The sequence below is a fragment of the Stigmatopora nigra genome, chromosome 12 (genome assembly GCF_051989575.1).
Source record: "Stigmatopora nigra isolate UIUO_SnigA chromosome 12, RoL_Snig_1.1, whole genome shotgun sequence".
Lineage (NCBI taxonomy): Eukaryota > Metazoa > Chordata > Actinopteri > Syngnathiformes > Syngnathidae > Stigmatopora > Stigmatopora nigra.
In genome coordinates, this window is record NC_135519.1 from 6,815,320 (window position 1) to 6,955,245 (window position 139,926).

General features: G+C 39.5%; 10 protein-coding genes and 2 long non-coding RNA genes across 30 annotated transcripts in view; 7 read left to right on the forward strand and 5 right to left on the reverse strand.

Annotated features, from left to right (window-relative positions):
* Positions 1-3,858: 3,858 nt before the first annotated feature.
* Positions 3,859-8,794, reverse strand: exo1 (exonuclease 1). Its single transcript, XM_077730333.1, has 13 exons — positions 8,706-8,794; positions 8,106-8,284; positions 7,904-8,023; positions 7,608-7,731; positions 7,376-7,513; positions 7,010-7,222; positions 6,750-6,937; positions 6,545-6,647; positions 6,238-6,445; positions 5,717-5,894; positions 4,924-5,425; positions 4,505-4,674; positions 3,859-4,300 (listed from the first exon to the last, which is right to left on the reverse strand). Exons 2-13 carry the CDS (start codon positions 8,264-8,266, stop codon positions 4,249-4,251), a joined length of 2,157 nt encoding a protein of 718 aa, XP_077586459.1. The 5' UTR covers positions 8,267-8,284; positions 8,706-8,794; the 3' UTR covers positions 3,859-4,248.
* An 80-nt stretch (positions 8,795-8,874) lies between these two features.
* On the forward strand, positions 8,875-10,863 carry yipf4 (Yip1 domain family, member 4). The gene is made up of 6 exons (XM_077730334.1): positions 8,875-9,271; positions 9,493-9,646; positions 9,850-10,021; positions 10,136-10,213; positions 10,287-10,400; positions 10,583-10,863. Exons 1-6 carry the CDS (start codon positions 9,214-9,216, stop codon positions 10,718-10,720), a joined length of 714 nt encoding a protein of 237 aa, XP_077586460.1. The 5' UTR covers positions 8,875-9,213; the 3' UTR covers positions 10,721-10,863.
* A 1,065-nt stretch (positions 10,864-11,928) lies between these two features.
* Positions 11,929-49,393, forward strand: birc6 (baculoviral IAP repeat containing 6). Of its 2 annotated transcripts, none has more exons than XM_077730330.1 (73): positions 11,929-12,348; positions 13,824-14,005; positions 14,395-14,532; positions 14,756-14,949; positions 15,064-15,175; positions 15,253-15,335; positions 15,421-15,646; positions 15,739-15,908; positions 16,053-16,111; positions 16,224-17,861; positions 18,193-18,342; positions 18,414-18,639; positions 18,709-18,869; positions 18,945-19,076; positions 19,367-19,498; positions 19,608-19,774; positions 19,863-19,996; positions 20,084-20,242; positions 20,362-20,493; positions 20,577-20,674; positions 20,757-20,904; positions 21,230-21,363; positions 21,560-21,709; positions 21,843-22,030; positions 22,251-22,556; positions 22,624-22,723; positions 22,945-23,159; positions 23,269-23,477; positions 23,555-23,907; positions 24,046-24,265; positions 24,338-24,474; positions 24,553-24,690; positions 25,020-25,147; positions 25,350-25,481; positions 25,584-25,799; positions 25,895-26,078; positions 26,159-26,332; positions 26,837-26,970; positions 27,231-27,384; positions 27,456-27,572; positions 27,674-27,834; positions 27,897-28,023; positions 28,106-28,216; positions 28,358-28,616; positions 28,690-29,261; positions 29,379-29,554; positions 29,634-29,730; positions 29,819-30,013; positions 30,106-30,306; positions 30,424-30,703; positions 30,791-31,047; positions 31,153-31,261; positions 31,553-31,777; positions 31,943-32,780; positions 32,861-33,004; positions 33,166-33,295; positions 33,648-33,779; positions 33,871-34,032; positions 34,109-34,282; positions 34,398-34,597; positions 34,948-35,281; positions 35,361-35,578; positions 35,805-35,969; positions 36,323-36,494; positions 41,494-41,716; positions 42,032-42,177; positions 42,416-42,526; positions 43,182-43,399; positions 43,803-43,964; positions 44,766-44,843; positions 45,150-45,338; positions 47,611-47,745; positions 48,229-49,393. In XM_077730330.1, the coding sequence occupies exons 1-73, from the start codon at positions 12,138-12,140 to the stop codon at positions 48,406-48,408; spliced, it is 14,922 nt and encodes a 4,973-aa protein (XP_077586456.1). In that variant the 5' UTR covers positions 11,929-12,137; the 3' UTR covers positions 48,409-49,393. The 2 variants fall into 2 exon arrangements, with proteins under 2 accessions (XP_077586456.1, XP_077586457.1); XM_077730331.1 differs by having other exon boundaries at positions 25,353-25,481.
* LOC144205452 (uncharacterized) lies at positions 37,087-40,851 on the reverse strand. Its single transcript, XR_013328090.1, has 2 exons — positions 39,904-40,851; positions 37,087-39,002 (listed from the first exon to the last, which is right to left on the reverse strand). It is a non-coding gene; the product is annotated as an uncharacterized LOC144205452 (long non-coding RNA).
* A 2,093-nt stretch (positions 49,394-51,486) lies between the features above and the next one.
* ttc27 (tetratricopeptide repeat domain 27) lies at positions 51,487-69,592 on the forward strand. Its single transcript, XM_077730319.1, has 21 exons — positions 51,487-51,567; positions 51,653-51,766; positions 56,286-56,469; positions 57,186-57,315; positions 57,596-57,736; positions 58,741-58,843; positions 59,409-59,567; positions 59,917-60,047; positions 60,371-60,483; positions 60,844-60,910; positions 63,897-64,010; positions 64,381-64,476; positions 65,523-65,645; positions 65,913-66,140; positions 66,297-66,395; positions 66,894-66,946; positions 67,515-67,680; positions 67,756-67,953; positions 68,056-68,167; positions 68,794-68,894; positions 69,278-69,592. The coding sequence occupies exons 2-21, from the start codon at positions 51,676-51,678 to the stop codon at positions 69,401-69,403; spliced, it is 2,535 nt and encodes an 844-aa protein (XP_077586445.1). The 5' UTR covers positions 51,487-51,567; positions 51,653-51,675; the 3' UTR covers positions 69,404-69,592.
* A 2,345-nt stretch (positions 69,593-71,937) lies between these two features.
* Positions 71,938-98,846, forward strand: ltbp1 (latent transforming growth factor beta binding protein 1). 4 transcript variants are annotated; one of them, XM_077729639.1, is made up of 32 exons: positions 71,938-72,033; positions 73,012-73,339; positions 75,149-75,219; positions 77,874-78,213; positions 80,407-80,552; positions 81,252-81,419; positions 82,523-82,729; positions 82,801-83,102; positions 83,449-83,551; positions 83,788-83,847; positions 84,291-84,413; positions 85,245-85,412; positions 85,611-85,784; positions 86,750-86,769; positions 87,150-87,252; positions 87,663-87,749; positions 87,829-87,954; positions 88,158-88,283; positions 89,082-89,201; positions 90,173-90,295; positions 90,783-90,905; positions 91,063-91,191; positions 92,049-92,177; positions 94,452-94,589; positions 95,255-95,416; positions 95,497-95,589; positions 95,696-95,824; positions 96,220-96,360; positions 96,454-96,630; positions 96,813-96,968; positions 97,180-97,329; positions 97,414-98,846. In XM_077729639.1, exons 2-32 carry the CDS (start codon positions 73,125-73,127, stop codon positions 97,560-97,562), a joined length of 4,458 nt encoding a protein of 1,485 aa, XP_077585765.1. In that variant the 5' UTR covers positions 71,938-72,033; positions 73,012-73,124; the 3' UTR covers positions 97,563-98,846. The 4 variants fall into 4 exon arrangements, with proteins under 4 accessions (XP_077585765.1, XP_077585762.1, XP_077585764.1 ...); XM_077729636.1 differs by lacking the exon at positions 71,938-72,033 and having other exon boundaries at positions 72,601-73,339; XM_077729638.1 differs by lacking the exons at positions 71,938-72,033; positions 85,245-85,412 and having other exon boundaries at positions 72,601-73,339.
* A 394-nt stretch (positions 98,847-99,240) lies between these two features.
* Positions 99,241-111,332, forward strand: rasgrp3 (RAS guanyl releasing protein 3 (calcium and DAG-regulated)). Of its 8 annotated transcripts, none has more exons than XR_013328025.1 (18): positions 100,673-100,873; positions 101,612-101,663; positions 102,483-102,608; positions 102,723-102,822; positions 102,948-103,010; positions 103,093-103,224; positions 103,544-103,691; positions 103,778-103,951; positions 104,080-104,196; positions 104,289-104,567; positions 104,665-104,745; positions 105,147-105,260; positions 105,344-105,459; positions 108,261-108,408; positions 108,542-108,578; positions 108,942-109,091; positions 109,178-110,268; positions 110,334-111,332. XR_013328025.1 is itself a non-coding variant. In XM_077729359.1 (17 exons), the coding sequence occupies exons 3-17, from the start codon at positions 102,539-102,541 to the stop codon at positions 109,582-109,584; spliced, it is 2,136 nt and encodes a 711-aa protein (XP_077585485.1). In that variant the 5' UTR covers positions 99,241-99,503; positions 101,612-101,663; positions 102,480-102,538; the 3' UTR covers positions 109,585-110,307. The 8 variants fall into 8 exon arrangements, 6 of the variants coding, with proteins under 6 accessions (XP_077585485.1, XP_077585484.1, XP_077585486.1 ...); XR_013328026.1 differs by having other exon boundaries at positions 109,178-110,263; XM_077729359.1 differs by lacking the exons at positions 100,673-100,873; positions 110,334-111,332 and adding an exon at positions 99,241-99,503 and having other exon boundaries at positions 102,480-102,608; positions 109,178-110,307.
* Positions 110,548-118,597, reverse strand: LOC144205176 (cadherin-1-like). Of its 2 annotated transcripts, XM_077729354.1 has the most exons (19): positions 118,468-118,597; positions 118,311-118,397; positions 117,151-117,265; positions 116,096-116,184; positions 115,798-115,938; positions 115,448-115,588; positions 115,157-115,312; positions 114,919-115,063; positions 114,172-114,344; positions 113,917-114,045; positions 113,587-113,772; positions 113,205-113,449; positions 112,974-113,116; positions 112,646-112,737; positions 112,304-112,436; positions 111,938-112,156; positions 111,712-111,842; positions 111,475-111,618; positions 110,548-111,302 (listed from the first exon to the last, which is right to left on the reverse strand). In XM_077729354.1, the coding sequence occupies exons 2-19, from the start codon at positions 118,359-118,361 to the stop codon at positions 111,087-111,089; spliced, it is 2,649 nt and encodes an 882-aa protein (XP_077585480.1). In that variant the 5' UTR covers positions 118,362-118,397; positions 118,468-118,597; the 3' UTR covers positions 110,548-111,086. The 2 variants fall into 2 exon arrangements, with proteins under 2 accessions (XP_077585480.1, XP_077585479.1); XM_077729353.1 differs by having other exon boundaries at positions 118,311-118,520.
* A 5,884-nt stretch (positions 118,598-124,481) lies between these two features.
* Positions 124,482-131,095, reverse strand: LOC144205543 (uncharacterized). Of its 5 annotated transcripts, XM_077729965.1 has the most exons (11): positions 130,909-131,095; positions 129,066-129,124; positions 128,190-128,219; positions 127,927-128,066; positions 127,298-127,844; positions 126,698-126,977; positions 126,414-126,620; positions 126,121-126,188; positions 125,682-125,778; positions 125,466-125,590; positions 124,482-125,168 (listed from the first exon to the last, which is right to left on the reverse strand). In XM_077729965.1, exons 3-11 carry the CDS (start codon positions 128,190-128,192, stop codon positions 124,650-124,652), a joined length of 1,986 nt encoding a protein of 661 aa, XP_077586091.1. In that variant the 5' UTR covers positions 128,193-128,219; positions 129,066-129,124; positions 130,909-131,095; the 3' UTR covers positions 124,482-124,649. The 5 variants fall into 5 exon arrangements, with proteins under 5 accessions (XP_077586091.1, XP_077586090.1, XP_077586089.1 ...); XM_077729964.1 differs by lacking the exon at positions 130,909-131,095 and having other exon boundaries at positions 126,698-126,938; positions 129,066-129,437; XM_077729963.1 differs by lacking the exon at positions 130,909-131,095 and having other exon boundaries at positions 126,698-126,941; positions 129,066-129,437.
* Positions 128,719-133,099, forward strand: fam98a (family with sequence similarity 98 member A). 2 transcript variants are annotated; one of them, XM_077729966.1, is made up of 9 exons: positions 128,920-129,400; positions 129,743-129,919; positions 130,368-130,516; positions 130,697-130,831; positions 130,914-131,095; positions 131,237-131,317; positions 131,404-131,520; positions 131,604-131,771; positions 132,027-133,099. In XM_077729966.1, the coding sequence occupies exons 2-9, from the start codon at positions 129,882-129,884 to the stop codon at positions 132,630-132,632; spliced, it is 1,476 nt and encodes a 491-aa protein (XP_077586092.1). In that variant the 5' UTR covers positions 128,920-129,400; positions 129,743-129,881; the 3' UTR covers positions 132,633-133,099. The 2 variants fall into 2 exon arrangements, with proteins under 2 accessions (XP_077586093.1, XP_077586092.1); XM_077729967.1 differs by lacking the exons at positions 128,920-129,400; positions 129,743-129,919 and adding an exon at positions 128,719-128,829.
* Positions 133,100-133,564: 465 nt separating this feature from the next.
* The window catches only part of rin2a (Ras and Rab interactor 2a), a 16,130-nt gene continuing 9,768 nt past the window's right edge, over positions 133,565-139,926 (forward strand). Inside the window, exons 1-7 of one of the 2 annotated variants that reach the window (XM_077730239.1) lie at positions 133,565-133,790; positions 135,925-136,003; positions 136,481-136,578; positions 137,239-137,449; positions 137,600-137,711; positions 138,048-138,120; positions 138,350-138,441. In XM_077730239.1, coding sequence (XP_077586365.1) covers positions 135,953-136,003; positions 136,481-136,578; positions 137,239-137,449; positions 137,600-137,711; positions 138,048-138,120; positions 138,350-138,441 — 637 coding nt within the window. In that variant the 5' untranslated portion in view covers positions 133,565-133,790; positions 135,925-135,952. The remainder of the gene's footprint in view (positions 133,791-135,924; positions 136,004-136,480; positions 136,579-137,238; positions 137,450-137,599; positions 137,712-138,047; positions 138,121-138,349; positions 138,442-139,926) is intronic. The other variant, XM_077730240.1, reaches the window with a different exon arrangement.
* LOC144205694 (uncharacterized) overlaps positions 136,812-139,926 on the reverse strand; it is a 13,413-nt gene continuing 10,298 nt past the window's right edge. Inside the window, exon 3 of the long non-coding RNA XR_013328165.1 lies at positions 136,812-136,869. This is a non-coding gene — a long non-coding RNA (uncharacterized LOC144205694). The remainder of the gene's footprint in view (positions 136,870-139,926) is intronic.

Consider the following 139,926-nt stretch of genomic DNA (forward strand, 5'->3'; position numbering starts at 1 on the left):
GACTTCCACGAATTAGAGGCCTTAATACCTTGGTGACATTTTGGCTTTTATTATAGTTGTTGCAACGTGACTGTTGTTTTGTTTTGTAATATATTGCAAAGCCTTCTCACTTGTCACAGTTATTATCGATAAGTGCTATGATCTGCACAATACGCGATTACTATATTAATGTGACAGTCATATATATTATGCTTGTTTTTTGGTACGATTGGGATGCGACGTGACACGGCTGCACAGAAAAAGATTCAGAAAAAGTGTATTTTTAGTGATTGGCTGATGAATTAGATTACCTATAATTTATCCTAAATGTGTTTTGGCATGAATACTATTTTCATGTATTTACAATATGCATGTATTTCTGTATTATTTATTAAATGAGGCATCCAAGCTTCAACCTTTTTCTATCAAGTTACATTCATGATTAGACACCACAATATAAACAACCACCAAAAAGGATGTTTCAAATTCCTCTAAGTCACAGTCAAACTGTTCAAGAATTTCAACAGTTTCAACATCACGCACTGATTCGGTGAAGTTGTCGGCTGCCATCGATGGCGCTCACCGTCCAATCTTCTTGACTGACTTTGTTCAAGTCCAAATGGATTGGATGTCCGGCGCTGTCAATGGTGCTGAAATAGGACTTTTCTCCCAGACAGTCCCAGTTAAAATAGGATTGGATGGTTGAATGGTATCATTTTCAGCAATGGTGATGTGCTGATAAAAGTAAGCTTTTTGTGTTTACGTGCAGACTAAGTAAGCTTGGCAAGGTGAGTCACAAACAACCCTGCCCAGTAGACAAATGACTACAAAAGTGATATTGTGTTGTGTTGGCTAACTTTGGTTTCTGTACTTCGGGTTTAAGCCCTTGATGCCTGCCTGCATTTACATGGAAGTCTTTCAAATGTTCAACGCCCAATTGCGTGGCGTCCAAACATCGGTTTGTTACGGTGTTTATCACCTGTAGACATCCAATCTGTTTCAAGCAGGAGGATTGGAAAAAGTAATTTCTGGAGGAATTATGTGGGGATGCTTTAGTTTCGAGGTGTTGATGACTTGTTTCTTCTTGATTTTAGGGCATGTTTGGGTCACTTGACTTTTAGGTCGCTCTCTGTTGATTTGAGAGCAATTATGTTTTTTTTTTTCTATTGCGTTTGAGGCACTTTCTGTGGGCTTGGAGGCATTTGTGTGATAATCCCTGGCAGGTCACATCTTGATTTATGGGTCACTATCTGTTGATTTTTGAGCAATTCAAGGTAGTATGTTGATTTCCGGGTTACCACCTGTTGATTTTGAGGCAATTTTAGGTCATTTCTTATTGCTTTTATGACCCTCCTTTTGTTTTGGGGAATTTCCGTGCACGTTTCTGTTGGTTCCAGTTCACGTTTTTGATTTCTGGAGGATTTCTGGGAATACTTTCTTTCATGCTCATACTGGGTTGTCACTCCTTGATTTGTAGGTTTCTCTACCTTTTCATTTTAGGGCAACTACTGTTCCTTTTTGTTTTGGGTTACTTTCTTTCAAAAGCATTTCAGCAATGAAACCTTTTGTTGGACTGTCGGGGGTGATGTCCCCTCTGATAGTCCAAACTTGTTGGCATGTTGGGTGGGGTTTGCTATGACAGCTATGTATACATCGTCCTCACTACATTCCTTCTTATTTCATCACAGCTCTTCTTTTCTGATTGATACCATCCCAGCAGGCTTCATGAGTTCACGTGCAGGGAAATTTGAGACAAAGTAGCCAAACAAGGAACCCTACATAATATCTGATCATTTCCCCATGTGTAACAATAGGGAAACAATGATAAATCTGTACGCATGTTAACAGTTAAGCGGAAACAAATTGCTTTTCCGGTCGATGTGGAGCGGCTCTGTCTGCTAAGTGCTACCCGTGGTAAAGGAATTCAGAGCATGTGGCGAAAAAGCAGATTCCTATGGTGTCGGAAGGGTCGGACTAATAACAAACCTTATAGACATGCTCATTCATTGACTATACAAAGTGTGCTAAGGGTTACGTACTTAATAGATGGCTGTTATGCAAGGCCAATTTGAATTAACATAGTCACAGGTGGCGTAGTGTTTTCATAAATTCCGTAGAGTATTTTTTGGGGGGGATGAACCACAGATCAGCAGAAATTTGTTATCAAATTTGATTTTTCGTGAAATTTATTTTGACTGGGATGGGTGAATGAATGAATGAATGAATGAATTCAAGCATAGATGCATGGGTTCATGTGTTCACTGTTGTACTCGGTGCACTTTTGTGAGGCCAAATCCTGAATGTTGATGAGGAGAATGTTGTAAGACTTGGAGCGTTTTACTCGTGTCATGTTTTCAAAAGGGAATGCCGAGAAACAACATTCTTATCATTATCTTTTTTTTTCTTTTTTTTTTACAGACTCTCTGTGTTGTTGAAATCTTTATCATTCTTTCAAGAGTTCTGAATGAAGGCCTATCTTCACATTTCTTTTCAGTTCATTTAGCAAGCACTAAATTCACATAGATACTACATTCATTCCAATATTGGAGGACAGTTTAAGTCCCAAATAACCTGGTAAAATGGCATTTATTTATTAATTTGGCATTTCTTTCCTGTATTAATGAATAATTACAATTGTAAATACTACTAACATAGAATACCAAGTTTATTACCAACTATTTATGGTTATTTAGGAGAAAATCAGAAAGGTCTATGTTTATTTTCAGTCATCATAAAGCAAATTTCCTCCAATTCTGGTTGAATGCACATGAAAAAAGTCATGCATTGTTTTCCTTTGTCCATATAAAAATATAAAAATGTTCGAACAAAATGATTTAAATATGTTAACTATGCTAGGTGAGGTTTCGAAGCTAGAGCTATGGATGAGGCCTGGGTTACCTTGTGTAACAGTGTGTCAGGCTGCTTCAAATAGAGACGGAAGAATGGCTGGTATTCGAATTAGTTTAAGAATTTTGCCCCATAGCAACACTGTCGAATAACTACTGTAATAAAATTCATGTACTTGTTCGCTTTTTTTTTTAAAACAATGCTTCGTATACATCCATCCTCTTCAACAACAACCACTGTTAGAATGGAATGTATTGCGTAAGGACTTCATTCATCATTAGTTAATGACAGTTCTGTTTCAACAATTGCAACCTGTCTTATTGTTACCTATGCTATCACAAAAATCAAAATTAACATAGTAAACATGACAGAGGCAGTGTTATGACTTCCAAGGAAGAATACCTCATCTAAGGTGTAACTCTATAAAGTTATTGCTTGTTAATCTAGTTAGTTCAGTTAACTAAAGTTAATTTTATTGTTGATTAGTTTGTTTGAAAGAAAAAAAAAGCCAACTGGCTCTTGTGGAAAAATGAAAAGCAATGTTTGCTCTGTTATCAAAACACAGGATTAATTGTTAAAATGTATTACTTAGGTATTAAGTTTTTTTTAGGGTGTCCCCGAAAAAAAACAACAACATTACAGACAGACACCAAGGCAATTACTGCTTGAAAATAGCAAAATCACTTTATTTGTACACTGCAGAGTAATTTAGAATGTATATCTTCAAAAAAAGTCACATCTGATAAGAGAGAACAGTTTTTTAGCCTTTTGTGGAATCAAAATCATCCAAAACACCCGGAGAACACAGACAATATAACTTTAAATTCTTCCGCTGGAATGAACATTGTACATGCTTGAATGATGTGTAATTAGCATTGGCACAAAACCAAGACCACACTTATTGAAAATTGGCTTCACCTATTGAAAAGTAGAAGTTAACACTGTATCGACTGCACAGCAAAAATAGGCATCAATATCGGTATGCTGCCTGTGAGGTTTCGCTAAAACCGGAAACATTTTAACGCACAACATGTTTTTTTAATGAGCAAAAAGAACATGTTAGTCTTGTGTATTCTTGCAGATTAAATTGCCTATAAATGTGGATTTTTAAACAGGAATTTAATGATCAATTATAGTACTGCAGGACGGACAGTGACCCCAAAATACAATTTAAAACTTTCATGACAATTGTGTGCAATCGTGCAGGCTGAGAAATTTTCAGTTTACACGAAAGCATTCACTTCCACTATGACAAACAAAGTCAAACATTTTTTGGTTGCAAAGATTCTTCCTTTAATGTCTATGGTATGATATCATTAAAAAAAGATACAATGAAATTGTCAAAACAACAACAACAACAACTGTGCATTATGAAACATTTCAATACAAAGTAGCAAATGTTAACTGGATGCCAGATTGCCTTCAATAAGTGCTCTGCTCACTTTTCTGACAAGATGTCATCTTTTCAGTATCTCTAGAAAACACAATGGCAACACAGTAAGTGATACATAATCAGTCAAAATGCCAGATTGTTTACATAAACAAAGACATTTGTCGAAATCATTTCATCTCTACTAGAATAAAAAAATTGTCATAACTTGTGATTTCTTAAATAATGGAAAATAATCTGACGATTAACCACATTCAAATGTCACAAGTACTTAAAAAAACTAATTACTTTTTGAAGCTGTAATTCTTCCACAGACTACTAATGGTGGCCTGGAAAGCAGGTTTGTTCTCGTTGTTTGGGGTGGATTTCTTCCTCAGTCCACTGGCCCGAGCTGGTCCCAAAGCTTGCATTTTTGGGACTTTAATCAGACTGTTGTTGGACTTTGCTAGACCTGCAACCTGTGGGAAATAAATCAGACATTAGATTTTTATATAGGCAAGATTATCTGTTTGTTCTACAGTCTCATCTCATTTTCTGAACTGCTTTATCCTCACTAGGGTTGTGGGGGGCGCTGGAGCCTATCCCAGTTGACTTCGGGCCAGAAGCGGAGGACACTATGAATTTGTGGCCAGCCAATCAGAGGGCACGAGGAGACAAAAAAAACACGGTCACACGGTCATGAAATTAATAGTTTTGTATCAACTTACACGTGTGGGCTGAAAGATGGGAGCAGACGTTTCCCCTTTGTTTGAGGAAAAGACAGGAGGCTTCGATTCTGAAAAGTAGGCGCTGGTGCTGTCCTGGGTGGGAGAAGAGTCCATGAGCTTGTCTTCCAATTTTGAGTTTCTATCATTGGATGACTTGGTAGATAAGGACAAAATATCCTTCTTGAACTGGAACTGCCGCAAAGCATTGAGGTGTGGAGTGGACTTGGGTGTCGGCGACCTATCAGTCAAGGGCGAATTGTCTGACCAGTTAAATAGTCTTAGACCGGTACTGGCTGAATTGGGGGAATTGTCTTTAGGAGACAGAGGAGGACTGGCCGTTTGGACGGAAGGGGCTTCTGGGCCTTCCGAGCCGGAGTCATCGCTGCCGGGGTCAAACGTGTGGGCAATGGGGCTTGTGGCTTGGGGCACCACACTGTGATCCAAACCCACCTGAGCAGATTCCACTATAATGCTGGTGGTGGAACTGGAATTGCTGAAGAATCTACGGGGAAGAGAGACAGATTTAATCTTGCGGCATGCTTGTGCAAAAATATAAATAGTCTTTGTTAAGAAGATAGCCTAAGTGGCATAATCTTTTCGACTTTATGGGAAGTCCTAAAACATTTTTTTTGTTTTGCCTCATACCGGTGGTTAGTTTCAAGTTTGTTTTCTTTTAGGCTACTAATAACTTAGACATTCCCAATGCACTGTCTGAATGAACTCAAATGTGCCCTGTCTGGCAGAACATCGACGCCGACTGGATTCAACCCGCCATCAATGGAGGCTTGCCCACCTGCTGCTTACGACCTGATCTTGGTCCTGGACATCCTGGTTTCGTCTCTGCAAGAGTGTGGCAAAGCGGTTTCGTGTCCCACTGATTGGTGATGACGTTTCAGGTTCCGGAGTGGATTTGGATCGCTTCACCTCACACGAGTACTGGTGTAGAACATCTTGGTCTGATAGACAGCTGTCTGGAGAAGGGAGTAGCAGGCAGGTAAAGTGGACATTCATGTGATAATAGTATCCTTTATTTTCATTTTGTAGGAATGTCAAATGTCACCCATGGAAAAAAATGTGGTCCCCACATAGAAAAATAATTCAAGAGAATCCAGTATATACTGTATTTTACCATAAATTAATAAAAAATAGAAAATTCTTCCCAATTTTTATTGGGTGCAGATTTTAGATGGATTTATGAAAACTAATGAATATTTTCTTGGATAATCATTTTCTCATTCATTTAGTTTTGTGCTCAAAAAGTACTTTTTAAAAAACATTTATACAAATGAATTGGATTTCATGTGACTGTCTTACCTTGTCTTGGTCTTTTCACTTGCAGGCTTTTGCAGGGCAACCTAACCCCTGTCAGGTTGATGACTCTCTCCTTCCCCCTAGTGGATGGAGGCCTTTCAGTGGACTCCTCAGGATGGGCTGCTCGTGAAGCTGCTGCTTTACTACTTCGATCCCAGATGCTGAAACCACTAGGACTGTCGTTCCAGCTGCTGCTGCACCGTTTTATGTGCTGGTAAAAAAAAGGAGTCATTGTTCAATCTTGTCAGTAACTTCAATTTGATTAGATTTTCCCCACAAAAAAAGAAAATAGCCATTTGGGCATGGTTACCTGTGTCATAAGGTTTTCTGGGTTAAAGTCATCAATCTTCTCCATTGTGTTGAAGTCAAGATTTCCTAGTGCCATCTGAAAGGCTATTTTGTCTTCGATGGGACTTTAAAGGAATAGAGTTAAGGGGTTTGCTTTGCTGCCCATGTTGTCGAAGGCCGGGAAAAGTTATTTAAATTGAATTTCCAACAGTGACAGTCAAGGATACGCCCCAGCATAGCTTAGACTAGCAGGGTTGATGTCATTTTCATACGGGTTGAGAGGGACAAGCTTCCTATTGATGGGATCAAATACCAACTGATAAAGGAACGTCTGATTGGCCTTGACAAATCCTTCGATGTACTCCTGAGGGACTACTAGATCCTTTTTCAAGTACTGGCCCATCTTCTTTATCACCTGACGTCAAAAGCAGACAGGTCAGAGGAAAAAAAACAGCTAAATTCTGAGTTGAATTTTACGTCATATCACCTTTAGGATATCAGGCTCTTTTGCCAATTTCAGCAGTTTACACGCCTTGCCCAGGCCAATACCATGCAGCGAGGCCAAGTAGTCGCAGCCGGAGAGGATGCACATGTAACGAAACTTCTGCTCTGTGAAAATGTTGCCCAGAGAGCGACATCGGCCCAGGTTACTCTGGTCGATCTCCAGCCCATTACCCAACTTATCCATTTTTAGGATCACCTGCATTGTGAGGGATGACAACATTGGGGATTCATTGTGACAAAAGACAACCAAATTTGGATATTTATCCCCATTGATCGAGCGTTATAGAATTTTCTTTAAGTTTCCCAGCATATGAAGTAGAAGATACAGCCTTTAACAATTGTCCCTTACTTTTTTACAGCCGAATGCCAGAAGATCAGAGTCCTCTGTGATGACCGCGTGAGCCAAACCAGCTTTAGTCAGGTAAGCCAGTTGAGCGTCAGCTTCATATGGAGCCACAATGCAGTCCACCCCTCTCGCCCTGGCAACCTAGCATAACAAAAACATGTTACGTACATTTTCATACTTTTATGCTACATAGAATAAATATGACAGATGTTTTTTTAATTTTTTTAGAATGAACCTTAATAAGATCATGGGCCATAGTTGGAGTGATGTTGACACAGCGGCCAAAACAGTCTCTGGCTTCGGAAAGTTTACCGTCTCGTAGCAGCTGCCGGCCTTTTTGGAGGTTGGTCTCTCGGCGCCTGGAACGATAGGAGTGTAAATATTCCATATAAACAGGGGAACCTCTACTAACAAAATTTTCATCTATCCTTAAATAATACTGTCATAATAACTTTTGACATGAATCAAAATAAAGTAACCAAGATATCTCCATTTTGTATTCATTTAGGATTCACAAGGTTTGGAACTCACAATTTGCGGGCCTTTTCCACTTCTCGTTTTGATGGTAGATTGCGTCCATCAAATACAAGAATTGGTTTCACATTGAAGGAAAACAGCATGTCCACAAATTTCATGCAGTACCAGACATACCTAAAAGTGGGCACACAAATAGGACAATCAATGGCGGTTGGTTGGCATCTTCAGCTTATGCATATCATTTTGATGGACCTACTGATCAGTTGGTTCTCCTTTTGCAAGTTTTTCGGCACATGAAAATGCACCTTTATGAAGCCAACAGTACGTGTCTACGGCCACCGTCTGACCTTTGTACTTCTTCACATTGATGGGCTCCCCTGCATCCTTGATGAACTGTAATAGCCCAGGGATGCCCATGATTGGCAAAGTTCAATGCTGCAACACAAAGACAAAGAAGGGAACCCATTTTCAGGAAAGTTTACAGCCATTTTTGCAAAATGCAATAATGTTCACAAAATTGTATGTATACTAGGGACTGTGAAGGATATGGAGATCAAATTATGTTTGCAATGCAGAAAGGTGGAAGTAGTGCAGTAGAAGTAGAATGTGACGATTCAATGAAACAAACGCTGACTTTTGACCATTTTCAAGTTTGTTCAAGGAAACGTACTATATTGTGCGGGATTATCGGTTAGTTAGCCGTTCATTTCATAGGGATTTCTGCAAGAACACATTAAGGCGATTTTGGGTTGCTCCATCCCTCAACTGTTTTCACCAATAAACACAAAAATAGGGGTGTAAAACGAGATCGGAACAAATGTAGTAAAGATGCATTTAATAAGGATTTACAACCAACCTTTTATCTACTATCTCTTAGCTTCGGGTTTGTGGCTCGAACGCACCAGGAAAGACTGAAAGCATGTTTAGTTTTACCGCCAACGTGTCATCCATGTATAAACTGCTCCGATTGGATAAAAAGATGAAGGAGGCGGAGTCAATTTTGACACCAGTGGTGGCAGCCGCCCACCTCTTTACCTGGGTTTAATCAGTCAGAAGTAAGAAGGATATTTGAATTGGTTGATCAATGCCATTTACTTTGTGTCATTTTAGCTTCATTTATGTCCTGGTATATGTTTTACATATGTAGTTTTGTAAGTGTAGTTATCTAATTTCCACAATGACTCCAAAACACATGAACGCATCATAGGACGTGTCCAATTTCCCAGCGTTCCTTGCACTTCCGCTTTGTATTGCAGAGTCGGGCGAACGAAAACAACATGTTGTAGTTAAATGCCACCAAGTGCTGTAATCAATGACAGCGTATTTCTTTTTTTTTTTTAAATTGACGCGTTCAAAGTGAGAACATGCAGTTTTCTCCGAACAACGGAGACTTTACATTCGTCTCCTCGACAGAGGCGCAAGGTAAGCTAATGCTAGTCGAGTATCACCAAGTGCAGGAGGCCAAAATGTGCATCACTGGGCGTAATTACGCCGTTTCGGATTGTTATTATCGGTACTGTTCAGTCTACAGATTTAATTCATGCATGTTCATGTTTAGGTCCCAAACCAGAATTATGTAACTGACCAATGCGTTTTACAAAGTATTTTAAAAAAATAAACAAATAAAATCCTATGTCCCACAGAGCTCAGTGGCACAATTCAAGCCCCAGATATTAGGCTGAATATGGGCAGTGATGCTGGTAGAGACCCCTATGCCACTGCCTTCCTTAGACAGCGAGGCTATGGTTGGCTGCTGGAGGTGGAGGAAGATGATGGAGAGGAGAGCAAACCTCTTCTGTAAGTCAAGATCTCTCTTAAAACTGTATTAAAAATCCATTTCAGCATCTATTTGGTTATTGCCAAAGTGTTCCATATCATGAATGTGACAAATTTGTGTAAATTTTACTTTGCCTAATGTAATTGAATATCATTCTGGTGTGCAAATCCATTAATAACACTTAGTAATACTGCTGCCTTGAATATGATGTATGTGTGATTAGAGATGAGCTGGACATTGACTTGAAGGACATCTACTACAAAATCCGCTGCGTGCTTATGCCAATGCCATCATTGGGATACAACAGACAGGTGGTCCGAGATAACCCGGACTTCTGGGGCCCTCTTGCTGTGGTGCTCCTCTTCTCCATGATCTCGATCTATGGACAATTTAGGGTGAGAAAATCATTTGGTGACGGCCTAAATTCAGCCATTCATTTGATCATCTATTTTTACAATATCAGAGAAGACTCCTACAAATAGATTGTTTATTTGTTTTTTTATTCTCAGGTGGTTTCCTGGATCATCACAATCTGGATATTTGGTTCACTAACAATTTTTCTGTTGGCTCGAGTACTTGGCGGTGAGGTAAGTCGAACTGGATTTTAGCCAGTATGTGTTTTACATTTTTAAAAGTCCTAATCAGCTTTGTTTCGAGTAGGTTTCCTACGGTCAAGTTCTCGGAGTGATCGGATATTCCCTTCTTCCACTCATTGTCATATCCCCTTTACTTCTTGTAATTGGAGGTTTTGAGGTGGTTTCTACCTTTATCAAGGTGAGTCCAAAATATTCATATGCTCTCATATCTGGCTAATTCTGATAAACATTTGCAAAAGAGGATTTCATATCAATTAGTATGCCTATTTTATCAACATAATGTCTTTCAGTTTTTCCAGGTGTGCATAAAGTAGCAAAACATTTGATCAAAAAAGTAATTGTTGTTTTCTTCATTTTTAGCTGTTTGGAGTCTTCTGGGCTGCTTACAGTGCGGCGTCACTGCTTGTCGGAGATGAATTTAAAACAAAAAAGCCTCTTCTCATATATCCCATTTTGCTTTTGTACATTTACTTCCTATCGCTTTATACCGGCGTCTGACTGGATGAGTTTGAGCTCTGGACTTTTTCATGGACAGTGACACTAATCCCACATTGGAAAAAGAGTCCTTCAATGTTACTTGTGTATATAGTTTCACCTTCATCATGTTCAATAAAAAAAAATGCCCCGGTTTACAATTTTAACCTTACAATCCTCGTAATATGATGTGCAATAGACTGAAGGGTCCCATTTACACATTTTTAAAGATTGAAATGATACTATAGCAAATAAGGAATTCCGGTTTGCGAATGTGGTGGAAAATATTTTTTCAATTCAGAATTATTTTATTTGGTTAGAAGAATGATTTTTTTCCTGTGCATCATTATTATAACTTTTCACAAATTTCAAAAGAAAATGACAACAGTTGCTGTTTTTTTCCCCTGGAGTGTAGATTGTTTATGAAATTACAGCAGGAATAAAATGGTTGTTTATGACAATTCTCAGTAGGTATGTTATGTGAGCGTCATTTAAGTGGATGGGAGAATATATATGTTTATAAACCTCTGGATTATTAGTTACCATTATCAGTCATAGACCCAAATGTATTTGCACTGAGAGACCTATCATTGAGTGGTCGTGATCAACTGCCATTGACGTCAATAGACGTCTAATCGTTTTTGACAGGGAGTGGTCAAACCTCAGTCAAATTGGGTTTGATGTATAACACTAGTTTTAGTTTTTGGTATCCATGGGAGTATTTCCGTCATTTTAAAATAATTGGAACTCATTTCAGGAAGTATATTTGTAGACTAAAGTGTATTTATGCGACCTTTGAGGGCGTCGGTGGGAAGTTAAAAGTCCCATTGTTCTTAAACGCAACTGCGCTTCCATGCCTGTCATTATGGTTCTACTTTCTAGATCATTTTGTACATTTTAATTTAGAAGACGGTTATTGATCTCAAAATCTAGAGAACTATTGGTCAAAGGTTTGTCACAAACGTCACACGGCGTGATATAAAACATTTTGAACACGTCAATAGGCGCTCGTGAAGTTATCACCGGGGTCAAGATATGTCCGCCAGTGGATCCATCATTATTTACATCACTTGAATTCACTTTTTAATAAGCGCACTCGGCACAGACATGCAAAACAATGTTAGGCTTATAACTCGCAGGAAAGAACTGATCATGCCGTTCCCGATCCAAAACACGGATGTCTCGCGAGATGCAGCTACAGCTACGCCAGTTTCGTTTGCTATCATGTAAGTGACAGCGTCTATCCGTGACGAGACTTCCTCAACGGCGTTGGTGAATAGCCGCTGCTGCGCTGACGGGCGGACGGGAAGAAGCCGCAGAAGGGATCAGCAGTGGCAGAGGAGTGACAGTCAGGATCCAGTCCTGTACATTTACTTCTATCGATAGTGTCATCTGTTCGGAGCAAAAGCAAGAAGGGACGGCTAGGGGAAAGCCAGGAAAAATGGCGGCCGCGGCCTCGCCGGGCTCCGGCTCGTCCACCCCCTCGGACTGGATTGTACTCCGAGACGGTTGCCTGCGTTGCGACGAGGAGGGCCTGCGAAGCCTTTCCTACCACCCGGCCCTCAACGCTATTCTAGCAGTCACCAGCAAAGGGGCGATAAAAGTCATTGATGGCACTTCGGGGGCGATCCTTCAGGCCTCTGCGCAGCACGGTAAGTTACCGCAGCTACCGGATCTACCGGGGCTACTACTGGAGCGCTCCGGCCAGCCACGCTCCACTCCGGGGTTCTGATTGTCAACACAACACCAGCTCAGAGTGGGACATCGGCTAACTAAAGATAGCCGCTACTCACAGTTGTTTTGGGGCCTAATGAGATTATTTGATCGCGATCTATACTTCGATCCACACGATGACACGGCGCGTGTATAGCTTTGACAGCACTTAGGAAGAAGGGTTATTTCCGTGCTAGCATTGTTTACCTGATAAATGACTCTTTGTGTCTTCATCTTGATGACATGTCGACCATCAAGGCTAATATTAGCAAGTTGGGTCACCTCGCAAAAGCGCAGTCCTATGTGTTTTTGTTTTTATCAAGAACAAACAACGGATGCAAGTTCTATTTGCATCGTTTTGTACCACCGTGCGCATCGTTTCATAACACCACGATGATCATCAATTAATTGCTGTCATTGGGTACAATTGACGGGAAAGACGTCCAATCCATTTCAACTTGGAGGGTTGGCATCTTACCAGTTCAAATAGATTGGACGGCTAAGTAGTGAAAACTGGAGCGATGTTGATCAACACAGTCTTTACATACAATGTTATGCATGAGCAGTTTGGGTTAAAGCATCAGACCAAGTCTGATTGCAATCCTGAACATTTATGTACACAAGTTTGCTAATAAAGTCAAGATTTCTTCATAAATAAAACAAGTTGCACCTTTATATCTCAATGAATATACTGGGCTGATTTTTTTTTGTAAAATAAGTTAATCACACTTTGCTTTTGTGATGTGTGTTCATATTTCAAGAAATCAGGCAGGTCGTTAATTATATAGCACTTTGTTTGCACAAACACATGCTGGACAAAGTGCTTTACATAATAAAATGGAAGCAACAGCAATATTCATGATGTATTTGTTTATAATAAGTACGCACGGTTGATACTTTTTCTGCTCTCCTTAGATGTCTGAATAGCTATCTGTACTTGTCCGTTAAGTTTTTTCATAGAGGCTTTTTTGTTGTGGTTATACTAGCATATCTCTAGAGTAAAATTACATGTTTTTTCATATGCATACATATTAGAAAAAATACATCAAGTGAAATGGAGGAGAGAATGTATCCAATGGAAGTCGAAAATAAATACTGGTAAACTAAAAAAAGAATGCAATTTTGCCAAATAAAATAATGTATTTATTAGGGAGGGTGAATTGTGCTTTAAGGCAATAAAACCTGTTTGGTTGATTTAATACTTTCTAATTTTAACAGAATTAATCTAATGTCAACAAAATATGTAGCACCCCACACATGGAGTACTTTTGTTCTCACTCTTCAACCCTGTGTTAAAATATGCATTCATGCCAGACTCTGAAAATGACCCAGACATAACTTTTTTATTGCCATATATATTTACATGCAAAAATACCCCTATTTATGATGAATTTTTCCTATGCTGCTTTTCCAGTTAAACCCGGCGGCCGTGTCAGATGTCAGTACTTTCCTGCTGTGGATAGGGTGCTTTTTGTTGACGACTATGCAGTGGGGTGCAGGAAGGATCTTAATGGGATCCTTCTCCTGGACACAGCCCTCCAACCTCCAGTGACCAAACCTGAAGATCTGGTTCAGATGGAGCTTCCTGTCACTGAGGTAAAAAAACAGGGAAGGAGAGAAAAAGTGACAATCAAAAGTTGGGACCACATGTGGTTTTATGCATGACTTATTACAGTGTTTAGAAAGAGGCTAGTAGATTGTTTTAATGTCATATTTTACTAACATGACTGTGGTACCAGCAATTACTCTAAATCCCTTTTCAAAATGATGCTAGCATTGTGTATGTAGCAATTTGCTCTTAGGCGAGGCTTTTCATTCCGGAACAAGATGCACGATTTAGATAAATGTCAATGGCAGCCAATGAGGAAAGTAAAAACACTTGGGGTTGTCCCTAATTAGAAGAATACTGTTAGCTGTAAACTAAACACTGTGTGAGAAAATGATGTACATGTTAAGAATACTTGTTTTTTTTTCTTCTCCTCCAGGCTCAACATTTGCTGTCAGCTTGTCAGGAAAAGATCGACGTATCCAACACAAAGGGCTACGATCTCTTTATCGTACAACTAAAAGAAGGCCTGAAGAATACCTCACATGAGACGGCAGCCAACCACAAAGTGGCCAAGGTTGGTGTTACAGCGTCACAGCAGTTTTAGTCTTGCCATTCCAGAATGACCTAATTCCATGGTGGCAATGAAACCATCCAATAGGCACACCTTTTCTACCAGCTGCATTCATGTAGTTCAACAATATTTGATTTACACAGTATATACTACACATATTCTTTAAATTGAGGTTGAAGTAGTCACTCAATTTCTGAATTTTGTATTTATTCTTCTTCCTTTTTAGTGGGCGACAGTAACCTTCCAGCTTCCTCACCATGTGATGAAACTGGTTGCCAGTGCCATTGTTAGTGAGCTCAAGAAGATCAACCAGAACATAGCTGCCTTGTCTGTGGCCTCATCCATCATGGACAGACTCTCCTACCTCTTGTCAAGTGCCCGACCCGAGCTAGGCGTGGGGCCTGGGCGCTCTGTAGATAGGTGAGCATTCCCCATAAGAAAACCATTTGGGAGTTCTGGTTTGAGAAGAAAAACAATTTATGCATAGACAAGCAATCATCCATTTTTTATGCATCCTTTTGTCCCTTTTTATAGATCTCTAATGTACAGTGAGGCCAACCGAAGGGAGACGTTTACATCATGGCCACATGTTGGGTATCGGTGGGCTCAGCCTGATCCAATGGCTCAGGCAGGCTTTTACCACCAGGTATGGCAAATTGGCAGTACAGCCATAAGTGGCCAAGCGATTCGTAAACCTTTCTAACCCTGCCTCTCTTTCCATAGCCTGCATCATCAGGGGATGACCGAGCAATGTGTTTCACCTGCAGTGTATGTCTAGTATGTTGGGAACCAACGGATGAGCCATGGTGTGTTCATAGTGTTCATTATACTGTATAGCTTGTAAAGTGGATGATAGTGTGGTAAATTTAATAATATTTTTATGTTCCCCAGGTCCGAACATGAGCGACATTCCCCTAATTGTCCGTTTGTAAAAGGTGAACACACTCAAAATGTTCCCTTGTCGGTGACACTGGCAACCAGTCCTGCTCAGTTTCCCAACGGTCCTGACGGTTCAGACAAAATTGCCTGCTACGGCTTTGGCAGCTGCCCACAGTTCTTGGCCGTTGCGACAAAGAGGGGCAAGATCTGTATTTGGGATGTTTCCAAAATGATGAAGGTCAGATTACACACCGTCAGCGCTGTACTTTGCCTGAAGAGTTTCAGTCGTAAATGGTTGGCTTGGACTAATGCAAATGTTGTTGTAATCAGGTTCACCTGAAGTTTGACGTTAATCCATATGACCCGGCCATTTTGAGGCAGCTGATTCTGTGTGGTGGTGAGCACAGCCAGCAACCCCTGACGGGGTCTCGGAGACCCACTTTGGCCTGGCTTGAGGAGTCATCCTCTTGCTCAGACCTGCCCAAACTTGAGGGCGATAGGTAAGCCAAATTATTTTTTTCCAGCTAAACAGTGAGTTGAACAATTTAGTATTGTGAAACCCCTGCTGACTTGCAGATGATAATTGGTTATGTATCTGAGAGATTTTGACTTGAGCAGTATTAATTCATCCATTTTGTCATAAGTGACGACCAGTTGGAGGATTCAGACAGCGATGAGCATTCCCGGTCCGAGTCAGTAACAGGTATGAGAATTTGTCTTTGTTATTAAATTTATATCCATCAGCTGGTCCCCTCAATTTTATTAGTTTACGAAAGATCCTGGTACTTTATCAGTAATTAGTTCTTCCGTTACAGGCCATCCGTCCCAATGGGAAAGCATGGATGTGAGCCTAGGCGTGACTGCTGTCAGTGTGCTCCAGCAGCCAGAAAAACTGCAATTGGAAGTGCTGGCTAGCGTGCTGGAGGACACCGTCAAAGATCTGGAGGAACTGGGTGCCAATTCCTCGCTGAATCAAGCCAAGGCCCACAACCATGCAAAAACAAAGGACAAAGTCCCAGAGCACCATAACATTCCTTTCCCCTGCTTGCTCGCTGGAGGGCTGCTTACGTACCGTACGGCGTCGAGCAACTCCACAACCAGAACCCAACCTACGGTTCCATCTTCAATACGCAGGGTGTCTGACAGTCCCTGTAGAACTCAGGGCCCTGAGCCCTTCCAAGCTGGGCCCATTCAGGACCAAGGTCCCATGGAAATAGAAACGTGTAATTCCCAGACTGCTGGCCAGGAACATTGCTTCTCGAACTTGGTAGGTTCTCAGCCTCCAAGTCCTACCTCTGTGTCATCTGTACACAGGACGATACCTGTGCTGTTGCTATACAGTATCAGAGAGACGGATGACAAGACGTCAGGGCAAGTGTTTGCTCAGATGAACAACATCATGAGCAAAGGCCTCCACGACGAGAGCTTCACTCTGCCACAAATAATCGAGATGGAGTTTGACTCCCACGAGCAGCTTCTTCTTCAGGATCCTCCTATCACGTACATTCAACAATTTGCCGACTCTGCAACCAATTTGGCAGGGTTTGATGGTCCAATGGACAAATGGAACTCGTTAGCCGCTGCCACGTCGTCTTCCCCGCCTCGGCCCGGAACGCTTGTACAATGCCTGAGGTTGCCCAAACAGTTGGAAGAGGAGAATCTTTGCGTGAGCTCAATTACACCTTGCTGGGATGGTGTACACCTACTGGTCGGGTTGCAGCCATGCAACGCGGAATCTGTGAGTGCAGCCAACCAAGTAGAAGCCCTGAACAATCTCAATCGTCTGCACTCTGCCCTCTGCAACCAGCAGAAAGGCGATACTCGGCATCCAGTCGCCAATGGAGTGGAAGGCAACCACCAAGAGGACACGCCGCCTCAATCCACCTTCATCCTTGCGTCAGGGGACCAATCACAGTCCTGCCCGAGCGGCGGAGGCTACCTTGCTCTCTATAAACTTAATTATTCTACCCGTTTTGTAACCTTGGATGAGGAACCTGTTAAGGTGCAGCAGATATGCCAGCCTTGTGATGCAATTACCTCCTTCATCCTGCTTCCTCCAGATGTGCTTGATAGCCGGGAGGATGATAGCGAGGAGACTCCAGAGGAGACGCCCTCTGGTTCCAAAAATGGTACAGCTCGCTTTGGAATCGGCTTGGCAGGCTCTGTTTCTGGTTTAACCCGGAGTGCGTGTGGAGCTGCCACTAACAGCGGCGGTGCCACTGCTACCAGTACTTCCAACACTCATAAAGAGACCAAGAAACAAGAAGTGGTTGGATTGGGTCACTTGGTGGTGACAACACAAGGCGGGAATATCATGATTTTGGATTTATCAACGTTGGAGGTTTTGACCAAGGTTGAACCCCCTAAGAAAGAGGGTGCAGCTGAAGAGATAGACCCATTTGTCTCTGTAACTTATTGCTCTGGAACTGACCGTCTTTGTGCCTGCACTAAAGGTAAGCAGAATTTCATTTGCCTGCATTGTTGACCTTGGGGGATACAAATGCCATCCCACAAGCTGCTGATCTAGAAATGCAAAAAGATGAGAGTAATTGACATTTAAAAAAAAAGTGTTTGTAATTTTCTGTAATTGCTTGGTAATACACTGTGGTTGCATTGACGGTGCTAAGCATCAAATCCATTTTAACTTGAACCTCTCCCAGTACAAATGGAATGGACATCCAGCAATGTTAATGCCAACCAATTTTATTTTTAATCCAGTTTACTTATGAAAGGTTAACAAACACAACGGTGTCCATTATTTTTCATTTGATTCTCTCTCTACAGGTGGAGAGCTTCATTTCCTTCAAATTGGAGGTGTTTGTGACGATGTAGACGATGGAGACATGTTTATTGATGGCCCCATTTCTAAGGGGGCTGAATTGTTGCTGGAGTGGGCCCGGCCTTCATCCAACCCATCTAGCCCTGGGATCACAGGTATTAGTTGGATATTACAATTAAGATCTCTTGTTTTCAAATTTTGAGCACATTGCTTATTAATTGCGCAGGAGTTGAACTCCTAGTGGACCAGCCGCTGTCTACAGAGAGCCTCATGTCGTTGGTGGAGTTGACACGCTTTGAAACATTGACTCCCCGCTTCTCTGCCACTGTGCCTCCCTGCTGGGTGGAGGTACAGCAAGAGCAGCAGCAGCGACGCCATCCGCAACATCTCCACCAACAGCACCATGGAGATGCAGCCCAGCACACTCGGACTTGGAAACTCCAGACTGATAGGTGTGTATATGACAACTTGTAAGTAGTATGATAAATTATCAACAGGCTATTTTCACGTTCTCATTTCAGTTCCAGCTGGGATGAGCATGTCTTTGAGGTGGTGCTACCCAAGGCCTGCATGGTGGGCCATGTGGACTTCAAGTTTGTCCTGAATGCCAACATTGTCAACATTCCTCAGATCCAGATCACTCTCTTGAAGAATAAAGCGCCTGGCCTGGGAAAAGTCAGTGGTAAGGACTCTTCATTTATAATGTGACATTTAGTCTTGAAAGATGTGTTGCTCTGACAATGGCTGTATTTGACAGAAACTGCAGTTGATAGACAGATCACATTCCCCCTCTCCACTGCCATCCATGCCAATGGGGAGAAGAATGGCCGACCCTCCATGCTGGACTTCACAGAGGACATCCAGCTTATGGACATAGAGGATACATCAGGCTAGTATTCAATTTATATCCACTCCTCTGCTCATCAGTTTACCTTATGCTGAGTTGCCACCTCACTCTGTATAAGTAAAGCAGGGGTGTGATAAATCACCACATAGCACAAACATAGACTTCAGAAATAACGCTCTAGTGCCAGTTCCACACGTGGCCCATTGGACCAACCCTTGTGCCTCGTGATGCATTTAAAACAGATGGAAATAACTGCTACCCTACTTGTGTTTATGAGTTTTTTTTTCTCTTGTACAACATGTGTAAAACATTGTGTGATGTTCCTTTTGTAGGCTCCATTTTGTGTCCATTCTTAGAAGAGCACAAGGAGGACATCTTATGTGGACCAGTGTGGCTTGCTAGTGGGCTGGATCTCTCTGGCCATGCTGGCATGCTAAGCCTCACTAGCCCAAAGTTGGTTAAAGGTCAGTAAATGCTAACCTAGCTTAAAGCAGAATCTGAATATTCAGACTTTGTTTTTAAACTCATAATATGAAGTTGTGTGTAGTTCAATGGTGTTGTAATTCCATGTAGGCATGGCTGGTGGAAAGTACCGCTCTTTTCTGGTGCATATCAAAGCAGCAGGGGACAAAAACATAGAGGACAGTCCCCGGCCGGTTGTCAGAATGCCAAGTGCCAAACCTCAGTGTTCCAAATCTCACTCATTGTCCACACTGCTGCAGAGGGCTCAGGCTTCAAAGGTGCTGATATTTTACTATAATCAGATGAGTGTCCGTTTTAAAGATAAAGGTGTAAAATGGTTAAAAAAAAACAACTTTCCTTTTGCAGGACAAGGGGGCTGGAGCTAAATCAGATGGCCAATCATCTTCCAAGAAAGTGGAAAACATGCGAGGCTGCGACTTGCTGCAAGAGGTGTCTGTTACAATCAGAAGGTTCAAAAAGACGTCTATTCCCAAAGAAAGGTAAAAAAAATGAGTCAAATATATTTGCATCAATACTTTTGATGTCCCTTTGTCCAGCTAAATGGAGATGTTCCTTTTTTCTTCAAGGGTCCAGCGTTGTGCAATGCTGCAGTTTCCAGACTTTCACGAAAAGCTACTTGATGCACTTTGTCAACGGACAGAGGGCCTCTCCACAGAACACGCACAAGGCCTCATCCTGGACATCTTGTGCTGGTTGGCTGGCGTTTTTTCCAATGGACCTTGCAGGTATGCCAACTGACAATGTTTATGTATTCAAATGGTGTGTAGACCTTGTCGCCACTGAACTCTACATGTAATACATCATTGACATATGACCTATTGTTATTATTGTGATTTATTTTAAGCTTACGAGAAGGAAAGGAGGGGTTGCTGGCCAAAACCAGAGTGCGGCTTTTGGATATTGTTGCAGTGTGTTTCTTTGAGGCCGGTCGAAGCATTGCTCACAAGTGTGCACGCTTTCTTGCACTTTGCATAAGGTGAGCGAGATTATGAAATTTGTGATCAACCAAAGTTGTTTGTGGGTTAACACCAGCATAATATTGGGTTTCTCTTGTTGAAGCAATGGAAAAGGTGATCCCAGCCAACAAGGTTTTGTCACCAGTCTTCTGAAGGCTCTGCTGGACAATATGCCGTACTTGCCTGCTGCAGCGACAGGCGGTATGTCGCCATGAGGCAAAACAAAACCACTTTGTAAACCAAGTACCAGTCTAATTATGCTTCTTTGACTGTAATTTTCCAGGCTCCATGTTCTGGTACTTTGTGTTGCTAAATTATGTCAAAGAAGAGGATCTGGCAGGTTGCAGCACCACTTGTGCGTCCCTGCTCACAGCCATCTCAAGACAGCTGCAAGATCGACTTACGCCAATGGAAGCGCTGCTGCAGACCAGGTATGTTACACTTGTAAACAAAAGTTTGGGTGCCCCCTTCACAGTACCAGATGTCCAGTCAATTTGAAATGGGAAGGGAAGTAGTGAACCAACATTGACTGGATTATAATTGGATTTTTAAGGCTGTGTATGGCAGTCAAAGAGATAAGTGTTAATATGGCTTAGTGGGCAAAATAACCCGCAATGTTAATTCCCTGCCATCCCTCCTAGTTCAAATGGATTACACATATACTCGTGACAAACTCAAATTTACAGCAGATGTGAGTGGTCACAACCTGTGCTACTTAACTTGATCGATTACATTTTTGGATTGGTTTGATTATAGGTATGGACTATACAGCTCCCCATTTGATCCCGTGCTCTTTGACCTGGAAGTCAGTGGGTCCTCTTGTAAGAATGCATTCAACAGCAACATTGGGGTTCAGTCAGATGAGATTGATCTCTCTGACATTCTCTCAGGTAAGAGACAGGCAACTTTTCATTTAAACTAGAGTAATAAATACAAAAAAAATATGTTCATGAAGGATCATGATGAAATTAAATCTTTGTTCTTTCACTCTTGATCAATAAACAGTATAAAATTGTCATTTTATTTTAATAATCTACGGAATTTAAATCTCTCACAGTATTTAATTTCTTAAAATGGCGTTTCCAGCAGGGAATGGCAAAGTAAGCAACTGTGCAGCTGCGGAGGGAAGCTTCACAGCATTAACGGGCCTCCTAGAGGTGGAGCCATTGCATTTCTCTTGCATCTCCACTAGTGACGGTACCCGAGTGGAGCGTGATGATGCCAGCATGTTCACTGGTAAATAGTATTGTCTTCTTCATCTAAGGCAATGGCTCAGGTTAACTCGCCATGCAAGCTGTTTTTGTGTTGATGAACTTTCTATTTTTATTTCTATAACTATGGCATTTCTATTTATTTTTTTAATTCGCAGTGAGTACGTTCGGCGTGACTCCGGCGGTTGGTGGCCTATCAACAGGAACGGTTGGCGAGGCTTCCACAGCTCTTAGTTCTGCAGCACAAGTGGCACTGCAATCTCTGTCACATGCCATGGTGTCGGCAGAGCAACAGTTACAGGTCTTACAGGAAAAACAACAGCAGCTGCTCAAATTGCAGCAACAGGTAAAAAAACAAACACAGAGGACTGTAAAGTAAATTGAAAAAATAGTGAGCATTGGCTGACAGCCCCTCCCAGTCACAATGGATTGGACGTCTAGCCAATGAAGGATTTAAATGGGTTAGCGGACAAAGATGTTTGACACAAATGTCGTGAAGAGCAAATTGTTTTATTTTCATGTTTGTAAATATGAGTGGATTTTGTGTGTGTGTGTGCTGCAAGCAGAAAGCCAAGCTTGAAGCCAAATTACATCAGACCACAGCTGCCGCGGCCGCTTCCAATGTGGGTCCCATCCACAACTCAGTGCCTTCCAACTCCTCCTGCGCTCCTGGTTTCTTCATTCATCCCTCTGACGTCATCCCCCCGACACCAAAAACAACCCCGCTCTTCATGACACCTCCTCTCACTCCGCCCAACGAGGCAGTGTCCGCAGCTGTCAGTGCTGAGCTAGCTCACCTATTCCCAGGCTCCATGATGGACCCAGGGCCAGTTAACTTGGCAGCACACAAAAACTCCCAGAAAGCCAAGACGGTAAGGGAGTCCGCTGCCTTTAAAAAGGAAGCATAAGTGTGTAATTTTTTCCCCTGTGTTAACACAGAGCCCCATGGGAAGTGGCTTGGCAATAGCCATTTCTCAGGCATCTCACTTTTTGCAGCCACCTCCACACCAGTCTATCATCATAGAACGAATGCATTCTGGTATGTCACACATTCCCTAATTGTGTAAAGGACTGAGATCATTTAATTATCAAAATTATGATGTTGAAATATCAAAGTTGACAATTAATTAATTAGTGGTGCTAACTGATGTATTATATGGACTATAAGTTGTCCCCTTTTTTCATAGTATGTTTATTTGTTTTTAATGTAAAAATCATTCATCTTTATTCAATCAACAAAATCGTATTTTTCTCTCCCAGGAGCTCGTAGATTTGTGACGCTGGACTTTGGTCGACCTGTTCTGCTGACGGACGCGCTTATCCCAACCTGTAGCGACCTAGCCTCTCTGTCTATAGACATTTGGACGCTAGGTGAGGAGGTGGATGGCCGCAGGCTGGTAGTGGCCACTGACATCAGTACCCACTCCCTCATCCTACATGATTTGCTGCCTCCACCTGTCTGCAGGTTCATGAAGGTCCGTTTTTATTTTGGATTCACATTGACATGAGAATGTCACTGCTGGTAGAATTTTTGAATTTTCAGCGTATCACATCTGTACATATTTTATCTTCTCCAACCTTCAGATTACTGTGATTGGCCGCTATGGCAGCACTAATGCACGGGCAAAGATTCCTCTGGGATTTTATTACGGTCATACGTATATATTACCTTGGGAGAGCGAGCTTAAACTGATGCATGATCCTCTGCGGGGAGAAAGTGAACCTGCCAGTCAGCCTGATGTGGAGCAACACTTGACCATGATGATGGCATTACAGGAAGATATCCAGTGCAGGTAATATACATCAAAGACTCTTGACACAACTGTTGCAAACTGCTGAATGTTTGGATCACTTTTTTTTTTTTTACCAGGTACAATCTAGCTTGCCATAGGTTGGAGACCCTCCTTCAGAATATCGACCTACCACCCCTCAACAGCGCCAACAATGCCCAATACTTTTTGCGCAAACCAGACAAGGTGGTAGAAGAGGACCAACGTGTATTTTCAGCCTACCAAGATTGCATCCAGCTTCAGTTGCAGCTTAACTTGGCTCACCACGCCGTTCAGAGATTGCGTGTGTCACTGGGGGCCAGTCGTAGGTCTCTCCCCACAGCCCATTCTCATGAGGCTAAAGACTTGGTCCACAATTCCTCTACAGAGCAGTTAAGAACTATCATTCGCTACCTTCTGGACACATTGCTCAGCCTGCTGCACTCAAACAATGGTGAGTCAGGGGTAGACATTTAACTCAAGCGTTCTTACAGTTTTTACATCACAACAATGGTGCTAGGATTTCAATGTTTCTATGAATATTGATTTATATGCTTCCTTTGTCTTGCCATGCACGCATGTATAACATTAGGTCACTCGGTGCCATCGGTGCTCCAGACTACGTTCCATGCACAGGCTTGTGAAGAGCTCTTCAAACACCTTTGCCTGAGCGGGACACCAAAAATCCGACTTCATGCCGGCCTGCTTTTGGTACAGCTGTGTGGAGGGGAACGATGGTGGGGACAATTCCTCTCTAATGTATTGCAGGAGCTCTACAACTCTGAACAGCTACTCATTTTCCCGCAGGATCGGTAGGTTGTTTGATTGCAACTGCGATGTTTGTTGTTCTTAAATCATAATTTCTCTGAACCTCTTCATTACAGAGTTTTTATGCTATTGTCCTGCCTTGGACAAAGATCACTGAGCAACAGTGGTGTATTGGAGGGTCTACTAAACCTCTTGGACAGCTTGCTATCTCCTCTGCAGCAACCACAAGTTGGAACACAACACAGAAATGAAGGTATGGTTGCCTCATAAGGCATACCATCTCATAAGGGTTATAATCCTTAACATGATCCCTGATTGTCTGTTTTTTCAGGTGTTTTGGATATCCCCATGATTAGCTGGGTGGTGATGCTTGTATCAAGACTTTTAGACTATGTCACGAGTATAGAAGATGAAGCTTCAGGTGGAAAGAAACACCTCGGGGGGAAAGAGCGAGAGAGAACGTGTACAGGTACATGAACATTTTCTTTTTAGGCTACAATCATTGTGCTATTCCTTTAGAAATTGCATGGTATATATAGCTTGACCTAGAACTTCCTATTTGTCATTCTAACTTAAGATTTTAAATAGTCAACTGAAATGTTAAATTTGTCTTTAGTAACTTATTTTGTGTAGTCCCAACCTGTTTAGTTGAGGTATAATTTTGAACCTGAAATGTTGGTGTCTTTAACCAATTGATTCCAGCACTTTTGTTTTGCTAAAGTCAAAGCTCCTTCAGTGATTGAGTGATTCGACCACCAGTTCCCTTTGCCATTGTTAAAGATTTTTTTTTGTTGCCAGGTATTCAATGGAGCTTCATCAATAACAGCCTTCAGTCTCAGAACACCAATAGATCAACAAAAGGCAGCAGCAGTCTTGACAGACTTTATTCCCGCAAGATTCGCAAGCAGCTCGTCCACCACAAGCAGGTACATGTGTCTTATTTGTTTGGCCATTTACTGACACAGTTTTTACTTTTTAAGTTTGTGATTATCAGATACCACATTTCTTTAAATATTGTCCCTCCACTAATAATTCAATCCTCACATGAAACTAATCGGATCCTCTATGCTATATTATTGAGGTGAATATTTTTCAGGGTTGATATTCATTGTATACCTTTCTTTCTAGCAGTTAAATCTACTGAAAGCAAAACAAAAAGCTTTAGTTGAGCAGATTGAGAAGGAGAAGATCCAAAGCAACAAGGGTTCCTCCTACAAACTTTTGGTGGAACAGGCCAAGCTTAAGCAAGCCACATCCAAGGTAGGTTTTCCACTAAGGTACTTGTAAAATACCTTAAACGAATCTAAAATAGGTATTCTCTCAAGAAAACTTGTATTCAAATGCAATCTGGGGCTTCCTCAGCACTTTAAGGACTTAATCCGTCTTCGCCGAACGGCTGAATGGCCGCGCTCTACGTTGGACACGGAGTCTGCAACAGCCAAAGAAGCACCTGAAGTTGAACCCTTACCCTTTACTTTGTCCCATGAGCGCTGCATCTCTGTGGCGCAAAAGTTAGCCCTCTTTCTCCTCTCCATGGACTTCACATGTCATGCTGACCTGCTGCTGTTTGTCTGCAAGGTATCACTTTCAGTTTGAGAAGATTCATTTTGGATTGAATGGCTGAAATTGGTAGGTTCGTTCTTTCCCAAATGTGTTGAACTCTCCCCCCTTAGGTTCTTGCTAGGATAGCGAATGCCACCAGACCAACAATCCACCTCTCTGAAGTGTTGTCTGAACACCAGCTGGAGCGTTTACTCCTCCTGCTAGTGGGGACAGATTTCAATCGAGGAGATATCTCTTGGGGTGGTGCTTGGGCTCAATATTCCCTCACCTGTATGTTACAAGACATCCTGGCAGGTGTGTTGTCTACTGTGCGCATACACACACATACATCTGGCAGAGTGGATAGTGACCTAACGGTCACTGTCATGTTTCAGGGGAACTACTGTCTCCAGGTTCATTAGATGTAATGGACGAAGTGACTGTTGTTGAGGAGGCCGGCGCTTCAGCCTCAGCGGTTGGGGTCGATGCAGATGACCCCTTGCCTCAGCAGATGCCAATGCCATTGGTGGAGAGCATTGATGAGGCCCTCGTGCCTGATATCATTGCAGGTAATATGGGCTCTTGTATTGTATGCATTACTCGCGTATGGTTGGCAGGGAGAGACAGTTGGCTAACTATAGGAACATTTTGAGACTAAGTGGTGGTACTAGTATAGCACATGGAAACCCTCAATGTAGCAAGTCTGCGAAGTTGGGAGCCATCTGATAACCAAAATGTGCATTGCATCAATTTCTATGGCAAGTATGGCGTGACCGGACGTTTGGTCGCCCGGACGTTTGGTCGCCCGGACGTTTGGTCGCCCGGACGTTTGGTCGCCCGGACGTTTGGTCGCCCGGACGTTTGGTCGCCCGGACGTTTGGTCGCCCGGACGTTTGGTCGTCGGAGAATGGCTGTAGACTTGTAAAATGTCAATAAAAAGTTCAGTATGGTTTATAAATGTATATCGGACAGGACTATTGGAAATATATGTTTCAATACACAATGACAAATCTTTGCCTGTGTCATACATGTTTGTTTAGCATTTTCCTTAAATTTAATATTATGATCCATAGGTGCTCCACCTGTGGTGTCTTTGGAAAAAGATAAAGACATGGACTTTGACTTGCTACAAGACCTGATGGATGTTGATATTGACCCATTAGATATTGATTTGGAAAAAGATCCCCTTGCTGCCAAAGTATTTAAGGTAAGTTTTTACCACTATACCATAGAACCGATGCATTTGACACAAAAAGTTGTGCCTCAAATGTTAAAACTTGTAACGTTTTTCAAAACGGTGCCTGCACATTTAACTCATTGCAACAATAGATTGATGTTGATTGGACGTCAAAATTAAAATTTGCTACCACCCCCACCCAGTTCAAGTTGATCTGACGTCTGCTTGTGATAAACTAATTAAAAACTACAGATAAAGATGTCTTTTTGACCTTTTATTTCTGTTTGTAGCCAATAAGCAGCACATGGTATGACTACTGGGGTTCTGATTACGGCACATATGGTTACAACCCATATATTGGAGGGGTTGGTATCCCAGTATCTAAACCCCCAGTTGCTGTTGAGAAGCCTGGCTCACAAGGCCTTTCTGTCTCAGTTTCTCAAGGTAAGAAGACTGAAAGTTATTCTGGTCTTTCATGAATATTTGTATTTGATAATTTATCATCTTATTTTCAGCCCTGGATGCTCGATTAGAGGTTGGCTTGGAGCAACAGGCTGAACTGATGCTTAAGATGATGGCAACTTTACAAGCCGACTCTATTCTACAGGCTCTTACGTCAAACTCCTCCACAGGTAATCAGAAGGGAAAATTAAGTATAGTTTGGCAATCAAACGACAACAATAATGTTGGTATTCATGGCGAACTGTAATCCAAATTTTTCATCTATGTTTAGTTTGCCAGACCACCAATGGTACAGATGACTCTCTGTTGAGGGCGCTACATGGTGGGGGCTCTCCTCCTGGCAGCACCCTGATAGTCCAACCTTCTTCCATTCCCATGCTGAGTGCTTGCTTCAACAAGCTCTTCTCAATGCTGCAAGTCCACCATGTGCAGGTTGGACTCTTGTTTTTCACCTCATTTGTTTATTTAACTGATTATAATACCTTGTTCTTCAGTTGGAGTCATTGCTACAGTTATGGATTACACTGAGTCTCAACACCAGCTCGAGTGGGAGTGAAGATACCGGATCAGACATCTTCTTGTTTAACTCCAGTCGAGTACCCACCATTCCACTCAACCAAGGTCAGGATTGACCAACATTCCCACGCCATACCCCGCCCTGACCTCATCTAGCACAATAGTAATTTTGTTTCTGTGCATCCAGCTTCTGTTAACAGTTTTCTCACTGTGCTGGCCTGGTACCCCAACGCTTCCCTAAGAACCTGGTGTTTGGTGCTGCATTCACTGACCCTGATGACTAACATGCCTTATCACGGTAAGTCTATTAGTACTTGTAATTTATATAGAGCAAAAGATTTATATTGGGACTTGAATTGGCAAAATGGCAGAAACAAATTCCTCAGCGCCTGTGACCTGAGTAAGGTTACAAATATTAAAGACATGTCTAAATTTTCAGCCTCCGGTATTGGGATGAACGCTCAAGAAAGCACAGCACATCAGATGGTTTCCGATCCCACACTGGTTCATGTCCTGGTACGATTCCTCTCTGGCAGCAATACCAATGGAACCAATCAACATAGCTCTCAAGTTGGACCTACCGCCACTCAAGCCATGCACGAGTTTTTGAGTCGCTTGCAAGTTCATCTTTCCTCCACCGGTCCACAAATGTTCAGCGAGTTTCTTCTGAAACTACTGCACATTCTATCCACCGAAAGGTATGTGTCAATTTCTCAGGTGCTAAATTGGATATATTCCTTTTGGGTCTCTAACTTTATCTGGAACTTTCAGGGGGCCGTTCCAGTCAGGTCAAGGTCCACTTGACGCTCAGGTGAAGCTTTTGGAGTTCACTTTAGAGCAAAACTTTGAGGTGGTTTCTGTGGTCACCATCTCCTCAGTCATCGAGTCTATCACCTTCCTGGTCCACCACTACATTACCTGCTCTGACAAAGTAGTTTCACGCAGTGGCTCTGATAGCTCTGTTGGCGCTCGCGCTTGTTTTGGCGGCCTTTTTGCCAACATCATTCGACCAGGAGATGCAAAGGCTGTCTGTGGGGAAACTACCCGCGACCAGCTGATGTTTGACCTCCTTAAGCTGGTTAACGTGCTAGTGCAGCTTCCTCTGTCAGGGGACAGAGAGTTCAGTGGCCGGCTGGCAATGGCTGGTGGCGGGGCAGCTGATAGCAGCGTGTCAGATGAAGAGAAGGTTTGCGGAAGCAAAGAGAGTGTGGCCGGAGGATCGACGACCAGCCAGGGTCCGTCTGCTGGTGTGGCTGATCTAGTACTGGCCAATCAGCAGATAATGAGTCAGATCTTGTCCGCGTTGGGCCAGTGCAACAGCAGTGCCATGGCAATGATCATCGGTAAGATTTGCCAACTGTAAATTTTCATCCGAATCAATGCTTCTTTTGCTTTTTTTTTAAAATTACCAGTCATTTGGCTTATTCTCCATTGGTATAACAGTCCTCTTTGATCTTCAGGAGCTAGTGGACTCCATCTTACCAAACATGAGAACTTCCATGGGGGTCTGGATGCCATCTCTGTCGGTGACGGTCTCTTCACAATACTCACCACACTCAGCAAGAGGGCTACCTCTGTTCAGGTCATGTTGCAGCCCATTCTTACATACATGGCGTGTGGTTACATGGGTCGACAGGTAAGCTACTGACAGTGTTACTCTGTGTTGTAGATATATTAAAGTACAGAGTAAAACAACATACATGTCCTATTTTTAGGGCTCCCTTTCCACTTGTCAGCTTTCCGAGCCTCTTTTATGGTTTATTCTGCGAGTGCTGGACACAAGCGAGGCTCTCAAAGCCTTTCATGACATGGGTAGGTAGACGGTCAGATCCATGCATCGTAATCGTCAATGTAGTTTGAATCACACAGGGTTATATATAAGTTCTTTGTCTCGAACCAGGTGGTGTACAGTTGATCTGTAACAATATGGTGACCAGCACCAGAGCCATCGTGAACACGGCCCGCAGCATGGTGTCAACCATTATGAAGTTTTTAGATTCAGGTCCTGGAAAGCCGTCCGATGGCACCCTGAAATCCCGAGTTATGACATCAGAGCCAGATAACGCAGAGGGACTTCACAACTTTGCCCCATTAGGTGTTATAATCCATTCAATTCTACTAAACCTGCAATTTAATGACACTTGGCAATGTACATTATATTCATTTGAAATGATCTGCCTTTCTCAGGTACTATTACATCTAGTAGCCCAACAGCACAGCCAGCAGAAGTCTTACTACAAGCGACACCACCTCACCGCCGGGCTCGTTCTGCGGCGTGGTCCTACATCTTCCTACCAGAAGAGGCTTGGTGTGATCTTACCATACACCTCCCTGCAGCTGTGCTCCTAAAGGAGCTCCACATCCAACCGCATCTGGCTTCTTTAGCTAGTAAGTAGAGCTCTCTCTGTCTGTCTATTAATTGCATGTTTGTAAAAGTTGGAGGGAGGGTGCAACTTGGGTAGAAGAACAAAATTGACAAGATATTTTTCTTCTCATCTACATTAGCATGCCCATCATCTGTCTCAGTGGAGATCAGTGCCGATGGGGTGAACATGTTGCCGCTCTCCACGCCCGTAATCACTAGTGGTCTCACCTACATTAAGATCCAGCTGGTGAAGGCTGAAGTTGCTTCAGCTGTATGTCTTAGGTTACACCGGCCCCGAGATGCCAGCACCCTGGGTCTGTCTCAAATTAAACTCTTGGGTCTGACTGCATTTGGTAACACCTCCTCTGCAACAGTCAACAACCCCTTTTTGCCCTCTGAGGACCAGGTTTCAAAAACCAGGTACCAAATACATTCCCATTAACGGACTCCTTTCTATTGTTGTCACATGGGCCAGGTGGCAAACTTTTCTGTCTTTTTTTTTCTCAGCATTGGCTGGCTACGTCTTCTTCACCATTGCCTAACCCATGTTAGTGACCTGGAAGCCATGATGGCCAGTGCAGCTGCACCTACAGCCAACCTGCTACAGACTTGCGCTGCATTACTCATGTCACCTTACTGTGGGATGCACTCACCTAACATTGAAGCAGTCTTGGTAAAGATTGGTCTGCAGTCAACGCGTATTGGTCTTAAACTCATCGACATACTGTTGCGAAACTGTGCCGCCTCTGGGACAGACCCAGCAAGTAAGTGAGCTCAACCCCATCCCCATTTCTTCTTCAAATTACTTTGAGGAATTTACAGGATTTTTTTTCACCATAAAACAATTTGTGCTTTTTTCTTCTCTTCAGATTTGAACAGTCCTCTGTTGTTTGGTCGCCTAAATGGCCTCTCCTCAGATTCAACTATTGACATTCTATACCAGTTGGGTACCACGCAGGACTCGGGGACCAAGGAAAGGTATTTAAGGCACATGGTTTGTTTTAACTTGTCTTTACCGTCTGATCGGCTGCTGAGTTTCACTGTTACAATGATGAATTAAAAACTTTCTACCAAGGTGATAGTCTAGACTGTCTCTTAAATTCATCGTAAAAGGTGTTTTTATGTTTATCCTTGGCATCCTTTTGCCTCACAGACACCAATTATTGTATTTTAAGACAGTTTGACAAAGATCATGTTGAAGGACAATGGAATGGATCTTTTTATATTGTTCAGACTCATCATAGTGTGTTGTGAACTTTACTGTTTCAGAATACAGGCGCTCCTCCAATGGGTTCATGACTCTTCAAGGGTGGCAGCTCTAAAGATTCCCATGGGCTACTCAGGCAGCAGCAGTGGCTTTTCTTTGTTGAGGGAGTATGGGCTCCTCATGCCTTCGCCATCCCACCTGCACTGTGTTGCAGCCATCTTATGGCACAGCTACGAGTTGCCTGTTGATTATGACCTCCCAGTACTTCTCGACCAAGAGTTATTCGAGTCAGTAATTGTTTTCACATTATATCCATCTCTTGTTACATTCTGACATTTAAGGAACAATGGGGTGGATTTTCACAATTCTTACTACTAGCTGTTTGTCACATACAATGGAATGATTGGTATATGGGAGCAATTATTAAACATGTTGCTTATTTTTCTCCTTAGACTCCTCTACAATTGGTCCATGTCTTTGCCATGTGACATTGTGCTCAAAAAAGCTGTTGACAGCCTCCTCTGCTCCATGTGTCACATCCATCCAAGTTACTTCTCATTGCTCATGTCCTGGATGGGTATTATATCCAAGCCCAGTGCTAGTCACTCGCAAGCCCAGCGGCGCCGACTCGCCATGACCGATGACGGCAAGAAGCAGCACAATGATAATACCACCAATGCGGGACTCACAGATGATTCAAAGCATGCTAGAGCTCCAGTTACTTTATCAGAGTCGCAATTAACCACTCTAGCCGCTGCCTCGCAGTCCCCAGGGGCAATCGAGCAGTTGCTGGACTCGGGATTACCTTCATTGCTAGTTCGCAGCCTTGCGCAGTTCTGTGTTTGTCTACTTACGAGTGCTGACCTGCCTCTGCCTGCCGCTTTAGCTGACCGGCGGCATTACCAATACCAGCCCTGCTCCACGTCCTCACAAAGTCGGCCACCGCTTGCCGCGGAGCTAGCTGCTCCAGTGCTGCGTTTCCTCACAGAAGTTGGCAACAGCCACGCCATGAAAGACTGGTTAGGCGGGCCAGAGGTCAACCCTCTTTGGACAGCACTGCTCTTTGTGCTCTGCCACTCCAGTGCCAGTGCCAACGCGGGTTGTCATTCGTGTTCGGGAGCTTCGGCTCCTTCCCAGTCGCTTCCCTCAGGCTCACGGTTTTCCCTGGCATCTTCAGGCCAATCGGGAGGCCTCACCACCCAGCAGAGAACTGCTTTGGAGAATGCCACAGTAGCTTTCTTTTTGCAGTGCATTTCTTGTCATCCTAACAACCAGCGGCTCATGGCACAGGTTGGTTTGGGAATGCTTTCCGTTTTATCACTGAAGCACAAAACCAAATGCCTATTTTCAACTTTATCTTTTTGCTGCAGGTTCTTTGTGAGCTTTTCCAATCAGCTCCCCAGCGTGGCAGTGTCCCTATCTCTGGAAACATCTCTGGCTTTATACGAAGACTGTTTCTGCAACTCATGTTGGAGGATGAGAAAGTCACAGTCTTCCTACAGAGTCCCTGTCCGGTTAGTCTGTATTTCTGAAAATGTGTCTTTTAATGTTTAATCACGGCTTATAATGGGACAAACCAAGTGTCTCATTCTCAAGTTTAAAGAAACATTGAATTCTCACTTTCATATCGGTAGAATGAAAAGTAATATACCTTCTGCCTCTTCTCATTTGACAGTTATACAAAGGGCGCATCAACGCTACTAGTCACATGATCCAACATCCCATGTATGGAGCAGGCCACAAGTATCGAACCCTCCACTTACCAATCTCCACCACTCTTGCTGAAGTCCTGGACCGGGTGTCTGGTAAGTACCTTTACCAGTTTGTATGTTTTTTCCCTATCATTTCCCAATAACACAACATATAGAGAAGCTACCTAATTGTGTGTAAACACGCTTTAACTTCTATATATTTCCTACTTCTATGCTCAAAAAGTTGGTGATTGGCCAAGGTTAGTTACTTATTAACTGTGATCGATTGCTCTTCCCATGCAAATCTGAAATTGAATTCAGCAATCTGAATTTCATTTGATAGCTCTGAATGTGGATTTGAATTTTCCAAACTTTTCAAGGAAATAATCCAAATAAAAAACGACAGTTTATTTTTTCTTATTTTTTTTTAATTTTAGTGTTTCTGTTTTTGGTGGCACAAATTTAGATACGCCCAGTATTACAGCCAAGCTGATCAGTGAGCAGAAGGAGGACAAAGAGAAGAAGAATCATGAGGAGAAAGAGAAGATGAAAGCTGACAGTGGCTTCCAGGACAACTACAGTGTTGTTGTAGCCTCAGGTATGCAAATCTTGTTTGTGTTGATTAAACTTCAAACTTCTTGCTGTTTCACTGTCGCAAATTATACATCGTTAAAATTCTCTTCTATTAGGTTTGAAGTCTCAGTCCAAGCGAGCTCTATCAACTCCTCCCAGACCTCCATCCAGACGGGGTCGGGTTATGAGTGATAAGTTGACCACATCCTCAGGTGTTGACTCCTCTGCCAAAACCATTAGCGTGCCTGTCTTCCACCTTTACCACAAGCTGCTTCCTGGTAGGGTGGCATCACCTACAAGGTTTTCATGCACGCAGCCACAATCTTTTTAAATGTTCTGTTACTCTCTCTCTAGGTCAACCCTTGTCACCTGAAATGACCCTTGCCCAGCTACTAACACTACTGTATGACCGCAAGATGCCACAGGGTTACCAGTCCATCAATTTAACAGTTCGATTGGGTTCCAAGATTATTTCGGACCCTGGCCTGTCTAAGACAGACTCCTTCAAACGGCTGCGCACAGAGAAAGGTACAGAAAGTCAAAAAATAAAGCGAGTCATCCAATGTGATACATGAACCTAGCTTATGATTTTCTTTTCTCTTTTTGCTGTTGATGGACATTTCCTTTGTTTTGCCTTCTGTAGTGGAACACGCTGATATGATTAACAACTGCCCAGAAGATGAACCAATGACACCTGGCGATGAATGCCCTGACGCCACAACGGATGAGTCCTTACTGGAAACGCATCCCATTCAGTCCCCGCTGCAGGTTTTTGCAGGAATGGGAGGCCTGGCGCTCATTGCGGAGAGGCTACCTATGCTCTATCCAGATGTCATTCAACAGGTGGGATTTATAAAAAATAAAAATAAAACTGGCACATGAAAAGGCAGTCAGGGTACAAACATTTTTGGCAAAATCCGACTGCAAAACTTGCAGCAAACGACCCAGCAAAAAATAACTTTGTCAATGGCAGCCAATGAGTTAATTAGGCGTAAATTAATTATAAAAATGTAGCAAAATGCTGAATTCTAAGAAATTTATGAGTAAATGATAGTCATGAAATGAACATCTAACATTTGTTTGCCTCTTAAGAAAAATTGAGTAAACTGCAAAAAAACACATTCCCACTCAATGGTGCTAATACCTCACAGTTCATGTAAATGTAATACATTTTCTCTGATGATTGTTCATAGGTCAGTGCTCCAGTTGTACCCTCGGCAACGCAGGAGAAACCAAAAGATGCTGATCAGTTTGAGTGGGTCACCATTGAGCAATCTGGAGAGCTGGTATACGAGGCACCAGAGTCCATTGCTACAGAGCCACCACCCATCAATAAGCAGCAGTCCCAGTCGACATCTTCATCTTCATCCCCGGTGCAAACAATGTCACCCATCCCTGCACACTCCTTGGCAGCATTTGGCCTATTTCTACGACTGCCAGGCTACGCAGAAGTGCTACTCAAGGAGAGAAAACATGCCCAATGTCTGCTACGCCTTGTGCTTGGGGTCACTGACGATGGTGAAGGAAGTAAGTTGGCATAATTCCATTCTTCCAGGTGCCTAACTTAAATCCAAACAATATTTAAATGTTATTCCTTGGGTTTTAGGTCATATCCTGCAATCTCCGTCGGCAAATGTCTTGCCCACGTTGCCGTTTCATGTCCTTCGAGCGTTGTTTAGAAGCACTCCCCTAACCACTGATGATGGCCTGCTGCTCCGTCGCATGGCTCTGGAAATTGGTGCCATTCATCTCATCTTGGCTTGCCTATCGGCGCTCAGCCACCATGCACCCCGGAATCCCAATGCAAACAGCAATGTCTCGGAGGTATGGTATTTGCTCTTTATGTGGAAAAATATCTCCCATTGCCTTCAATTGCTTTAAATCTCTGAAAGCCACAGAATGATTGTAAGACATGTTCAACTGGACTGAATGCAATCAAGACATAGATTGTTGCAACAGAAAAAGTTTCATCTGGTTTAAATATAATTTATTTTTAAATGTTCAAAGGGTATTCTTTTTTTAATCTTCATCTTTTTAATGTTCATCTCAGCCACAGATGTCAAATTGTCACGGTGGAGCGACCAGTGAGGAGCAGCAGCTCTATTGGGCCAAAGGAACCGGTTTCGGTACTGGGTCCACAGCGTCAGGGTGGGATGTTGAGCAGGCTCTCACAAAACAGCGTCTTGAAGAGGAACATGTCACCTGCCTTCTGCAAGTAAGTGTTTGATTACAAAACACCTTTTTTTCTTTAACTTGATAGCGGTGGGTGTCCAATCTAACTTGACTGCCACTCCTAGCCAAAATGGATTGGGTGTGTAGTGCCATTGATGGCACTGAAACATGATCATAAACTACTCTGCACACGGATGAATTAAAAAAAACAACTTCTACAAGTAGTGTTAGCGCGACAGTTAGCATACCTGAGCAATTCTTGGCTGGCTCGCATGTATTATCCCACCTGTAGAGAAAGAATGGAATGAATACTAATTTCACCAGTTTCTTCATTACTCAGCTCAGTTTACTCATTTTACTACCCAAAAATAGTCACTTGCCTCTTTTGATTTCTAGGTCTTGGCAAGCTACATTAATGCTGCAGGTTCCAGCAGTTTGCACAGTTCAGATACATCTTCAGCAGAGAGCAGAACCCAGAACAGCTCAGCTCTTCCAGCAGTGCTGCAGGAACTACTCAGTCAGTCCTGTCTCATCCCTGCTATGTCCTCCTACCTACGCAATGATTCTGGTAAGAGCCCCTCTATTAAATGCTTTTTGAAGGAAATGTCGACAGATATATCGGCCAGCCAGTATATCGGAACATACTATGGACATATATATAGGTTAACTGCGATATTTGCTGGTTGGGTGATGATTTTTGTCAATTGCATCAATGGACAGTCTTAGAACATATAGCCACGTCATCTGAACTGTGGCCTAAATAATGACAAATTCACTTAAATGTGAAATGCCACTGCATATACCAAATTAACATCGTGATGCATTCAAAGAAAAAGCTAGTGGGTTTATGGCTAACACCTCCACAAGGGCCACTTGCCTCCAAGGTCTGGTCCTTCAATAAATGTCAGAGATAGCTGGCTGTAATAGAAAAGTGAGAGCCCTCCTCTGATGTCCAAAGAACTGTTATTTTGAAACAAATGCTAGTGCTGATTTTACTGTATTTGGCACTAAGTGAATGAGAAGTAACCTTTCGGATTTGTGTATTGGTGTTTGTACTGTACACCGAGACTAGTATCTTGGTAAGTATGGATACTGAGTGCACACTGAGAACTGTAAAATTGATTGTAATCCTAGAATGGTATGAAATGAAATTGTGCATCTGTATGTAGCATTGGTTTAATCAGATCATACATTTTGTCTGGTTATCTGTACAAGTTGATAATGCTTGCCATCACAAAAATATATCCTGCTTAGTTTTGCACATTTGAAATTTACTTGAAGCTGGCTTGCCAAATATGGGCCAATGCAGTTTTTTTCTTGAAACAATGTATGCACAGAAACAGTAACTCAAGTACAAAGAATATAACAGTTAGTATTCACAGTAGTATTTGTTTTCAGTTAGAAAAACAACATTCATTGTCCTTTTTAAGACAAGGTCATTTGTTGTTGTGAAGAGACTAGCCCCAATTTTAAGAATTATGAAAACATCTGAGTGGAGGAATGAAGGCAAACATGGCCCGAATGACCCTGTAAATGGACCCTTGCACTTCATCCTAATTTCAATGTGAAGCCTTCAGGTCTTCACATTTCTCCCTGCCGACAATTGATGAACCACTCCAAACAAAGATAACTGTGCCTGGGGTAGTTTGGACCAGAGACATTGGACACTTGCAGCGAAGTAACTCACTCTGATACTTCTTCGATTTGCAAATATAATAATATTTAGTATTAGGAGACAAAGCTCACTGATGTTTGCAAGTCAATACTCCAATGATAGTTAAGTAAGCAGTAAACAAAAGTCACTGCAGAAAGCCGTAAATGAGCAATATTGTATAGTATTCATTAGTATCTTTTGTGGTAGTTCGGAACATTTTTATTAAATGGAAACCAGAGTTGGTATATAAATATTTTTAGGTCTCAATTACTGGTTTAGTTTTTCGTTCAGTTGTTTTTCCTGGTGAGGACACTCGCACTAAATTCCCCCCCTCCATTTTTCACTCATATTTGAGCATTACATTTCGGTAGGTATATTCTAGGGATATATACACAGATTCTTAGAACCATTTTTTGTGTTATTTTTTTGTCTGAGAGCTGATTACTTAGATTAATTGTGGAATTCAAATTGCTGCTGTTATTCAAGGACAGATCACAAAGAAAGTTTTCTCTGAGCCATATTTTTTTTTCGTCTCAGGGCTAATGGATTACATGAATTAATTGCGGATTTATCATTGCCTTTCGGGGCCTACTTAACCAGTAGAAAGCTTGGGCATTTATCGATTGTGCTTTTCATGGCTCTGGGCCCATTGTAGATCATTTTGAACTTGTTTATTTTCTGGAGCTGTTTCAAAGCAAATATCTTGGTGAATATTTTATTAGCTTCTAAATCAATGGAAGTTTAATTGCGAACCATTTGTCTTATTTTAGATGCTAGCCTTTATTGTCAAAATCTTTGTTGACTCGCCTGAGGTAACATGAAAATCAAAACATCTACTGAGAATTCCCCCAACATTGCCAGCATCATTGGCTTGTATTTTGTATTTAGAAATAATATAATTAAGGTAAGTGACAAGTAATATTTCATTATGTCAGCAATGGGAGAGGGCGGGGTGCTTTATAAGGGCCAGTTTGTATTTTTTCCATTCAACCCTGGTTGAGCACTTCCAAGTGTTCATCATGGTTTCAACTAATTCCTTCTTGATGTTGCATGATGTCTCGCTATCTTTCCAACTCTGGACTTGTTGACATGTTTCTCGTCTCTTCAGAAAGTCCTGCTGACTTATTCCACCTTTTACTTGTGATAAAGTTCATGTCAAACTTCTTCCACAAGTTTTCAAAATTTAAAACAGTGATCTTAGTGCCTTGCATGAGGCTAAATTGTGATGAAACTCTCTATATTGTGGTGTAAATGTACACAAAAACAACTACAAATAGGTTGAGGAATGTGCCGACAATCCCCAACATGGCCAAAATTGATTCCTCTTGCTCCTCCTTGAGTTCCAGTGCTCGCACATCATCAAGGGTGATAACTGTGGTGCCCATGATCCTTACTCGCCTAGCCCTTCAAGGTGACTTGTATCTGGAATAAAACAAAAGAAAGAATAAGCTGTCAGTTAGGATATACGTTGGAATGACAATTTTAGTGCAGCCCTAGCAACCTTTGCGCATCTAATGGATATCAATGGGGAATTAGACCAGGCAGTAGGGTGGGACACACACACACACACAATTTTTTATGCCTTGGCTCAGCCGATAGGTGAAACTAATTGCTAAGCATCTACCTTAAATTATCTCAGATGGAATCGTTAAATTACTAGTGATTATGTTTGAAGGCAGTCCTGCTGTCAAAAAAGCATGATAAAATGCAGACATTAGGGCCCATCACATCCGCCCACTGATTCTTCATGTGCCGTAAATGATTAAAAACCCCAGCTGCTGTGGGTAGTTATCGAGTATAATTCACATCTTTGTAGAGGAAAACACAGGAACTCTTTGAATGCCATTGACGGCAATAGCCGGTCAATCCAACTTGACTCAAATAATAATGGCGAGCCAGCCACAAAGCACTCGTGCTAACTGAAGTAGTAGTCATTAAATGACATAGGTCCAAGCCATTCTCAATGCCAAGCTTTCAACTCAAAATGGATTGGACGGCTATCACCATCAATGGCTGCTAGTCAGTCCATTTTTGGAAAAACATTGAATCAGTGAAAACTGTATCAAGGTTGCTGATCTGTTTTCTTAAATCTAAAATGGTAATATACCAGCATTACTATGTGGTCAATGTAAAAACGTAATTTTTAGAGCAACTCTCCTTAATCTATCTCTGTCCATGGCTGCCAATGAGTTCATTATAAAGCTGCAGGCTGTCAGTTCACAAAATGAGTCAAAAGAAAACTGTAGAGAAAAAAAAATGTCATACACGTTTCCCCTCACTACTCATAGGAATTTACACACACAATTTGAAAAAATGGTCTTACCCTCAGGGTTGTTTTGGTGTAAAGCATTGTCTTCCTCTATGCTTTTTGGATTAGATGGCATTCTACATGTTGTAGACCTGCAGGTGTATGGTGGCAGTCTCGGCAGCTTTGTTCAACAATTCTTGTTCTGGCAGGGAAACCCACCTGATTCTCACATCCAGTTCCTCAAACCAACAAGTCTAATGTCCTGTGGAATTTGATTCCAGCCAGACCCTTCTAGTTTTCAGTCACAATTGGCTTTAATTAGGCAATACAGGCAAGCCCTCTCCTCTCTGCGCACCTTTTTCCCCCATCCTTCTCCTCAGGGTTTCCTGTTACGATTTTGTACAAACTCTTCTCCACAACTCTCCCAACAACCTCCTTCATAGTGTTTTTCTGTATCTTACATCCTCCTTGCTTCACAATCCTCTGGGAAACAGGGTGATTAGTGCTTCTCAATAAACTCTCTCGCTCACTCCGGATGCGAACGACCTGGAGCGACGTATCATTGTCTGGCTGATGTGTAGGTTTGTCAGCTGATCTCTCTGTGCCACCAATCCTCCAGTCTTCTCGCTAAAAATGCACAGGTCTCTGAAGTAGCCAGCTCTGACTGGGAATATTCCAGAGAAGGATAAAAAGCTCAAACATTCCGCCGATTGTGGCGCGACAGAAGAAGCACCCGCCGAGCCAGACGGTCGAGTATCACGTACTACGGTGGGTCCTCAACACCAGTTAGACACCAAGGCAGGGCTGTGCATTGCATAACCAAACGGAATGATGGAAAAAGAGGGAGGCTGGATCCTGATGGCCGTGGCAACGAAGAAGCAAAAGAATGAGGAGGAACGTGGAGGGTGGGGGACACAACATTGCTCACGCTTAGCGTTTTTCTCCTCCCCTCTCTCTCCCTGTTGTGGGGGCGAGTTGTGCACACAGGAGCAGGAGCACAGCTTCCATCATAACAACACCAATGGAAAAGGGGAAAAACACTGAAGGGAGGTACAATCATCTCAGCTCTTTGATTGAAATGCAGCCCATCACCAGCTTAGGTTTGGTGGACAGCTATGCAAAAGAGGGATGGACGTGGGGGCAATGTGAAGCAGTGGGCAGATAAAAATTGGTCCGAACTGGGCGGAGGACAAAGCAGGAGGCAATGAAATGCGGTGGGGTGAGAGGGGCTGATTCTTTGACAGCCACCATGCTCGCCTATTTGTCCATGGGCTTAGGTTGCTGTAAAACATTTTAATTAGTATATAATCATGCATTTTATTTCCCTATTTTGTCTCTGTGCTAAATCTACAATCCTCACCCTGCCTAATTACCAATTATTACATAGCACTTGACTTCATATATATAAGATAGATATCAGATCAAGTATAAAAAAATGTTCCACAGGCCACATGCTAGAGAGCAACATAGTAATGTCATGACTAATTTAAATGTATGTACTTTTACATAAAAATGCAATGTGTCAAATGTATTCCTCTTTTATTTTGTTAACAAATTGTATCTATACTTTGAGCTTTACACCTTTCAGTCCAAATGGATTGGACATCTCTATTACTGTCAATGCCAGCCAATGAGTTAATAAGCACTATTTTGTGTCTTTTATAGTCCTGGATATGGCACGCCATGTACCCCTGTATCGAGCATTACTGGAGCTGCTCAGGGCCATCTCAACATGCACATCTCTCGTCCCCCTCCTGCTACCGCTGTCTGGTGACCGAGGTCAGGATGAAGAAGAGGAGGATGAAGAACACTCGGAGGGACAGACGTCTGTTGGAATGCTGCTCGCCAAAATGAAGACATGCGTGGACACATACACAAATCGACTCAGGTGGGTTTTAGTTTTAGAATATATTACTTCACGCCATCAGGATTTTAGGACACCATCACAAGATGAACTGGATTTGAATAACTGGGTGCACTAGTTATTGAATATACAGAAAGTAGCAGTAATGGTTGCTATGTTCATTTTCTTTGACAGTATAGGGTGCTATTTCCCAATAAGCAATTGATGAACAATCCTATTTAACTCTTATTCCACACTATTAAAGAAAGCAATGTTTCCTGCTTCATTAGAGTGGAAAAAAGCAAGTGCATAATTTTAACTATTTTATGATGACTAAATGTGTATGATTCTCTATTCCAGGTCAAAGAAAGATAAGAGCAAAGGTGTGGTGAAGACAGACAGTTCAGATCCAGAGCCTGAGGGCTTGACCCTTCTTGTGCCTGATATCCAAAGGACAGCTGAAATAGTCTATGCCGCAACCACCAGCCTTCGACAAGCCAACCAGGGTATACCCATACTGCTTCCCAACTTACACCTAGATTTCCCACTTTTATTACTCATTTTGGGTTTTCTCATTGGCTGGCATCGATTTAAATCAAATACTTATTGCAAATTTTATTCTTTATTCATAAAGTCAGGAATTTTTCATCAAGGCATTTTTTAAAGATGGCATTCCATTTGTCACCCAAAATATTACCGACTTTATAACTCTCAATCCTTTCTCATTTCCAACCACCTTAACAGAAAAGAAATTGGTTGAGTCTTCAAGAAAGGTATCCAGCAGACCCAAGCCCCTTTCAATCCTACGCTCTCTTGAAGAAAAATATGTTGCTGCAATGAAGAAGCTTCAATTTGGTGAGACCGCTTTTTAAAAAAATATATATCTTGTCCACACATGGGTGTGTATTTACTTGCAATGTAAACGTAAGCTATTCTGTCATATTTAATGTATTCCGATCTGTTACTTTTCCCTCGACATCATACTTGGGCCTCTTCCAATTTTGCTTCTCTGTCTCATCCCTTTTTAAATTAACCTTGTCAAGCTCAATTATCTCATGGTTGTATTATTGATTTTTTTGAATATAATAGATCTCAAGGAATTCTACTTGAAGATTTTTGCAGGCAGGATTTTGTTTGAGAAATGGCATTAATACACAATGTGTTTTATTAGTGCTCAATGCACGGCAAACAAGCTTTGTATCTGAGGTTATCACAGCATAAGTGCTCTTGATTTCACAGGCTAAAACCGACAGGTGGTATGAGTATAACGAAACACAAATGCAGGTTGACAATTCAAGACTGTGAGCCTGCAGGCTGGTCAAACAAATTCTATGCACACAAGTATAAATCTCTAACGGACTTGAACAAAGGAAGCATCAAATTTCTGTTCTTGCAGTATTTGCTACTGCTTTAATGATACTTCAAACGTTATGTACATGTGATTTTCAAAATGTGTGTGTAGATTTGCTTGTAGAAGCCACTTTAAACTCTTGATTTCTTCTCAATTCAGACACTTTTGAAATGGTATCAGAAGATGATGATGGGAAGCTGATGTTCAAGGTCAACTACCATTACATGTCTCAGGTGAAGAATGCCAGCGATACAAACAGTGCAGCCAGATCCCGCCGTCTCGCCCAGGAGGCTGTCACCCTTTCCACCTCTCTGCCTCTTTCATCCTCATCAAGTGTCTTTGTCCGTTGTGATGAGGAGAGACTGGACATCATGAAGGTAAACCTGCCATTGAGACACATACGTGTCATATACTTACTTAGCAATGCTAGAAGTTATTGTGCCACTTTTCAGTTAGATTATAAAATGAAAAATGTTGGGAGAGTAAAGCACTAGAATTGCTTTTCTTCTCACTTACCTCCCGGGGCTTGTGTATGTTGTACATGGCAACATCAGCAAAAAGTTGCCCTACCTTAAACAGGGTCAGTATATCCTTGAAGCACCTCCTTACAGCCATTGATTCCAGTTAGTGTTTTAGTTGCCTTTAAAAAAATATATATATATATTCATATTACCTCAGACCTCCATTCAATGCTAATTGCGTCTTCCCAAAAAATTTCATCCAGTCATTTTAAATGGTATTGTTAAATAGTATTACTCTACTTTTTAATTTTGTTTGCAGGTTCTTATCACAGGCCCAGCCGACACCCCATACGCCAATGGGTGCTTTGAATTTGATGTATATTTCCCCCAAGATTATCCAAATTCTCCTCCTTTGGTAAATCTGGAGACAACTGGTGGACACAGTGTGCGCTTTAACCCTAACCTCTACAATGATGGCAAAGTAAGTGGATACATTTGAACTCGTAACAGTTTCAGTCACGTGGCTTTTTTCCAACCTTCTCCTGTGAATTTACATGGGTTTTCAACTAGTAGAAGTCCAATTCATTTGAAGTGAGAGACTGGCAGCGAATGAACAGTCATTCATTTTCTGCCAAGTCTCCCAGTCTCGTGCTGTCTAAGGCAGCCCGTAATTTAAGGGAGCGGGTCAAGGTGCTTCAGCTCACCATCTGCTGCGGCTCTTTAGGCAGCCGCTGACAGTCTACATGTATTTCCATAATAGGTCTAGACAGCTGCTATAAGAAATACCCAGGGCTTCCTACATCAATGGTAAGGCTCGGACAAAGCCTGGTGCAATTTTGCACACCGATAAAAGGGATGCTGACTCAATGGGGGAGGGGTTAGGAGTGGCATATTAAATGACTTGCAATGGGTTTGATAATAATTTCCTTGGACGTCTTTTGTCAGGATTGATATCGATCCTTGAATTATGTGTCAAATGACAAATGCCTTAAATTAAATCTGTCAGATCACTCCACTGTAAAATTAATATATCTTGAGGTTCAATGTGATGTAATTTGAGTCAAGTTTATGTATTAGATAATTGGAGAATGAATGAAAAACACATCTTTATGTTAGTCACAGGGATATTTTACAGTTACTGCATAGTTTAGTGATATTAACTTGAGTGAAATCGCTCAATGGAAAAGCTTGAATTTCAATTTCTAAACACATGACATTTTCTTTATTTTATATGACTGACTTCTGGATGTATATCCTAATTGTTTCTATTGTATTTTATCAGGTATGTTTAAGTATCCTTAATACATGGCATGGAAGACCAGAGGAGAAGTGGAACCCACAGACCTCAAGCTTTTTACAGGTATATTGATCATCATTCATAAGTATTGTCTAAGTCTTAATGCCAGTAGACCCTTGTTAAGACCTGTACACAATTGCAATAATCCAATCTTTACAGTAAGGGACAATGACCACAAATCCGGACTACTTGGGAGTTGACTACTTGCTCGTTTAAATTGTGCAGAAGGCACATAATTATATGTATTCACTTGTTATCATTCTATTGAGCATGCTGTAGAGTGTAGATCAATAATGGGGAGAAAAAGGCCCTTGTAGTACAAGAGGCAAGGCCTTTTTTTAAAGTACCGTGGTGGTTCCTCTCATTTAGGTGCTGGTGTCAGTGCAGTCCCTCATCCTGGTCTCCGAACCCTACTTCAATGAGCCAGGATATGAGCGCTCCCGTGGGACTCCCAATGGCACCCAAAGCTCACGGGAATATGACGGCAACATACGTCAGGCCTCCGTCAAATGGGCCATGCTTGAACAGATGCGGAACCCCTCACCATGTTTCAAAGAGGTAAAATCACAAAACAACAACAATTGTGTCCCAATCTATTGTTTAAAACAATCTCATCCTGTGTGACATAATTTTGTCTCTAATTGATCTAAATGCACATATACCTCCTCATCTATATCACCTTTTCAAAAAGATTTGAAGGGGGCTGTGTCCATGCCATTTTATTTTTAGTATAATTGTGTGAGAAAGGAGTGGCTAACTAGAGCTATTATGAGAGATGTGGAGGATGTTCCACAAGCTTGAATTGCGCAGCAGCAGGTTGTCAGGTAGAATTAAGGACAATTGGTTGTGTGCTAAATTATGAATGTGAGAGAGGCAAAGAATAAGTATACACTTGCACCTAACTGAAATATGTGAGTAAGCTGTGTGCAGATGTATCACTCATAGTTCTTCTACATTTCTCAAAATTACATGTCCATTTGGTTTCAAGCTAAAACCAAATTTCATTCAAATTAACATTAAATGCATAATGTTGGATACACATTTATGAAATTGTTCATTTCAATCAACTGTTATCATTTTAAGTAACATAAAAATTAGAAAATTACAAACTAAAACTTACACACACACACACACACACTAATACAACTTATACAAACAGCAATCAATCTAATACTGTTTTGCACTTTGCTGCCACTTACAATGGTAGGAATGTCTAGTATATACTGATAAACATAGTAAGAGTTTCACAATGTGACTCATGATTGGACAATAGCTACTACTAACCTGATGGTCTTAGCTAGTTATAACTAGCTGATGTTCAACCCAACGCTACTGTCTGGAAGACCAACTGAGTTGGTTAGGCCACAGTTTAAAATACGATGAATAAGATGAATAATGACTGTATGATGCCAACGCGACTCACTAGTGTCCTTGACCCAACACTCGAAAAGACAGTTTCCACTAATCCATTCCTTGGTTCGTCTTTCTACTGTGGTTGCCTATGGAATAATGAGTAGACAGCATTACCACAAATGTCACTGAGTTTATCTGGTAACTAGGGATCTTCATCTGCCAGTGGACCTCATCTCCGTCTACACATTCCCCTCCTCCTGTGTTAGTGCGCGCCACGATAGGCCCCGGTTGGCATGAAGCACGTCTTTTCCTCGCGTGATTGATGGCTATGTCCAAATACCAAAAGTCAAGTGGCTGTTTGCCGGCGCGACACGAGCCTTGGGGGGAAAACATCCTCTCTTAGCCTCTATGTTTGCAACGCCCTCGCATAATGTCAGCCATGTGCTTGTCTTACCGATTTCCGTCACAAATCCCTCCTTGGCCTGGAAAAAGCTTGGACGGGAGTTCAAATTTACCCCCTTTTTTATTTTATTAACCACACATCAGTGACCTTGAGACATTCAGTCCAAGCCGGAGACCATCAATTCACCTCGCCGCATGTAACGAACGCCACGAAGGCGAGCTGGGGGGAGGAGATGTAGAGTCGTGACTGTGATGGATAGAGCGGAAAAGGGATGTGGAAGGAAGATTAGAGATAAAAGTGGTCTCCAAACCCTCTATTGCTGCTCCTTTGCAGCAAATCAGCAGTGACCATAAGTAATCTAGCAGGTCTGCGGTAGATCAAGGGTTACTCATACATTTTGTGCTCCCTACTACCAGTGAGTTAGCTCAAGGAAAACCAAGAAGCAGTGGAGCGAAGGGTCGAATGTGATTGATATTCATAGAGAGTGGTGAACAGCAGATGTCAAATTATAACTTGGTAATAAACTCAGGTTGTTTTGTGTGAAATATGTGTCTGCAATAGTGCGCTCCATGTTTTCCAGCCCCTGTTGTTTTATTCCTTTACTCTCATTTACGCTCCTGCTTGCTGCTTATTCGACTTATTTCAGCCTTATTAGTTTCCCTGTTGCTTTCAAGGCATATCACAGCTGTTGCTATGTTACTACATCCAATAAAATCTTAGCACCGTCAGTGTGTGTGTGTGGTAGTGGAGGGATAAAAATGGAAATGCTCACAAGTGGGTTTTTATCACAAATGTCTTTTTTTTAATACTTAAAAGACAGATGACCTGGATGGGCAGTGGAGTCAGGCTGACATTTTAGTTGAAAGCTTAAGCAGTCCGTGTAACATTGGTGTCAAACTCGAGGCCCAGGGGTAAAATATGGTCTGCCATGTCTTTTTGTTGCTGGCTTTTCCAAAGTCACCATTCAGAAAATGTTTACTGCCCTTTTTTAGAAATGCTTTTAAATTTTTTGGGGGAAAATATAATCGGAATATATGCATATTGAGTTGTTTTCCCCTCAATCTTTGTTTCCAGGTGATCCACAAACATTTTTACCTGAAGCGAACAGAGATCATGTCTCAGTGCGAGGAATGGATCGCTGACATTCAGCAGTATAGCAGCGACAAAAGGGTGGGGCGCACCATGTCCCATCATGCCGCGGCGCTAAAGGTACAAGTCAGAAATGACAGTGACATTCAGTCACAGGCTGATGAAAGTGAAAAAAATTGGCAGTTAACTTATGGTTCAGTCTACTTTGTTTACATGGATTTTTTTGTCCAATTATTAAAAAAAAGAAAAAATTAAATGCTTTTTTACATAGGTGAAAAGGCTTGTACAAGTTGTAGTAGTCATCAAAGAATGATAAATAGTTGCAGGAATTAAAGAATATTTAGATCTGTCTTTTAATTTTGAAGTAACGTGACACAATTGAAGAGAATATTTACTTTTTATTTATGAATTTTAAATGATGTTTTTTTTTAATTAATGCAAAAGGAAAAATAATAGATACAAAGTACAGATATAATCTTGATATTTGCACTTGGCGAAATAAACAAATACAAATAGATTGGCCGTCTATAGTCATCAACATTGTCAGTGTTGGAGTTAAAGAAGCATTCACATTTCCCGGCCTTCATTTTTCTTTTGATGCAGAGACACACAGCTCAACTCAGAGAGGAACTACTAAAACTCCACTGCCCGGAAGGCCTGGAAGCGGATGGCGACGAATTCTCGGAGAAGAGCGCTGCCCTCATCCTCCGAGAGCCCCCCGCTCAAGATTCGGAGAAACCCGGCAGCAGTCAGGACGAGCCCGCCAACGATGGCCAAGTATGAGTCGTTCCCTTCACGCCGCCTTGGAAAGAAACAAAAAAAGAAAGAAAAAAGATTGGCGCCTTTGGAGCTCAAGCCGCTAGATTGTCCATATTTGTATGTAAAGATCTAATAATAGTATAAAAGTGGAACGCGTGGAGATGTGAGGAGCCACGACGCCATGAGGTGAACTCTGAACTATGCTATGCTCGTCATGAAAAAAAAACCAGTCAACAAGGACTTTTATTCATTTAAAAAGCGTGTAAACATTTTGTGCATTTGCCCCCCATCCCAGTTGTGAAATAACCACTGATTGGTATGTTATTAAACTTGTTTATAAACACATAATGACAGAGGAAATTATATAAGGGAAACTACCTTTTAGAGATGAATGTTTACTAATTTTTTTTCGTCATCTTTTGGGCCGTTGTAGCGGTCATTCTTTAAGGATGATATTTAAAACATTTGCAGCATAGAGGAGGAAAGATAAGGAAAACACTACAGAGATAGAGAGAGGAAGAAAAAAACAGACAAAAAAAGATAAAAAGCCCCTTCTGGTTACGCGTCGCTACATTTGATATCTCTGGGATCATATCCACTTTAATAAAGCTGATGTCCTTAAACGTTAGGTTCTCCCTCTTCCAAAAAGCTGGATCAACAACATGGATCATGAGACTGTGTGTCATTTGAAGGCTTGTGCATGTATGTGTGTCTTCTGTGCGTGTGCAACAATCCCTGTGAGATACAAAGCTGTGATGTGCCTTTGAGTGACACCATACCACCAAATACTCCAGTATAGAGTGACCCTTCCCCCTTTTCTTTCTTTTTTTTTGCTGTTTCTACACAAATGATTATGGATTTTTCGCCATCTGACGTATACAAAACTTGCTTGGATTTTTTTTTTTTATTATTATGTTGGAACTCCAGTGAACAAAAAGATGCACTTTCTATTTTAATCACTCCTTAGAACAGCCGCTTTTGCTAGGACATTAAATGATGCTTGAAAGTATGTTTATTTTGTGCCAACTTTTGTTGTCCCTCTTTCATGACTAGAGATGATGCATTTGACCCAGCAGAGAATCTCAATCAAGTGAAAATCAGCTTTTAAGGTGTATTGATTTTTTTTTTAGAAGCCAAAAATCAACACAATAAGACGGTAAGGCGGGGCTTGCATGCAAATGTCCCTTTTTGAGCTTTTCATCATGCTGTATTGTCATTTTCTCTTAAAAAATGGTTCCAATTTTTCTTTTTTTTCCCCCACCCATGTATGTATGTATCTTTTGAGTCTCTCCTGACTGCCAATGGGAGCTGCTGAAACGCTTAGGAAGATCAGATCTACGCCTTCTCGTCCATGTTGCCATGCTTCCTGCACCTTGCACCCCCATCTCTTACAAGACAAGTTGCAGGTAATGCCACATACAGCTTAGTAATCACCAAGACCTTTGAGCAAACTACAATTCAAGAGAAAATGCACACAGCAACAGCAGAAAGGGCCACCTTTATTCCAACTAGGAAATTCAACTTTAGAGACTTATTTGTTTCCATGAACTGTTTTTCAGTTTTATTTGTTTTTATTTATATAATTCATTTCTAAAAATTATATTATTTGGGACCTGGTGGTTATTACATTTTGGATATTGTGCACCACATTGTGATAATGTATTTGGCACCGGGTCAAAGTTGTTCATTTTAATATTTTTTTTATTTCTATAGTGTCCAACAGCATTATATGATGCTAACTTTAAAATGTGTACTCTTAAGTACCAACCAATCCACCCCTGGGCCTGCAAATGTTAAATGTTACATTTTTTAATATGTTGATATGATGTATCACAACATCAATATCAACAACACAAAAAATAGGGGAGGGGATGTGATTATAAAATAGAATATATGATCAAAAGGGTGTTAACACTACCTTGACAAGTATATAATTTTTCTGTGATGCCTTCCTACATGACCTTTACCACCATTATTTTTATTATATTGGAAAACTGACTAAGGTTGCATGAATTACAAAATACGTCAAAGCTTTTATTTCACCAGGCTTTTGTAATCTTGAGGTTCCAGCAGCCATTTGATGTACAAGGAAATTGTGTGTGTGTGTGAGTGTGTGGTCACCTCCAAGTCACAGTTAAATGTCAAAGCCCTTTTGGTCCTTTTAGTATTCCAAGAGAGCTGCGTGCAGACGCAGTGACTTCAGGTGGAGAATGCATAGTGTTTTCAAATAGGCTGCAAACCAAAAAACAAACTTGATTGATAGACAGTCACATCATTCTACCAATAGGATGAAAAAGGGTCATATTATTAGACATCTAGCACCGTCAATGGCAATAAATGAGCTGAAAGAAGAATCACTTTAGCAGGGTAGGGAGAAGAGTCATTACACAAGTGGTAAATTGCAGACAGCTCCACCTGGGGAATATTGATTATCTTACTATTAGGCTAAGCTTTATTAGGACATGAATTATGAATATGTGCCGGAGGCTACACATTAAAACTTCCCTTGATCATTGGATTCACCTTGTCTTGTCAGCTTATGTTCTGCCTACCATAAGTATCTTGCTTTGCATCTAAACATCTCTATGTCTACTTTGCAAAGCTGTTTTTGTACCATGACTTAATAGAGGACAGTGCACCATATTACTTTTATTATGAAGAAAATTTTATTAGATGTGAGTACACTGAAAGGTGCAAAATTGTTCAGCTCTGGAGGGATGCTCTTAAAAGTCACTCAACAGGTTCAATGTGGAGGGAAGATAGATCCCATCTAGGTTTGGGGATTGAAATGCAATATCAATGTTACTGGACTGCATAAAAAGAAAAAATCTATGTATATTTTAAAGCACCAATCATATATTGCTTTAACAACAACAAATATTAAACTATATTGTAATAGCTTTTTCCATATTGCACAGGACTTTCTGCACTATTATGTAAGTTTGCATGAAAAAGCATGGACCTAATTACTTCTAATGTAAGAAAAGAACAAAGTTATAAATTATGGCAACCTTATTTCACAACATGTACTTAAAAAAACCTGAAATATACAGCATACAACTCGGCAAATAGAGAACCGCGAAGTGGTGAGGTTTACTATAAGGCTGCACGTGAGTCAGTCCGTTCCCACAATGCAAAGCAAATCTGTCATGGCTGCTCGCTGAAGGCGTCTACTCCACATGGGTATGAAGGAATATACTAGTCATTTCCATCTATTTTATCAGCTTAACTGAGTCTTTTCTATTAACACTTTGATCTCTTGTTGAAGTAAGAAGATCGTAGCTTTTAAAGATGATAATCGATGTGGAGATCGCCATCCTACGAGGCTTTCTGACAGCTGACGAGGTGACAACATGGAAACAGGACAAATACAACATCCCAGGTGAGACGCTCACTTTTAGACAACTACTACAGACTAATTAACCAATAAGTTAATTGTTAAATTAAAAATTTAGTTGATTCAATTATTTTTTTCGAGAATGGCATCAAACGATGAGCAATCAAAGCCAGATTTAAGCAAATTGAACGCCTATAGCGTCAATTGCAGGCAGTGAGTCAAAAGTGGCGTGAACAATGTGCGCGTCTACTTTAAATAATGAATAATTTCGGCAATATTCATCAGGACTAATCGATGATAGCAAGACATAAATTATGTATCGAGAATGGATCATGTGTGTGATGCCAATGTTTCCGATTATCAAACAATTCCCAGTGCTATATATTTAAATGTCATACAAAATAGTGTATATTCAAGTATTGTTCCAGATTTAGTTTTAAATACTGTTTGGGATCGATCATCCTTTGGTGTCTTGGTACTATGCAATTTATCAAATCACAATTTGCATAATTGTTATGAATATTCTTCCTTGTGGTGTGTGACATTTCTAACATTACAGGAAAAAGTACTTTTTTTTTAACAGTTCATGTTTTTGTCATTGTGTCATCTTATAAAATAATTTATTATTTGCAATTGACTGTTAAAATTGACTGCATTTGTGCTAAAGACTTTGTTGGCATCTACTTTTTATGTTGACGTGACTAGAACAAGTTGAATTCATCTTATTATTAAAAAAAATGGGACCCAAATAACAGCATCTCTTTGGTTTCAGTCAAGAATTGATTAAAGACAATGATTTCACAACAAATTCCAAATCATCCACTAATTTTTTAATCATTTCCAAAGTCCCTCACTCACGACATTCTTTTTAAAATTATTTTTATTTATTTATTTTCTGATAGTGATAAATGTCACGGCTGAGCAGCATCTCTTAAATCACTGTCTTCATTGTGTAGACATGCAGATCATGAGCTCACGTCTCTAAAGTATTGTTTCCAGATTGCCATTTCTCAGCAAGCTTGTGTTTTTCTTTCATTCTGGCATTACAAAGAAGAATATAACCAACTTTCCGCTTCGAGGTGCTCAGGCTGAAGCTGAGCTTTTATTTCTCTTTATAATCATGGCACTATTTCATATGGAAATCCTTTTGTTTTCCTCCAGGAGATGTTTTAAGATTTTCTCTGTAAAAAGTGAGATTGTTTGCGACTGTAGATATTCCAAGAAGACGTCAATGATTAAGTAGGGATGTCATCCAAACATGACTGCTGTTGTTATGACGAAAAAAACCTGTATTATTAGTCATTAGAAGGTGGACTAATTTTTGTCTCCATTTTAATCTCCAATAGATGCCATCTATAGAAAACTTAAGTTAGTATATATTTACTTATTTCTGTAATGGCTTTTTGTCTGTATATTAGTATTCAAATTAACTCGATATTGATTAAAGGGGATTATTATGAATAGTTTTTTAATTATAAATAACAAAAGGTGATTCAATTTGGGGTAAATGAATTTTGCACTAACTTGATAACTTTAACCATTTAACTCAAATTTGCAAGGTGATTTAATATGCTGAAACAATTGAAAAAAAACTAAGCATTGTGTTTGTAAACAGGATTTCTCAAGGAGGTATCTGCAGAGCTAAATTTAAAACAAACAAATTATGATTTGTTATTTTCTCTTTATATATTGTTTTTGCACTGTTTTACTGTTTTGAAAATATGGATGTTGTATTGGCAAAACATAAAAAAAATAATCTACTCCCTCAGACTACTCAGTTTTACATTCGGTTGCTTTCATTGATTCCTTTGGATTCAATTCCATGTTTCGGGTTGTAAATTCTTTCTTTTGCATATTTGGATGCAGCCAGTAGGTACCACATTTTAAAGAATTATACTCCAATACATTATAGTTTGAGAAATATTTTTATAGCCTGCAATCTAACCCCTATTTTCACATTTTGGATACACTCGTTAAGAAGATTCTCCAACATAATTGTCCAAACCCCGAGAGAGGAAAGGGCTTCTGGAAAAAACGGCGTTCGTTTTTTCCAGAGTTTGAATATACTCTTAGCCAAAAAAGAATCATCTGGAATTTATTGAGGCTGAAAAGACTGGTGAGAAAATGTCAAAATATGACCAATTGGAAACATTGTAATAAGTCATTAGTCTGTCTTTACTTTGACTGGTGTTTGAATAACAAGTACTATTTATTTTCTCCTTGAGTTGGAATTCGGTCAGTCCGGTCAAGCCTCCAAAATATCTCCGAATATGATCTGATCTCAGAACAAACCAAGGTTACCCTGCCCACGTATATTAACTCATGGAGGGGAAAAATCCAGCAGACGTTGACCGCGCCGTTGGCTTTTTAATGAAGGCTCTTGGATTGAAGTGTCGACAGAGATAGCTCTTCCATTGTTCCTTTTGGATTTTCTTTTTTGCCTCGCAGGTAATTCAGCTGCAAATTCTGCTCCCCATTGCTGATTAAATGCAGTGCACCCTCTGAATCGTTATGAATTATAGAGTAATTTGAGGAGCTCGGCCTTGTTTTCCATAATTGCTGCCATTTCATCAGCAGACAAGAAGAGTCGCTGAAATGTTATTAAAGACTTGGCCATTCTTCAGGCTTTCATTTTCTCCCTCATAAAGCCAAAGCACCTCCCTGGCCACATTCTCTCCCAGGCTTTTGATAGTGCTATCATAGCAGCCCCAGGGTTTCATTAGATCTACAGAGAAATAAAACTCTTCCCTCCTCTTTTACTACACCAGTTGCTGCAGGTCCTTATTAAAGCTAAGGGGGTGCTTAAAAGATAGTGTAAATGACTTGGGGTGTTAAGAAGAAACCAAGGAGCAACCTCGGGTAAGGGAAATGGTTTGGAAATTCCTGCAGTACTGGAGATTGCCACTAGAGTTGAGCTTCCAAACAGTAATTTACCTTGAATTAAATTTAAGTGAATGTTTTTATTGTCGGACGTTCAGGCGGATTTGTGGTTAGCACATCAGCCTCGCATTGGGAGACCGGGGTTCAAATCCAGGTTGGCGGTTGCATGTTCCCCCCCGGGCTTGCGTGGGTGATCTCCGGGTTCTCCGGTTTCATCCCACATTCCAAAGACATGCTTGTAGGCATATTGGACACTCTTGGCGCTAAACGTCTCCAAAACCATGGAACTCATCTTGGACTTGAGACGCAACAAGGCCGTTCAATCTCCATGTTAAAATACTCAAAACCCCAAAGTTCAGAAGTTATGTTGAATTATTGCTGTGAAATGGGGCCTAAGCAAATATGGATTTCTATTCAGTTGAACGTACTAACACATCTTATTTAAAAAAGAAAAAAAAAAGCATCATGCGCACATTGCTTGTTGTCAACGCTCATCTCTGTTGCTTGAATTGATACATTTTGTCATCAAGACACGAGCAGCTTCACAACTAAGAGTATGTTTTATTCTTATTCTCTCTGCTAACTAAATGTTCTCTGAGGAAACACTACTGGAGCCACTTGAGATCGGAATTGTAAATATGGCAATTGCAGGCTCTCTGCCACCGTCACCATACTGCCTGTGTGATGAATAGCCCTGATGGTAAAAGAGTTTACAGGTTGTACTGGTTGATTTATTATGACATCCAGAGCCAGGGAGTTGGATGTGCAATTAATCAAGTAGGAATGCTTCAGATACAAAGTTACACATTTGACTGGAGCAGGAAATTCACTTTTTACCTTGAAAATCCAAAACTGTAACTGTATTTTACTGCACTTTATCATAATCACAAAGTGAAGAAGAAATTGTAATCAGTATGCACAAGCATTGAATCATCTCTATTTAGCTGCTACTGACAGGTATAAATGTTTATTCTGGGGATGTCCCGGTTGGATATTTTTCAGGGGAGTCTGGTCCGAGTCACGATTCCGAGTCTCTATCCGATACTTGGGTAATATGCCATTGGCGATTTTGGGGCTCTTTTGTCCTTCTGCCGTGAATTGAAATGAGCTTATCACTTGGAGCTGTAACTATTCCAACAGGGAGAATGGCGAGGAATTAATTTTTGTTCACTTTAAATCACAGGTGTCAAAGTTGTGGCCCAGGGGCCAAATCTGGCCCGCCTTATAATTTTGTGTGGCCCGGAAAAGTAAATTATGAGTGCCAACTTTCTGTTTTAGGATCAAATTAAAATGAAGAGTATAGATTTATATTACATTTCCTGATTTTCCCCCTTTTTAAATCGATAATTGTAATTTTTAAATATTTTTTTCTGTTTTTAGTCAAAAAATCATTTTGTAAAATCTAAAAAAAATATATAAAAAAAGCTAAAATAAACATTGTTTTAGATCTATAAAAAAACGGAATATTCAGGGAATTTTAATTGAGCTCTTTTAATTAATTTATAATTAAACAAAAAAATCTAAATATATCTAAAATGGTCCGGACCACTTGAAATCAAGTTGACGTTAAAGCGGCCCGCGAACCAACCCAAGTCTGACACCCTTTCTTTAAATGGATTGGACGTCTATCAATGTTAGTCATCTGAATTCAAAGTCATGCTGAAAATGTTTTTTTCCTTTATAGAGGCTGGCTCATTGTTGGAATCCTTGATGAATGGGGACTTTGAGGCAGTTCTACGGAGCCCTAAGGTCTTCGCTCTGCTTACCGGAGATGGCAGCTGTCACCAAGGAGAGAAAATTGAAGCCTATCTAGAAAGACGGATCCTGTTATACCTAACTGGCGACACGGATGGAGAGCAAAGCAAATGGTAATATAATCTACCTCAACTACTTCTTTTTATGCTGCACTATATACGCATGTAGTATAGCCGTGTTCTTTTGAACACATAAAAGCTCTTTGGTCTGTTTGCTTGAGAAGTGCAAGCATTTGTCTTTTTGAAACGTTGTTACGCAGATCCACCATCCATTCGTCCCATATGAAGAGTTTCAATAATTTAGCGTCCAATAAATAAATGGGAGAGACTATTTTTTTTGCCTTGCAAAAAATATCTTGCACAGTATATGAACTCCCGGGTTTGTATATGTTGCTAACCGATGACTAATGATAATCTCCATAATGACTTGATGAGGTGGCTGGAAGTAGTTGAGCATAACTCCAAGCTGTTCTCAAGAGTGTTTGTTCGCTCTTCTTAAGTGTCTCTATTCCTTTAGTCATGAATTATTAATTCTTAATAAGGACAGCTTAACATCTCTTCCTCACGCTGGCTCGGAAACGGCTCATGAATAAAATGAATGTGACACATATTGCTCCTCCTCCTTTGCTCATAATGATTTCTTCCGTTTCTACTCCTCCATCACCCTCGATCATTGTCGGAAGGAGGCAAATACAAAGGCAGTAAAGCGTGTCACTTGTACCCACATTTTGAAGTCAAATCAAGGGGAACTGCTGCCCAAAAGTTTTTTTCCCCCCTAAAACTCAGCACTACAAAGTAAGCTTCACTTTGCTTCTCTTTTGTCATTGCAGCTTCAGAGAACTGGTCGTGATGGTCCTTGCCGTCTCTTGCCTACAAATGTTTGTTCAAAGCAACTGGACCGGTCCTCCACTTTCTGTCCATCTCTCTGACCTTCTGCCTGTGGCCCTGCTCCCCTCTGAGGTACAAACATAAACAAGACACATCCGAGTGCTTTTAAAAGGCTGTAACAGTTTATGTGCCACAATGGAGTTTGCTATACTCTCATTGTTTATAATTTGTTATTCCTTCCAAAAATGCCACTGCATTTTGCCTGTCTCCCAAAAGTACTTTTTCATATTAAAATAAAATGTTGTTTTTAAAAAATATTATTTTTAAAAATCGTTTTTCTTTTTTTATGTATATTTTATCAAGTAAAAATGAAGAACAAAAGAGAATATTTAAGTCTTGTTTTCTTTGCCAGCCTCAATCTACGACAGAAGCAATCCACTCTTGCTTGCTCCTGGATGGTGAGTCTGTGTACAGCCTGGTGGCCAACCCATTTCTCCTCCTCCTGGCGCGGGTCATTCTTGCCAAATGCTCTTCCAAGATGGAACATCTTCAGGTAAACAATCCACACTATAATAAACTAATTAACCAATGTGTAACACCACAATTTAGATGAGAGTAGACACTTCAGATTTTGCCAGGTCACAAAAAAAACTTTTACACAAATAATGATGTAGCGAATACTTTAATCGTTGCGAAGAATAACATTTTTCCGAATTGGAAAAATGGAAAGACATTTAAGAGCAATGGTTTGTTTATGTTCACTTCCCACCCTCTTTTATTTATTTATTTTTAAGAAACCCTTGCAGTTGTAGTGTTTTGTGTTGTTTGCATTCTGGTGCCCTGATTTGTACTTTTGGTTCACAGGGCATTGTTTTTGCAACGTTTTGTTTTTGAAAAGATGTGGACCATTCTTGACACTGACTAAAATAATCACGTTCCAATGATCCTAAGAAGGGATTGCCTTAGCTTTTTATAAATTTTATTTTGAAGCCTGGTCGATAACCAAGTGGAGCCTCTTGATTTGAGCGCCTCACTTCACCAGTTTTACACAGTACATGCACCGTCACGAGAGAAAATCAATCTCATTATGCAACATTTTTATGATACGAGCGAAGAGGAAAAAGCTGCTTGTACAGTGCTGGAAGGGTGATACATTTGAAATATTTAAAATGGGATGATTTAAAATGGAAAGCAAGCCTTAGTAAGTTTCCCAGGAAGATGGTCATGTAATCATTGTTTTTGGTTTTGCCGCAATGACAGCTGTTGTATTTCAACGGAAGATAGAAGATAGTCAAAGTAGGTAGTCAAATAAATGATAATATTAATGTTGGCTACCAACGTTTTCGCAAAGGTTTTTTTTAAAATTGATCTTATATATAGTACCTATTTAGTACTTTTTTTACACAAAAATAATTCTTTAAACATGAGTTGGGCATGGATGTTACCATTAGATATTATCTGTTTATAATCATTTATCACCGGTAGTCCTTCGCTTATGCACAACTAAACATGCATAATTCATACTCTTACATTTATACATGTCTTTGATTTTTTAAGCTCCTCCCCTGGTGGACTCTGCGCTACATCAAACTTCACCAGCAAATTCTGGAGGCGTGTTCTCAGCAGCTCCTTGACTTGTCTCTCGTCAGCATGGAAAAAGGTATACATGTCTCAGTCTGTATTAGTACAATATGGTGGGTGAGGAGTAGACATCCAGCTGTAGTCTCCAAAATTCAAGCTGTTCAAATAAATAGCAAGATATAGTAATACTCAACATTGTGGAGATGGTTAGTCTAACCACATTTTTGTCGGATGTTGATGAGTTATGTGCTGAGATCCAGGATCGAGCTGTACTTTGTGAAATGCCATTTTGTGCCGTTGAGAGTGCCAAAAGTCCAAGAAAATTAGCTCAAATGGAATGACACATATGGGTGACAAACTTATGTAAATTCAAAGTAAAAATATGGAAAGAAGCACATGATTAGATGTCTATCACGTCCATTAATGGCTGTCACTGTTCTGTCTTTTGGGTGTCCTCCTGATGGCACTTTTTTTTGTCTTGGTTTATTCATGCAACTCTTCATGTAAAGGCTTGAAAGGAGATCTCACAACATTTAGAGAAGTCTATAAAGCTGTCAAAAATGGAATATTTCTGAAGGATAAAAAAATCCTGCTGCATTTTTCATGTTGCAATATAGACATTGTCTTGTCTTCTTGCTCCACAGTTCTGAAATGCGAGTCTGTGTTCTCTGAGCAGAGCAACCTGGCAATCCAATTCCACTTGGAGTGTGTTTACTGTTGTCTGACCTACTACGAATACCCCACTGCCAAGGAACACATCAAGAAAGCCCAAGAGCTCTCAAAGCTTGATATCAACATGACTGGTAGGATTTCTCTCTTGTTTTAGGAGGCAAACAATCAGAACTAGCTCAATTCTTTGAGATTTACAATTCTGTAGAAATAATGATGGATTAGATTTGCATATCTGATTTTGAGCTGGTGTGCATTGTTTTGACAACAAAGAAAATGTATTTGCAGTTGACTTTTGTCATTCTTATTAATTCATACTCCAAAACCTTAAAGTAGTCCAATTGATTAAATTAACAATAACAAAAGAGATCGTTGTAGAGGCCTGTAAAGTAAAACAAAACTTATAAAATGTCTGAATTGTTTTGAATGTATACTTATGATTTGAAACATTTATGTATTCATATTTTTTTTTTATCAATTAAGGTGCCTTGGGAAAACGTACTTATTTCCAACAAAAGTATTTGGCTCAGCTCATTGTCGAAATCAAGAGAAAACAGGATTGCGATCATTCGGTTGCAAGTCCCTCACCAACACCACCAGGTTTACTTCCCAAGGTATGAAAAATACTTGTCTTTTACTAGCCCTGCTTTTATTTGTTGAAGTAAAAATATCTTGTTATTCATTGACATCATCAAAAAAAAGCACTTTGTAACACTGCGTTTCATAGATTGATTTATGATTCAATCGATATACTGCTGGATTAATAACATGATAATTGCTATTAGCTAATTGGCTGCCATTACTGGGGAAAATAGACTAGCCCTTCCAATTCAAATGGGTTAGTTGTCAATGGCAGTCAGTTGGGTTAAGTGAAACTCCTTTTTTCCCCTTTTTATCCATTCGTGATTTATTTAGTTGTTGTTTTTTTTACTTTCAGGATTGCAATCTAGGGGATGACACAGTGTTAGACAAGATTAATTTAGCAGAACCGGACCAGTACACGCTGCCGGAACTAACTGCAGAAGAGCAAGCTGTCGTCTTGGGCGTCTGGTAAGTCTTTAACAAGATGACCTTCAAGCACCAACAGCTCTTGAAATCATGTCAACTTCAAGTAAAAGCCGTTACATGCCATACATATTAGATTATTAGGTTTATCGTTTGAATTAATCTACTGCTGGTGAGGCAAATTGCAAAGTCAGGTGAAGGTCAATGGAGATTGCTTGAGGATTGATGAGCATCAGGGCTGTCACCTATTGTTAGCGCTGCTTACAAATTGGAAATATGCAAGCTAATTTCCCATTGGGATCTGTTGTGAGTGTGTTTAGCTTTTTTGAAGTTGAATTCTAAATGAATTGTTGTGTATGGTATATTTGGACTGTTTTGGAATTGAGCTTTTCCTTTGTTTTACAGCAAAGATTTTCAAAAGAACAACCCGGTCCACAAACTTACGCAAGAAGAACTTCAGGCCTTTACATCAGTAAGTAGATGAATGGATTTTCTTTTTGCAATCTTTATCAACACAACATTGTTGTCCATTTGTGGAGCTCGATTTGCAAATCAGAATGATTAAAGTAGATAAACTAAATAACACTTTACTGCTTTCACTGGGCTTTCGTGGCTCCTTTTTCTTTTTGGAAAGACCAATAAATGAATAATGATTTCATTCATCAGATTATCGTTGAGAGGCAGGCTTGGATGCAGTCCACATTAGTGGTTAATTATCTTTACATCAAAAAGCACTATGAAAACTACTCCCAGGGCGTTTTGATTATAATGGTGTGCCTGTGCCTCAATTAAAAATTGGTCTCAATTCACTGTACTACTTTTCTGTTTTGAATTTACTTTGATATATCGTTTTGTCATGCACTTTTCTTCTCAAAACAATGTATAATTTACACCAGCATAGCAGCACGGGTGCAAATCACTCATTCAACTCAATTTTGACATATTGTAGTTAGTATGGCTGCACTGATGAAATGTTAAAAAGTCATCAATGGCACTTTAAATCAGCATCTTTACATTTTCTAATGACTTTTCCATTGTTTTGAATTGAAATGCAATTACTTGCATTGTTCCAAAGTATTGTCTGATGATTATCATCTACTATAATTATTAATTTGGACAAATATTGCGATGAATCAAGACGGATTTATTACAAGGCCTCTAATTAACTGGATTATTTGTTAAAAGGTGTCCTATCCCTAATTTCTAGCGAGAATCACTGTTCCCACAAAATGTTTAAAATTGACCAATCAATCTGTGCATCTATAGGACTCCAAAGCCTTTTTTGGGCAAATCTTTTAGCAAGTTGTTGGTCTTTATACCCAAAAATACTTGCAATAGTGATTAAAAAAATGGAAACTATACTATGTCCCCCCCTTGGATGTCTCTGTCGTCTCACTGATGCTGTTTGAGAGGCGACAAGCAGCCTTTTTTCATAGCAACTCCCTGTAGACTCTACTGCAAAAATGGCCAGTACATGTTTATACAGCTGGTTTGCTAAATTGCTCTCACTGGCATTTTAATCTTGAATATTTTATTGCCCTTGCAGTGAAGAGCATCGAGTTGCTAGTGACTTGCATAAAACTTTAATTTTCACTTGAACTGGTTCAATAACAAGACAGGCAGCCGCTCGGGGGGGCTAAGACCTTCTTTCAAACGTGTAATCGGCAAGACTTGGCAAGTTGATTTAGTTAGCCGGACAGATTCGTAAATCAAATATTCTTTTATTTTGGTTATGGAAATATTCAGTCTTTTTTTTTTTTATGCCAGTCTTTTGACTTATTTGCTGCTAGACGTCTAAATGGTTCTGACGATTCGTCCTTCTCAGTCAATTACAATTTATAATTGTGGTTGTTATCTATCGGATATATACAAAGAATATGAAAAATTATATATTGGGTAAATTTGAGGTTTTATTTTAATTTTGGTCGAAGTGTGAATAGAGACTTTTTGATTTAGAGCAGCTGCAAAAGCTATACTTTGTTGTCATCAGACTCCGGTCATTGCACGGTCATCTTGGCGTGATGAGGCGTTCCTGATGTCTTCAAGTTATTATCCCGCTTGCCACTTGTGCGTCGGGGAAGCAATTCGACTTCCATCATTGAAAACTAAGCTGTGGAATTGATAAACTTTGGCAGACGAGTCTGACTCTTTAATTCAACAGATTTGACTTTGAGACGGACTGCTCATCTGGAGACGTCTCAATAGAGTAATGCGATAGCTCACTTGGCTTATTCCTTGACGATCCTGAGTCTGTCCAGACTGATAAGATTGCCTGTCAGGACAGGAAATTAAAATTGAAAAACAGCAGGTCTCTGGAGGTTAATAGATCCAGCTGGAATTGTTTGATGCCAAATCATACCGTTACCTATAGCAAAAAAAAAAATTCATATTAACACTTGATTTCATTTATTATTATAGTTATGGGACATTAGTACTGTTCACATGGGGGATTTAAATAACCAAGTCTGCTGATGAGCTAGATAATTGTAGTTTTTCTTTTTATTATTATTTTTTGTTATTCTCGCTCCAAAAACCCCCAAAAAGTGATATGGAAAGTTTAAAAAAAATTTAAAAAAAATATTTTCTTGTTGTTGGTTGCTGCCATCATTAGTTGGCAAAATACAATAGGTTGTAAGATACCATATGGCATTGGAATACTGCTGGCTCTGTGAGCAGGCATCTTCTCAGTCTACATGTAGATCCAGGAATCTGCAGGCTGGTTAGATGGTTGTCACATGTCTGGCTGTCTTCACCAATGACTGACTACTTTCATAACTGTTACTAAAGTTGGGGTGTCCCGTGTCACTTTTGATGTGTAAAAGTTGTCATTTATTTATGTAGTTGTATGACAAAAAGCTGAAAGTCCCAAATATGAAAAGCACAAATCAAAAGAGTTTTTTTGAAGTGCTTCTCGTGCATGTGGTGAGCTATTTTCCACATCCAGAACGCCATGCCTCTTTTTAAACATTCTCGTCTGTTATGGGTTAACTAACATTGTCATAATATAAAAGACTCGTAACTCTTGATAAATGCGGTCTCTTCCAAGTTGTTTGAAAGAAGAGACTTATTGCAGTTTGATTATTCTCCAAATTCTGAATCACACACATTTTGAGTCCATTGCCAAAAACAGGATTTGTCCAAGTTGTCATCATGAAATGTTTAAGAAGTTGCGTACGGTCTTTATTCAGCAACAAGCATTGGCAATGCCAAAACAAACACCTCAAAGAAAAAAGGTAGAAATATTTTCAATCAGGATCCACATCAACCTAGAAAGAAAATTATTTGGAAAAAATCTATTTTAACTGGGATGACTAGCATTGACTTTCAATAATTTCAATAGCCAAATTTGAAAGTGGCTCAACAGTGATGGATAAGCATTCTGGGAAACATAAAGTCATCCTTTTGTCATGACAGGCTTTAAAAGTGAAAATATGCTTGGCTATCTTGTGTTTCTGCAGTGTTTACTGTCTCAACCCAAATTCTGGGCCGTGGAAGTGACTGCACTTTGTCTCCGGACTAAACTGGAAAAAGGGCGGACCCGGTGTAATGAGCGAGCCATGATGCAAACTCAGGTAAAATATTTGCCATGTATAAGCATAGATAAATTTCATTTATCACATTTGATTAGAAAGGAAAATTTATTTCCATGTCAACAAATCTGTAGTATGATCGCCATTTAACTTGTTACCACAACTTTAATTAATTAATTCTACCACATAAAATGGAGGATTGGAAAATATTTGTTTTCCTTCAGGAAAGAATAGGTGACAGATTTTTTTTCAACCCATGGTTGCTCAGAAACTGAAAAATGTGAAGGAATAACATCTTTATGACATATGCATTTTTAAAGGAATACTAAATATGAGACAACTGTTTATAATTAATGATAATGATGCAAGAAAAAATGCCCGTTTTTAAGACCTTTTAATTTTCCTCTGTCAGGCTGTAGTAGACTATTTTGAAGACAAGAAGTGTCCCTTGATTGAGCGTCTGAAGGTCTTTTACTGCTGCGAGGCTCCAACCAGATGGATCGTCCAGGTAACAAAGAGTGGTATTCTCTTGTTTTATTTGACTCACTCATTTGTTTGTGTTCTGTACCAAAAGTGGGAATGTTTGACTATGACATTTTGTCTGTGCAAGGCACTTTGCATTAACTCTCTGCATGTGTGGCTCTGGAGCCTAATTAAAATTGCATTTCTGTAATTAATACTGGTCAGTAAGGAGGGAGCATTTTGCCAACAAGGTTTTGCAACCCTGCTGTACCAAACTAAAACAAAGGATACATTTTTAATTACACCAAAACACAGTTGAGGCCATAAAATTAAGATGTGAATAAGTCCACATATACCTTTCTGTTTTTCACTCTGACTGCCTTTTAAAAATCAGCCAAAAGATTGCATCAGGACAACTATAAAAAGAATATCAACATCTGGGGACTCGCAAAGCTACATAAAAGTTATGAAGAAAAATAGACCCCATAATGCGCCTAAAATATGCCTAGGAAAAAAAAAAGATATAGACGTAATGGCATAATTTTCACTTGTCTGAGACGCTAAAGGAGGAGGAATGCCTGCGAGAGGGACGGAGCTTTTTGGGGAGTAGCACTCACCCAGGCACCATATAATAACTGATAACGGCAATAAAGCTGGAATTGAAGAGTCCATATTGCAGCCTGGGGACTGGAAAGTAGGTCGAGGCTCTTGATTGCATCTGGCGATGTGATGCATTTTTTTTGCTTCTTATGATGGAGAAAGAAGCCCTGCTTTATTGCTAATAGAGATTGAAGGTGGACCAAATGTTAGTAGGCCTTGTTTTCATGCCAAATTATATTATTTAACTCCCTGACCGCACTAGACGTCCAAATCCATTTTAAAGTGGGTAGCCTACCAGTTTAAGTGGATTGGACGTTTATTCGTGTTAAACAAATGAAATATTCTCGAACATCGGCTTTAAAAAAAAATCTATTTTTGGGGCAGTTTGATTCAGTACGGAATGACCCAAATGGACGTTGGTGTACGAGACCCTTGGCACGCATTTTTAGGGTATGTGGGAAACTAAAAATTCAATGTTGCTCTTTCTCACAGAAACAGTTGGCGGCTCTTCTGGCTGACCTTGCCTGCGTCAGTTCAGCTCTGCTCATTTACGAAAAGCTGCAGTTATGGGAAGATGTTACCATATGCTACGAACGACTCGGGCAACACGGCAAGGTAATGTCAACAAGGGTGTAACATTGGTTGGGAACGACTGGTAGATTTCTTGTTTGAAGTCAACCAATTTTACCAGAATTTTAATGGAAAACTGGGAAAAGACAAGTTACAGCTTGAAATTTGAAGTCAACTGGATTTTGGTCAATTAGCTCCAACTTCACATTTTAAGTAATTTTACACTTTAAAGTAAAGTATAGCAAATAGCTTGGTATAGCAAATAGTTTGGTAGTTCATTTGGACCAGAACAAGTGTTTTTTGTGTGTTCAGGCTGAAGAGATTGTACGCAGGGAGTTGGAGAAGAAGGAGACCCCAAGTCTGTACTGCCTACTAGGAGATATCTTAAGAGACCATCAGTACTACGAACGAGCTTGGGAGCTATCAGGCCATCGGAGTGCCAGAGCCATGCGGTCCAAAGCCCTGCTACATCTCCGAAACAAGGAGTTCCAGCAATGTGTTAATTGCTTCGAACAGTCCCTGAAAATCAATGCTTTGCAGGTACGATTACTACTCAAACTACACTTTCAGAACCATTGATTTCGAACATTTACAATACTTACATCTGATTCAGACTTTAAAAAAAAAAACTTTAATACTAAGTTAAATCATCTATTAATGCAAGGACTATATCAAATATTTACTGTCTGTGTATAGCTTGGTGTATGGTTTTCCCTGGGTTGTGCCTACTTGGCCTTGGAGGGCTACGAGGGAGCGGCCAAGGCTTTCCAACGATGTGTGGGACTGGAGCCAGATGTGAGTACCAAGATAAACATACTGATGAAACGTGACAGGAGTAGTAAGGAAAAAAATGACAATCCCATAAATCTTTTGCTCCTTCCAACACATTTCCTTTCAGTGCCTCATATCTCGCTCTCTCGAACACACATACGCCGACTCTCATGTCTAGACTCTAGAAAAATAATGTAATCCCATTTGAATAACAACTATAAATATTTTTGAGCCCTATATCCTATCGGTATAGGAATTCACAAAGGCTGTAAATTGTTACATTCCTATGAAATACATTGCTGTTTTTTTCCTGTTCAATGCCTTTGCTTAACAACTGATTTATGTCCTATGTACTACTGAAGAGCAAATTTCAAAATCACTATAGCAATTTGCCATTTGGATGCCCCTGTCCATCAAATATTATAGTGAAAAAAATATGAATGCATCACACACCTTGGATAAGAAAGCTCCTATGCATGTCTTCTTTTTGCTGATTACTTTTCACTTTTATTGTGTTTAAAGAATGCAGAAGCATGGAACAACCTCTCTACAGCATATATTCGCCTGAAAAACAAGTAAGTGATATCAACACCTAGTTGTAATTTAAATTGTTCATAGCAGATTCTTACAGTCGACTAAAAAAAATTGTTTTTTTAACCAGTTAAAATGCACTGGACCTCTCGCATCCTCAATGGCATATTAGATGAGCATTTACGGCCTTTTCTGGTTTTATTTGTTGAAGTTTAATTAATTTTGTTCCATTAAAAATATATTAATACAAATGTGCAGCATTCATTTTGTAAGAGATTTTATAATAAATACAATCAGGATCATTTCAATTAATATAATAATTCCTAATCTGTTGTTGTTGTTGTTTTTGTAATGCCCCAAAAGTCACTTGCTTTTGAAAAGGTTAAAGTTATTAAATGCAAACATTTGAATAGCTGTCTACTATGGTTTGTTAAAAGATGGAGATATACTGAAATTATATTTACATTTTATTTTCATACACAAATGAATTGCTGAGCTCCCAAGTTTGACAACTGTAATGTAAACCATTCAAACCACAAACACATTGCTAAGAAATAGGATGCATAATGGCTCTTCATTATATATTTTTCTTCTCCTTGACCTGCGTTCCAGAAACAAAGCTTTTCGAACCCTCCAGGAAGCTCTCAAGTGTAATTATGAACACTGGCAGATTTGGGAAAACTTCATTGTGGTTTGTGTTGACATTGGTGCCTTTGCTGAAGCCATCAAGGCCTATCATCGCCTCATGGATCTGAGGGACAAATACAACGACATCCAGGTAAAGGAAAAGCATTTCATTTCACCTTTCTGCAATTAGTTAATCCAACATTTCCATTGTATTTATCTCCTGCAGATTGTTCGAATCCTAGTTAGGGCTGTTGTTGAAGACTTGACAGACAGCCAGGGTGAGCAGAAAGCATCTTTGCAGTCCAAATTGAGGGAACTCATTGGGCGGATCAGTTCTCGTCATAGCAATGACCCTGAAATATGGCAGCAGTATGCTATACTTTATGGGGATGGCCACAGTGAAAATACAGAGGAAAATGAGAAGGTGCATGCAGGTTTCTTCACATTTCTGACTTAAGTTATCAGGATGTCAGCTTCTTGGTTCTTTTTTCTTAATACTGGTGATTTTTCTTATTTTCTATATTAGGCACTGCAATTCCTGTCCAAGGCCTTTCGCTGTGAGCTTCAAGCTAGGGGCTGGGAAAAGGAACCGGAGCTTTTTAAGGATGTGATCAAAAGGGCAATCAATATGGGCGAAGGTGAGTGCATAAATGGACCCACATTCTTCATACCCATAACCTCCAAATGTCAGAATTTGGATAAATGCTCACAATGTATGATACTATACAATGATGTCATGACACAGTTGGGCTTTCAATGATTAAACCGAGATCTTATTTCTCGGAAACATTAGGCGCCATCCGTCGGCGATAACCTTCACGTCAGAATTTGAGGGAGTTGAACTTAATGTACAGATGGATTCATTTTTCTTTTTATTTACTCAAGTAAATGCATTTGGCCAAACCAAGTGTATAGTATTGTTATGACTGTATTGTATGGTCTGCTCGTAAATAGCAGATAGTGATTTTGTACGCTTGCCTTCCTTCTGGCCATAATTTAATGAGTTCCTCCTTGAGATGGAGACAATTCGACATAACATGATTTATTGTGTCTGCCTGTTTAGTTTTGATATGTCTGAATTACTGCTGTGAACCGTCATCAAAACAACAAAGACGTGGCGTCGGCTTTCACACGTGTGCGAGCTACTAAGTCATGACGTATTTCCCCACGGGAACGTTCAAAAAATCTTGAGGTTCAGACTAAGTGTCATTATCTAGAACAAAAGCATCCGTTGGCTTTATGAGCTCTTTTTTTCCTTTGCTAGTAACCATCAGTTGCAGTAAGAAGAAAAACAATCCTGCAGAAGCTCTTCAGATGCTCTCCTCAACACGTCTCAGTCTGAAAAACTTGGTCACCAAAGCCAAGGTTTGATAAATTCTGGTTCTATTGGAAAAAAATGAAGTCCTTGAGCATGTGGATTTTAGATATCTACTGTAAAATTACATAAAGGATGATAAACAACATCAGATTTAATAATCTTGTTGCCACCCTCTAGTGATCCATCAATTTTGGGATTCTTATGAATACTGTTAATGGAATGTGTTACGTTTGAATAGCAGACGTGTGAAGCACCCTCCCTGGAGGGCGCCAGAGGACTGTAGGGGAAGTGCAGTCTGTCAATTTAGCATTTGTGCAATGCTAAGAGCTTGCATATGAAAAACACATTGGCCACAGTGTCGATATAATCTTCTGGATACTTGGCTTTATCGTTCATTTGCTAATTGTTGGAATGTTCTCTTGCCTTCCAGCAAATGCACACTGACGTGGCCTCGGGTGAGATCCATGCTGAGCTGCGAGAGGGTGTCGTAGTTCTAGAGGGGCTCGTTACAGAACTGCAGCAGTTGTGCGAAGAACTGCGTGGTCAATCGTCATGATGACCTCCACACAAGGGTCTTGACAGTTCTTAAAAAACATTTTTTGTACAAATGATCATGTCAAACTAGCAATTACAGGACATGGATTATGAATTTGAAGGTTTTTTTTAGTAAGTCAATTTGATTTTGGCAATCATGATAATAATCGTGTATGTGTATATAATACACTGATGTATGTCAAAGCATAAATCACTATCTTTTTTTAAATCAGTGTTTGCATGGTCTCACTGGGCTTCTGTTGGTTTTCTCTGGGCACTCTTGTTTCTTCACACACCCCAAAAGCATGCATGATAAGCTGGTTTTGCACTAAGTTTCTCCTAGTGAATGGTTGTCTGTGTCTTTATGCCCTGCGATTGGCTGGCCACCAATTCAAGGTGTCTCCCACGGATGCCCATTATTGGGTGGGATAGGCTCCAGCACCCTTGTGAGGTAAGAAAAAATAACGAATGCTTCCATCCTAATGTCTTAAGTTGCTCAATTTTAGGCCTTTATTTTAGGCCTTCCTTTTCAATTATGATGAATCTGCTACCAAGCTCGAAACAAAGCAAAGGTATTCATTCATTTTTCATACCTCTTGTCCCATAACCTAAACATTTTACTAGCCTTTTGCAGGACATGTAAAAACAATCCATTTTGAATGGACATCTCTGAGTTAAGTGTTTATTTAGTCCAAGATGAAATACACATTGCCACTTGAGGGTGTCGGATCTAAGTTTTTATTCTCGCAGAAACATCTGGTTTCATTGAAATTTCTAACATTTGGATTGTGATAGATTAAAAAACAAATGCAGATAGAATTTTCTTGTAAAAATGTTCCCAGTAGACCATGCTGTGTCATGATTGAGCTGTCTGTCTGTCCTGTTTATCTTTTTTTAAGCAGGATAGAGGCAAATCAGTCGTCATATACTGTAAATAACCCTATTAGGCAAATTTCAAAATCCTGTCTTTTTCAGGGGAAAAGCAGCTTCTTGGTTGAGTCGCTCCGTCAATCTTGCGTTGCTATCCAAAGCGTTGTGTAAAGCCACACTCAGTGTCTGCTTTTCATCGATGAGTTGGAGCTGTTGGCTCACAGCCTTTTCCAGTGCTCGGCTATTCTTCTCAAAGATGCTCTTCTGCTTCTGGATTTTGTCGGCGAGCCGTTCGGCTCTCTGCTCCAACTCTGAACATCTTTCCCTTTCCTCTTTGAGAGCATTTTGGAGTTGGGTCTCACTCCTTCCCCATTCCAGCTCACGTACTCGGTATTTGTCGACCACATTCTGGAGCTTCGTCGTCAGCACTCGATTCTTGAAGACGAGATCGTTGTTCTTTGCCGCCAGTTTTTCGCAGTGGTCTGAAATGCTGTGGTACCCAGCCTTCATCCTATGATACTCCTTCTCCAAAGCGTCGTATTTGGCGCCGGTGCACGCATTCTCCATCCTCACCGAGTAGATATCCTTCTGCAAGCTTTCAGAATTTGCGATGGATTCCATCTGTTCATAACTCAAGACTTCTATCGCTCTCACTTGAGTCTTGTGTTTCAAAAGCATGTTTTTAACACGTTCTTGCTCTTTCTTGAGAGAATCTCTTAAACATCTCTCCGAAGCAAGACTGTCATCTAACGCCTTGGTCTTCTCCGAGAGATTCGTGTGCAATGATTGTAACCTTTTGTACGCTCTTTGGGGATGAGTCTTCTCATTCTCAATGACTGCAAAGTTACTGCCGCGTGTCTCTTGGACTTTGAGTACTTTAGGGGGAACTTGCCTTTTTTCTTCTTGCATCTTGCTCATCTGTTCTCGTAGATTCTGGACCCGATCACGCGTTACCTCCTCCAATTCTGCCATTTCTTTAGGCTGCGGCAAAGCTGCCTCCAAATCCTTTAGAAGCTTTTGAATGGCCTTCTTGTCTTCTTCATGTTTAACCGTCATTTTACTCAGTTTCTCCGGAACCTTTGTGTCTCCCCACTGTTGATTCAGCAGTATCTGGCAAAGGTCATCCATGAGTTCTGTTTTAGTGAGAGCATCCATTTTTATTCTCCAGACATTGTAGAAATGCAGTATCCGTGTTTTTTTTAAAGCTATTTTGTTGTTCCTTCAGACTTAAGAAAATTCCATTTAGTATTCCTTTCTGGCTCAAATATTTCGTTGCTTTTGCTAGTCTTCTAAACTGGCGGAAGAATCATCCACACAATCGCTTTAGAAGGGAAATATTTGTAGGTCGGTTTTATTTGGTAATAAAGAGACCTTCACCCTCTACTTGTCACAAAGAGACTTGACAGTCAAAAAATTGGACAACTAAGATCTTTTATGGTATTCCTGGGTCTCATAAGGCTGTGCTATGAGACAAAATTCAGAAGGATTGTATAAACAAGACCGCATAAAAATATAGTACGCTGTATTTGAAAATGTAGGTCTTTACTGCATTTTTTTGACTGGCTGTGTATATACAATGATGTCAAAAGCATCATACAGGGATAATACAATGATGTATGAAAGCTACAAATGACTTTCAACTTTTTTTGAATAATTAATTTTTATGATCTTTCTAATTATAGATGTCTATTGCTGTCAATGGCAGCCAAGGATATACATTTCTCACTACAAGTCATCACTCCCAGCTCCAATGGATTGGATGTCGCTTGCCCCGAAGGACAGGTAATGACTTAAATTTATCTCTTTTGGATGCCCAATCCATTTAAACTGGGAGGGTGGCAGAACACTGTCAACCCTCTCACTTACAAATGATTGGACGCCTGTTTCTCCCAATCACCGCCCATGACTCAAGTTTAAACATGGCAACCAATGAGTTAAGTTTACCGTGTATAGATGTAGTGCGGAAGTCATGTAAAAAGCATCCAAAAAAATGACCAATCTGCCAAATTATTTTTTTAAATGTATTTTTATTATTTGTTTATCGTGGGCTTTTATGAATTTAAGTATGTTTTAACAGAATAATTAACAAGAGAAACAATGCCACAGTATATAAAAATGTAGGAAGCAAAGAGCCACAAATGTCTCGAGAGCCACGTGTACGCCAACTCTGAGGTAGTTGAAGAAAAGGTCAGGCAAACTTCACACGAGAATGTTTGTTGAGCACAAAGGTGTCTGTCCAGGGGTCATTTCCTCCCTGGGGGTCCCCCGGGCAGACACCCTGGGGCCCATGGAACTCCCAGTCAGGCTCTTAGAGCTGTGGTGACTCCCCCTACCTGACGTCACTTCTGGAGGCAGGCTGCGGCTGGCTGGGCTGGCTGGCAGCCTTCTTCTGCTCCATCAAGAAACTTTCCTGGACTTCTAGAGTAGATCTCCTCGCTCGTAGTGGCCACGACCAAGAAACTTGTCACTTTGCAGGACTAACATTATTTTTACTTGAGGATGTTAAAGTAAAGCGAGATTTAATTTTCGATTTCATAATTATTGTTATTATTGTATAGTGTCAGTACATTTTTAAGGAGATCATATACGGAGATCGAGGACCAGCGCAGTACCAAAACTTTAATAGGTGTTGTTATTATTGAGTTATTGGAGAGCTGAAAACTTTGATCAAACTCGGGATTTACAAGGACACGGACATGGCTTGGAGTCGGGGCCTCATACTTTCATTTGGTTTTCTTTTCTCATCGTTCTGTTTGTCAGATGGAGCCCAGCAGCACATCCGCAGCGCCGTCAGGAAGCTGTACGTGCTCCAGCCCGGCACCAGCGCCGGTATCGGTCCCGGCATCGGACCGGGAGCGATCCGAGAGGAAGGGATGCGAGTCAGCTCTATTTCAACTCGGCACGGCGGATCCGGGCTTCCGCACTCTTACAGCGTCGAACTCTCCACCAAATTGGGCAGTCAGGTCCGGACTCGCCGGATGGGGAAGCAAGCCTCGTCGGCCCAGGAGTCCATTGTTGTTCGGCACGGATCTCCGCAGCAGACTCCGGACCAGAGCCAGCAAAGGCAGCAGCTTCTCAAGCAGTCTGGGTGAGGCGCTCTGGCCGGGGGAAAGGGGGGTGATCTATACTGGTTATTCACCTTTTGAAACCCTTTTCTTCACAATGGATCGGTTGTTTCACTGAAAAGCGACTTTGTGCCACTGACATGTTCATTCAAGTTTTAAAAAAATATTTTTTATTTAGGACAATCACTGCTTTAGTCATTTAAACAAACTTCTTATTAAGATCTGGCGTCCAAATGTGGGGAGATGACATTTTGGCTCATGATGGCTACACTTGGCGAAAAATTATTTTAACAAATGTAGGCGCTAGATCTCGATTTTTAACTTATTGGCTACCTTTGACAGCAATAGACGTCCAATTTAATTGAAGTGGTGGGGTTGACAGGGAATCCCAATTTAAAACACATGAGTTGCTTACTTCTGTCTTTTTCTTATTTATAAAATATCATTTTAAATACAAGCCAAATGAATATAATTCCATCGACAAAAACTGAAATACATTCTGATTATGGCAGTCAATTGATTTTTTTATTCATAGTATTTAACCCTTGGCCCGCCATTGACAGAAAGGCGTTTGCATGTTCTCCCCGGTCCTGTGTGGGTTTACTCGAGGTACTCCAGTTTCCTTCCATGTCCCAAAACATGCAGGGGAGGCTGGTTGAACACTCTAAATTGCCCCAAAGTATGAGTATTCATGTCCTAGTGTCCTGCAATTGGCTGTCCACCGATGCAGGGTGTCCCCCGCCCAATGCCCCTAGTTAACTGGGATAGGCTCCAGCGTTTAAATCCCAGTGCGGGTGAAAATAAATTGTTTGCGAGATGCTCGGATGATTTCCAATGACCTCTTGACTCATGAAATGTGAATTTAGTAATGAAACAAGGTTCTGTTTCATTAATAAATTTCAAATTAAGTTACACACATCTGTAATAACATAGATTAATTGAGGGAGGGGAAGTTGACCAGGTTTGTATCATGATTTGCTGTGACCTTTGATGGAACTCACTGTAATAATAGAAAAGAAAGTCTTTGCCAAATTTCCATTTAAGCGCTGCAGGATGAATCACAATGTGCTACTACACACCCACGGCCACTTTCACACTCGCCCAAAAATTGTAATTCTCGGAAATTGCCAAGTTTGTTTTGGGCAAAAGGAGTAGAGGCTTGATAAACCAAAGCTAAAGATGTAGAGAATTTCTACTTTCTTGCATGTTCCCCTAGAATAATTGTGGTGTCAGTATAACTGCTTGTGTTGTTATTGAGATTTTCTCAATTCATAATTTATTTTTCAATTTCAAAATTATAGAAAAATTACTAAATTTAAATGCCAACCATTGAGGGTGCGCCTTATAATGCAGTGCACCTTATAGTTGTGAAAATATGGTATTCATATATTTTTTTCATTATAATTGGGATCTGTTGTTGAATTATATCAGAGGCTTATTATTAAATTAATAAATTGAAAAAATGCACTGTGGATATGGACCCAAATAACACTATTGTTGATCCATAAAATATAAAATTAAGTTTTTTTTAATGCAGATGAATAAACCTTTTTAATCGTGCTATTTAAACTAAAATAAATAAAAACTAATATTTCCCTTTTTCTTTTTTATTTATAAAGAACATAACAAACCAAGTTTAAAGTGTTAAAAATAAGAATCTACTTTTAACTCATCCCTTGCCAATGACAACAATAGACGTCCAGCTAAATTGCATGTTTCAGTGACGTTCACGGCGCTAGACATCCATGCCGTTTCAACCTTTGTTCACCCATATTTGGACGTCCGCCCCCATCCATGTCAGACAGTTGAGTTACTAATATTTGTATTTCCAGGGTGAATGTCTGTGGGAGCCAGTGCTGTTATGGATGGAGCAAATCTCAAGGATCTCAGCGGTGCACAAAGCGTAAGTAACTTCAAACATTCCTTGTCCTCGCAAACGTCCAGAAGGCAATTTTTTTTTCCACCAAGTTATGCCGTACTACAACAGGATTCTTTTGTCATGACATCATTGTGAATCTCTGCGTAAATACAGTTGGACACAATGATAAATATGGCAGATTTAACTGTTACTGACAAAGTTCATGCAGTGTAAGTGCACGATGTGACTCAATGTTTGGTTTGGCCAAAGGATGAAGTGATTTTTGGGAGCTCCAATCAGCTGAGCACTTAAAGGGTGGAGAGGCGTTACTGTTTATACAAGCACAGGAAGCACTATGCAAACATCTTGACAATGACCAGTAGGGGACATTCCTCAAAGTCATCCCAGACAGAGTCTCTAATATAAATGCGATTTCTGGGGAAATTTTGTGGGGGTGCTTTGCTCTCACGTGGCTGTCTTCCTATTGCTTTTCAGTTACTTCCAATTCATTTGGAGGGATTTTTGGGTCACTCACTGACCTGTTCTCCCTGTGGAAATGAGTTAATTTTGGGTCACCCAATGGGAAATTTTAGGCTACTTGTGGGTCACCCAATGGGAAATTTTAGGCTACTTGTAGGTCACATTCTAAAGATTTGTGGGGCACTTATGGGTCGCTTACTATTGATTTCAGATCACCTGTTGGTTTTAGGGCACTGACGGGTCACTTTCTAAGGATTTTTGGATCGCTTTTCAGCGTTTTTGGGGGTTCCCGGATTGGGGCAATTTAAAGCCAGGTGACACAAAGGAAATCATTATACTCCGGTGTTTCTGCTTCTTAAATTGGATGGCTTCCACGAAGCACAACCACACACTGACTCACTCATTCAGACAACCATGTTATTTTCTTTTTTTTTTCGGAGCTCCTAACAGACCTTAGCGAGGGTGGGTGGGGAGCATTCTGCTCGCCAGACGCTGCATAGTTTGATCAAAAGGGTGAGAACATCACCATGACGGATCTCTTTTTTGTTCCTACTTAACAACTAGATTACAGCGCTTAGTGCACCGACTTCTAACGTTGCTTGCCCCAATCGGACAAAGAGGGAAAAACCATTTACGCCACAGATGGCGTCAGCTCCAGGCAAGTGGCGGGTGAGCGTAATAAAAACTGGAAGAAAAAAAGATTCATCCTAAATGGAAAGTTTTGTTTGTGCAAACGTAATCTGGCTTCCAGTGGGAAAAGACAAATGTGATGTCATTATTGTTAGGCGTGAAGCTCTTCTCAATTTGTACTGACGGTAGTACCACGAATCAAGACGTTCCTATATTCAGTCAATACTTAGTCGATTGGCCCTCCCTGGCAACCTGACGTGAGTAATGCATGCAAGACAATGGAAAATACTTATGAAAGAATTTATGAGTATAGTAGAAAAGTAACACCAAGACTTGACAATCTAACATAATGCAACCTTGGATGGGAGGCAAAACTTAGTCATGTATCCTCAGAAGACCACATACTGGCAACTTGATTGGCCTCGGCAATATGCCCGGCTTTGTGAATATTGCTATTTCAAGTTCATGAGAATGCAAGTGCAGACAGGAATCCTCGCAAAGTTAAAAAGGCTCTACCTCCATGTCCACACTTGAGTACAAAGAGGCTATTGTATGTCAAGAATGAATTTTATCTGCAAACTTTGTAGCCAATTCTGATGTTATGTTATTCCATAAATCCAGGATAGGAAGTGTTGTTTTGATAGCGGTAGAACACGAGCGGCTAAAATACTGAAATCATCATAGTGGGATACCCCCTGATGTTTTCAATGAGTTTCTGAAACATGGGATCTGTCATAAATAAATGACGGACAGAGCTTCTTTTCTTTATCGTCTTTAGACTTCCAACTGTTCCGCTCCGTCTGTGCTTTGTCAGCATGGCGTAATACCGCAAATGTAATTAAAAATGACACTTGATGGTGTCAGATCTGAATGCGCCCAAGAATTTGAAAACAAATAGGGCCAGCTCCTAATTTAATTAAAAAAAGAACAATTCACTGAATACTTTAAGCACACAGTACATCAGGGTTCATCAACATGATGCCCATGAGCACCAGAAAGCTCCCAAAGACCACACGAGTTGGCTTGAACGGTCTTGTTCTAAAATTGTCTGTCTATTGACAGAACTAGTTTTCTTTTTGAAAGAATGGAGGAGACTAATTGACCACATTCCCCACTTGAGGAACTTCATGCATGCATGCATGCAGGTTTAAATCCCTGAGAACATTGTGGAAAAACTGTTCTTTGGGGATATAATGGTGAGTCAATGCATGCTTGGTTTTATCTGAACTTTTCTACCCTAACTTGGTGTAGGCCAAGTGGCTGCAGGCTAATGTTTCCGCCCACCAAGACAACACATTTTCACCCATCTGTTCTCTTGCAACTGTAATCATTTGATTGCAGTCAAGTGCTGCTTGTTCAAACAGAAATCTCATTGGACAAACTGTGGAATCGGTTTGACGTCTGTGTTGTAAGCTATTAGTAATCCAGTCAGGAAGACACTTAGTCATGATTCCTGGGGAGGTTGACTCAAATACCACCAATTTTGTAGATTTATTTAGTAAATATCCTTGCATCTATTTCCTCTTATCACCATCTGTCTCTCCTTACTTTTCTCTTCTCATCGGAACTGTCTGGATTTTGTATTCCAGCGAACTGCATCCCTCAGTGCCAAAACGGAGGAATGTGCCTCAGGCCCCAGCTCTGCGTCTGCAAGCCTGGCTCAAGCGGCAAGGCATGTGAGCAGAAGACTTTGCCCACACACACCCTTCCAGCACAGCCTGGGAATGGAGTGACCAATGATCAGAGCACTGGTCACAGGAATGGACAGAATACAGTGGCACAATGGCCCATACCTCAGCAAGTGCCTCCTAATGCTCACGATGTGCCCCTACCTCAACAAGCTGACCACATTGCCCAGATGAAACTGACTGTCAAACCTTCCCCACAGCTTGCGAGGCCGCATTATATCCAACAACACATCCAGCAACAGTAAGTACTATTCATCTTTGGAATTTTTAACCACTTTTAAGGGAATTGTTTAAAATCAATGGTTCCCTTTGATGACTGTAAGCGCTCAGCTCAATCCATCTTGACCCAATCAAAATGAATTGAATGCTTATCGTTGTCAATGGCACTGAAAACTTGTTGAAAGTTGATTCTTCATATTTAACGCCCTGCTAATAGACATCCAATGTATTTAAACTGGGAGGCCTGGCTTTGAATGTTCATCTTCCTGTGCAATTGACCCCGTTGCCCTTCCTCAGTCAAGATGGATTGGATGTATTCTAATGTGAAATATTTGGGGTTTTTTTTTGTTTGTAAATGTGAATTTTTAGAAATTTTCACTGAAGATTGATTTGTAGAAAATCACAAATAGAATGCAAATTCATTTCAATTCAATTCCAGCTCCCCTCCCAAAAATGTGCTTCATAGCCCTTGCAGCAACTAATACACTCCCTCACAGGCAAGACAATCTTTTTGAGTGCGCCTGTGGGAATTTTAGTCCATTCATCCAGAAGAACAATTGTGAGGTCAGACGTAACTGATCCTGGACATGAGGGCCTGGCTCACAATCTTGTCTCTATTTCATCCCAAAGGTGTTTTGATGGAGTCGAAGTCAGCATTCTGCAGTCTTTCAATTCCAAACTAATTCCAGCATGCCTTTGTGTAGCGTTCTTTGTGCACTAGTCACAACTGAAGACATCAGTGGCTCTGCTTTTGAGAAAATGATTCGGTTCCCCGTTGGGAAATTCCAACGGGGCCAAACTTAATGGCTTGAATTGATATACTTCAGGTGCAGCATTTGACCCTTTCTGTTGCCAGCCATTATTCTAGAATGAACCTGTCGTCCATTATTCATAGGGTGGACTCTGGTTATGGCAAAGAACACTTCGTCACATTCCAGCCAAAGGGAAAACACGCTGTAAGAATGAACTACTGGAATTTATGGTAAAATACTGGCAGCTGTGGTTGCCAGAAGTTTACTGTTAAAATGTAAAAACAACAATCATCAGTGCAAAATGCATTTGACGTATAGTTGTATAACATACAATCTTTTTTTTTTAGCTAAAATTATTGTCTTGGTCAGACACTGCTACAAGTCATTGGCTGCAGTCGACAGCAATAGACATCCAATCTATTTGGAGTGGGAGAATGGCAGATAATGAGAACACATTTATTGAATGGAATTTGAGTTTTTTTACCCCAAAAAATGAAGAACAATTATAATTCGTCCGTCAGCCATTACTCACCTGCACCTCCTATTATCTCTTTTTTTCTTGATTACTTAGTAGATATTCTGTTTGAATTTTCAGTTCTGTCCACCATTTTCGTCCTTTTGACAGAAGACTCCATGGAAAAATCGTAGACTTTTGCTGATCCAGTTGTTACTCACCACCATTTTATTTGCAAACATTCCTAATGCATTACAAGACCATTGTTTGTGAATGCGAACCTGGGAGAAAATGCCTCCTATTAAGTATTACATAATACACTATTTGATTTAATACTATTTGGAAACAATGCAAATTATAACCTGCAATCAAACAATGGAGTAAAAAAAGAAAGAGCATTTGCATGGACTGAAAGACCTCGTGCCATCTGAAATTTATAAAGTGCATAGTTTCAAGACATGGACATAAATTCAAAAGTAGAGAGGAAAGCAAACAAAACTAAAAGACCGGCACAGATGGGATTGTAACGATTGTCCCCGAATTTCTGTTATTGTCAACAGAACTTCGTCTCACAAAATGTTTTTAGAAAAATAATCCTTACCATTCCAAAAGAAACAGATGTACACTGTTCTCTGTAATTGTCTATCATTAATTATAAGCCACTGAAGCTTTTAGGATTCCTGCAGATTTTAGTCATCAACTTCTTCAAGCGCTTGTCATACACGACACTGAAATGGACAAATATCACTCATTTAACTAAATGCGTTGCACATAACTAGAACTTTTTCAGACAAATACGCAGACCGACGTTAAAAAAAAAGCAGCTCTTGTTGCATTTACCAAGATGATGATAGACGTCCGATCATACTTTAGTTCTAGTTTGGATTGGCTGGCAGTGAAAAAGCAAAGTTGCCTGGCAATTCACCAATAGAGCTGCTTCGGAAGTTGCTGTTTATCGCATGAACCGTTATGTGACGTTGACTGATAGCGGGATCTACTTTCTCTCCAGAATCCGCACCGTGCCTATGCACCCTGGCCAGCAATATATCATCAAGCCGAAATATTACCATACGCACAGCACCCACACGCAGACGCACATCAAACCTCCACTTGAAAGGCCCATTCCTTTGTCGGTGGCACACAGCCCGATTCACGGTGAGTCCTTAAATTTTAATATCATGGAATTTTTGCTGCTTCCTGACAAGGCAAAATGAGACACCACCAGACTCCTTGTATGTAACAAATTACTTACTATTCTACAGATGCTCACTATTGGCTCTGAGCCTAAAAAAATGTACAAAAATATTAGAATATGCCAATGTTTTTCAGTCAGACGGAGCAGATATGTTTGCTGTTCTAAATCAGGAAACATACAGATTTTCTATTAGACCCGTCATTGACGACAGACTGTCTAACAGGCGCATTTTCCTTTTTTTTGGTGCCACAGCTGCTAAAACTATTTCTGTCTCACATATCCTTCAGCTTAGTTTTACTTCTGTTACACCTTTTTACAAGATATTTTTGGCTTTGGTGGTATTTTTGTATATTTATGTATATATATTAGTTAATGACTGAATCATATATATACGGCCTTGAATATTATTAAAACCTGACAGATTTTGCTATGTAATTAATGAAGATGAATTAACAAAGCCTGTAATTATTTAGATTAATCCATAAAGGAAGTCTCACCCTTAATATAGATTTCTCTGTATGTAAATGAAGCACATTTTAAATATATACCAATTTTCGGGCAATTTTGCCATTGGACTTTTTAAATTGAATAGTATCGGATGGACTATGCTAATAACGAATATTTGCTATCCTTTTTTTCGATGATTTTCAATGTGGCAGTGGGCAACCACACAGGACGGATCAAGGTGGTGTTCACTCCCACTATCTGCAAATTTACCTGTATGGGGGGGAGATGTCACAACAACTGCCAGCAAGGAAATACAACCACGCTCATAAGTGAAAATGGCCGTGCCACCGATACACTGACAGCTCCCAACTTTAGAATAGGTGAGTGAATCTTTTTGTCTATTATTCATTTGTGTACTGGTAATTGGAGTGGGTGCTGGAGCCAATCCCACCCCGACTTGGGTGGCCAGGCGGGGGACATCTTGAATTGGTGTGAATTTACGCATCAAAGTGTTAATTTTATAGCATTGAACTGGTCGCTTGGCTTTGCCAACAATAGACGTCCAATTCATGGAACTGGAAGAACAGGCTATAAGCGCTCATGTTTCTTTTGCAAATGTTATGGTTTGCGTTTTTGACTGCTAAAGGAAATGTGTGGTGTAAAGAAACTCGTCATCCACTTGCCCAGGCTTGCTTGGTTCCTCGGGGTTCTGCCTCCTCCTTTGGCTTCCTTTTCTTCCCGGTCTGTGTAAAAGGTTGCACATCTGAGCAACGGGAGCTGGGAAGATAAAAGCTTATTTGGTCATGGCCTACTAAGAAGAGTCAAGAGGAAATAAACAACTCCTTTCTTGTTTATTCTGTGCACAAGGTCAAAGGGAGGAGAGTTCATTGAAGATAAAATGGGTGCCATATCCTATTAACATACCCCCAATTTCAGGCCATGTTTAAGGTAGACAATATCAGACAACAACTGGACTGAATGTGTAAATATGGAGATATTTTGCTGGTTTTACTGGGGAAAAATAACTTGGGAAGACTGAAACCATTTTGTGAGATGGGATTTCGTGTCAGTAGAAAATGATCAGATACTTCATGGACAATTTATTGAGTACTCAACCCAAAACAGTTCATCAGGGAACTTTTTTCTGCAATTATGGTTGTGATGTCACAACCAGAATTAATGATAGCTTAGTTGCGCTAGATCGTAAATGTTGACAGAATGACAGAACAGTCTCAGGGCAACAAAAGAATAGAAAGCATATGGATAACATGCGAGCAGACTGCTAAAATCTGCAACTCATTGTGGGTGTGATATCATCTATTAGGAGCAGGGGCCAAGGCCGCCGAGAAAAGAACACTATTTGGGATCTAATTTTGTTATTGTGTTTTTTTAGGGGGGAGGTGGTTGCGTACTTAATATGGACGGTCAGCCCCTATAACATAACACCCTCCTCATGCATTGTTTCCTTTCGTCTTTTTTTCAGTGGTGTGTCATCTGCCTTGTATTAATGGCGGCAAGTGCAGTGCAAGGGACAAGTGTCAATGTCCTCCAAACTTCACTGGAAAGTTCTGCCAGGTGCCAGTTCAAAACGGACATCATCAAGTCCAACAGACATCGGGCGGCTACAGTCAAACTCAAGTCCATTCCACGCATACGTTGCCTCTCACCTACAACAATGGACAGAGTCCTGGTGAGTGTGATTTTTATTTTTTAATACTGAATGCTCAACCTTGGCCTTAATCATCTTTTGTATTTTACCAGGCTTTAGTCCCAATATTGTAAACATCCACATCAAACATCCCCCTGAGGCATCTGTCCAAGTTCACCAGGTGTCTCAGCTGGATGACCACCACAATCTTGGACAAAATCCAAGAGGGCCCCAGTCGGGATCGTCTTCATCCTCCAGCTACAGTTTTCATCACACTGAAAGCCATCAGAAGATTCAGCATCATGGCTACAACATTGTCTATCCTGGCCAGCATGGTGACCAGATTACGCATTACCAACCCGTCTCTTCTAAAAACACCTTGGGACGTTGCTTCCAAGAAACTGTGGGGAGTCAGGTACATTTCAGATTTATTCACTCCAGTCCAATTATTTTAAAGCCCATTTTTTTCTGATGGAAAAGTATGTCACTGGTTAATAATAAAATAAACAAATGATTTGAAAAACACAATTCCGGATATATGCTACATATGAATACAAATAGCATTGCTATCTTACTCTTGTCTGTTGAAAATGAATGAAATTGGAGCTACAAGGGTATATTAAAAATCTTAATTTAATAACTTCCCTGAAAACTGCCGCAAAGGAGTTATACCTGACATGGAAAAAAATACCAAACCCTGTATAGATATCATTTCTATTCTTTTCTTTAACAGTATGAAGTGACTGCTTTGTATGTTTCAGTGTGGGAAAGCTCTCCCAGGTCTCACTAAACAGGAACAGTGCTGTGGGACTATTGGGACATCATGGGGATTCCACAAATGCCAAAAATGTCCAACTAAACAATGTGAGTATATGTTGACATCACTGTAGAAACATGTCAAGTCAGCTTTAAAATAGATCTGCTGATGTTTAAAGAACACAAAAATTGAGTTTTGCTTTATGAATTAAATATTGCTGGTTCATAAATTCAACCTAATTGTTGTTTAAGTCAAATCAAAGTCAACCAAAAAAATCAACAATGTCAGCAAGAGGCCTGCAATCCAATTTCTGTCATTTTGATTGTTTTTCTTCATCCACCAGCAATTCCTTTAATCGACTGCCCTCAAGGTTACAAGAAAGTCAACAGCACTTATTGCCAAGGTAAGAGATTGAAACATTGTTTGTATTCATCATTTATATTAAGAGTAAATGACTTAATTCAGATAAAATGGAAGAAATAGGATCAATTCTAACCACATTTCTGGCCATAACCATGACACAGTTTTTCTAGAGACCCAATAGAGGGTGCTCCTGTCTCATTTGGCTAAATGCCATTTGGCCAATAATTTGCCCATTTTGCTCAAGTCACAAATTTCCTTTAGAGCTGTCATTTATGAATTAGTATTTGAGGAAGAAGGCCTGGAAACTAAGATGACTTTATGATAGAAAATTAAAAAGAAATATTATCAAATCTTTCCACTCATTTCTTCTACAAAATGTAGACCACACACTTTGTACACTGTCAACAAGCACCAAAAGCAAATTGTATTTGTTCCTTTTGCTTCAAATGAATAACATTTTGTGCTCATTGTATTTCTTCACAGATTTGGATGAGTGTATGCTACAGGGAGTTTGTCCAAATGGAAATTGTGTGAACACTGTGGGCAGCTATAGATGCACGTGCAAACCTGGCTACATCTCCAACTCAATGCGCACCTCATGCATATGTAAGTACAAACTACACATTATTTGATATTCTTTATTCTGTACAATCATTCACAAGGGTCACACTCGTACCAAGGGACAATTTAGTGTTTAACCAGCCTAGCATGTGTTAGGCACATAATATCATTTTAAAATTAATAAAACAGAAACATGACACTAATAACACTAAAAATATGTTTTTTTTTAAATAGTTTTTTTAAACATAACCTTTTTTTAAACCTCATTGCTTGCAATTAATGACGATAGACATCCAATTCATTTAAACTGAGAGGTCTACCTTGGAATTCTCATCTTTCTTGGTGTGGGTCACTTTTGGATGTACCTAAACTAACCTTTCTACTTGGAAAGGCCTTTTTTGTTCCCTTTCAAGAAAAACAATTGTTTTCAGTTCAATTCAAAACAATTCCAGCTGCCAATGGTATGCGGTGCTGTTGAATTGCACCATTTGGAAGCACAAACTTAACATCTATGCACGCCTACATCTCTATCTCGGGTACTAGGCTGTAAATGCATGTTAATGTTTGCTATTGTCCGTCACTACAGTGTTTACTCCATGCTCTATTGTACAGTGATATGGTTCCCTGCTTTACGTTTAGCTCTGTTTTATCGCCGGGTGTGGTGTAATGAAGAATCAGTATAGAATATAGTACATGGTTTTCTTGTAGCTTGGTGTTTTAGGACAATGTTTATATTATGATTGAGCCAGATCTGCTTTGGTGAAGGGTATTTCTTCATTTCTTCACTTTGTCATTTCTTCCCCCTTGTGTGTCTTCCTTCCGTCGCACCCGTTCTGTTCCTCTTTGTCCTCGTCCCCGCCCCGCACACCTCTTCAGCCAACTTGCCTGCCGTCCCAGAGGAGAAGGGGGCTTGCTTCCGTTTGGTGAGCTCAGGGAGACACTGTTTGCACCCTGTGTCTGCTCAGCTGAGCAAACAGCTCTGCTGCTGCAGTGTGGGCAAAGCCTGGGGACCACATTGTGACAAATGTCCCCCTCCCGGAACAGGTAAGGCCTCCAGCTCGGGACCCAAACGTCTATTTTGTCAGAAAAATAAAACACGCAAAATCGCCACTCCATATAAAATTCATGCCATAGCTCGAGCCTTTTGGGCGAGTTTCAATTGTGACATTACAAAGCCACTTTGTTCGCAAATAAGGTCTTTGTGTGCAGATCTTCAACATTTCTTTGTCTTTTTCCCTATAGCTATGTTCAAAGAAATTTGCCCTGGTGGGATGGGCTACACTGTTCTCCCAAATCCACCCATCAATAAACCAGTTACAGTTTACCAGACACCTAGTGAACCACTGACCCCGCAGCCCTTGCCAACACTAGAAAAACCAGTTCAGGCTTTTGGGAAGCCAGAAGATATTATGCCAGGTTAGTCTATGACATTTTTACATCTGGAAAATGTTTCATATCAAAACCAAAATTGAGGTTAGATGACTGACTACTATCTAAAGAATAAAAATATTGTATGTAAACTAAGAAAATAATCAAATCAATAAAAATGTCAAATCTCAATTTTTCCCCACTAAACTGCAGCTTTCATCTTGGCAACCAACACTAAAAAAAAAAGAATATTTTCCAATTACTTTTCGTTTGGATCAAATTTTATAAAAATACAAATTCGGATAACTAGATTAGATTGGTTCAATTTCCTTTTTTTGTGTTAAATCGTGGGTCGCTATACCTATATATTTTAGATCTTTATCCATCCCTCCATGAAGGCCACAATTTATTACTGAACCAAAGTAGTGTTTATCACTGGATGTCATCAACCTTTTATATTTATATTCACAAAGGAGTCTCTTGGGCTCGATAGGAAGTACATTGGGTCTGAATCTCCAATTATGATTTATAGTGTACAATATAACTTCCAAATATCTATAATGGATCTACTTTTACGTGACCAATGTACAAGCACAGTACACAGGGTCACACAGAAATGAAAGTGAAAACACTGGCTAGCAACCATAAATCGTATACATTTTTCAATCCTCTGTTGGACCATTCCAGCCCTAGTAAAGAAAAATATCAATGGAAATAGAAATGTAAGATACTCGGGTTGTTGGAATGTGACCTATTTTCATTGTAAAATATTGCATTATGAAATGAAAAGGTAATCTGCACTTGTGGCAATATTTGCTTGCTGAATGTGAAAGACACATAATTTTGCTGATTCCAAAAAATATTCTTGATCAATCAATTCTTTGTAGGGAGACATTTGGGATTATATTTTTCATGCATTTTATGACATGTTGTTGCTAATTGTAGTCAGGTGTGTTTATAGTATGGAATTTACAGTAATTATTATTTTTTTCTTTTTTTTTTGTGGTCGGTAGCAACCATTGCTCCAGATCAGGTAGGTTGGATTGAGAAATATGGCATGCGCTTAAGTATAATGAGCTGCTACTGTTGAGCCAAATCTCATTTGCATGAAGTCAGATACTTTTGTTGCCTACTTGGTGGCTGCAAGGTATTTTACGCTTAGTGACTTGTAATACATAGCAGAGGCAATACAGCTTGGTATATTTATCTTCATAGAGGGCAATCCAGTGTGCAAGTGGCAGACAATTTGCCTTTTGGCACTCGGCTAATGTATACAAGCAGATTGTGAATGTTCTTGGCAGCATGCACCTTGCATGGCAAACGTCTCTGCATGTTTCACGTGCAAAACTAAAATGATTTAGTCAAAAAAGCCTATCTGATTTGACCCTAATATTTTGTGTTTTGTCATTGAAGGAGCTGGTTGTACCTGCAGTTAGCATTAGGCCAGTTGTTGATTCCATACTACCCCAACTATCTCCTGGTGTATCCACTGTCAAGATGAATGCGGCTTACCCAGGTGTCTGTCTACCCTTTACATGCTGGAAAAGCGCATTGAGAAACACAAATCCAAGTTGAATTACGCTTGTAAAGTATTTAGCTGTTGGGACAAAAACGTTTTAAGTGTTCAACACCAAAGTAAGGTGATGATATTACTACTAAGACAGGAAGAAACGCCAATTCACATTGAAAAATGAGATGTCTGCTAATTTTTAGTCTTTTTCCATGGTTGAAAAGGCATGAAAGCAGCCTGCCTGAACCTGTGGTTAGACTGTGAAACCTTGCTTCCTGTTATCTTGACACTTTTCTGGGAGACAAAAAAAATATATTGTGGCTATGGCGCATATGGACGTGACTACACTACCGGGGGGAAAAAAATCTCTGGGTTGCAGAAACCATTTAACTGTACTTAATTGTTTCTTCGAATAGAGGTTGTTGAGGAGAGTTCTCCCCCAGTTCCAGTGGAGATTTTCCCTTCAAATGCAGGCCAAGACCTTGCTCCAATTCAGTCTGCAGGTAATGTCCCCCACACATCCATTCACAGTTCAATTCTTTTTTGTTTTTGTGGTCAAAATAACCTTTTTCCTTCTAACAGAGGTGGATGAATGCGACATCAACCCTTATATTTGTGGTCGGGGTCTTTGTTACAACACAGTTGAAGGTTATACCTGTCATTGTGATGAGGGATATCACTTAAATGATGAACTGACCTCCTGCGAAGGTGAATATGAAGAATAACACCTATATTTGCATTTGTTTATGATTTATAAAATGCAAAAAGGTCAATCTTATCAATAACATCTGTTTAGTTTCTTGTAAAAAAATCTTGTTACATTTATAATAAGATAAGATTATCTAAAAGGTGTATGATTACCCCTGACAAAAAGTGAATGTCATTTCTTTGTTTTTTATTTATGTGTTCAGATATGGATGAATGTTTGGAGAACACATCTTTGTGTTCTGGTGGTCTGTGCCAAAACACAGAAGGAAGTTTCCTTTGTGTGTGTCCACAAGGATACCTTGTTGATAAAGAAGGAACCGCTTGTGTGGGTCAGTATGTGTCCATAACTTATTTGGTCATTGCCTGCTATTGACAACACTAGAGGTCCAATTCATTTGAAGTGGGAGGAATGGCTGGAAATGCTTTTTAATTACTGCCATTAAAGAGTTAATTTTAGTTGAACACTCATGTTACGCATACACTTGAAATAAAATACACACAGTATTTAATTGAAGACAAAAAAAAAAGCACCAGTGTTTTGTTACTCAGCAAAACTTTCCAATTCCCCTTTTTATTAAGCAGTGAGACACAAAGAGGTTCCACAAACTATCACGTACGCATCAAGGGAATTAAAAGTAGAGGTGGAAATTTGGATGGAACCACATTGACCACACCGCACTAAAATCAGCACCTAGCTGCTTTCCGCTTCCTTACTCTTACTCTGATATAAATATGAGTTAGTCAGTTATTATGTGGTTTCTTGCCAATTTCAAACAGAATTCCCCAACCGCAAAGAGGAAACTGAATTGGAACGCTAAGAGAAAACTAAGATGATGGTCATCACCCTAAAATTCAATAAAACCTTCTCTTCCGCAGTGGTGTGGAAGAGATACCCTTATAACTTTTTGAGGGTGTGTTTTGGTTGATTCAGTTTATGGTCTAAACATATGCATCCTATCCCTTGATGTATTCTTGACTTAAATTGAACAGAAGTCAAAGTTATAGTCAGTTGATAACCTCTTCATACTGTTTTGATATGGCAATTTTATTTGAATAATATGTTGTAACTAACTATTGTCTCAGTGGTGGTACTTTTTGGTCAGCTCTGTATTGCTTTATTTTCACAGATATCAATGAATGTGCAAACAGGACGTTGTGTCCATCTGGCATTTGTATTAACAGCCCTGGTGGTTACAACTGTGGATCTTGCCCACCGGGGCTCTTGGCACAGGAAGGTCAATGTGTGGGTAGGTTCTGTATTGCAGTTTGAATGCGTCTGTGTTTGTGTGAGATACTTGGTCGTTGATTCATACTCTATTCATCTTCTTCCCACATGACTGAGTATTCCAAAAACCTGAAAGAGAATCTTATATACAGTAGTGGGTTTAATTTTTCTTGTGAACTTCATTGGAGGGCCATAAGGTCTGCGAACTGTGACAATTATTTGAAGATCCAATCCTCAAAAAAAATGTAAATGTATTTTGTGGTCCTAATTTAAACTTGTATATAAACTGTGTGTAATGTTCAAAAGGGGAAGCACTAAATAGTATTTAGTCATGTTTTAGTTATTGCATTGTTTTTAAATTGAACACTTTATTGAAAAATAGAAGCATTTACATTTGAAAACATTTATATATCATTTAGTTAAAATTTAATGCCTTAGTTTCATTGGCCACAAAAAAAAATGAGGTGGGCTGGATTTGGCCCTCAGGCCTGGGCTTCTGCCCCTTTTGATTTACAGTTTTTTTCTATTGTCCCTAATTGGGCTCATATGCGCCGTGTCAAGTGGTGACTCCTTTTTTAGTGCAAGGGAAGGTCACCAGAGCCACTGTGTTGAGTCGGTGACGGGAAAGAAATATACCATGCTACAGGGTCGTTTATAGAATTGAATGACAGACCTCGCAGATGTTCACATGTGCTGCCAATTGAGCACAATTTTGTGTGTGCCCGAGCTGTGGTAAAAGTAGCGGCAACCAGAATGGCTGATGACCGCATGTTTAATTATATAACTGCAAATCCTATTTATTCCAACAAAGGTGAATTCATTCAGTTGTTAATGTAGTTGCTATTTATAAACAGCAGGCATCGTATCAAGAACTGTCACCTGTTATGATCTTAAAATCTGAGTTTAAGGAGTTGTTATAAGAGGCAAAAAATCGTAATGAAGAAAATTTGACTTGATGTAAATCCTCTTTTTTTATTCTTGTGAATTTTTCAGACATAGATGAGTGTCAAGATCAGCATGTGTGTACCAGGGGCCACTGCTTGAACACGTATGGCTCCTTTATCTGTCAGTGTGGGCCAGGCTTCACTTTGTCTGTGTCTGGAGAACAGTGTGACGGTATGTTAAATGACACTTCTACGCAGGGCTCCAGATTGCCCTCATATGGTAGAGTTTGGGATTTAAAACCGCACTTGAAACTGAATGTAAGCTTTTAATTCTGCGCTAATTACAGTTAATTAAAAAAAAGTAATACAAAACATGTATATTGGCCCTGTGTCACTCCACATATGTTTTTTGGCATTACACAAACTAGTTGATTGTGCATCTTTTTATACTTCATTAACTTATGAGGACTATGTTAAAAAAAACCAAGTAACTAGTACACTATGTATATCATTGAGACCTGGCATTACGTGTTATTATGGGCCAGATTATGAACTTTTTCAATCCATGCATGGCTTACATGACCCAAAATGTCATGCATCCAATCATTTTTTACTGGATCCAATCCCACTCTGGATTACACATCTAGTGCCATCAATAGATTCCTTTTCAATGAGTTATCTAATTACATGTTTTCCAAATATCTGTTGTTTGTTTTTAGATGTGGACGAGTGTTTAGAAGATGAGCCTTGCAACTCTATTGGGGAGTGTGTTAACAACATGGGCTCCTACACATGTACCTGTCCCGAAGGATACCGACAGATTGATGGCACCAGCTGCATAGGTTAGCAATGTGAAAGAAAAGAAAAAGTGTGTTTTTAGTTAAGGGTCCCTGAAGCATGACCGTACAGTGTTAGCACGTGCAGAGTCTAGAAAGTACGAACATAACACACACACGCACACACACTAACTCAATAAAATATTTGTCTCTTTCCTTGCAGATGTCGACGAATGCGCAGACGAGCCAGAACTCTGTTCGCCCCATGGTGAATGTCTCAATACAGAGGGATCCTACGCGTGTGTCTGCGAGACAGGATTCACTGCTAATCTTCACACACCTTCTTGTGACGGTAAAATGTCAAAGCAAAGAAATAGAGTTCAAATGGAAGCTGAGTTTCACTAAGGAGTGAAGCCGTTTATCACATAATGTCAACTGGTTGATTATAATTCATGTTCCTTTGGGACTTTCACATGCCTGACAACAATTGTCGAGTCAGCATTTCGACAACCCTCGGTGAAAAGTGCCCTTGCAATCCGAAACTATTCCACATCTTTTAAAGATTTGAAGATTTATTTAATTTAACTGGTCAGTACTATTCATAGTTGTTAAAAAGCCAGACATAACCACAGCATTGGAAGCCAGAATCTGTGCAAATCCTTTGAGAGCTTTACTTGGCTTTCATTTCTCTCCATTTCTACTGTCTATCTCCTCGTATACTTTTAAGAGCAGGAAAATGATCTGAAGTATTGGCTCGTTTTGTCTGAACTGATGTTTCTTTTCTCAAATAAAAAAAATGTAACAAAAGGAAAAACCTACAGGGGAAAACAAATTAAGCCTTTGTGCCGACTGTCTAGACATTGGGCTACATTTCTCGCATTCAGATTTTGCAGGGAACCTTCATTCATTTTCTCGGTGCTGGCCATTGTTTATTTTAATCCATCCTGATTGTTAGCTCGATTTCTGACATTGACATCGCTAGAGGTTAATGCAATGTAATTTTCACTTTAGTAGCAGTGTGACTCCTTTTAAAGCTATTCAAACTGGTCCAATTTTGTAACAGACGTCTGCAACTATGCTAATTGATTTACATGGCAATGAACTCATTACAATGGCCCATGTAATTGTTGCAATTTGTCCATTCTTCTACACAAAGGTCAATGTACTCTGGGAAAGAAAGTGATTTATTTATTTTTATTTTTTCAACAGATATTGATGAGTGTGGGCTCAATGAGACTTTGTGTAGTCCTCATGGTTTCTGTGAGAATAGATTGGGTTCGTTTAGATGCCTTTGTGACCAAGGCTACCAGGAAAACCAAGATGGCCAAAGCTGTATAGGTAAGTGAACCACAGTAGAATCTAGTAAAGGTAGTCTATGATATCATGACTTTACAATATATATATATATAGCTCTGTAGAAACATCTTAGAATTCTGCCAATGTTGATTTTTTTTATTTTAAACCACACACAGAAATTAGATATTTACCCCATGGCAATCTCTAATACTGGTCCCACGTTAGTCATCCAAAATTTATTGTATCTCTTAGTTGCTGTTTATCAGTTAGAACAAGTTTGTGTGCCAAAACTTGCACTCTAACTCATACATTTTGTCATTGTTATCTTCCTATGACTAGAAAGCTGCCAATTTCATTGCTGATTGCCAAGGTTTTACAGTGATTGCTTTGTAAAATAAATAGTGCCCTAGTTAATAGCAGAAGTTAGTATGTTATAAGAATGCCACATACATATCCACAATCTCATTCGGTTAATCAGTGCCCAAATGTTGAAGACTGTTAATTGCTGTTGGCATCTTAACTGTTCAATTTTGTTTTACCAATAACACCAACTGACTTTAGTGTAGTGTCCTTCAAATGATTTGAACCACGCAAAAATCCAGTGTTTCTTAGTCCAATTGCTTCAAAAGTGTACATTTGACGAGTGGATTCTAATTGGAAACATGTTGCTCCGATTAGTGCTTTGCACAATAAACTTTCCCGCATTCTGCTATCCCAGTGGCAATTTACTCCACCGTAATCACCACAATTCTCCAATTCCATGCAGCGTGTGTTTTAAACACACAAACTTCCCATCTGTCCTCTGGCAGTCTTGCTGGGTTGCAGCTAAATTCGGTCCAGCCAGCTGCCTCATTCACTGCCAAGCCTTCACTGCAGTGCGGCTAGAACAGATGGACTCACTTACAAACAAGCACACAATCGTGCAGTGGTGGTGTACCGCTAACCATTTCTAATGCTTCTTGTCTAGCTGTCTTCCTTCCTCTCTGTCGAGAGCCGCTCTCCCCGAAACTTCTGTTTTCTATTACTTTCTCTCCCCTGGTTGTCGACTTAATCCTACTTCGGTCTCTCACGGTCTTCTTGCGGTCTACCCCTTTGCACCCTGTAAAATATCCTTCAACATTTCCTTCTCGAATATCCGCCATTCGATTTCAACACCCAATTTAATTAGAGGTTCCCCGGACTGCCCTGTCAGAGAGATGAATCTGTCAAGAAAACCTACGAAAATTAAACTGTGGTTGTCGAAATCAAGGTCGGCTAACTTAGTGACACACTTTGAATTTCAACTATTATTTCTGAAGGAAAAAAGCTCAGGCCTCTTCTTACAATACTCAATTTGTTATGCATGCGTCCAGACTGAACAAAAATAGTGAGCAAATTCGAAAACCATGACTTTTGAATAATATCCCAGATGTTGACGAAGATTAATAACGTGCTATTTGCCGTGATCCTAATAATAATTGTTGAGTGACATTTTTTGAAATGCATGCGGTTGTACTACTAAACAATATCTAAAATGACGCAATTGCAGCCTGCTTCTACTCAGTATTCCTGGCAGTTTATTTCTATTTGATCGGAGTACGTCGTTAAATTTGACTCAATGGCTCCCATTGACTCTCTGTCAAAACTGATTGGACATCTATTGCCGTCACTGTCACTGAATCATGATCATACACTTAATCTCTTTGGCTAAATAAATAATTTCTGTACAAGTAGTCACCATTATCATCCCAGTCAGATTGTTATCACTGTCAATGGCTGTAAAATATGATCATTCAGTGTCAGTTATCTTAGTCGAAATTTGATTTGGAAGGTGGGTTTTTAATAAGTTTTTAATGAAGGATGCAATCATTCATTCACATAAAATTGCTTTAGCTGATAAACTGTTTGTGACTTTGTCATTATGAACTGTCATGAAAAAAATTTGAGGTTGAAAATCTATTGAATCCAATTTAGAATGAATTGAAGGGACGACTATTTATGATGCATGTGTAAATTACTAATATGTATGATTAATGTAAATGGAGCCGTGTACTCATCAAAACCTGCAATATTCAAAACCAAATTTGTAGGATTTATCACTAACTTCAAGGTTATTTGGTCCTAAAAGTGCTACAGTTAGAAATCTAAATCATCATTTATTGTCCATTTTTTTTAGTCATTTGAAGAGTTGAAGTTAACACTAAATGTGTTATAACTACTTTTGGATAAATGGCAGGTGGATGACCCAAACCAAAATGCAACCATATTCACATTGTGTGTATTGGTTAGTGTATTTGTGTATTTCATCATTCATTTATAACATTTTCTTCCCTACAGATGTGAATGAATGTGAGCTGCTAAATAGTGTTTGCGGAGAAGCCCTATGTGTGAACAATGAAGGTTCCTTCAGCTGCACGTGTCCCAGTGGCCAGAACTTTAATGCCATGGTGGCCAGATGTGAGGCTGTTCCCACAGGTGACTGCTTTTAGTATTATAATATGCTATTCCCTAAATCATAGCACTATACCTCGTCTTTTCATCATGATATGATTGGCAATTGAAAGACCATAATCTTCAGTGGTGACTCCCAAAATGTTTCATAGTGATGGTAAGGCTGTGACACTTAAAATCTTGGGTTGGCAAACTAAAACAAGATGCAATCATTTCAAGATATTATTATACTCATTTAGTTAATTTAGTTTATTCATGTCAACATAGCAACACTCACTGAAAAGTAAAAAATATAAAAAAGGTTACAATAATGATGCTTGTCAAACATTTTTGACTATTTTTACGTCCAAGTACTTGTCTGGATATAATTTTCATATTGTGGGCTATTTTATGTGCACACAGAAGCAAAATCATTAAAATACACGTTGCTCTTAGTAAATTTTAATTACAGCTGTAATAATAACCTATAAGCATTTTTATTTGGCGAAAAGAAACTCAATTATCAATAAATATGAATTAAATGATTTTTTTAATGATTTGTAGTATTTTAATTTTAAAAAAATTGCATGTGTGCTATTACATGCTGAAGCTGCCCTCTACTGGCTACATTTTATCGATGATAAATCGATGCTCAATCCCCCTGACATTGTGGTCCAAACCTTCTATTCTGCCTTGTCTTCCCCCTTCAGCGCCATCTATAGAGCGTAAAGAGTGCTACTTCCGTCTGAATGATGAGAACTTATGTGAGAGTGTGCTCACCAGCCATGTCACACTGCAAGAGTGCTGTTGCACTCTGGGAGCCGGCTGGGGGGACAACTGTGAGGTTTACCCTTGCCCTGTAAATGGGACAGGTATGTATTATTGTGAACTTGCAGTCGATGCCTGACAATGCAGCCAATGAGTTAATATGCACACTTTGACCTTGTTTCAGACCAATTCAATCAAATGTGTCCATCTGGGAAAGGATTTATTCCGAGTGGAGATTTGCTTTATGAAGAAGTCCCTACACCTGACAGCTACAAAAGTAAGTTAAGCAAAATGTGACATTTTAGACACACATGGATTTAGAAATGAATAAAATGTGATGTGACATATACTGCATGCTGGAATAATTGACTTGTGTATTTCAGATGCAGACGAGTGCACGTTGTTTGGCCAGGAAGTGTGTAAGGGGGGCTTCTGTCAAGACACTTTAGGCAGCTATGAGTGTTACTGCAAGACAGGACAAGACTATGACCCTACCAAGATGGAATGCATAGGTGTGTATGTGAGTGCGATTCATCAATAGTAGGTCATATACTATCAAAGGCTTGAATAGAACATTTTACACATCAGTGGTATTTTTTCAAGGATTTTTTTTCCTATTTTGGCATATTCACAGTAGCAGTTGCAAATCTGTACAATTGTTAGCTTTTCTCATTAGTAATTGCTTATATATTTAACTATATATATATATATATATATTCCGATTGCATCCATTACATAATTGCATGAGGAAAAGTGAGAGATTCTATTAATTAGTTGTGGGACTCACATTCCACGTATAATAATTCATATATGAATTATTATGTTTTAGTAAAACAATGTTTTCCCACAGTTAACACCCTCAAAACATAATTTCATTTGAACCTTTTGTCTCTGATTTTTCTGATAGACATAAATGAGTGCCTTGATGAGTCTGTGTGTATTGGAGCTGAATGTTTGAACACTGAAGGATCTTACATTTGTTACTGCAATCATCCTATGGTGTTGGATCCTAACAGTAACAGCTGTATATTTGTTCCTGATGCGGCTGGTAAGACTTTGGTACAACAGTATCATTTATTGAGTTCATTTGGTAGATTCGTATATAGGATGAATGACTGAATTACTGTGTGTCTGCCACCAGAACAACATGAAATGGGACAAATGGACTTCCAGGGTATCTGCTGGCAAAAGGTGACAACATCCATGACATGTGCTTTGCCCATGGGTCCTGACAGGAAGACAACATTCACAGAGTGCTGCTGTCTCTATGGAGAAGCATGGGGAATCGAATGTGCCTTATGCCCACCCAAAAATACAAGTGCGTACTTTGTATTATACACTTCATAATAGTGCTGTGTGACATGGAAAAAAAATCAATATGGGCTATTTTAGAGTATATCACTATATTGATAGGCTACAATTTCATAAATGTTTCATTATTTGCTGAAAATCCTGCAACCATGATGACACTCATTCATTTTTTTTCAATTGCTTTTATAGGGGATTATGCGTCCATGTGTAACCTTGGCGGCCGGCATTCTTACGGCCGCGATGCACTTGTCGCCGGGCCAGTTCATGAATATGATGCCGGTTTAGACTATTCACCATCCCCTGAGGAACATCCGGATTTGCCATTCTACGAACATAAGGAGGAATGTGAGTACAGAAGTCTAAGTATGTAGGCTCTGGGGGTGAAAATCATCAGATCCTGCCAATCCGTTAAAAGGGTGTTCACTCTCCACACATTCCATACTGGAAAACTTTGATTAGTTGCCGTTCAAAATAATTTAAGCTCACCATCATAGCATTTACTTCAAAGCAAGCTACGTTCTGTTTACATGGCCGTGCAATGTTTTATATGTCACAGATCCTTTAGAGGCTTTTGAAGGTTTGGAAGCTGAGGAGTGCGGGATATTGAACGGCTGCGAAAACGGTCGATGTGTCCGCGTCCAAGAAGGTTACACCTGTGAATGCTTTGACGGTTACACGCTGGACTTGCCCCACATGGCCTGCATTGGTAAAAACAAAAAAAAGCAGTTGATCGGTCAACAATATTCTTCCAAAACAATTTTGTAAGTGCTTCCCTTTGTTTCATCCGCAGATGTGAACGAATGCTCGGAACTCAACAGTCGCATGTCGCTGTGTAGAAATGCAAAATGCATCAACACTGTGGGTTCGTACCATTGCGTGTGCCTGCCGGGCTTTACGCCCTCTGAAAAACCAAATTATTGCGTGGCCACGACACAGTGAGTGTGGTTTGACTGGACCTGGCGACAAGAGACTGTAAAACCACATGCACATGTATCTGCAAAAAAAAAACAATTTTAAAGAACATTACATTTCAATCAGAAATTTTACAAAAATCGTCTTGATTCGGTCATAACAAATTTTAATACACAATGAATCAAACATCAGTTTTTACGTCTGTCGATTACTCGAATTTCAAGTCTCGCTACTATCTGAAAATGTTCTAATTTAGAACTGTCACCTATAGTCACCATATAACGTTATTCTCATCAAAGTTTTATCAACAGGAATCAAAGAAAGTATTTCAATAATAATATTTTTTTCACACCAAACTTACGTCGCCAAAAGTCAAAGTCCCCCGACCCCCAACGACCCTTTCACGGGATGTAAAAATAAATTATGTACCGATTCTATTCTTTTTATGTTATTTATCGAGCAGCCCCGGCACAAATTGGCCACCAAGTGACAGCGCTCGTCCCATTAGCTCACAGTGAGCATGGATATTAATGACATAATAAGCTACGGCATGCAATTTGGGATACTTCTTTGATTGACTGAAATAGTCAAAGTAATCGATAAAATGTCTGTTCCTATTCCTAAAAATGTTTATTTTCTCTACTATAGCACATCATAAAAATGAAATTCTGCGGGTTTTTTTTGTATGAGACAAAATTGTTGTCTTCCCCTTTAAGTTAACACAATTCAATCAATACAAACCTATGTAAAATTATTACATGGTTATAATATGCAACAACTACAAAAAAATCTGTTACAAAAGATTATACACGCGAACAGATTCAGTAGACGAACATGAATGTTTTTATTAGATGGAAATTGATTGAGATGGAAGCCTTTTTATTGTCACAATTATGCTCAGATTAAATGACACATTTGCAGATCTATATTTATTTTGTCAGTAAATATTCCTTCATATGACTTTTTTTTTATTTACTTGTTTAGTTTCTATGCAATGTTCCTACATTTCCATTTCAGAGAAATTTTCATTGTGTTTTCTGCACTAGAAATCACCCAAAATGAAACAGCTAATTACTTGACATGTAATGTTTCGTCTTACTTTATGGAGAATATAAACACAATTGTATATGTATGTTTTTATAACGACGTCTTTGTTTGTCTTCAAAGGCCGTAATGTTCACATATTGACAAACTGGGAAAACTGGTTGTTTAACCCATTTAGTAAAAGTGAATATGGATATTTAAATTCTGTGAACATGTCAAATGTCTCTTTCCCCCTTCTGAATTAAAGCCGGGCACATCTTGATGTTATTTATTTATCATTTATCAATTTTACAAATATTCTCCAAACGTCTTAAATGTATTTTTTGTTTTCCATTTATCTCTAATATTTTTCCTGATTTTTTTTTTACAGCATTTTTTTTAGCTTCACTCTCTTTAATATAACTTTCTATATACAGTATTACCTATTACTGCTATTCAATGTACTTGTGTATTCCTCTAATGTTTTACATATATTTGTTAAGTGGAAATCCAGGCATGAAGGAGTTAAACTGGGAAGACATCTGCAAATGCTCACCTTGCTGTACCATGGGCGGTGCTAGATGTACAATCCATTATGACTGGGAGGGTTGGCAACGATTGGAAGGTCCTGCCATCTGTTCTCTATCAAAATGGATTGGACGTCCAGAGTCGTCAAAGGCAGCCGAATGTAAATATGTGGGTTTCCATGATCTGGGTGCTCCACGCCAGTATTGTCGCTGTCCAGCAACTAACTAACCTTTGTTCCCCACTCAACCGACAATCTATTAATAGATGCCAAGTGTGACAGACAGATGGACAGACGGAGAGGGTGTGCACATGGAAGTTGCTGCATGGAGTTCAGCTCCTCATATAATGCCATATTTTTGACTCTGCGAGCATCGCGGGATTATGGGATGCATAACAGTTGGCGTGGCTCAGTGAAGGGTAAGTCTTCCCTTTACATTACTACTCTTGGTAACTCTTATGCTACTTGTCCATTTTTGTGGTGGAGTTGTTTTAAGAATCTTAATAGAAATTATATTATTTGTAGCATGAATCTGGCCCACAACACCCTTTTGTGTGGGACACTAAAGTGAATTATATGTATTCACTTCATGTTTCTAACTCAAATAAAATGTAATCAAAGTTTTAGTAGTTTCAGTTCAATATTGAGGACCAAGAAATACATTTTTTAGACAAATATAAATAAATACATAAAATATTTTCAGATTCAGTTTTTTCATAGTAAAAAATAAATACTAGTACCAAATTTTCCTCAAATAAATGAGACATTTGCTATTAAATGTCTCAATTGTTCGTCAAATATCAAAATAATTGTCAATTCAATTTGATCCTAAATTCACGGTCACAACCTTTCACTATCTAGCTGAGTGAGAAAGACTTTCAAAACTTTTGACTCAGTGTGTCCAAAACATGCCCACTTAAAACATATTTTTCCACCCTTGATGTCTATTCAACCTATCCATCTCCCCATTCCTCATTGGGTTCATGGTGGGATCCATCCTGAACTGATTTCTAGTCAATAACTGGAAACATTTAGGAAAAAACTAGCATTTCACACTCCAAATATCGAGAAAAGCCATCAATGACACCACTGTCCTGGGCAAACGCACGAACACCGGGCGACCAATCTCCTAACCCCCTTTTGAAAGAACAAAACAATAAATGTTGGGCCTGTGTTCATTTTGTGCGGCCAGGCAGCAGGATGTGCGGTCAGTGTGTTTTTTTTGTTTCGGGCAGACATTTTTAGAAGCCCATAGAGACAAAACAATGCAAACAACGTCATCACAGAGGAATATGGGATGGGCTGACCCTCTCACACCAATTTAAAACAATGGACACATGAGCAAACACGTTCAATAAGCCCTCAGCTTGGGAAGTGAGCGGAATAACAAATTGAAGAAGCATTAGGGAAGAATGAGTCACTCATAATGTTTTGCTCATTTGGAACATTCATTAGTGCGGTCAAAGTAGCATCAATTTGATAGGACCACAACATATTTTGGATGCAGGTTTTGTACATTTCCTGCTTGGCTTTTCCACCCCACCTTGCCTAAATTTAGCGCCCATTGGGGCAAGCCAATTCACGCAGGCAGGAAAACTAAGTTGGGCAAACAATAGTAGGAAGTCTCATGGCCATATGGACAAACATGTTGTGAAATGGGAACCGTGTCAAATGAATGTGAAGCCGCCCGCAATGGTGGTGCAGACTTTTGAAGGCTTTCACAGACCAGGAATATTCCAAATCTTGAATTTTTGCGGTTTAAATAATCAACGGCCAAATCATAAATGAGGTATGTGCAGTGTGATGTGAGAGATTTATGTTTATTCTATCTCTAATCTGTTAGTATGAGAGAGCTATTACAGTTTATCTGAATGCTTTTTGTAATTTGTGACATGACACCTGTCATGAATATGAATGATGGTGACCGATGTCTTAAAGTGTTAATTGTTAGCAACTTATGATGCAAAATTGATAATATTCAAGTCTTTGGTTTGGGGTTTAATTTCATTGTACTTTGTATGCTCTATTCTATTAATTGTAAATATTCATGAATATAGTGATTATAATCTTGAAGCTACAGCACCAATATTACTACAACTTATTGTACACTAAGTGAGGTTAAAACTTTATTTTATCCCGTATTCGGGAATTTTTTTGGTTGCAGTAGCAAGACAGACATAAGACATATAAGACATTGTAGACCTAGTTAAAAAAAATGGAGCCACACACAGCATATTCACAAGGCCTCCGATTTATGTTATCTTTCTGTTTTGTGCTGAAATGCTGGTCTTTCTTTTGGAATTTTGTAGTGAATGAATGGGTTTATTTTTTACAATGTCAGTCAATGCAATGTACCAGCCACTATATGTGTGTGTGAGAGTGTGTGTGCATGCGCGTGAGCGAGTTGGTGGGTGGTCACATGGCAGAGATCCCGCTGCTCAGGGTCGTTGTGTTTACTAACAAGAGGAAGAGGAGGTCATATTGTACACACTCCTCTAATCAGCGTTTGTTCAAATGTCGTCCACAGTTTGCCGGTCTCGCTGGGACGGATAGTTTCTTCATATTCTGCTTTTCACTGGGTAAGTGCCATTAACTTATTTCCACTGGAGGTCTGAGTGTATGGCACGTTTAGTGTGAATGGTGACCTTGCTTCCTGTTTTCAATTGCATGCAAGATTTCAGGAGCAGCTGTTTGTGTTGACTTCTTTTATCAATAACACACTGGTCAATGCAATGTGAATGAGTTGCAAGTCAGTGTCAAGTTTTCCACTCTTGTTTTGGAAAATGAAGGCTTAAAATAGATTTTGACATGTGTCAAGGCTCTGCTTTTTCTTTTTCAAGACTGTTTGATCAGTGTGCTTGGAAGCTAGACAGCACATAAACAAACACACATTATGATGCATCTGCAAATCAGAGGCAGGGACACAGTGACCCATTGTAACTTGGCAGAGAACAAGTCATGCTAAGGGGCACAGCTGACTGTAACGTGCAGTCGAGCAATAAAAGGCAGTGAAAGTAAGAGCGAGAAGAAAGATTTTCATCTTCCTATCAGAGTAATGACAAAGATATTTCAGAGCTGCTCTTTGAGGCTAGTGATGACACTTTTTTTAATGACTAAACTGTTTGAGCACACAAACTAGGAAATAAACATGCATTTACTATTAAAATATTGCAATAATAATTTGAATCTGGCCTCAACATTTGTGGACATCACATTTTTAGTCATGTAGTCCAAAATGTTAACATTGTGCTCTACTTAATATATGTTAACACCAGTTTTTTTATGAGGTTATGTATTTTAAAAAAATAATTTAAAGGTAGATATTGTTCACGTAACCTGTAAAGTTTTACAGTATGTATTTGAAAGATAGCAAGTGATAACACGTGTGTATTCAGCAGAAACAGAGCAGATTGGTGTAGAACTCTGACCTTTGTCCTTCTACTGGCCAATCAACATGGGATCTTCAACATTGGGAAAAGCGGCTTCTCTTGATGCTCTCTTAAATGAATGCATCAATGCATTTGGTGAGTGATGCACAATGACATTTAAAGTGTTGATGCTTCTCTTATATTACAGGGAGTCCTTTTGAGTTATGACCAAAAATTGCAATTCAATGACTTGGCATTTTGTCTTCACAGATGACAACGGAGAGCTGCAGTCCAACCTCCCTCGTATTCTTCTGTTGATGCATCGCTGGTATGTTACATCTTCGGAACTGGCTGGAAAACTGCTGATGATATATCCTTACGAACATGTTGGCTGCCATTGGCGGCAATAGACATGCCATCTTGCTTGTGAAATTGTTAACTATGTGACATTAAAAAAAACAATTCAACAACAACAAAACCTTGACTAAATGATACGTACCGTGACTGCAAAGATGATGACTGCCAGAAAACCAGACTAAAGATTTGTTACTTGATGAGGTAAGACATGTCAATCACACACTGTTTCAAGAATGATCACAAAGTCACAGATGTGTAATATCATATCGTATAATGTGTCTAGGTACTGGATAGGGGCATTCCCTGCAGAGTTCAACCTGGACTTGGGTCTGATTAGGATAACAGAGGAATTCCGAGAAGTTGCAGAAAGGCTCAGTTGTGAGGAGCATTTCAAGCTTATTGACATTTCTACCATGTAAGTCAGATGGACATTTTACGATATGACTTGCAGAGAGAAATGTACCTGTACCTGCTAAACCATAGTTTTTATTAGTGCTGGGCAATAATTTCAACGTTTTAATCAAAATGCATGACATTAGGCCACCTTGCCTTTTTTATACTCATTTTAAGACCTAAAGTTACAACTGAAAGATGCACAAAGATGAAAATGATTGAATCATTACTTCAACCAATTTTTGGGGCCTCATCTATTTTTGAAGACTCATCAGCATGACATTTCCACATTTAAGCCAACCGCTACCCCCTATTTCTCTCACGATGAATGCTTTCTGCAGCCCATCGTATGATTGGATGCGGAAATTGACGCAGCGTAAAAAGCACGTGAAGAAAGGAAAAGCTTCACTCTTGTTTGACCACCTGGAAGCCATGGAGCTGGCGGAACACATGACTTATTTGGAGTTTAAGTCCATCAGGAGGATATCGGTAAGTACATTTCTTTGCCTTATTTTCCAACATTTTTCCATTGCAATTGACTAATTGTGCTTGACTACTTTGGTTTCTGTCTCCAGTTTCCTGATTATAAGAGCTACGTGATCCACGGTTGCCTGGTGGACAATCCCACACTGGAACGCTCCATTGCTCTCTTCAACGGAGTTTCCCAGTGGGTCCAACTCATGGTGTTAAGCAAGCTGACACCTCCAACCAGGGCAGAAGTGATCACTAAATACATCCATGTTGCTCAGGTAAGTTCTCCTGAAAGATGTGGCTGTCTTATTAACAACTAGCAATTGGTTAGAGTGTATCAGTGAATTATAAAGGCATGATAATTAATCCAGGGGCTAATTTACAACAAAAGTCTTCATCCTATTAGAAACTTCTACAGCTGCAGAACTTCAACACTTTAATGGCAGTGGTGGGAGGACTCAGTCACAGTTCCATTTCTCGCCTGAAGGAGACGCAATCCTATCTATCTATGGATGTAGTGAAGGTAAATGAATGGCTCTGATCTCCAAACTTGGACATGATCGTCACTTATTCGGTCCTTTGCTCTTTGGCTAAACGGCTTGAATCCAAACCCAGATGTGGCGTGAGATGACAGAATTGGTTTCTTCCAACAATAACTACTCTATCTACCGCAAGGCCTTTAACGACTGTCAAGGCTTTAAAATCCCCATCCTGGGTGTCCACCTGAAAGACCTCATAGCCATGCATGTGGTCTTCCCTGACTGGGTGGCAGGCAGTAATAAGGTGAACTTAGTGAAAATGCAGCAGCTCTACGCCACCTTCAATGAGCTAGAGTCATTGCAGAGCAGTGTGGCCCAAGTGGAGCCCAATATGGACCTCATCTACCTGCTAACGGTGAGGCAGTACTTATGTCTTGCTCAACTGGACACATATATTTGATACTTTTGGATGAAAAAAATCTGCACATGCCGATTACCCCAAACATTTCCAGCTTTCTTTAGATCTTTACTACACCGAGGATGAGATTTACGAGTTGTCGTTGCTCAGGGAACCTCGGAATCCAAAATCGCTGGTAAGTTTCCTTGTAAACTGAGTCTGAGCATACTCTAACATGCAAAAATGCCTCATCTTTTGAAGAAACATAGATTACACACAGAAACTTGAATTGTTTCTACACAAGCTGTGAAAATTTGAGGTCATTCCAACGAAGAAAATTCTCTAAATAATTGCCCTACGAAATGAGGTCAAATATGCTGGAATACCCTGTAGGTCTAATAGTGAATTGTGGCTGATATCGTTTAATTCTAGCCATGAAATAGCCTGCAAAAGCACGAGTTTGACACCCTTGATTATTGTTCAATTTTTCTTCATTCGTAAAAACCTTCTCCAAATCATAACAGTAATTATTAAATATCTTCCACCCTTTGAATCATTTGAGTATGACAGAAGTCTTTTGTCCATGTCCTCTTGCAGCCCACTTCTCCTACAACTTCCAATAAGCCTCTTGTACCACTGGATTGGGCCTTGGGTGTCACCACCAAACCAGATCCCTCCGTGGTCAATAAACACATCAGGAAAGTGGTGGATGTGAGTGCTCACTCTGCTAGATAAAGTTAAGTGTGAAACCATGTCAGAGTGACTCCATTTTCTCTCGACTTGTCTACCAACAGTCAGTGTTCAGGAATTATGACCCCGACCATGATGGTTATATTTCCCAAGAAGACTTTGAAAACATCGCCGCTAACTTTCCCTTCCTTGACTCGTTCTGCGTTTTGGACAAGGATCAGTGAGTACCATTTCAAATCTGCATTTTTAGAGTCTTAAGAGTTAGTGACTGAATATCACACCACATTCTGACTTAATGAGTCAATATCATATGAACCTGAATATCCATCAGCAATGCAAGTACATGTACAATGAAATGTTCTAAATAACAGTGCAGTACCTATTGTACATTTTCTTTTTGTATCACAATGCACACACATGGGTACCAAGTCTTAATTTGTTTTGTAATTGGTGCCTTCTTTGCAAAATTTGTGAAGGCAGGCAATCTGCACCATCTTGGGTGAATGAGTCCGAGCACACACTAATATGCAAAATGCCTCTTCTTTTGAAGTAAAAGGCCAGGATAAATACAAATGTCAAACATTACACACAGAAACATGAATTGTTTCTACACAAGCTGTGAGAATATGAGGTCATTCCAACAAAAATTCTCAAAATTATTGGCCTATGAAATGAGGTCAAAACTGATTAGCCCATTTACCATATTGCAGTGGTGGTCTGTGAATTTCCTAGCAATGCCTTCAGCTGTCGGGATACATCCAACCCTCAATAACTATTTTATGGCTAAAAAACCTCTACTGCAGCTACAGCTGTGACACATAAAAAAAACATAAAAAAATAACCATATACAATTAAAATATAATGTGTATATATAATATAAATAACATCAGTCTGAGACTCAGATATTACTTAGGCCAGCAGAGAAGGTCATGAAGGCCTCGACAGCACAACACTGGTGTGTATACATGTGTATACACACACAGACATATACATACATTAAAACTCACATTGAAAGTACAATGTACTTCACATGTGTCAAAGTGGCGGCCCGGGGGTCAAATCTGGCCTGCTGCGGCATTCTGTGTGCACCGAGAAAGTGAATCATAAGTGTTGACTTTGTTTTAAAGTCAAATTAAAATGAAGAAGATACATGTATATTATATTTCCCTTATTTTTCTCCTTTTAAATCAATAATTGGACATTTTTGATCATTTTTTCTGTGATTTATGGAATTATTTTCCCTTAAAAGACAACTATGTGTAGTCAAAATTTCCAATAATCATTAAGTAAAGTGTGACTATTGCATGTATAAGGGAGCTTACTTGACCGCTAAATGAGCAGGTGAGGTTTGAATCCCAGTGCCTGCTGAGCTATGGTAGACTGGTGGATGAACTATTGTTGCCAGTAAAAAAAAGACTAAGTCATCATTCCTATACATTAAAAGCAAAAGGTACTACTACTTACTTTTGGGAGCCTATGGCCCAGTGAATAAGTCATTGGCTTTCCACCTCTGTGAACCATGGTTCAAATCCTGGTTTTGCTCTGCTCAGTGAGCTTACCTAACTTTTCCATTTGAAGATACAATGAAGTACTAAGTATGATCTGGGAGTGAAAAGAGACAAAACAACACACACTACTGCATAATCTTGTATAATGGTGGCCCAGTGGATAAGTCATCAGTTTACAAACTCTTTGGTCCTGGGTTCAAATCCAAGTGCAGGCAAAGATTTTCCCAATATTATTCAGTTAAAAGAATAAGTACTAATGTCTAAGTGTCTAAGTGTATAAGTATTCAGTGGTGGATGAAACATTTAGTCAAAAAAATCACTAAGTGTTTCAGGTAAATGAAAGAGGTAAAAGTATAAGTACTACCACCTACTCTCACCGGGTGGTGGCCCAGTGGATAAGTCATCAGTCTACCACCCCTGTGGTCCTGGGTTCAAATCCCAGTGCAGGCAAAGATTTTCCAAATATTATTCAGTTAAAAGAATAAGTTCTAATTCTAAGTGTTTAAGTGTATAAGTCTTCAGTAGTGGATGAAGCATTTTGTCCAAAAAATGACTAAGTGTTTCACCCCATTTCCTTGGATAAAACGTTTCAACACCTATGTATAAGTGGGGCACGAGTTGGTGTAGTGGGTTGCACACTCGCCTTTGCACGGAGAGAACGTGAGTTCGCTTCCCGGTGTCGGCGGTTCACTGACCAAACAAGCGGTCGAGGGTCGGCCGAAGGCCGACCCGAGAACGCCTTTCGCACAGACAGGTCCTTCAACTGTCTTCCGAACTGCCGAAGGCAGTTCGGAATATAACCTTTTGCTGAAAAGTATGACAAAGTGTTTAATATAAAGTAAAAAGTTTTTTCTTTTTTTTTTCTTCTTCTTATTCCATTTACTGACCTACATGGTGTAGCGATCAACCAAAGGACGACAGTGAGAATCGAACCCAGGTCTCCCAGACGGGAGTCCAGTGATCTAACCTCTGTGCCAACCAAGTGACTACACTTTCCTTAGTAATCATTTGAGTCTCATGACTTCAAGTCCACAGAAACAACTAAGTGAAAAAGTGTCACAAGCGGGGAATTGAACCCAGGTCTCCCAGATGGGAGTCCAGTGAACTAACCTCTGCGCCACCAAGTGACTACACTTGCCTTTGTCATCATTTGAATATCTTGACTACAAAGACACAGAAACTAAGGGACACACAGCCACACAGTCCACAGTAGAGTCTCTCAAATGGGAATTAGGTGAACCAACCTCTAGGCCACAAATTAACCACACTTCACATTGTGCAACAAGTGTGAAAGCAATGAAAGGAAGCCAACTGACAATTTGAAATTACTTCATAAGTATTGATGGACAAAATATAATATGTGATTCAGATATTTCTTAGGCCTGCAAAGAAGGCCTTGAAGACCGTAACAACACGCCACTGCCATATTGTGTACTGCTTACATTACTACTGTCTAAAGTGTTTCTATATAAATGACCCTCCTGACTAACTCCCTTCTCCTTCCTTGTAACAGAGATGGCCTGATCAGTAAAGACGAGATGATAGCATATTTCCTTCGTGCAAACCCACTACTCCAGTGTAAAATGGGTCCAGGATTCCTCCATAATTTCCAGGAAATGACATTCTTAAAGCCCACCTTCTGTGAACACTGCGCTGGATTTGTATGTATATGAGAATGAACAGTAAATTGTCACTGCTCTTTTTTTTTTGCATGTAAAGTAATGAAGGTGCAATGTTTTAATTTAGTGCACTCATCAGTGCTTGTGAATCTTATATTAATCTTATATTTTACAGCTTTGGGGGATCATCAAACAAGGCTACAAGTGCAAAGGTAATATGAAAAGTTTTTCTTTCAAAGTCTGTATCCCTGTATTATCTGTTATACAATATAATATTATCTGTTATACAATATAATATTAGTAATATAAGTAAGATGTGTGAACTATTTTAAGGTGATATATTTGCTGCAAAGAAAAGGGTTCAAAGTTTAATGTTTAAAGTTAAAGATTAGAGGGTAGAAATATGCCCACGTTATGAATATGGCTATTTAGGCAGAAGTCTATATTCTTTGGAAATATGTAACATTCTGATTAGCAAATGATAGGACTATATATTTCATCTACATCTGCATATTATTGTTTTTTTAACAAAGATATTTTTTTTCTTATGGCAATTTTTACTTTTTCATCAACAGACTGCGGGGTCAATTGCCATAAACAATGTCGGGAGCTGTTAGTTTTGGCCTGCAGAAAGCTGCTGCGTTCTTGTTCCTTTGGGTCTGCAACCCCTGACAGACATGCACACAATTCTTTACCCAGCAGCCCTGCCCTCAACACTTGCACAGGTGAGTACTTGTCTTGCAATTTTCACTGGCCCCATTGAATAACAAAGGGAAGAAAAATGATTTTGCCATTCTCATTTTTCTTTTAGACAAGGACGAGGTGTTTACCTTCCCTGCAACAACCTCAGCTCATCCTATTCGGGATACAAAAGGCATTACCCTGATGACTGGCTCAGCCCAAAGGATCTCTGTGCGGCTACAGAGGGCCACCATCAGCCAGGCTACCCAGACAGAACCACTGTGGTCAGAACACAGCTGGAGGGTCACAGAAAGTGGATCCCACACCTTCCCTAAAACCAAACACCGGACTCCCAGAGAAAGCTGCAAAAATCAAGCCTCGTGGGAGAACCAAGACAACAAGCAACAGCAGACTGCTTTGATGCAGCGCAGCGGTAAATCTGCAAGGGTGCAGAAGACATCTGTTCCTGGAGAACATGCACAGAGAATAGATGACAGGACTGCACAAAGAGGGAAGGTAATGGATGAAGCACATTGAGGAACAAGGAATGGCATTTGGAGGTGACGTTCTATTTTTACATGCAAAGCCAGGCCATTGTTGGAGTCATTTTAAGGCTGAAAGATTGAAGTATGTATATTTAAATAACTTATTTTTGTATTTTTTAACAGCATCACCCTACTTAGGGCAATTATTTAACACTTTTAAACAAAAGCTTTACTATACATTGTCTTTTTTACTGGAGGATTTATATACACAAATCATCTTAAGGGTGGGCATTCTTTAGGTGGGAGTAAAGAGTGGAGCTACTGTTAAAGACAAAAATGTTGTCAAACTTGTTTTGAGTTACTGCACTCTTTTTTACTAGGATGTGTCAACCACAAAGTCCATCGCGACTAATGAATAACTTTAGCTACATTTACTGCAAGTGAGAATTTCGAATCCTATAGATTGATGCCCGAGTTGTAACTGAATGAAACTTTGAAGGAAATACTGCTTGTATTGTTTTGATTTTTAGGATAGCTGACTTGCTAACAGATGTGTGAAAGAGTCTCAGGGGTCTGCAAAGTCCCTAAAGGCTGGTACAAGGAAGTTCTTCTGTCTAGGAGGATGCATGGCTCTTTGGTGTTCCCACCCTTCTATTTTTTCTCTTTAGGGATAGCATAACATTGTTGATGGAAACTAGGTTTTCAAGTCCCTGGAAAGGTTTACACTCCAAGTAAGGTAAACTAACATTAAACAAGGATAATTACATTGACTGCTCATTGAAAGTGTATTTTGTTTTCCAGACACGTCACGCAATGGAATACGCCATTGAAGGGCTAACGAAAATGTGCATTTTACCCATTGGCTGCCTTTGATGGGGATGGACGTCCGTTTTGTTTTGACAGGGCTCAAAAGGTGCGGTCTTGGCATGAACCCCTAAACTCTACAGATAGACAAAGGAATGTTTTTTATAAGCACTTCAAATTGCCCATAAGAAGTCAGTCACAAAGCAGCAACTGTTTTAAGATAACTTTATAAAAATCCAAATCTAACAAAAGGGTTATCACACATTCCTTTTTAAGCAAGAGCAAAAGTTATTACAAAATAAGCAGGTGGAAAAAAGTGACTCCTTCCTGGTATTTGAGATTTGCATCATCCAAAGCTAAAACTGTATCATTTTCAAAAGTAGCTGATTAACTTAGTCATTGCTAGCTTTAACTTAATTTTCCCACTGCAGTTGTGTATTTCTAGAGTCCCACCGTCTATTGAAATAATTAACATTGGCTCAAAATTGAAAAAATATTCACAAAATGAGAGCTTACAATACATGACCAACCTAAACAAGGCTTCTCACCATCCTAGGATGTCCAAAGGGGCACCTAAATATTTCAAACGCAGACAAACACCAGAACCCCTCCTTTGTCTCTCAATTAGCGCCGGGGCCGTGAATAATCTGAACGTTTGAATCCATCAGTCTATACTTACACGTCAGAGGAAGGCACAATCAATCCACTCGTCTTCATAGGGGTTCTCAATTCATTCTGCTCTTTGGTACCTTACAGCATGTCGTCATCTTCATCTCCCCCGAACATGTCCGAGAGCTTTTTGAAGCGAGGCCCCCAGTCGCCCAGGTGGTCGTAGTCCTGATCTCCGCTACTATCCGAGTTCAGAGTGGACAGGCTGCCCGCGTCGGAGCCGCCGCCCTCGTAGTCGAACACCAGCAGGGAGTCGTAAGGTGGCGCTGTAGGGTCATTGTCAGCAGCCTTCAGGTTCTGCAAGAAATCCATGACAGACAATCAATGGCAGCCAATGGGTTAAAAACTCCTTGAAGCAAGAAAAAAAATTACTATCAAAAACTTTCTACATATGCACTAATTCAATGTGTAACTAACTATCAACCACAGCATCTCAACAAATGCAGGTCATTTCCACCGTTGGACATACATCGTCAATGAAGTTGCCAATTTCCTCCGGGTTGGCTGGACGAGGTCGGTACTGAGGAGCCGTCATGTACATTGGCTTCACATCATTCCTGAACACCTCGGGACGGTTGTCCAAACCTTGGTGGAGTACACCGAGATCATAGTCCTGCAGTACACAGAAAGCCGTCACTGACACTGATCAAAAGACCACAACGTACATCTGCTGTATGGTAACTTGTTTGAGTCCCACAACGTTTACCTGATCGTCTTCTCCACCTCCTTCCTCGTCATAGTAGTAGATGTTGTCCCTGATGTCGTCTTCCTGCAACAAAGGCTCCTTTATTTCGCCCCTTCTCCGCCTTGCAAACAGCAGAAGAAGCAGCAGCAGCACTGAAAAAAAAAATAATAATAACGAGCAACATTAGCACCTTGCAGGCAGACTGGAGAACCGCAGCGAAGCAAGCAAGGACCAACGTCAGACTCACGGAGAAGCAAAAGGACTCCACCCAGGATGCCCAAGATAACGGGTAGGTCGGTGCCCCCCGCCACACGGCCTTTGCAGATGACATCTTCCCCGGTGCAGTCGCACACTTTGGCCTGCACGGTGCTGTCCTGTTCTAAACCCTGGTTGTCTCCCACTCGAAGGACCACCGTGTACTCGCCGCTCGGCAGCTCGGTGGCCAGATTGAGGATGATTCCAGTTTCTGTAACAAAGGATTTGAGTCACTACTGTTCCTTTTCGCACCCAGATTCAAATTCAAAGTGTGTGCCAGAATTCCGAGCATTTAATTTTTGATAGACATGAGAAAAGTCATTGTTCATGTGGAAATTTGTGGAAGGATTCAACATACTTGAGTCATTCATTCTAGCAGTCCAGTTAGTCTTTGACGCGCCCTCCAAAGAGACTCTGTATGGAGCAGTGTGGCCAGGTCCATCTTTATCAATTACTGACAACAACTGAGGGACAGATTCTTTGTTGCAGATCTGGGGGGATAAGAACAGAAACGCGAGTTAATTCTTGTGATGCGACAGCACAGTGGACTTACACGATCTGTAAATCATTGCCAAAGGAAGCCATGTTAGCTTTCTGGTGGTGTGTTACCCGTGCATTCATTTCTTTTCCTACGATCAATTTCATTGAACTGTGCTCTATTCAAAAATATTTTTGAAAAAATGTAGCAAAGGAGACGTACCGTAAATGAACGTTCCACAATTGTGGGTGCGTTGTCGTTGACATCTTCAAGCTGGATAATCAGCGTGCCTGTTCCTGTGGCTGGGACTTCATCTAGAGAACATAAAAAGGCAAACTTTGATCTCAGGAAAGGGGGAAAGTTCTCTTAAATCCAGCCTTATTCTCAACTTTTGCCAACACTCCCAAATGCATTGGCAAATGGATTGGATGTCTACTGTAACAAACTATCACTGTCTAAATGTGCGTACAATGAAATTTTTGGCTATCATTTTTTTGTAGGATGTACTAATCTAAAAGTATCAAAAGCAGTATTGTGAACATCAACGTACCACTGTCATAGGCACCAATGAGCGCTGTGTATTTGTCATCCTTGACAAAGATGGACTCTCTGTCCATTTCACTCCTCACGGTGATCAGGCCTGTATCTTTGGCCACATTCAACCAGCCTGCTGGATCACTAATAACCTTGTACCTAGAAATGTTTGCAAAAAATAACCATAACATTTAAAACCACCTCAAATATCCATTCATTCCAACAGAACAAGGGTTGTCCAACTCACATGACTTTCTGTTTGCGTGCAATGTCCGGGTCGGACGCAATGTACTGCACCACGTCGGAGTCAATCGCTAGGTCTTCTGGTTTGACGACAAGTTTCTCCACCGGATCAAAGATGGGAGGTTCGTTAACGTCGATCACATTTATGGTCACTGTGGCCGTGGAGGTGGTCATTGGAATGGCGAAAGGAATTTCATTCTCTGCTGCAATCAGCAAAACATGCTTGCCGCTCTTCTCAAAGTCTAGACCCTGTGGTCACAAAACAGAATATTCATTGGTAGGTGGGAAATAAATGTTACAAATTTGTATCAAACTTTTCTAACTAAACAAGTTTCTCTACATTTGTATTGTACCATTAAGTCCGGTCAAAACACTTGATTTGTTACCTTGACAGTGGTGAGGATTCCTTCATTCTTGTTGCTTCCCGTTTCCACAGAAAAATGTTTTCCAGGATCACCATCAATAATCCTGAACTTTGCATTCCAAGCTGGAGAATGAGGGTCATCGCCATCTTGTACGGACATTTTTAGCACAATAACGTCCACCCTGTTTTCTTCCACCGAGCCTTCATACTGTAGAAAATAAAAATATGTTCGATGAACAATGGCTACTACATTTATCAGACTTTGCAAGGATTTTGTTTTCTTTAAAAATACGGTTCATTAGAAACGTCGAGATATTTTTTCAAGTCAATTCTCCACTAAACAGGTACTCACCGAGCTTTTGGTGAAGACTGGAGCATTGTCATTGCTATCTGTTACAGTGAGAATGACTTTAGCATTTCCAGTCAGCCCATTTCCCTTCATGTCTGCTGCCTGTACTGACAATGTGTACTTTGGATATTTCTGTTAAAAAGACATAAAACAATCATGACTCAGGAAAGGGGTCAACACCAAGGCAAATGTTTGGATGATGTTTTTTTTTTTTTAAATGTATAAAGAACAATAAAAAAAAATGATCAAAGTTCTCACCTCTCTGTCTAAGCCACCCGCATTGACTCGGATGCCTCCAGTATTTGGATTGATGACAAAAAGATTTGGTACGGGTAACGGTGGATCTTGGCCCGTAATAGAGTAACGGATATCAGAGTTGTCATTGTTTGGCTGATCTGCATCGGTGGCGTTCACTTTTAGGACCTCATAACCTGTAAAGTGAGAAAGGACAGCAATTATTAATGAAAGGTGACAAAAATGACCACTTTTTAAACCGTCGCTGCGTGACTGTTCAAAACAACAGGATAAATATTTGAAATTATATATTGTTAAGGTTCATTAATGTATTATTTTTATAATCCTGACAAATACTAAATCAAAGTATGGAAACTAAAACCAATATTAAAAAAAAGTAACATAAAATTGCAAAAAACAAGTGTCTAGCTTAATGATAGACATCCAGTTTCTTCAAACTGGAAGGACTGCGCTGAGCATCCAATTCATGACTAGGAGGGGTGAAGGAATGTCCCTTGGTACATTGCAAGTCTACCGCAGTCAATGAATTAGAAACCATATAAAAAATGTATCTAAAACAGCTCAGACCATCAAAATTCATGACAATTAATTTCCTAAGGGATTAGTCAATAAATCACAGCAGTTTCCACATCACCAGAAATACTGGTATTTACCAACGCAAAATTCCCTATCAGTTGTGAAAGTCTAAGTTGTCATTCAAAAAACAAACAATTAATAATGTGTTCCTCAAGCTAAATTCATTGACCTTACCAATTATTGAAGCCTCAGCCACTTCTCCCAAGAAGATATCCTTCTCAAACACAGGTTTGTTGTCATTCTGGTCAAGTACGTTGACAACAATTTCCATAGGCTCCTCTGCATTTCCAGAACCTTGTGCTACAGCATACGCATCAAACTGCACACAAAGAGAAAAGTGTTTGCTTAATATTTCCCCCAAAAATATAACGGCTAGTAATATAACCATTCCAAAAAGGGAGAGGATCCTTACCATGTACCTCGCTTGCTTTTCCCTGTCGAGTGGTTGTGTGATATAAAGATTACCGCTGTCTCTGTCCATAGTGAAAAGGCCAACGGGAGGCTGATCAGCTCCTGGACCAGTGATACTATAAAATATCTTTTTTATTTTGTCTTCACTGGACCTGATCTATATAAAGGGAGGAAAGGAGAAGTTGCCTGCTTAGAAATACACAATTACTTTATATATATTTTTTTCAATTAAAATATTATGGTTACTCTAAATACTGGAAAGTAATCAAATGCTCAAAAGTGGAATTCTTACTTGAGAAACTTTGAGTGGGTAAGGTCCCCTGTTATTTTCATCAATGTTAATGTTTGGAATAACCCAGTCTCTCTTTCTTCTCTTTAATCCTCCAGTAGACTTTGAGAAGTGAAAAATGGGGACCGCTTCATCACTGGCACTCTATAAAAAGGGGAAGGAGACAGTACATAGTTACTTTATCATTTTAACTCAATTACAAAGAAATATTTTGATAACAGTGATGAGAATAAAGAAGTGGAGTCATTTAAAAAGACCGTGCAGAATCATTGCATATTTCTGTCTTGACAGAAGGGGGCGTAAAGTCCAGGAACAGATTACTAGTAGAACAAAAGAAAAAGCCTTCAACCTACCTCAGAATCACACTGGGCATTCTGATTTTGGTTGCCATTAGGCCGTACAATGGCACGAATGCTTGTCTTGCGTCCTTGGGAGTCCCAGGTGTGAATCAAAAAGTCCTTTTCTCCATGACAAAGAGAAACCGGCCTGTTTACCTGATTGACGGGAGGAAACGATGTTGTAAAACAGCCATACAATTAAATGTCACCAAGTTGACAACTCAGCACTTTTATATTATGTATTACTACTCTTAAATGTTGTATGTGTTCAAAATGTTTAAAACCATCAACTCTGTCAGAGAAAACATCTTACCTTCACCACACCATCAGTCTGAACCACAAAACGTTTATCATCACTGCTAAAAGGGAATCTTGTGCGCGCTGAGCAATCTGTGAACTTCACTAAAATAGGGAGACAAAAAACACAATACCTTTAAAATGGATGCGAGCAAATATGAAATAACTTCTAATAGATGTAAAACTGTAGGTTAAATATAGGAATCATATGTACACATTTAAGGAAAGTACAAATGACCATAATGCAACCAAAAAACAAAGGTTTATCAACATTTTGCATGTCTAGCTCATCATCTTGAATCTATTCCTGCAATGCACATTTTAACCAGCATGTGGCTCCCAATTTGCACTGACTTGCTACATTGATGGAATTCCATTTTGCCTGAAAATGTCCTTTATAGTTAGCCAATTGGCTCTAAATGCTTAAAATACCAACAAGTCCAGTCCAAGGAGACAAGATTTGTTCCAATTTTAACATTAATTATCTAATAATAATTAGATAATGATAATCTAACAGTTTTAAAAGTGGAATGTAAAGTTCAAATGTATTACGGGTATAAATAGTGATATAAAACGGCCCAAGATCTTATTTTATATTGTACTGCACTAATGAGGAAGGTCATTTTTTTGTGCTGTTTTTACTGGCATCTACTTTACAACTCAATTGTTGAACTACATTGTTCAATGTTTGAGAATTGTAAAAACACGCCTGACCCACTTGCTTTTCAGTTATCTTACAGACACTAACATTTAAGATATTATCCTGTGCTGTCAGGTAAAGAGTGCTCCTCCCTTAGCAGTTGTTGACATGCATTGGGGTTGAAAAAAAAAACGGCTTTGCCAAACAGGCTCGGGGACATTAGTGAGAGCAGAAAAGATCATTATGTGAGGCAAGCTGAGACTCGATCTTGCTTAGCTTCCTAGTAGTATCACTAATGATAAACACGGATCTATAGAGCCGTTTCAAACAAACATCTTTTGCAAATTTCCTCGTCCACTTTGGGCTGGTTCGCCTTAGTGTAAAAGTAACAAATGGTCTACATGCTTTTAAAACATTTTGAGTCATCTTACCTTTGCCCAGCAAGGTGCCTTTTCCTAGTTTCATTCTGGCGACTGTGAAAATCTTCACGTCTGACTGAAATCCTGGTACACATGATTCCTCTTCAACAGAAAAAACTGCCAAAGCCTAAAAGAGATAAAATGTTTGGCCTGTGAGCATTGTATGAGCTGAAGATTTAAACTAAGTAAAGCAAATGATATGGTTTTAAATTGATTTTATAACTAGTAGATGTCCAATCCATTAGAACTGGAGGGGTGCAATGAATAAACTTTAAATAAATTGGACATCTACCACTATCAATGGCTCCCAATGAGTCATTGATTAACTATCAGTGGCCATCACCATGGCAGTTGCAGAATACACGTATTTAAATGAGTTCATCACTAGTAGCTCATTTTTGTCCTTGTATGCAATGGACGTCTATCACTGTCAATGGAAGTCAATGAGATAAAAATGTGAATAAAAACATCAAGTTTTTGACATGACTAAAGTAAAGCATCAATACATGTGTGGATTTGTTTAATATTTATTTAGAAGCAGATGATTTTGAAACTCAATCGGACTTGATTCAAATCGTAAATAGAATTTTTGAAGAAAAAAAATAATAATTGACAAGCGTGGAAAAATCCGGAAGCATGGATCTACAACGCCACCAATTTTCACGTCAAGATAGTAAGTGTAAAATAAAATAAAAATCAAACTGCACAAGTTACAAAAGAAAATTGAATCCAAATTGGCGCTGATCAAACGTAAAACGTGGAGACACCAAAGGGCAAAAGACAATATCAAAAAGCAGGGCGAGGCCTTTTAACGTATCATCGTTTGGTTAACCTAAGCAAATACTGACGTCGCCAGTTAACTTTTGTTTTGATGAGAATTTCAAATTTACTAAAAAAAGAGTACAACTTAACTCGATCACGCAATAATTAGAAAGGTTTAAAAGGTGAACAAACAATTGTCCTTGTTGGACACAAAATGGCCCCTAGGGGGCGCATGAATTGGCCGATTACCTTCAATCATTAGGCCAACGTGCGAATTCAAAAACGCGATCGGCATTAATCAATCGTCGAAACGATTGCCAAAGATTCCCCCACCACGAAGAAATGCGGGCATTAAATTAAACAAAAGCACATTTTGAAATATCAGAACACGGAACTGAAGTGAACCTTACCTGAAAGGTGACGAACAAAGTTCCCCACACCGCGAACGTGGCGGCCCTCATCTGCCCGGAAATGGCCAAAAGTCGTCCTTGTGAACGCTTGCAATGAAATAAAATGGTTATTCCTCAGCAAGTAATGCGATTTCCTCTCCGATCGTCGATACTATACCCTGTGAGTCGGGCGAGTAACTTTTCCAAGTGAACGAGTTGAGAGGAGGAGGAGGAGTGGCTGCAGGTTCTTTCGTCCAGATGTGACGTCATCTCACAGGTGCTCCACTTCCACTTCCATATAAGGACACCAGACAGTGACACGCCCCCCTGGACAGATACCGACAGTTTCTGTAGCACTTTAGTCACACAAAAAAATGGACTGGTGGGACACAATCCATCCTAAAATACGATCGAACATCTAAACTGCACCACAAATAACTTTCAGTTCCTTTTGTTAGTCGCAAAACATTATGTATAATGTCAACAATGTTCCAAATGTAATCTATGTAAAATATTAATGCATAAACCATCTTATTAACACCCCATGGTCACCTCAAATTGCCATGTAGTACACAGTGTAGTTAAACCTTTCACAACTTATCAGGGCTCTCCTTACAAAGTCTGTTGTATATACAAAGGGCAGTTTCTGTGAAAAAAAAAACCTGAGGCAGGGGGCACATTGTATACAATTTGGAAAGTTATCAAACAACTATTTCATTTTTATCTCTAGCTCATACAAACCTTAAAATGCCTATTTACCTGAAAGTCAATAGTCAAACATGTTCTCAATCTTCGGATCATTTTACTACTGCCATGTTTCCTCATAATGAAACCACAGTCATTGGTAGCTCCACAAATCAGGAATAAGGAACTGAAAGCAAAAAGAGGAAACATCAGTCTGATTTCGAGAATTTCTGGTAATCCAGACATATGGATGATGAAAATGCAATTATGTGATGCTATCACTTGTACTTCCCTCCCACTCATCTAACCCCTGAAAGAAGGCCAATGGTCTGCGGGGTGAAGAAGAAAGACAAGCCCCATTTACATTTGCCACTACTTAACAAGTGAAAGATGTGGGATAGGGATGAAGAGAGGCCTTGATGAAAGATAAGCGGAGTTATAAAAGAGGGGGGGGGGGGTGAAGAAGAAAAGTTAAGTGGCAGGAAGACGGTGTCATATTACCATGTTGGTCAGTTTTGTTGGGCCTGAAGGCAGGGCAATTCACATCTGAGTGACCAGGAGCTTGAGGGGATTAAAAAAAATCATTAAGTTGGGCAGCCATCATTTACTTATCTTCTTCGCCTGTTTTATTTTCCATTTAAGGTGCTGCCCAGATGAAATATAATATTCATAACAGCAGAGTCATTGTAACATTTGGGATGGAATTGTTCATCAGGGAAAGGTTTTTTCCAAATACATATTTTGGATTCCTCTCAAATGTATCTGCAGATAAGCCAAAACTCTGGCTTATTGAGACTAGGGTTTTAAATAAGATTCCAACCACTGTAAAAGAATGAAAACCCGAAAAAAGATTTTTCAAACAATACATTGTGACCACATATTACCTGTAGACATGACTAATGTTGATATAGAATTAATGTAGCAGTGAATTTCACACATAAAGGTGAAAGCAGAACCATACATCTGTAATGACAGCTACATTTTGTTGTCTGCTGCCTCTATCAATGAAGAAGTTAAGAGTGTCAAAGACTAGCACTTACTGCCGTGAAACCACACAGACAAACAAAACTGGAGGTCATGCTTAGCTTTTGCTTGTTACCATGAGCTATTTTTTTGAGGAGTCATCCGGTTTTAATGCCACATTTAGATCAGCTAAAGTGAAACTGTGAACAGACAAAATCATCAGTCATGCACTAGATTAATCAATCTACTGCTGGTAATCAGAAACCCAACATGGCCAACCCATAATTTGTGTACTCTACAGTTCAATGTCCTAACCTTTTAATTATTTTTGCATTTTTCCTAGGTGCTTATCTATAAAATATGGAGCCTATCTCAGCTGATTTCCGGTAAAATCCTGCACCAAAGTCAGGCGTGTGAACCACTACAACATCAGGGAGCACAATATATACATATACACTAAACTAAAAATCCCCTTTTTTTGACAATTCTTGGAAAAGAAAACAGCCGAATGTCTTTGTGTGTCAACCAAGGGGCAGTTTATCCTACCCTGATTTCTTATCCTTGGTGGAATTTTGCAGCGCAATAATATTCCCTCTATCTTCCTTACTCTCACACTAAAACAAGCAGTGTGTCCTTCCACTTATCATGTTGGAATGCATAACAAACCCAAATGCAGAAGCGTCTTAATTAATGGAGAATGTAAATGAATTGAAAAAGATGTTCCCAAACAAGTCAAAGTGGCAAACAGTCCAAAAAAATGGCAAATTATTTTTATGAGCATAGGGCATTAGAAACAGCTCGGCCTGTAAAATAATAATAATAATAATAATAATAATACATAAAAATAGAAAATATATATGCTCCTTGAACCCTCAAAGTGGTCTTTACAAAATGATTTCTCAAATTATTCAGGCTACCCTCATGTTTACTTTCTTTCCAAGGACGCCTTGCTTGCTGTAATGTGCCATTGTACAATTTAACTTGTATGGTACTGTATAGAAATTATGCAAGTTGTCGTCATTGTTATATCTTTTGATTCATTTCTATATTTAAAACATAGTTATTGAGTCCGATAAAAGGTACTCAGTTTTATTAGCAACAAGACAACCCCAGTGTGAGAGACATCTACTAGCTCCCAATAGGTCATGTAGTTAATTATTAACTACCAAGTTAATTTTTTTTTTATTCAACCACTAGTAGGTGAAGAACATGAACCCGGAAATATTTTTCTTTTAAAAGGAATGACGTCATTTTCCCTGTTATTTACAAAGTCATGCTATGTACAACGAAATAAAACAAGGACTAATGCGCAAAAAAATCCATGTTATATATTTCTTTCATTATATTTTAAGATAAATCAATACTTATACGTTTATATGAGAGTTTTGATTGTATGAAGCATCAAAATTCATCCACATTTAAATAATGTTAAGTAGAAAATCAGGTCAAAAGTGTTCAACTGTTTCTCAAGTCATCTCTCAATCTTTGCTGTTTTTGTCTGAAGGTCAAATTTGAAGATTACTAGCTATTGTGTATTTCCATGGCAACACGTACGAAAACCTACAAAGATAGTGCTTTTGGTTTATTGTACTATATAATAGTATACTATATTATATAAATGACTACTTAATCCATTTTTCTTTAAAGCAGTAGCATATTTCCACACACTATTGGTTGGACGATTCTGATGCGGGAAGAAGTCCATTAGCAGAACAGAAAGTAGACACTCATTACATCCCTCTCCCATTGCTGGTGGACACGAGGAGGAGTGTTATTTATCTCTCTATGTCTTAGGCTGACGACAAGCATAAAAGTGCTACCATCAACCAGTAAGACTGAACTTCCTGTTAAAAGCCCATTATCAGGCAGCTCATAAGCTTTTAGTTCCCACACAATCTTTAGAGTAGCATTGCCTTTCAGACTATAGAACTAACTTCCCGACTTCAGGAAAGTTTTACATACACTTATAGTGCATTAAAGTTTTTGTTTGTTTGTATGGAGCCAATGGTATTCCCACGCCCCTCCTGCTTTTTGGCCAATGAGTATACAAGTACGACAATTCGAAATCCTGCTTATCTCATTTTTGGAGTTTACTCTGAAGGATAAACTGGCTCGCAGAACAGAAGTCTATTTAGAAAATGCAGGAGTTCATGCAGTCATGACTAACTGTGAGAAAAATACACATTTTAATGAGACCCATATTTCAATACCTAATTTTTTTTCAGTAAAAGTTTACTGCAGACTATGTTTGGACTTTCTCTTATTGGCAATGTAATAGTGTAAAGTATGACAAAATCAGTTCATGTGTGCTGAGATCTTTTTTAATAGATTTCTTTTTAATTTACACAGATTGTTGATAATTACTGTTTTTCCACATGCTTTTATGACTGAAATATTCACCTAATTAATTCAGGGTTGGGTTAAAAAAACCTATCCTTTTTGTGGAAAATCGACCAAATAAAACTAGCAAGTACTCTACTCTATATCCATATTTAAAGAAGCATGGACTAAAGTCAACATTCTAATGAAAAATGGTTCTACTTTTAAAAATGTGTCTTCTAATGCAGTATTCTTTCATATAGGAATGAATAGATTTGGCCAAAACATGAGGAATGTCACACCGTCTTAATCCAAGTGTCTTCTTATCAGTGTAAAGGTGAAAATTGCCTGAAGGTAAGGCCTGTCAGACTGAGAAGTATGCAGACCACACCCTGCACCTTAAACCCTTTTTGTCCCAGTAGTGTGTGTTTAGCTACTGCTCTTTTGTCTTTGCTCATGCAAAGTAGGTGTGTCTATATTTTGCAATTACATTCATTGATGTGTAAATAAAAGAGGCATCCACAACAACAAAGCACAGGACAGCCGACCGAACCAAGCTACTAAATTGAACGCAACTAAAGTCCCTTTCAAAAGCAACACAAACAACACATTGGTTTTAAACACTGTGCAAGTATGGTATAATAAAATCAGGTTCTGATTACGCACTACAACTCACAGGTGAACTCTGGCCCAAGCTGGCACTCTCTTCACAAACATCTAGCCAATAAGAAATGAAGAAGAAATGATACTTTACGTATTGCTCACTTGATATCGAGACATAAATTAGATACATGCGTATGAGTCATGCTTTCTTTGCAGAGCTGCATCTTGCTTTTGGATTTTTGCAAATAGCAATTGTTCATAGGTGGTTAGCACATCCGCCACAGAGTTCTCAGTTTGGCAACTTCCTTGAAAGAAAATGCACAAGAAGCTAAAAGGAAGATTTTTTTTTAAATAAAGAAAATAAATAGTAGTGCTTGTTAATGGTCATTTCTGTCTGTATCCTGCAATTATTCTTAAGGGAAACAAAAAACACTTGTTCTTTTTTAGTTGCTTTTTAAAGTCTTCAAGGCAAGCTTACTATAGTTTGTAGGAGAAATGACAGTGGGATCAAAATGAACGTCAATACAAAAGGGACCCTGCACTCTACAAACTCTCTGCAACACTCTTGGACAGGTTGTGACTTGCATTGTGACGGGAATGTTAGTCTGAATCATCAGATTTTCTACTATTGCACAACATCACCTTTAGTGATTGAATTCATATTTAACAAAAGGTTTTATTCTGCTTTAAATGTGGTTCATGCTGTTAGAGTTTTAGTGTAAAAAAATAAAACAAAACCTGCAACTTATATGTATTCTACAAGTCTGGTAATGACTGTAAACATTACAATGTCGCCACCTGCTGGTATATATTAGCTCATCACTCAGTACACTAAGCACTGGTTTTCAAGTCCTAAAAATGACGGAAGGTTTACTCATAAATTATTTGAACATCACATACGTCAACGATTTTTGAGTCATACATCACTCATTCTGGAATAAACGTACTAAACTCAAGATGCTGTGAACTTCTGAATAGTTTTTAAATACTTTTCAAAAACCTAGTGTTAGAGGCATTGCCAAAACTAATTATTTTTTATAAGTCATCTTGCTAATTAAAACCTTTCTTTATGTAAGCCGCTTTGAAAATAAACTCAAGACTTACCTGGCCATAGATGCGTGGAAATAGAAATCCAGTTCTTTTGGTCAGCATTTATTCTGTAATGGGAAGGGTAGGATGCAGAAGTGGTGGGATTTGACCAAAGGGGTGCAATGATGGCATCTATGAAAGAGAAGACAATTTTAAATTGACAATAAAGAATAGCAAAATGTGGTCAACGTGGGGAAAAGGAGAAGCATGTGTTTTTATAAAAGGACATTTGCAGGATAACAACACAACTTTAAAGATAACACAGTAAAACATGGTGAAATAACATAGCAGAAATGTTTAAGATATAAAGTTTCATATACCCTAAGGACATCTGAGCTAAGATGGCAAAGTTATTTATTCTTTTTCTCTGAAATTGCCTTATTAGAAATACTAGAGTAGCTAGAATCTAAATTGAAGAAGTTAATTTAGGAGAGAAAAACTATTAGTATAGCATTGATTAGTTTTCTAAAAATGTGTTTTCTTAAGTGTCAATTTTAGGAGAAGTCATTTTGAAATGAGTAGTCAATAAAAATAAAAAGTTTGTCCAATGATTTATTTCACGGTAGTTCAAAACCTACAACAAAACAGGTTGGAAAGTGTTGACGTAATTAAAAGTGAAGACAAAATTTACAATTTTGGTACATTATAGAATGCAACGTTGCAGTGGGACAATAAATTTGGTCTGAACATATAAAGACATGTTCACTTGGCATCTTTTTTCTTCTTCTTTTCCTTTTTCTCCCTTTTCTTTTCTTTTTTCTTCTCCTTTTTCTTTTTGCGTGACTTTCCATTGGAGGCCTTTTCTTTGCCGATGCTGCCTTCGTCACTACTTTGTTCCTCTTCATATTCCTTGCTATCTTTACGTTTTCCACTGAGTACTGCTTCCTCTTTTACTCTGGCATGAATTTTATCATCCAAAACTTGATTTCTCTCTTCCTTAACATTTGGAGGTTCAACAACTTGTGAAACAGTGATCAGCATAGTGTCCTTGAAAAAAGTACGCTCTTGCCCAGGCCTGTTAACACGATCAACCTCTTGTTTAATTCTATGATCCACTTCTTGTCTCCTAATGTAAGGATGTACTTGTTTCTTGTGGTCTCCTCTATCTAAATAACTGTGGCCGCCATGGTCTCTTTCCTCTAACAATGTGGGATGTTTGGTGGCGCTAGAGCAAGCCTGCCCTTTAATCTCTTCTTTATGTTTATCCACCAGTGCTTTCTGCTAAAGATGAAAAAAGAGACAATTATGTACACATATTAAACTCTTCAAATGGATTCCATTAAAGCGAACACATTTCTTTAGACTTTTAAAAAGTGCTATACATCATTTAAAAAAGGCAAAAGAAATACATTAATGTTGAAAAGCTTGTTTTTTGGAAAATTAGAGAAAAGTCACACATAGAACTATCATATGGTTAACAAAATATTATGTTGAGTTGTCTTTAATATAGTATTTTTTCAGGCTATGGTATATAAATCTCATATATTAAAAGTTACATGTATATTGCAAAGTACTTACATTGGCAATCTTGGCTTTTTGATGTGTGTGAATGGCTGCATGTTTTTCAGCAGAATTTAAATCTTCAATGAACTCCTCACATTTGTGGCAGTAAAATCCGATCACAGGTACAAGAAAACCTAACCCTGAAAAAAAGGACAACAGGGAAATAGTGAGTGCCTGAATCTATGGAATAATGTAACAATTTAGGTAATAATATCATTAAGAAAATACTACCTTCCTCTGTGAGAAGTTCCCCCACTTCTTTCATCAAAAGTTCTGTTTGAGCGATTTTTGCTTGTTTTATTTTTTTTCGTTCACTTTCATCATCCGACTACGGGATAGAAATGACAATTTAACCATCAAAACAAAATAAATAAAAAGAAAAATGTTATCAAGATTTAATAATTCAATATGCACCTTTTTAAATTATTTTTTAAAAATCATTCCATATTAATCTAATCCACAATGGACATTTGGACAATTAAACCAAATACGTTCTCTGTTGTCATTTAACTTTGTTTAAAGATGAAGTTCATATAAAGGAGTGAAAATCATAAAACTGTAAAAAGGTTTCCCCATTCATTAATTTTACAGGTGACAAATATATTTTGCAGCTTTTTGTTTCATGTTGAGACAGAAATATGTTTCAAACACTATCTGAGAAATACCTTACCTTGTATTTATCAGAGGAAGCCTGCGATGTACTAACTGCATCCTTTTTTTCCCGCTTCTCCTTGGTTGCTAAAAAAAATGGATTGTTGATGAACAAAAGCAATTAGAAAAACCATATCAGATAGCACCTTATGCTTGGCAAATGGTACTAAAAAAATATCAACAACCAAACCTTGATCATCAAATTGATGTTTTAACAATTTAACACTGTTCTTGTGTGCTGTACATGTAAACAAGGTAAATCATTAAATCCATGCAATAAATAAAACTTGAAATTAAATGGTCTATACTTACCTTTGATGAGAGATTGTAGAGATTCCAAAGCATGCCGCACATTAGGGGCCTTCGATGTTACCAAATCCACGTAAGCTGCTTTAGAACGAGGAGGTGAGTCAGGAGGAGCCTGTTGGCTTCTCTCGCTCTTATTTGATTTCCCCAAACTGTTCAAAATCTGCTTGATCTTCTCACACTCATTGTTTTCCACAGTAATAGAGAATTGACCTGAGGTTGAAGGGCCAGATATTAGTCTTATGATTATTTTGCTGCCTCCCCAAATCAGAGACCCCATATTTCTTTACACTTGGGTTTGATGGAGTCTCCAGTCCCGCGTGTTGTTGATGTTCCACCGGAGAGTTGTTCTTTTGAGACTTTTTCATCTCCATATAAGAAGAGTTCTTCATCGTCAAACTGATCAGCTTTTGAAAGCTCCGACTTTGAGGGCTGAAGCCAAGAGAAGTCACTGCCCACTCTATCATGAGGCAGGAGTATGTCATTTTCCAGAGTTTTTGAAGTCATCATTGTGTCTGAAGTGTCACGTTTCTGCTTGTTTGGGACACATTTTTTGATTTTGTTAGAGTCCTGGAGCGACAAAAGTTCATTATTTATTAACAATCAGAAAAATCTCATTTGATCATTTGTATATGCAGCATTTGTACATTTAAATACAGCTGCTAATTTATCCCATTCCTACACTAATAACTGATATAAAACTAATACCTGGAATCAAATTTCTCAGTTGAAACTACCTAACAGAAATTCAGTTAACCCATTCTAACCACCACGACAAATAAAGCAAATTGTACAAAACAAATCCCCTAAATAAAGTACCAACATCACAAAACACATAATAATTTAACATTAGAAATGTAACTATAAAATGTATGAATGAGACGACCTACCTCAATAGTGACCTCCCTGTCTCCTGTGTCTTGGTTCTTCAGGACCATCTTAAGTCCTTCTAATAAATGACTGCCCAGAAGAACAGTACTACCACAGTGTCTTTTTTCAACGTAGCTGAGGGTTTTTTCCTCGATATTTTCTTCGCCACAGCTACTGTCCGTACTGCTGCTGCTACTTTTCGAAGAGGACCGCCTCAGTCTGCTTTTGCTCCGTGTGGGTCTTTTCCTCGCTGGGCTTCGACTGCGTGCCCTACTTTTGCTTCTTGCTCGACTTTTTGCACGAACACGGCTTTTGCTCCTTCCTCGGCTTCGGCTTCGACTTCGCTTGCAGCTTTTGGTTCGAGATCTTCCGCGGCTAAGGTCAGGACTTTCGCTCTTACTTTTGCTCCTGGTCAAAGACTTCTGGAAAGCATAATCTGATTTGATAGCCTCTTTCAGGACACTGGCTGACTTTAAGGCATCTGCCAGGTTGTAGGCCATGTTGCCACGAAGATATTCTGGGAAAGGTTTATTTGGAGTGATACATTTCACAAACTCCTCTCCAGCACTGCCACAGTAAAAGAAAAGTTTTCGATTAACACATGGAATCAAGATTTTAGTTTTCAAATTTTGACATTACAACCTCTTACCTGTTGTCTGGTGTTTCATGTTGGACAGGCGTGGAATTCCACTGGGAGGCCGGAGGTTGTGATGGTGGTGCCTGAGAGGTAACCTGCTGACCTCCCACAGTCATCAATGTACTACGGTCAATGGAAAAGCTGCATTGGGGCTGAGGGTATTCAGAAATTAAGTTAGTAGTACTTTGCATGGCGTAATGGTGACAAAGTATGGCGTATAAAAAAAAATTGAACAGAAACAAAAAAGTGCCAATCTTACAAATCCATCAACTTACCATCTTTTGACATACAGTAGGAGTCTTCACCTGGCCATAAAAAACAAGGTAAAATATTACAAGATGTCAGTGACCAGATGTGCCATTGACTGAAATAAAATCACATTATTAAAAAAAAACATCATCCAGGATATATAGGCTACTTTACTGATGTAAAATGGTTTGAAATAATGTATCAATTGCAATTATTTAAATTGGGAGCTATATTTGCTCCTGATAAACCACCTCAAAATATCATTTTATATGCAGTAATACACATAACTGATGACATCCTGTGAAGTGTATTCCTACATTTTAATGACCATTTCTAAGCACAAAGCTTCACAAAAAAAAAAATCACACAGAGTGATGACTAAATGCACAAGATGCATCCTTTTTGCTTAAAAAGAATATTGACAATTTGAGCGAAATGGAGACTGTGGACTAAGGAGTTCTTTCTTGAAAAGTTACTTGTACAGTACATCTTCAAATGTGCTAATTACACGGAAGTAGGTCCTTTGATGATTTAAATAAACATAGGTAGGAGCTGATTTTATAATGATAAAGTAGCTTTGATTGCATTTTTGTTAACATATATACAATCCTTAAGCACTCCACGTGGTAGTTCTTAGCTTGGGAAAGTGGAACCAGCTTTTATATGGTACGATCCTTCTATATTCAAGTCAAAGTCCGCACATAGATTTCAATCCACATTTCATGTATGATTGCAGTTTCATTCAGAGTTTAGTCATGTAAAACGAATTTCTTTGAATAAGATGGCATGATAAAAAAAAGGACTAGAGTAGACACTTTCACAAGCATTGACACTTTGCGTTGGCTCCCATGTTATGCTAAACTAGGCTATGCTAAGATAGCGAGATCATTGTGTGTACGTACATTCGGAAAACTTGGTTCTGCAGGCTTTTGTAGAAATTGGTTTTCCGGAGGCGTTGATTCTGAAAAGGGTCCAGGAGGCAAATCTTTAGGAGACGGCGGTACATAAGGGGGTCGTACATTCAACGGTGTCTCGTGAAAGGACGATCCACGAAAAGATGGCCGATTTCGCGGATTTTGGTTGGATCGGAACATTATTGTATTTTGATCAAGTAGTGAGATAAAAGAATACTCGGTTCAAACGCCAAACATATTAAGTTTACAAGTCTATTAATTGCGCATTTGTGAAGGAGTTAAGCACAAGGAGGCAACAACAGACTCTTCTTCTACTTATAAATGTAAACGCAAATCACTGCATCGCTACCTACAGGATAGGAGGGTTTTTGTGTTTATTTGTAATAGTAGGTGGATTGTGTGATTTATACAGTAAATTATGCTAATTTCATTTCAAAATGACTGCAATTACTACAACCTGCTTTCATGTTAAAAACGATTCAAATTTTAAATGATTGAATGTGTTTTTCATAAATGACAATGATTTAAATGCTAATGTTGAAATTGAAGATGAAGGAATAGGAGTATTTGAATGTGGGTATTTGCAATATTGTTGGGACCTAATTATATTGTCTTTTCCAAACATTTGTACATTTTTAAGAGTATAAGAACATTTCATTCACTAGATGGCGGCCGTTCGTCCTTTCGTCATCTTGCTGACCCGCAATAATTCCGACGAAGAAGAACGCAAACGCTGTCATTCGCAACTGGGCCACATCAGTGCGTTTAATATTGAAATTTAGAGTGTACGCAATAATTATTACAATGGAAAATGATATTTTCGTCGCTCTTGAAGACTTGGGGTAAGTGAATTGAAAAAATAAGCAAATCATTTTATAATGTAATGTATAACGGGAATTGCCATTCTTAGCCATGCATGTGTCCATTTAGCACTGTGACGTGGTGGGCTGCAGCTAAACAGCTGACCCGGTGTTTCGGCTAAAGTCCATTTGACAGTCATCGTAAACTAGAGTTAATTCATGGTAGTTTTAACGTCGCAAACTTCTATTCGTGGAAGTCGACCATTACATCTATCACTCTTGTTTCTCGTCAAACGAAAGTGCTCTAAGTCAGTGTCTCTGCTCCACCTTTTCTTGGTTTAACCCCATCATCGCCGTCATTATAGTGTGCTGGGGTCAATATTAGTAAATTATGTCTTTGCTACGGCACTCTCAATTCGACTATGCACGATGTCATTAATTTAAAATAAAGGGTTTGAATTGATTATTAATGCCAAGCATGTGATTGAAGGTATCAAGGCCCACTGTTGGAAGACGGGGCTCTGGAGGCAGCTGTTAATGGTGGAGCCGCCTCACCAGAGTTTACAAAGCTCTGTGCTTGGATTGTGTCAGAGCTCAGACTTTACACCATATTGGAGGAGAATGTCCATGCCACAAGCTGTAAGATCTCACATGTTTCTCCCTTGCCACACTTGTGATTGCTTTTGTTTGAATCTTCACAATTCATGTAAAGCCAAATTAAATGACCCTCAATGTGGTTGAATATAAATCATACAGACAGTCCTGTACAAGTGGTTGTAAATGTATAAATACTGTTTTAATTTCTTGTTCCTTCTACAGGTCCAAGTGAAGCAGAGAGCTTTCAGCTGGAGATGAGTGGTTTGTTGTCAGAGGTCGCTTGCCCTTACGCTGTCCTCACAAGTGGGGATGTTAACCGAAGACTTCTCAACAAGAATGACTGTCTACTGCTGCTCTGTACGACTTTCCTATCATATTTCTCAATCTACACGAAATGATAAAATGATGAAATAATAACCAAATGCATTTTTTACCTTAGCTTTTCTGGTGTCTGAGCTGGAGGCTTCAAGGATGATCTTGATAAATACACCTCAGAAGAAGGCACAGGAGACTGGTAGCCCTCCCTTCCAAGAACTAAAGGGTATCTGCTTGGCACTTGGCATGTCCAAGCCTCCAGCCAACATTGCAATGTTCCAGTTCTTCAGTGGCATTGAGAAGAAGGTCTGTTGGTGAAAAAAAGAGTATGCATAGATTTATTAATTGCTAACTGATGGCTGTAAAGAAAAAAAATCACTTATTGGCCTCCTATCCAACTATACAAGGACTAAATGACACCATGTTTTTATGTGTCTTGTGTGATAGTTAAAAGAAGCCATGAGTCGAGTACCACCAAATCACATAGGAGATCCTTTGTTGAAGAAACCTTTTGGTCCTGTGCACATGGTAATTACACAAAAAATAGGGCTTGCTTTTTAAAAGGGAGGAATAGTGTATAGTAGAGGTGGTGTTAAACTTGTTTTCTTCGTCAGGAAAAAATTGAAGCCATCAATCAAGCACTTGTAAATGAGTATGAAGTGAGACGGAAGATGTTGTTGAAACGTCTGGATGTGACCGTACAGTCTTTTGGTTGGTCAGAAAGAGCAAAGGTATGCAATACCCTTGAAATGGAGCAAAATCAGACTATCATTTTCCTCATATGATAGCAAGATTTTTTTCTTTTCCATGACAGACGCAAGCTGGGAATTTGGCCAAAGTTTATCAGCCTCTACGTTCTGCTCTTGGTACCAAAAGCAAAATGTCAGTTGCACACCTCCTTGCAGCCCGACAGGATTTCTCCAAAATCACACGCACAAGCAGTGGCAAGTTGAGAGAAAAGACAGCTTGTGCCATTAATAAGGTGAGTTAGTTAAAAAAAATGAACCATTAGAAAGCGAATTGCCTTTTTTTCCTCAAGAAGTCTTTGGCACAAATTGTCATACTAATGTATGGAATTTAGGGGGGGGGGGAACAACATTTTTTAGGCAGTTTCCATTTTTCCCTCTGCTGCAAAAATATATTGAACGTTTTTGTGCACCATGTTGGGAGAAAATATCCAGAGTCATTGTTGGAAATGCAATTTCATGTTGTTATTTTTCTCCCCCCCCCCCCCCAGGTTTTAATGGGACGAGTGCCAGACAGAGGAGGTCGTCCCTGTGAAATTGAGCCTCCCCCTCCAGAAATGCCTTCGTGGCAAAAGCGGCAGGATGCCCCCCAGGGTGGTGGACACTATGGTGGCGGTGGGCACGGTGGTAGCAGGGGCAGCTATGATCATTATTCCCAAGGCAATCGGGGGGGTTACGAGAGGGGTGGAGGGGAACGGGGCAGCAGCAGGGGAGGAGGCAGAGGTGGAAGGGTGCAAGGAGGTTGGGGGGAAGGAGGTGGAGGAGGGAGGGGAGGATACAAGGGTCAGTATCACGATTCGGGGGCTCATCAGGGGGGAGGTGGCACGAGAGGGGCTTACAGAGGAGGCGGGAACCATCAAGGAGGCCCCCAGGAGTCCAGCCACCATTCAGGCTATAATGACAATTACCACCAGAATGGAAACTGGCACCAAGAGAGAGGCGGCAATAGAGGAGGCAGGGGAAGAGGAGGCCGAGGAGGTTGGGGAGGGAGAGGCCACAGTTTTAACCAAGGAGGGCAGTTTGAACAGTATTTTCAACATGGTGGCCAGAACTACAACCAAGCTGGCTTTAATTCAAGCCGCCACTACACTAGTTGAAGATAGTTGTGTGGGACATTGCAGTGCAGTCTACAGTCCATTCAACATCAAGTGGAGAAGGCCTTATCAAATCCTTGCATTTCAGCCTGTTTGAACAGACTACTCAACAGTGTACAACGTGTATACTTAAGTAATACTGTATGTTAATGTACACATGAATGTTTACAAGTGTACAGTATTGGTTTCCCTTCACAATGTGCATTTCAGTTCAACTTATTTTCTCAAGTTGCAAAAAAGAGCATTATGTGCAAATGTTTCATCTTGCATAAAGGGTTTTTAAAATCCCTTATCTTTTCAGGTTTGACATTTTCTTATGGCCAAGGATAATTTTTGTTCATAACAACAAATTGGTTTGTTAAAAAAAGGGTCTAATTTTGTTGCCGTTATGTTAAGCCTACAAATGTGGATACTGTATTTGACTGCATGGATGTGATGCGGAGCAATAAAGTTATTGAAACAAATGCAAATCATTTTGTTTACTGTCTAATTAACTATATGATTATGAATGGAAAACTTGATAACTGCATTTCTGTATTACAAATGAGTATTTCCTGGTTTTTAAGGGGGATAAGAGACCCTCCCATAGGAAATTGCATCCTTATTTTCATACTTTAGAGCCAGTTGCGTTATTTAATTCACACTTGCCTGTGTAATAAACATTATTTGTACTGCTGCCCCCCATGAGGGGCTGGGACTGAATAGTTCTCTTAGTTGACAATAACTGGAATCCAAGTCAGTATTAAAATAAGTGATGATAAACCAACACGTTTCTATTCTATAGGCACGTATTTTCAAACGACGATCACCAAATACTCTTAAACATTTTCAAAGCAAGGCATAAATGTTATCCCGTTTATAGCAATTGTTATGAAAGGGCTTGAGCGGAAGCTTTGCTCTGAATATTCACACAAAAAAAAGTTCCACAAAGTGGCGATCACAGCCAAGTCGGGAAAGGAACCAAGTACTAATGGAAAGAAGCCGACGATCGGGCTTCCCCGATGATCTTTACCATCCTTCCTTTGAGGAAATGAAGGGATAATTTATGAATCCACTAAATTTCCTACAGCGACAATACGAAATGGAGCCATGATGATACATTCTGTAACTACATAGTTATAACAGTGGGGGCTTCTTCTGACCAACATACACAGCATTTGGGTAAGGATCGTTTCTCAAATGTACACATTTTGTGTATTGACATTCGTGACTGGTCATTTTGTTGTGTTTTTTATGTAATCAACGTGTTTTGTTTAGGCAAGGAGTCGAAAAAAAGGTTGAGTATTGTGGTGCGTTGATTGCATTAGGTTGAAGGAATCCTGTGGGACTTGCTGTTCAACCCGCCACCACCTGTTTACTAGTTATTTGTTTACCCTCAATCGTTGACGATGTGTTACAATTAACCCCAAAAAAAAAATGATGTGGCATAGTGGTACATCACAATCTTTGAATCAAGTAGTCTAGAAAACGGGAGGAATTGTCCAGGGTTGCTTGTCAAGTTGCCAACCATCTCCACGTACCGCGCTACAAAATGAAACACTACTAACTCGACACGCAAATTCGTTTTTATAACTACACAATGAATGAGCATTCTGTTTTTAACAGTATATGTACTTATTTTTGCAATCACCCTTCCCCCCATAGAAGAGCTTTGTGTAATGTATTTTTTTTGCAGAGTAATTAGACTGTAAGTAATTAGATTATTGCAACGTTGTATACTACACTTGTAAATTGTCCTATTTTGGATATTCTTTTTATATTTTTTAATGAGCAGAGGCTGGAATTTTACATCACACTTTTAATCTGCTCAGAAAAATTGAAAATCTGATAATATGATTATTTCTCACTGTTGACGAGCCAGTGCTATGTTTGCAAATTCAAATCTAAATTAACTGCTGGTCAAATGATCCAGTAAAAAAAAAAAAAAAAAACACCCATATGTAAATGCATATCCCAAACATAGTTGTTACATTTGCACCAATGCTGAATTTATAAATCAAAATTGTTCAAATTATACTGCAGGAATATACTTTACGTACATTGGAGTCCACGTGTGATATTTCAAGCCTCCCTTCAGACAAATGTAAATATTGGCAGAAAATAGCTTGGGGATGCCGATTTACTTTTCAGTTTCTTCCTAAGCAAGAAACTATAATGGCAAAAACATAAATACTGTGTATATTGTAGTTATTACATAGTAAGTTTGAGCTGAGTTTCCATTCTGATGAAATAAAAGGAGTATAATAGTTTCCAATTCTGGGGAAATTAAAGGAGTATAGTAATAGTTTCCAAACAATGCCATTCTGAGGAAATATTCAAGTGACTCATTGTTTATTTAACGTACACAAATTTCTCAATTTGCCTAATCTGGGCCACTTGATGACTCAAATAGTTATTTTTCCTGACTTCGATTGATTCCTACTCATTGGCAGTATGATTGCAAGTTTGAAGGGTTTTCCGTCTCTAAGCTTAATACTTATTTTTATCTTGCACATGGAAATAACTTGTGTACTATGACCCTGAGTATTTTTGTTTCTGTCTTTGAAATAAAATAACCAATATGTGATTGGGAATTTGACATCAAACATGATTTGCATTTCATTTATATTGCTTCTAAGAGGTGTTTGGTATAACGGTTATATTACATAAAGGTTTGCAGAGTTGTAAACTATAATTGCCAGTGGTTCTTTGATTTCAAGACAATGCAAATGGTAGTTATTAGCTTTAATGAACATGTCCTTTTTAAGTTCAAGACTTTGGGTTTAGAGTACAGGGTGTGTCTGTAAGTGCAAATTGCAGGCTTTGGTAGACAACAGTTTGTGTGTGTGTTCATTTAAAATAGACTGGTAATTTTGCCTTCATGTTTTAGAACACAACCTATTATAGTATTGTCATAAATCATAAAATTCAAAACAATCTACACTGCTCAGTATCTCAGGATAGAGAGAAGACATTTATATGAACTGTTGGCATAGTCCTTATTTTATTTTCACAACACACTTCCTATTTTACTGGTCTGTACTTTGAGTCACATATTACAAGGCTCACACTAATAGACAATCAGACTTCTGGCTCCCAAACCCCCAAACGTGAAACGTGCACCAGTTATCTCTCATTTCATAGGTAATATTTGATATTTTCAATTTAAATTAAAACTGTCGCTACAGGCCGCATAATCTGGCAGTGATTTGGCATATTTTAAACATGAACTGAACAAAGAATCATCTTAGAATTTTTATCATCATAATTTTCATTTCAATTGACTAAAAGTATCTTTGATTATTTTTCTTATTAGCAGAAAGCTACCCAAGAAATCCAACAAGATGTCCACCCAAAAAATCCACAAACGGGAGCGGAAAAGCAGTTTCTTCAAGGTACGTCACAGCATTCACTACTGTTTTTCAAAAAAGGAAGTCAGTCAGCGACAAACTTGGTATGTTGAAGAAAAACAACTGAGTTTTTCCTTGGACTCTTGCTCTAGGCTCCATATTATCTTAAGTGCTCTACTCAAAAAACAAAATATATTCCTTGACTGATCGAGCCTCTCAGCTATATAAACCATGTACACGTTACATTATAGTCAAGTTGAACTGCTAGTACTTTTACATCTACGCCAAGCAGGATGATTGGACATCGCCACACATTTAGAGGTCGATCAATGTAAAAAAAAAAAGACTAAAATTTAAACCCAAGCATCACACTCTGATTTTAACTGAGATATCATTTTAAACAGTTAGTTTATATGATTCATTTTTACTTATTTGATCGTATTTTTGCTTAGACATGTGAAGTGATTATCAAATGTATTAATACTTCTTTTTGTGAATGTATTTTTTTCCCTTTTTGTGTAGTTGATTGAATCCTTTGCCCTGGAAATCGGCACTTTGAAGAAAGAAATGGGGAAAAAGCCAGAGACCACAGAAAAACACGGCACCGATTCAATACAAAGGTTAGCTCAGTTTGTTGACTGAATGAGATCATTTCATGCGTAGAAAAGCCAGTTAAACTAATACGATGCACTAGCTCAGTACAAACAGCAGAGAGCACAATTGAGATTTTTGTATATTTCTATGCATATATATGTGATGAAGAACCACTGTTTGCATTCATGTATCAATATTACTTTACTATTTTACCCCCTACGTGACTTTTCAACAAGTATCAACCAGGATGTTAGCCTACCTTGTATTGATGCAGTCCTCTTAAACTGTGTGTGAACTTTGCTGAACTTGAATCACACCTGAAAAGCAAATCAAGATTTAGACACATGCTACTCTGGACATGTCCAATAAACATATTCAAACCATTAGAAATGGGAGGGGGAAAAAAAAATCAGATGTGAAGAATCGATGTTGTAAACACAAATCAGATAACGGGAAGCAGGTTGCTTGTTTTTTCTCTTTAAACATGCCTGCAGCCGTTTTTGTTCGTTGGATAAGATAAGACAAAATCATGAAGGAACGTGGAAGAACAAAAAAAAACCCAATGCATTTTTTAAATGTAAAATATACCAGATACTTGGATTTTATCTTAGACATGCATATGCACTTATACACCACTTACTACTTTAATATAGCACACATTTTTGCCTGTTTTTTTTTTTTTTTAGGCTTGGTGATGAAGTGGGTGGACTATTTCTACAAGAATCTCCCTGTGCTAAAATAGATACTGGACTGGCCGGAGTTAGAGATTCTGGCTATGACTCTCTGCATCGGCGACTCAGTGTTTTGGACAGATTGATTAATACACATCCTGTGTGGCTCCAACTTGACCTTAGTCACCAGAATGCTGTACGCATACTACAGAAGCAAGCAGCAGGAGTAGGAAACATTTATTATTGTATATACCCTATGTAATGTTTCTGAGCTTTAACAAGAATTTGGAGGTTAAAAATGAAATGCAATATGGCACACAACGAAGTATGGCATTTGTAAGACTTCTTATTTTGTGTTTCTTCCTTTGGCTTGTAGACATTTCTGGTGAGGAAGTCATCAAGCCTTCAGAAAAAGGTTATATCCTTACGCATGGATAAGAACTTTCCAGTTCCTGTAAAAGATTTTACCGTCAAAGAGAGCCAGTACAGTAAGCCACTATTGTCGCATCTAGAAACTAAATGAGGAGTTGTGAGATAGTTAGGTATTATAAGTCTTCATTCTTGATTCAGGATAGAAAGTGATGTTTTTGTTTTTATAGTTTGAAGTAATTTTTCAGAGTTTAAAATGTGTGAATAACCTAATATACAGCAAGAAAGACTTATTAAAGTATGATAGTGCACAATTATATTGAACCAAACTAGTTGTTTAACAATTGGGGTTTGGTAATCATAATAAAATATATTTGACATTTTGTTAATAGAAGTTTCATTATGCCCAGGTAATGGAATTTATGATTATCGCCCTGTTCTGTTTTCTCCTGCAGCTTTTTCTTTAGAAGGATCTGGCCTGAGTTTTGCAGACCTCTTTCGCCTTGTTGCATTCTGCTGCATCAGTAGGTGAGTCGATTCTTCAGAATTACCCTTGCCCTTTCTGGACTGTAGGGAAGGCTTTAAAAACCATGTAAAAGCATTGCACAGAGTCAGCCATTTTGCCTTCCAGACAATTGGTTGAATCCATGGTTCTGCCAAAGCTATGCCGTCCTCAGCAGATTGACTGAGTCACTTGAGTTCCACCTGGTCCAACTTGATTATTCAATTTCTTCCTGCTTTTGTTGCTTTTACTCAGGGATGTGCTTCCGTTTACCTTGAAGTTACCAGAGACCATTGCTTCAGCCAAAACCCCTGCTGAGCTCGCAGAGATCGCCAAATTTGGAGCAGGTTTGTTGGATTTCTTTTTATTATATACTAATACAAATGGAAATGATAGTATTTGAAAGCCACTTCTGACAAATACAACTGTGGGGACACAAAAGTTACTGTGTGGAATGTAATACTCCAATACAGTGATCTGGGTGTCCATTCAAGCTCTAACGTATGACTCAGCTCGAGAGTTAACCTGACAAAACACATCTGTTATCATATTAAAGGCGTCCAGCGTGACACACATTGAAAGCTACCCTTTAATGTGGTTTGAAGGGATTTAAAAGACAGAATTTCCCTGGCTGGGCCTTATTAACTAAATGTCGTCTTTTAGGCAAGGTGACAATGGTGTGGTTTGTAAGGTATATAAAAGGGTGCTCTTATGGACATAAAGGGGTTTGTGTGTGTGTCTGTGCGTATGAAAGGTGAAAAGAGATTGTGTCTAGGATAATCACATTCAATGACGTTGGAGAGACTTATACAGCAAGTCATTTCTCAACATTATTAACTCATTCACTGTCGTTGATTGCAGTGGATATGAAACACATTTTAACTAGGATGTTTGGCATGGATGATCATATGTTCATGTCGTTGATGGCAAAAGACATTCAATCTTTTTTGACCGATTGATGTTAATCTTATAACTGTGTGGTCAATGATTGTTTATCTTTAGACCAACTCTGGTTGGCCTATCACACTCAGTGGCAGCCAATGTGTTAATGAATGCTATTTAATGAAATTGAGCGTCCGGTAATCTTAAAACTACACTATCCGAAGCCTAAACTTTCCTAAATCCAGGACAAGATCAATTCTTATTTATTCTTATTTAAAAATCATCTTTGCATCTTTACCTGTGAGCTTGTTTAAACACCACAGACCCAGAATAGACCTTAATCTTTCAGACATTATTCCAGCTTTTGAATGTACTGTCAAAGTCTAAACCGGGCCTGTGTAAATAAATGGTGATCACCCAAGGGAGTCAAGTTTCATTAAAAGAGAGCAAAAGCCAAACAGGATATTTTTCAAAAATCTCTCCTGAAACACTGCCTGGAAAACAAGTTCCAACTAATGCTATACAAGGGGAAAAACAATGAAAAATAAAACATAAACATGTAAAACCGATGCATTCAGCAAAGAAGACGTCGATTGTAAACAAGGATAGAGTGGGAGCCCAGACGGGGGTTGGGCATGTGTCCATGAAAGAATTACAGGCAGAGAGTTGAAAGGGAGGGAGAATGGGAGGGATGGAGGCGGGGATACTCTGCAAACAGCCCATCCCAAAAACACATTACCATGAGGAGTCATCACAAATATTGAGTAGGAGTTTTGCTCAAGACGCTAGAAGATCAGCTTACACCAACAAAACACTGTTGTTAGGGCATTATTAACCAGTGAAACCATCCTGAGATTTTGGAAGCGATCTCTTAAAAACCTCTCATCTGTTTGCAATCACAGTAAGTATTCCTGTCATCCATTTTCTGTTGTCGAAAGGAAGAAACTCTG

Excerpts from the sequence above, each read along its gene's own strand:
- exo1 (XM_077730333.1), bottom strand. The coding sequence starts at position 8,266 with ATGGGCATCCCTGGGCTATTACAGTTCATCAAGGATGCAGGGGAGCCC. Across the intron at positions 7,223-7,375 it reads TGGCATTCGGCTGTAAAAAA|GTGATCCTAAAAATGGATAA; the intron begins GTAAGGGACAAT and ends CTCACAATGCAG. Across the intron at positions 6,938-7,009 it reads AAGAGCCTGATATCCTAAAG|GTGATAAAGAAGATGGGCCA; the intron begins GTGATATGACGT and ends TTTTGACGTCAG.
- yipf4 (XM_077730334.1), top strand. The coding sequence starts at position 9,214 with ATGCAGTTTTCTCCGAACAACGGAGACTTTACATTCGTCTCCTCGACA. Across the intron at positions 9,272-9,492 it reads CTCCTCGACAGAGGCGCAAG|AGCTCAGTGGCACAATTCAA; the intron begins GTAAGCTAATGC and ends TATGTCCCACAG. Across the intron at positions 10,214-10,286 it reads CTCGAGTACTTGGCGGTGAG|GTTTCCTACGGTCAAGTTCT; the intron begins GTAAGTCGAACT and ends TGTTTCGAGTAG.
- birc6 (XM_077730330.1), top strand. The coding sequence starts at position 12,138 with ATGGCGGCCGCGGCCTCGCCGGGCTCCGGCTCGTCCACCCCCTCGGAC. Across the intron at positions 19,077-19,366 it reads GGACATAGAGGATACATCAG|GCTCCATTTTGTGTCCATTC; the intron begins GCTAGTATTCAA and ends TTCCTTTTGTAG. Across the intron at positions 19,775-19,862 it reads AGAGGGCTCAGGCTTCAAAG|GACAAGGGGGCTGGAGCTAA; the intron begins GTGCTGATATTT and ends TTCCTTTTGCAG.
- ttc27 (XM_077730319.1), top strand. The coding sequence starts at position 51,676 with ATGATAATCGATGTGGAGATCGCCATCCTACGAGGCTTTCTGACAGCT. Across the intron at positions 58,844-59,408 it reads TCTCGTCAGCATGGAAAAAG|TTCTGAAATGCGAGTCTGTG; the intron begins GTATACATGTCT and ends CTTGCTCCACAG. Across the intron at positions 65,646-65,912 it reads GACTCGGGCAACACGGCAAG|GCTGAAGAGATTGTACGCAG; the intron begins GTAATGTCAACA and ends TTGTGTGTTCAG.
- ltbp1 (XM_077729636.1), top strand. The coding sequence starts at position 72,948 with ATGGCTTGGAGTCGGGGCCTCATACTTTCATTTGGTTTTCTTTTCTCA. Across the intron at positions 87,750-87,828 it reads TGCTCCAATTCAGTCTGCAG|AGGTGGATGAATGCGACATC; the intron begins GTAATGTCCCCC and ends TCCTTCTAACAG. Across the intron at positions 96,969-97,179 it reads CTACGAACATAAGGAGGAAT|ATCCTTTAGAGGCTTTTGAA; the intron begins GTGAGTACAGAA and ends TATATGTCACAG.
- rasgrp3 (XM_077729359.1), top strand. The coding sequence starts at position 102,539 with ATGGGATCTTCAACATTGGGAAAAGCGGCTTCTCTTGATGCTCTCTTA. Across the intron at positions 103,225-103,543 it reads CTTATTGACATTTCTACCAT|CCCATCGTATGATTGGATGC; the intron begins GTAAGTCAGATG and ends TGCTTTCTGCAG. Across the intron at positions 105,261-105,343 it reads ACATCAGGAAAGTGGTGGAT|TCAGTGTTCAGGAATTATGA; the intron begins GTGAGTGCTCAC and ends GTCTACCAACAG.
- LOC144205176 (XM_077729354.1), bottom strand. The coding sequence starts at position 118,361 with ATGAGGGCCGCCACGTTCGCGGTGTGGGGAACTTTGTTCGTCACCTTT. Across the intron at positions 115,064-115,156 it reads AAAAGCAAGCGAGGTACATG|TTTGATGCGTATGCTGTAGC; the intron begins GTAAGGATCCTC and ends CTTTGTGTGCAG. Across the intron at positions 112,437-112,645 it reads TTGTGGAACGTTCATTTACG|ATCTGCAACAAAGAATCTGT; the intron begins GTACGTCTCCTT and ends TTATCCCCCCAG.
- LOC144205543 (XM_077729961.1), bottom strand. The coding sequence starts at position 129,257 with ATGTTCCGATCCAACCAAAATCCGCGAAATCGGCCATCTTTTCGTGGA. Across the intron at positions 128,220-129,065 it reads CAGAACCAAGTTTTCCGAAT|GTGAAGACTCCTACTGTATG; the intron begins GTACGTACACAC and ends TTTTATGGCCAG. Across the intron at positions 127,845-127,926 it reads CATGAAACACCAGACAACAG|TGCTGGAGAGGAGTTTGTGA; the intron begins GTAAGAGGTTGT and ends TTACTGTGGCAG.
- fam98a (XM_077729966.1), top strand. The coding sequence starts at position 129,882 with ATGGAAAATGATATTTTCGTCGCTCTTGAAGACTTGGG. Across the intron at positions 129,920-130,367 it reads GTCGCTCTTGAAGACTTGGG|GTATCAAGGCCCACTGTTGG; the intron begins GTAAGTGAATTG and ends ATGTGATTGAAG. Across the intron at positions 130,517-130,696 it reads GAATGTCCATGCCACAAGCT|GTCCAAGTGAAGCAGAGAGC; the intron begins GTAAGATCTCAC and ends TTCCTTCTACAG.